The following is a 144,179-nucleotide window of genomic DNA, read 5'->3' as shown; positions in this document are numbered from 1 at the left end:
ACATGGAGGAGAAAGGGATTGTTGACCGCGGTCGTCTCCCGCCGGAGCCTCGCTGCCGATGGACCACCGCTTCAGGAGGCGGTGATTAGCGCTGACCGCTGCCGAGGCGGCGGGAAGCAGGGCTCAAGCGGGATACATTCGCGGCCAACAATCCCCTTCTCCTCCATGTCATGGTTCATGTACTTCAGGGAGTCAAAGCCAAAGTTCCTTTCCCCCAATTCATTCTCAACCATGGCTGAGATAACCCCCACTACGAGTCTCGTTGTAGAAATACCAGAGACGAGAGTCCGACGTGTTGTTTAGATCCTAATAACAACTCCAGCAGCGTTACAGTCCTGGGGCTCTACATCTAAATAATATCATATAATACATAGATATCTATATCAAATAATACATATTATCACGGCCAAAACCTGGGTGCAGACGATATAATGAATCGCAAAGGACTTCGTCGGGTTCTCCGACGTCTCTGGTTCTTCCACTTCCACATCAATCTGAAGAAGACGCGGTCGTTTGATCGTCTGGAGGCTCACACAGCTTTTGGCCGTGATAATATATATTATGATATAGATATCTATGTATAAAATGCGTTTCTAAGATCCATTGCGATACATCCACCGTAAACAGAGCGCATGGTACCGTGGCTACAAGCTGCTCAGGGCCAGGTGATAATATATATTATAGATTATATGATATAGATATGTATAATATGGGTTTATAAGAGCCATTGCGATACATCCACCGTAAACAGAGCGCATGCAGGGCCAGGTGATAATATACATCATATATTATATTATATTATATAGATATCTATGTATAATATGGGTTTCTACGAGCCATTGCGATACATCCACCGTCAACAGAGCGGCGAGCGCATGGTACTGTGGCTACAAGCTGCTCAGGGCCACACCCCCACCCCCCTCCTTGACCTGCCTTGACACGCCCACCTTAACCAGAGCGCATTGTACTGTGGCTACAAGCTGCTCAGGGCCACACCCCCACCCCCCTCCTTGACCTGCCTTGACACGCCCACCGAAACAGCGCGTTTGGGGGAAGCTCAATGTGCGACTGGTTTGGAGTGGCTGTAACTCTGCACCACGGCTGAATTTCGGGGACGTCTTTGAATACTGTGTTTGTAGCCAACTAATACCTATATTAAAGCATCCATAAATAGCATGGCATGGGATCTTTAAGAATCCTGGGATGCCCTCATAAATGATGTCCTTTATTTGTCTAATCCCTCCTTCTATGAATTTGGGCTCATATAATGTTTTGCCATTGTGTTTAATTTTTTCGTTTAAAAACAGGGGCAGTTTTACCAACGGTTGTATCCTCTCACATTCATATTGCATCTTAGGTAAGAATTTCCTCCAGGCTTCAAAGACCTCTCTATAAAATTCTGGTATGGTTATCGTCATTGACTGTTTTAGGCCCATGTACCACACATACTGTCCTATGCCACCCACAACATTAATATATTTCTCCATAAAATCCCACAATATATTTCTTCACCGTTTTAATCCTTAATGCTGTCTTTTTTGTTTCTATATCTAAAAAAATCAGCCCTCCACGCCATTTTCCCACCGTTTTTATTTTGTTGATAACTCCTTTCCATGTTGCCTCAGTTGCCTCTTTAGTTTCAACACCTAAATATATGCCCAACACTTTAATATACCTATCCTCCACCCTTAAACCTACTTCCTCTCTCTCTACATTGCCTATATACATTATTTCTGATTTTTCTTGTGCCCGACACTCTCCCATATATCTCTGCCAATTCTAGCACCCTTTTCACACTGTTCCCATCCCTCACTGTTATTGTTTTGTTGTCTGCATATTGATTTATTGTATGTATGCGCTCCCAGATGGTAGTTGTATGCCCTGATCTCTTGCGTCGTTTTTAATTAGTAAGGCCAGGGGCTCTGCCGAAATGGCAGAGAGCAACGCCGATAGAGAACATCCCTGCCTTATCGATCTCCCTAGTCAAAATCTGTCAGTCAGCACTCCATTTATTTTGACACAGCTCCTTGCACCCTCGTACAACCTCCTCACCCACCCCACTAATCTCTCTCCAAATCCAAATCTCACCAGTAATTTAAATAAAAACTCATGCTCCACCCTATCAAACGCTTTATTCCAATCTATAGCTAACACTTCCCCCTGCCCCGTCTCTCTTCATGAATTATATTGTATCCCTAACTGTCGCTATTGTGTCAGCTATATCCCTAACTGGTATACTGTAACTTTGAGATGTTTTAATTATATCCCCTATCACTCGTTTTATTCTGTTAGCCAACACCTTGGCCAAAATTTTGTAATCTACATTTAGTAGACTTATAAGCCTATAATTCTGCAAGTCTAGTTTACTTCCTTTCTTCTTAAAAACTAAGGTAATCACACCTACCATCCTACCCTGCACTATCCCTGTTTTCTCAGTCTCCCTGAATATTTCTACTAAAATTGATGCCATCTGCTCCTTATATACTTTATAAAATTCAATCCCTATCCCATCACTCCCAGGACTCTTTCCGCGATTTAGCTCCTCTATCGCCTCCATCACATTTATATCTCTGTCACATCATTCACTATCGTCCACACTCAGCTTGCTTTCTACACTATCCAGTACCTCTACTATACTGTCCTCCTCTAATCCACCTCTCTGATATAACTCCCATAAAACTCTTGCACCCTCTCCAGTATGGCCACATAGTCTGCTACTACCTCCCCCTCCTTATTTCAGATTTTGTGCATATATGTCCTGCTTTGTTTCTTTTTTTCTAGGCCCAAAAAATACGCTGTGCACCTTTCTCCCTCCAGTGCATATTTTGCCTTGCTCCATAAAATTGCTCCTCTACATTTCTCTGCAGTTCCATCTTTACCTCTATATAATTCTCCATGCTGTAACCTTCTTCATTCTCTGCTTTACTCAGCTCTACCCTCAATCTTTCCCTCAACTACTTCTCTTTCTTCATCATTTTCACTTTTCTTTTCTTACTGTACCTAATGCTTATTGATTTAATCGTATTCTTCACTTTCTCCCATATCTCCCCGATCTGAGTATCTGCCCTATTGTCTTCAATTATTCTTTCATTTTCTCATTCTCCATATGTAATAACTCCCTAATCTATTGTTTATGTTCGTCCTCTTCAATATAACCTGCATTCAAAATCCACATCCCTCCCCCGATCTCCTCTCTCCCTACTTTAATCCTGAATCTCACCCCGTCGTGGTCACTCAGTGCATTTATTTCATGTCTTATTCTGTCTATATGTTTTATGTTCTCTCCCTGTGTTAAAACCAAATCTATCCTGCTTTGTTTCAGTACACCATCCCTCATTAGTCTCCTGGTGAATTCCTTCCTCTCTGAATTCTCATATCTCCACACATCTACTAAATTCTTGTCCTTCATCATGTCTAACAAGCTCTCCCTCGACTTTTTCCCATCTGAACACTACACCTTGCCCTATATCTAACCTGCTACATTTAGTATTAAAATCCCCTACTATTATACATCTCCCAATCACTAGCCCTTTCAGCTCTATTATGCTTCTTTTATCTATTTCTATATTCGGAACATATATATTAGTCTAAACAACACATTTTGATTCTTAAACTCTTACTATTATCCTCCCTGTCCTATCTTTATATATCTCTTTTATCTCATCTACCCTATGTTTTTTAATCATTATAGCCACCCTTCTTGCGTTCTTAGTCCCGTTATTATAATAAATCCCCCCCCCCCATTCCTCCCTCACCTCTCTAACTTTTACGTCACCCCAATTTGTCTCCTGTATGCATAGGATGTCACTCCTATATATATTTAAAAGTGACCTCAGTTTGCCTCTGTCCCTTAAACATGAGAGCTAAAAGAAAGGAAATACTTAAACCAAAAACTAAAGCAAGACTCACATGCCAGACCGCGGTCCTTTATTTCTCTCTCCCCGTGTCTTCTCCTCCTCTGCTTTCCTTTTGGCGGCCAGTCTCTGTTCTTTTGTCTTCTTCCCTCCCTTTTGTCCTCTGCCCTCCTGTCTTTGCTCCTCGTCTATTTTTTCCACCTGTTGTTCCGCTCTCCCTCATTCATCGTCCGTATCCTCCGCCACATCGTCGTCCTCCGCTTTCCCCCCCTGCTCCATCACCTGTTCGTCACCGTCCTTCTCTCCACTGTCGCCACTGTCAGATCTATACCGCCATTCCAGTTCTTTTTCCGCTTCCTCATTCTCACCTCCAGCCTCCTCTTCAGCTCCCCTTCTGTCATCTGTTCTCCTCTCTCCTCCTCCTCCTCTCTCGTCGCTGCGTTTCGTTCCTCACACTCCCGCGCATAATGCCCTGTCTTCTGGCACCTGAAGCACTTGAAATCAGGGCACTCCATGAAGATGTGTCCTGGCTTGATTCAGAGTCGGCACACCCGCACCTGTATTGTCATGTATTACTCTAAAGTACTCCACTCCTCTCAGTGTCTCTAACTTGGTTGAGTACGGGAGTGATCGTACCTGCTCATTAAAGGGACTCTCACCTTTGTTGCATTTTTACACTTTTTTTGGATAAGGTTAAATTGGTATTAATAAGGTAATAACACTCTAATATGCAAGACAGACCTCTCATAATATTTAGTGAAAACTTCAACCAATAAAATTCTTCGGACCGAAGGACCTTATTGGCCGACAGACCTGTCTGTTTGCTGCATGGGGATATATAAGGTTTTCCGTCTGCTTCTTGTGGCGCATTCGGGCCCGCGTCATCAAGGCGCGTCCTCAACTAGAGGGTTTGTTTTGATTCCACGGCAGACAGTAGCGAGTAGCGACCGTAGCCACTGTCGATGGCAGACCAAAGTGGTCCACGGCGTACTGAAACTGCACCATTCAGTCCGATTAGGGGACTCATCTCGGACTCAGACTCACAGAGTTACCCTCCTCTGGAGCCTCAGTAAGACCTCCAGACTGTTGGCCACCAACTGCACCATTCAGTCCGATTAGGGGACTCATCTCGGACTCGGACTCACAGAGTTACCCTCCTCTGGAGCCTCAGGAAGACCTCCACACTGTTGGCCACCAACTGCACCATTCAGTCCGATTAGGGGATTCATCTCGGACTCAGACTCACAGAGTTACCCTCCTCTGGAGCCTCAGGAAGACCTCCAGACTGTTGGCCACCAACTGCACCATTCAGTCCGACAAGGGGACCCCATTCGGCCTCAGAATACAAGTGGTCCCGCTCCCCTGGATGATTCTCAGGACCTCCAGACCGTTGGCAACCAACCGCAACACTCAATCCGATTAGGGGACCCGTTTCGGACTCAGACGCGAAGTTGTCCCGCTACTCTGGAGCTCCAGGAAGACCTCCAGACCGTTGGCACCCAACCGCACCACTCAGTCCGATTACGGGACCCATTTCGGACTCAGATGCGACGTTGTCCCGCTACTCTGGAGCTCCAGGAAGACCTCCAGACCGTTGGCACCCAACCGCACCACTCAGTCCGATTACGGGACCCATTTCGGACTCAGACGCGACGTTGTCCCGCTACTCTAGAGCTCCAGGAAGACCTCCAGACCGTTGGCACCCAACCGCACCACTCAGTCCGATTACGGGACCCATTTCGGACTCAGACGCGACGTTGTCCCGCTACTCTGGAGCTCCAGGAAGACATCCAGACCATTGGCAACCAACCGCCACACTCAGTCCGATTACGGGATCCATTTCGGACTCAGACGCGACGTTGTTCCGCTACTTTGGAGCTCCAGGAAGACATCCAGACCGTTGGCAACCAACCGCCACTCTCAGTCCGATTACGGACCCATTTCGGACTCAGACGCAACGTTGTCCCGCTAATCTGGAGCTCCAGGAAGACCTCCAGACCGTTGGCAAACAACCGCACCATTCAGTCCGATTAGGGGACCCATTTCGGCCTCAGACGCTACGTTGTCCCGCTACTCTGTTTGTAATGCTCATACACCTTTCTTATACTCAGTGGGACCACTGTCCTTCAACATGGGGCCTCAAAACGGTATCACACGAAGCCCATACAATTACAGTGAGCCACCTGCTAAATTTCTTGTTTACTAGACCCCTGGTAGATATTATGACCCCTGGGAGTCTAAACAAAACCCATGGGAGTCTAAACACAACCCATGGGAGTCTAGAACTTATGTACTCTAAAAAATAACGCTTAGGGGGTGGGGCATTGGAGGAAGGCGGGATGATTTGAATTTGCTGTAATTCTCAAATGCAACAAAGGTGAGAGTCCCTTTAAAGCAGACTTTTAAAAATCTTGTTCCGTCCGCAATCTCCGTCTCCGACCACTTGCGCCGTTTGATTACAGATATTGGCCGCACACCCCACTCCTCCAGCCTTGCCAGTATTGTTACATCTTCCATATAAACAGGCAAGTTGATAAAAGACACCACCATGTCATTGTTCACAATCTCTCATGCACTAAGGCTGCTTTTACGCGCACGCCATCCAGGAGCTTGCGCTTTCCCACCTCATCCTTCATGGTCATTTCAAAGTTTTTTTCCCCTCTCACACGGCACCCGCTCACCACTCCACATTGCACTGCCACTTCCCGCAGAATATCCATCATGGAAATCACCGCTGTTCCCTCCACCCAGGGCCGGCGCTGAAGAATAAAAACACAAATTAAAACAAAGAGCATAAAATACATGTGATGTACAGAAAGAAGACAAAGCTCTGTCCCCTTTAGTTATGAGCCTGGACACTGGGAGGAACAGCAGTCTACTGCCTGAGGACCTCAGACTACGAGACGGCACATAGGGGACTAAAAGCTCTGAAATATATGCTGGGGCCAAGTCATGTAGAGCCTTAAAAGTAATCAATAAAATCTTAAAATCAATCCTAAAACAAACGGGAAGCCAATGTAGCGACGCTAGAACAGGTGGGATATGGTCATATTTTCTAGATCTTGTTAAAAGCCTGGCAGCTGAGTTTTTGACAGTCTGTAGCCGTTAGAGTGTTTTCTGGCTCAAGCAGGTAAAAAGGCTGTTACAATAATCAAGTCGTGAGGAGATTAAAGAATGTAACAAAGTTTCAGCGTCACTGAGATTTAAAATTGAGTTTGTAAAAACAAGATTGGTGATGTGTTGCTCAAAATATAAATTACTGTCAAAGAGATTTTTGCAACAGGTTTGATGAGTTTTGACAGGTCTCCAGTAGAAGGCATTATTTGTTCGGACAGTTGCCGGGGGCCAATGACCAGGATTTCGGTTTTCTGTCATTAAGCTGCAGAAAATGTAGTGCCATCCAGCTTTTAATGTCATTTAGGCATTCATGAAGTGCACTTATGAATGGGTAGGTACAATTGAGAATCAGCATAAAAATGAAAGGAAATGCCATGTCTCCTGATGAGCTCACCTAGTGGAAGCATAAATATAGAGAACAGAATAGGTCCAAGTATTGACCCTTGCGGTACTCCATACCTAATATTAGAAATCGATGAGGAGTAGTTCTTAATGGAGACACGGCACTTCCGATTCGATAAATAAGACGAAAACCAACCTAAGGCAGTGCCGGATAAGCCGACCCAGTCCCTTAGTCTGTTTAAAAGTGTTTCATGGTCTACGGTCTCAAAAGCTGCGGCTATGTCCAGCAGAACAAGAACAGACCCCATGCCTGCGTCCAAATTTATTAAAAGGTCATTTGTGACTCTCAACAAGGCGGTCTCCGTGCTATGGTACTTACGAAAGCCTGATTGGAATTTTTCAAAGACACTATTGTTTACCATAACTGCCAGCAACTGCTCAGAGACAATTTTTTCCAGGATTTTAGAGATGAAAGGTAACTTTGAGATCGGGCGAAAACTATCGAGGATAGAGGGATCAAGTCCAGGTTTTTTGAGGACTGGTTGAATACAGGCAGTTTTAAAATAATCGGGGACACAGCCAGCAGACAGTGAACTATTTAAGATGGTCAATAAGTGGGGCCCAATACACTCCTTGATTTCAATTAAAAACTTGGTGGGAATAATATCTAGTGGGCTGGAAGAAACTCTCATATTAGAAATTATTTTCAGGAGTTCAGGCAGGGAAATAGTAGTGAAAATAGTGTAGTGTACCGGTAGGGTGGGCTGACGTCCGTGAAGCTGGGGTTTGTTCTGATACTAATTCTAATATTTTCCACTTTCCCCACAAAGTGCAAGAGGAACTTCTCAAAATCTGCATCAGATTCAGCAGGGGCACCAGGAGGGACTGGATTTATGAGTTGGTTGACCGTCTTAAATAAAAATCTGGGATTATGTTTATTTGCAGATATAAGATTAGAGAAATATCAAGTCCTTAATAACCATAAAGTTATATGAGAGCAAATGCTCTTTCATAGCCAGGAAGTGAACCTGGAGGCCTGATTTCTTCCACTGGCGTTCAGCTTTTCTGCAATTCCTTTTGCAGGCCCGACAACTCTCATTTAACCAAGGCTGTTTTCTTATTTTTAGGTTAGATCTTGGCTTAACAGGGGCAATGACATCCATGGTTGAGGAGCAAAGCTGGTTAAAGGAATTCAAAAAGTCATTTGTATCAGGGACTTCAGGAATCGGAAAACACTGCACATTAAACTCACTACAGAATTGACTGGCACCGTGCTCATTGAAAACGCGGGTGTACTTTGTGCAAGGTGAGGCAGTGCAAGCAGCCAGAAGTTCACAGGAAAAAACAATACAAAGGTGATCAGATACACACATGTCCATGACCTTAACACATGGTATCCTCAGGCCCAGGCTAAAAATGAGGTCCAGTGTATGGCCATGCTTATGGGTCTTACCAGAAACATGTTAAGAGACTTAGTGATGCTTAAAGAATCAGTAGCAAGGGTATTAGACAGGTCATCAACATGGATATTAAAATCCCCACAAAGCACAATTCTATCATGGTTTAAAACAAGACTAGATAAAGATTCAGAGAGTTCTGATAAAAATTGGCCAGCTGGTTTAGGGGGTCGGTAGAATGTTGCAAAAATGACGGGGTTCGGGCCACCTAGTTTAAGCAACAGCACCTCAAAAGAGAAAAAATCATTCCAAGGAATTTGAGTGCATTTATGTTGTTTTTTATAGACTGTTACAAGGCCGCCACCACGGCCACAAACCCTAGGCTGGCTAATACAGTCAAAGTCTGGGGGGCACAGTTCAATGAGCTTGCAGTGATCACCAGGTTGTAACCAGGATTCGGTTAAAAACATGAAATCCAACTCAGCAGAAAAAATAAAATCATTTAAAATAAAAGTCGTATTAGAGAGAGATCTTACATTTAAAAGAGCCATCTTAAAAGGTCTATCCTGGGCTAAAACCTTTACTGGGGTTATGGTCCGGATCATTGTTAAGTTATTAATATTTCTGTGTTTAGGATTCCTGTTGAGTTTGGCCGGTAGGCATCTAATCGTTACAGGAACCCAATTACTAATGGAAATGGTGCGAGAAAGATCCGGATCCGCCTGTGTAATGATGGATTGTATAGGGAGGCTTTTCGGTGCGAGTGTCAGTGACAGATGTGACTGGCAGGGGGAACTGACGGGGGGAACAGTGGTCTGAGTGGGCGGATGTTTCGGGGAGAAGGGGAGAAGGGGATAAACAGCCATGCATGTGAGGTTGATTGAACAGTGTGCTGTAGGTTAGCCGTTAGCATTTTGTTACCCCACCAGTGAATACCGTCTGGCCTGAATAAATGTGAACGGTCCCAAAACAGATCGAAATTATTAATAAAACCAGATTTTAGAGCTGTGCAGGTGGACTAGAGCCAGGTGTGGAGGCTGAGAAGTCTGCTAAAATGCCCCACTCCACGGCCCAGAGAGGGGATGGGACCAGAAAAGTAGACACTCTTAAAAAATTAAAGAGGTTGTTAAAATCTTTTTTTATGAGCTCAGACTGCTCACGAGCAGTGTTGTATGTTCCGACATGGACAATCACACGTCTAATTGAGGACGGAAGCGAGCGCAGAAGCCCCGGAAGTTTGCTGGTGATGACAGGGACCGTTGCTCCGGGGAAAAAGTGAGTTGCAGCGTTGAAAAAGCGTGTGTTCCTTATAATTGAGTCTCCGACTATTAATGTGGTCGGAAGGAAAAGGGGCCGAGGGGCTGACAGACGTGGAATCTCGGAGCCAGAGAGTGGAATCGCGGTGTCCACGCTGCAGGGCCCAACAGGAGAGAGAGGACTCGGGGCAGCGATTTCTTTACGGGGAGAGGGACTCACCGGCTCAGGTCGAGGAAGAACTCCGGAGCGTCTCAACACGGCCTCCCTAGGGATCCTGTGGCGGGATCCTGCGGCATTGTTAGCCACCAGTGGCTGTAGAGCAGCGGTGTCTGCAGGCGTTGAACTTTGGGAACGGTCCGCTTTGGAGCGAGCTGGAACGGCAGGAGCATCAGCTGATGGAGCAGGACTGTCACCAGACAGCGCTGCATATTGATTGGATAGGCCCAGGGGAGGAGGTGGGGCCCCGTCCGGGCCACTCTTGCGCCCTCGGATTACCACTTCGGTCCAGGAGGGTTGACAGTTGGGAGTGGAGCAGGAGGAAGGCCGATGACAGGTGGAGGTGAGGGGGTCCCAGACAACAGTGTCCTGGAAAGCTGCGCTTAGCGCTTGTTCTGGTCGGCAGCTAAATCCATAACGCTGGCCAACAGGGACTCTTTATTGCGCAGCTCGTCCGAGAGCAGTCTGATGTCCTTCTTGAGGCTAGCAATTTTATTATTTGCTATTGTAAGCCGCGGATCATCCTCATTTGGCATGGTGTGGAAAGTTACCAAGAGCTGGCTAATGCTAAAGCTAAAAGCAATAGCTTTAGCTAATGCTTTTAGCTAAAGTAAAAAGCTGCATCAAAAAATGTAATGGCAGGAGGGCCAGGGAATGTTAAACGAATGTATAGCATGTGCAATGTTCGCATACAAAAGACGCTACTTAAGACGCTAGTGTGTCCTCATGTTCGCATACTTAAGACGCTAAGTATGCTTAAAGGGACACTATGTAATATTTTGAGTAATTCATTACCTCAATTCAACGTATTCATTCATAAATAAGTCCTCATTGGTGTAAAATTATCTCTGCCAAAAATCTCACTTATCCTCCTGAGCGAAGAATAATTAATATTAATATCAATATGGTTACATAGGATGGGTAAGCTTCATGGAGGCTTCCATGTTCTTCCGGTCTATGAACTGCCGAGAGGGACAAAAAGCACTACGTGGTACAAGAATTGCAAGCGCGTTTTCACTCTGAGCCAGCGTGACTGTGGAACAGAGCTTAGCTTGGTTTAGCGAGACGAGTTTTGCCGGCAAATTTGAACATGCACCGCATTTTTGTGAAAGACCATACTTATGCCATGCCACAGAAAAGGAATCATCGTCGCCAAAAAAACGAAAAAGAGCGTTAAAAATGCAACGTGACCAGCGAATACAGAAAAGGAGGGTAAACATCGGAGTCGCTTTTCCAAGGTGGAAAGAGCTAATGAAGGAGAAAGATTTTGAAAGGGATGCCGATGTATAACTGTATTCCGTTAGTTACAATGTCAATTGTTGGTATTTAGAATACAGTTACATTGTTGAAATCAACAGATTACAATGCGATGATTAGGATGCGTGCTCAGCCACACTCATTATGGGAATTATTGTTTTGATTATCGGTAACTCCAAGACTACCAAAGGCTATGTCAACTTTTATGTTATCTGACATTTAGGGCCTACTTTTATTTATCAATTGTATGTATAGTTATTTGTCTTCATATTGGAAAGTCCACAACTGCTGGAGTCAAGTTCCTTGTCTGTAAGAATGCTTGGTCAATAAACCTGATGTGATTTGTCCATCTAATTTGTCCAGTTATGAGAGAACTCTTGGGATTCGGAACGAATCAACCCCCATGAAGCCAAACCGGAATGAAGTGCCAACTGCTGCGATATTGTCCAGTATTTCCAGTGGGACAGATAGGCAAGTCATCACATGGAAAATAATTGAAATTTTTTGTTTGACTACGAGTTTCTTATAAAACTTTTATCTACCTGTACCTCATAGTGTGTTATGATAATTGTTTTCAGAGATGAACATCTATGCGCAATTGCAGAGGCACCGGAAATTGAAACTCTAGACAACAGGTAACCCATAAACGTTCATATTGTTTATTATCTATTTTGTGTGTTACATATTTTCATACATGATTTTAAAGAATATTTATTCTCCTCCTAGCCTGCATGACATAAGCATTGGAGAAGAGGAGCTGAATGAAAATGCCTTCAATGATCACAGGAACAGTGTGTAAGTGGGCTTCTATTCTGTCATTGGTTTCAATTGAGTTGTGTAGGCGTCATTCATGACATTTCAATGTACTGGCCCTGGGTATGTTGTAGGATTGATTGGGCAGAAGAGGGGCCCACATTTCACAGGGACCCGGACAACAGCTCTGATGAGGAATATCTTCCACCAATTTCTTTGAGGTGAGTCGAAATCTATTACTACTCTTTACTTTGTTTTTGTGCTGAGTTTTTACATGCACTGAAGGGAGCGCAGGTGATAGATAATCTGCCAACCATCGGGATCGATGAAATTGTGCACGACCTGCCTGCCCCTGAAGTCCTTTCTGATGAGCCCCTGACTCAAGCAGCCAATTTTGCCAGGCCCTCAGAAGGCCCTTAGTGACGATGATATCGTTGGCGTCAGAGCAGCAGTCATGTATGAGAACAGCTTGAGGCAGCTTGTCACATTTTTAACTCTGCCAGTGGACACATGCACTGGTGTCTTGAGGAACGGTTCGGTGTGTGACAGTGTTGCTCCCTTTCCAACAGTCACCAGGGGCACTGCAATGAGCGTTGAATGGGTAAGCCTTGACAGTAACTTCAAATCCCAACGAATGGTAACAGACAGCACTTTATATGCATTGTGAATTTATAAGGCTACTCTTTCTGACCACCAGATCTGTCCTAATGGACATTGCCTATGGCGGTGAAACTCCCAGCCTGTGTTGAAGTTTGGCATGCAGGCCGGGGACTTTCTACTTTCCTCAAACATCTTGCTGTCTGGAAACAACTACGCTAAAGTTGCTCTCCTCCTCAAGTTCATGAATATCAGAATCGTTAACCTGACCACCCACTACACAATCCAGGACACGTACTGTGTTGACACCATCAAAGAATACTGGGAAGAGAAGAGGTCTGAGGCCATCAGCCGATTTCAAGGGAAAGATGTTGTGCTCTTGGGTGTGTATTTTTATATTTTACCTTGTTCTACATACATTTGTATAGTGTTACACAATGAGACCGATTTTGCAAGCATCTGTCATACATGTGTTGTATTTTGAAATTAACTTATTTTTCAAGGTGATGGCAGAAATGACTCACCAGGGCATTCGGCACAATACTGCAGCTACACAACCATGGAGCTTGATTCAAAGGAAATTGTCTATGTGGCCACTATAGACAAGCGGCAGACAAACTGGAACTCCAATATCATGGAAAAGGAAGGTTTTATCCAGACTGTGGAAAAACTAACACATGAGATAAAGGTAGTGGAATTCTGCACAGATGCCCATGTCCAGATTGGAGCCCTTTTGAGTAAGTGGTCAACAGATAAAATGTTTGTGCACAAATATTGAAATGCTGATTGAGACACCTGGAAATAAAATGATTCCTTACTTCACAGACCCAGACAAAGGCAGATACAAGGAGCTCAGGATTCACCACAGCCTTGACATATGGCATGGTGCCAAAAACCTGTCCAAAAAAAAAAAAAAAATTGCTATTGTAAGTTCTAATGCATCCAATTTTGTACATAACACTACCCTGTACCGGCCTGCATGTCAGTTGAATCATTGTATTTAGTTTGATCTCCATGAAAAAATACATGCATGGAATAATTTGCATTGTTTGTTTTGTTTATCCCCTCAAGGCAGGAAAGTTGAAATGCCAGTCTATTGTCCTTAACTGGTTGAGGGATGTAGTCAACCATTTCTGGTGGTGCTGCAAGACAGCAGATACATTTCAGCAGTATCTTGTAAGCAAGATGAATATATATGTTCTGCCCTCAGAATATTATTCATGTTGGAAAGTTAAATGCACTTGAGTGATTGGAGAAATTTAGTAATATTTGCACGATGAGAAGTATTGAAGTGGGTCAAGTGATGTTTGTGCGTATTCTGGCCGTCATTCGGTGAATGTTTCTATTCTCACGCTCATGGAAGCAATGAATGTAAGTTCAAATGTAGCATGCAATGTTTGACATATCACAATATATTATTGTATACTAAGGTTTTGTATTGTTTGTTTCAGTTTCACTCGTAATATTAATGCAACTAGAAAGAGGAATAAAGGGAGCAAGACGCTCCGATCCTGGCTCAAGTGTTTTATATTTGAGTTTGGCTGGCTGTTGAACTGCGATAACGTACAGTTACCTAACGCGCAGGGAGAACAGTACAGTGAAAATTCATACTACAGTGAGGGGGCCTGCCCGTAATTCCGACGCCTCACTGTTCCGACGTCTCAATGTTCCGAAATATTTCCCATTAGATCGACATGCCACTATTCCGACGGTTCAATGTTCCGAAAACGAAACCCATTGGTCCGAAGGTCCGTTAGTCCGACTTTTCAAAAAGGAGGCGCATTAGGCCGACGGTTCAATATGCCGAATAGGAAAAAGAGTTTTATACCTCGCTCGCTCCCTCTCTCTCTCTCTCACTCTCACTGTGTGTGTGTGTGTGTGTGTGTTCGTGCCCGTGTTGAGAATTAGACCTCCGCTCTCTGTCCATGGTGCTGCAACACCGTGTCGAAATGAAGTGAAGCGTTGTCTTTTTGCCCTCCAAAATTCATCGTGAACGTGATATGTAGGCCTAGGTTGTATTTTGGAGACGGAGAGAGAGTGAGAGTGAGATTGAGAGAGAGAGGGAGAGGGAGCGAGCGAGGTATAAAACTATTTTTCCTATTCGGCATATTGAACCGTCGGCCTAATGCGCCTCCTTTTCGAAAAGTCGGACTAACGGACCTTCGGACCAATGGGTTTCGTTTTCGGAACATTGAACCGTCGGAATAGTGACACGTCGATCTAATGGGAAATATTTCGGAACATTGAGACTTCGGAACAATGAGGCGTCGGAATTACGGCATGGCACCACAGTGAGTAGAGAAAACGACGAGAGACCCAAGCATGGACACCAGCGATGTATCTACCGTCGCAAAAAGGGAAACGGTAAACTCCGAGGAGGATTCACGCCGACCCCCCTCCCCCAAGTCATCGGTCCACCCTACATCGAGAGCTAGCGCTAGCTCCAAGCGCTCATCTTACTACAGGTCTGTCCACGAGGCTGCCGCCAGAGCCAGAGCTTCGGCTGAAGCAGCCGCAACCAAGGGAGCCTATGCTAAGAAGCAGTTGGAAATTAAAAAACAAAGAGCTAGACTAGACATAGAATTAGAAGAATTAGAAATTGAAAAAGAAACAGAAGTGGCACGGGTGGAAGCAGACGTTTTAGAAGCAGCTGCAGCTGCAGCTATAGAAAATGAAGATGTGCTAAGTTTGAAAAGTGATGTCCCGCCATGCGTGATTCAAAAGCGCACTGAAGAATATGTGCAGAGTCAATCACTGCTCGGTTCGCAGTCCGGCGCAGCGAGAACGCCACGCAGTGGCCACCGCAGGCAGCAGCTGAGGAGATGCCCCCACAGAACGCCTTCAGATCACCGGTGAATGAGCGTGCGGAAGGCGAGCAGTACCAAGAGGAGATCAGCATGCAGTATTACGGTTCCCCATCTCGCAGTGCAGTCAGGCGACGTGAGTACAGCCCCACACAGCAGTCAGCACATGCAGCCACAACCAGGCTTCCTCCGGATGACTTCAGACCCCCAGCACAGCCTCCAGGATGCAAACCTGCCCTGAAGCCATTGAACATTCCAAACAGACTACAGGGTCAGTACTCTCCTCCTCATGCCAACACTCCACATATGATGGACTTTGCCAAGTTTCTTGCACGCAGAGAATTAGTGACTACTGGCCTTACAAAATTCGATGACACACCAGAGAACTTTAGGGCATGGCAGTCGTCATTCTTAAATGCAACGCAGGGCTTAGGGATAACATATAGTGAAGAATTGGACCTTCTAGTGAAGTGGCTAGGAAAAGAGTCATCTGAACACATGAAGAGGATCCGTGCTGTTCATATCACAAACCCCAAAGCTGCCCTACAGCTGTCCTGGGACAGACTGCAAGAATGCTATGGCACACCAGAAATAGTGGAAAATGCCCTGTTTAATAGACTTGATAACTTCCCCCGTCTGCCTGCTAGAGAGAGCTCAGTGATCTTCTCATGGAGCTGTTGGCAGCCAAAAACGATGGATATCTCCCTGGCCTGGCCTACCTCGACACGCCTCGCGGGATAAAACCCATAGTGGAGAAGTTGCCTACAGGCCTGCAGGAAAAATGGCTCAATGTCGGCTCGAGGTACAAGGAAAAGCACAGAACAACCTTTCCTCCTTTTTAATTTTTTGTGGACTTTGTCTATGGCCAAGCCAAAGCCCGAAATGACCCGAACTTCAGCCTGTCAATCAACAGCCAGCCATACAGTAAGCCCAGTGGAATCAAGACTGCTATAGCTGTGCACAAGACAGATGTGTCTGCCACTGTTGACACAGGCTATACAGCATCTACAGACAACGACCCAGCTCGATACTGCCCTGTGCACAGAAAAGCTCATCCCTTGGACAGATGCAGGTCATTCAGAATGAAAACGTTGCAAGAACGGAAAACCATCTTAAAGGAACACAAACGCTGCTTCAAGTGCTGCTCCCCAAGCCACCTGGCTATGGATTGCCAACACTGAAATGCGGTGAGCGTGACAGCGAAAGACACTGCTCTGCAATGCACCCAGACACCTCTTTGCCTTCCCATCCTTGGCCCACTCCACAAAGAGATACAGCGACACAAGGCAGTTCCCTACTCGAAGTGACGTCACGATGCACCAAAGTGTGCGGCAAGGGCAGCCTCCCACGCTCCTGCTCAAAGGTGTGCCCTGGTGCTTGTCTTCCCCCAGGGTCAGCCAGAGCGCTCCATCAAGATGTACGCCATACTCGACGATCAGAGTATTCGCTCTCTGGCCCGCTCTGAATTTTTCCACCTGTTCAGAGTCGAGAGCAGCCTCTCTCCTTATCTGATGAAGACCTGCGCCGGCACCACGGAGATGACCGGAAGAAAGGCGGCAGGCTTTCAGATCGAAGCAGTGGATGGAGGTGTGTGCCTGGACCTTCCACCTCTCATCGAGTGCAACGAAATAATGACCAACAAATCTGAGATCCCAACTCCAGAGGTAGCCCTCGTACACACTCACCTGAAACACATCGCTCCCCACATCCCCAAGCTGGATCCCAACGCAGAGATGATGATCCTTTTAGGGAGAGACATGATACGCGTGCACAAGGTGAGAGATCAAGCAAATGGACCTCATAATGCACCCTTTGCTCAACGTCTAGACTTGGGCTGGGTGATTATAGGTGAAGTGTGCCTTGACAATGCCCACAAACCAACCCTGAGCATCTTCAGAACACACGTGCTCCAGAATGGACGTCCGTCACTCCTCACTCCATGCGACAACAGCATCAGCGTGAAGGAAAAACTGCTACGGCGGGGAGCCCAGGTATGGCCACCCCACACACACACTGAAGCCTATGCCAGCTGAGGAACAGCTCGGGCTGACTGTTTTCCAGCGAACGGACAGTGACAATAAGTGCGCCATGTCCTTTGAAGATGAACTCTTTCTGAAAATTATGGAGAAAGAAATTCAGCAAGATGAAAAGAACAACTGGGTAGCTCCCCTACCATTCAAGCCAGGCCTGCTCGCTCCACCGGGTGACTTCACTGGAAAAGACCTCCTGAAAGGGCAGTGGAGACAGGTGCAAGCGCTTGCCAATGAATTCTGGAGCCGTTGGAGAAATGAGTACCTGAGCACTCTTCATCCAAGGCATAAGTGGCACAGTACACATCGCAACCTTCAACCTGGGGACGTTGTGCTGTTAAAGCAAACCCAAGCACCAAGGAACGAGTGGCCAATGACTCTGGTCACATCAACCTTTCCGAGCGGCGACGGAAAGGTCCGCAAAGTTGAAGTGAAGACATCGTCCCAAGGCACCTCAAAGACTTACCTGCGGCCCATCTCGGATGTGGTTCTTCTCCTAGAAAAGACTGAATAGAAATGGACTGGAAAAAAAAGGGGTTTAAAAGAATGGTTTGAAGTTAGTGGCTTTACATGCCAGACGGGGAGCGTTCTGCCCTCAGAATATTATTCATGTTGGAAAGTTAAATGCACTTGAGTGATTGGAGAAATTTAGTAATATTTGCACGATGAGAACCCGACCTTTTAAGTATTGAAGTGGGTCACGTGATGTTTGTGCGTATTCCGGCCGTCATTTGGTGAATGTTTCTATTCTCACGCTTATGGAAGCAATGAATGTAAGTTGAAATGTAGTATGCAATGTTTGACAAATCACGATATATTATTGTATACTAAGGTTTTGTATTGTTTGTTTCAGTTTCACTCGTAATATCAATGCAACTAGAAAGAGGAATAAAGGGAGCAAGACGCTCTGATCCTGGCTCAAGTGTTTTATATTTGAGTTTGGCTGGCTGTTGAACTGCGATAACGTACAGTTACCTAACGCGCAGGGAGAACAGTACAATATATATATTTTTTTAATTCAATAAGTTCCATGATTCAAATACCCTTGACATGATAAGGGTATTTTGTTTTTGTGTTTATTTGGTTTACTTTCCTCAGGCACTTTGGATTGGGGTTCTCCATCATGTGTGGAACCATCACACCTGGGAGACTGGAAGCTGCCAACATGATCACCTCAAATACACTCATTAAAAGCAGTGTATTGAGAGGGATTCCCAGAGCCACAAAGCACTAGTGAACGTTGTCCTCAACATGCGCTGGCAGAAGGAAGGATGTCCACAAGTATCTGCGCTTCAGGAAAAGTTTGGGGACATGACAATTAAATAGAAATTTCAGAGCCGTTAGAAATGTGTGGGTGTGTGTTTCTTGCTCTAATTTATTTTTTATTCATCCAGATCAAGAGCACTCCTTCAGAATCACGTTCAGAATCACATTTTGATGTATGCCAGCAAGCGCCAGGCCTTCACTCCCCGAGGGTATGACTCAAGAGTTTTGCTCGCAGCTCTGGACTACAATTTCCACCATAAACTGCCAACTTACAGGACGGCTGAGGGCCAACAAGTGTATGTCAAACTCATTAAAAGTTTCTGTTCAAATAATTGCATATTCCTATTGTCAAACAATTATGTGAATTTAGTTGTCATAATGACTTGTAATACTTGCCTTTTATATTTAGTCTTAGAAAGAAGTACAATAAGAATGCCAGAAGATACAGCCTCTACGCCTTAAAATGTGAGAAATCATATGATTACATCCCTGAGTTGCATGTGCTTATTGTGAACGAAAAAGTGGCAAGCGGGGTTGGGATGCCACGAAAGAGGACCCTACGCCCGGATGAACCAAGGCAGCTTGGTGTTGTGCCCCCAATACCTCCACCACCGATGTTGCCTCTAACCAGGGGATTCCACCGGACGCGTTACGGCAACGTTACGGCTGCGGCACGGAACGGCTGCGACTCTGCCCTGCTTGCATTTCCACCGGGCGTGTTTGCGAGCCAGCCGTATTCACGCGAGATCACGCGATAATCCTAAACCTAATGTACTCAACTTCCACTCCCAAAACGACTGCAATTAAATGCCACGCTTTGTCCTTCCGGCCATTGCCCTTATAAAAAGGATGATTTGGTACATAAATGACGTTGTGATAGGCTACATGAGCTGAGTATTGTTTTATTTTGAAAATTGACCGGACGCTCTATGGCTTTTACTTTTTCACTTCCTGCCCTGCTCGATCTGCTCTGTTGAAATTGACGCGGTTCAGCAACGGCTTTCGGCACAAATAGAAATGCTACGGAATGATAGCGCTGCGGCACGGCGAGCCGCTCCTGGAACTTTGCTGAGACGTTCCGCTGCCGCATCCGGTGGAAATGGTCTCATTGATTAGAGTGGAACCTATCTGCTGCGGTGACCGCGGCCAAGACGTGCCTCACACCGGGATTCCACCGGACGCGTTACGGCAACGTTACGGCTGCGGCACGTCTTGGCCGCGACTTTGCCCTGCTTGCATTTCCACCGGGCGCGTTACGGCAGCGCAACGCTGCCTTGCGAGCCAGCCGTATTCCCGCGAGATCACGAGATCCCGCGATAATCCTAAACCTAATGCACTCACCTTCCACTCCCAAAACTACTGCAATTAAATGCCAGGCTTTGTCCTTTCTGACATTGTTCTTATAAAAAGGATGATTTGAGACCCTTTGATTGATTGACTGCTGACCTGGTGCCACCGGTCATGACGTAATAATGTTGGTGTTTTATTTTGAAAATTGAGCGGAATGCTCTATGGCTTTTACTTTTTCACTTCCTGCCCTGATCGATCTGCTCTGTTGAAATTGACGCGGTTCAGCAGCGGCTCGCGGCAAAAATAGGAATGCTACGGAATGATAGCGCTGCGGCGCGGCACGCCGCTCCTGGGATGCTGCTGAGACGTTCCGCAGCCGCGCCCGGTGGAAATGGTCTCATTGATTAGAGTGGAACCTATCTGCTGCGGTGACCGCGGCCAAGACGTGCCGCTGCCGTAACGTTACCGTAACGCGTCCGGTGGAATCAGGCCGTCAGCCGTAACGTTGCCGTGACGCGTCCGGTGGAATCAGGCCGTTACTGATACTGAAGTGTGCACATGCATGTTAATGATAATCCATTGTGTGCACATGACTAATGGCACTACATGTCTTTTACAGGATCAGCCCTCAATGCTGCTAGCAACTTGGAGGCCGATTGAGCTGTTGTTTGGTGTTGCTGGTGTTTGAGGTGTAAAAATGTGTAAATATGAATAAATCACTATTTTGTTTTTTCAAAAAAACATAAATTTCAATCGTATTGTACATTGAATTGCTATTGCACCTTATTTTGACATTTTTCTCGATCCCTAGTGTAGAAAAAATACAGCACAGACTCAAATAACAAATCTTTTATTCTTCGTAACAAAAAACAACTCAAAAGAATACTAAATAGATATAAATATAACTTTACTATTTACTCCAAATATTTCCAACGCTACTCAGGCCAATCTCTAAGATCCCTGGAATGTAGCCTGTGTATTGTCCCTGAGGGTCAGGGAATTTGTCCCTAATTCTTCAAACACAGCAGCTGGGAATCACTCTCCGGTTCCCCTGTCCTAATGCGCCATGCTGCCAGAAAAAATAATGACTGTAAGCTGCATGCCTGTATTCCCTGTTGTCATCGCCGGGCTCCCTTACATTTCCTAAGGCAGTGAGGTTCTCCCGGTTCTGCCTATGGATCCGCAGGTAACCTTCATCCAGGCAGTACTGTGTGAAATGGGGCAGGAGGCTCACACAGTGGACAGGGTCTTGGCCACAGCATTTCCTCTCCCTGTCCGTCGGCATGTCTCTGCACTTGCCACGGGTACACCAAGGTACCCCCGGTACCTCCGCAGATGTAGGAGCACCATGTCTTTGCTGATGCTCCAGCAGCAGATCAAAAATCAGACCCGGCTGCCTCTCCAACATTCCTGCTGCGAGGCGTCTGTGATCATCAAGGCTCGTCTCCTACAGTAATCTCTGAAGAAATGAAAGGAAATAAGATGGGGTTAGGCCATTAGGTATACAGGTAGACATATAGCCAACAGGTTGGACAACATGTTTTGCAATATAATACACAGGAGGAGGCAATGCAGTGTAAAGGATCTCATATTTATAAATGTGGACAAAAGACAACTTCATTGGTGTGCAAAATAAATAAATGCTCTCTAACATTTTCTAAAAGCCTTTGTTTTCATAAACACTCAATTACCTCACGTTGTGACTATGGTCTCGTTATGTGCATAGGATTGGAAATTCATAGCCTGTTCATTTGCTGCTAGCCATATAAATTGTACAAACCTCTGTCGCTTCTCTTCTCTCTTTGGAAACCTTCAATCCTATCAAGATCTTCTCTTGACTCTCGTTCTCCTCTTCCTCGTCGTCCTCCTCGCCTAGCTCCCACCGATCCACTGCCTCTCTGTCCTCTCCCTCTCCCTCTTCCTCTCCCTACCAGCATTGAATCGCCTGATGATGATCTCTGACAATGGATGGACATCGGAAAAAAAACGGATAAAGAATGTTTCATTACTAATAAGCACATAGTTCATGCGTTGCCTACTAAAAAAAAAAGTTATAGGCCTGCTATTGCTGATTTAGATTGAATTTTTCTATTTCTCTACTGATGCGACAATGCAACATTAAAAGTTACTAACAGCGACTTCACACAGAAGCTCTGGCTTATGGCCTCCCTCAGCATGTGCCCGGTGTGCCCGTGCGGTAATCCACCCTTAGTCGCCATGCTGTGATAGTAATGTTACCAATAAAAAACGATATAAACACGACAACATAATTCATATCTTGCTCGAGGAGTAATTACTCGAACCCCCTCAAAATCAGCACGGTTCATGAAGTTGAAATAATATTAATTTAGTTAAAATAATGACTATCGTGAATGATGACTGAAATAATTCACTATCTTACACTAATGATTCAATGCCGTTTGAAGTTTGTTAGAAATAACGAACCTCATCATCACTCGAATGAGTAGATGAGGTAGTAGGTGTCATGTCACAGCTTCTTGGCACATACTGCCCACTGTAGTTTTTGGACAAGCGAGCACTATTAGTTTGAATGCAATATACAATTGTACCACTAGATGGGAGTAATTTTTACACAGTGTCCCTTTAAGACGCTAAGAGAGGGGGTTCATTAAGATGAACCCTCTCTCATACTCAGCAGTGCTAACTGGAATGAGATGGTGGATATTCAGGAGTAGGGGTGTGACGATACACTCAGCTCACGAGGCGAGACACGATATTGGGTTCACGAGAACGAGACGAGACGAGATTTTAAGAAAACTACAATGACAAAATATATGACTGGACCAACAGACTTTTATTTAGCCAAGTTGCACATGCATTTTGAAATGTTTTATTATAACTCTTTACATGCATGAAATTGAAACTAAAACTAACATTTATAAAAGTTAAAGTAAAATAAAAAATTAAATAATTCTCTTTTTCTCTTGCAAACAATATTATGTGCAAAAACAAATCAAAATACCCAAAATGCTGCCAAACAAATGATTAAAAAGTGGCGTGGGCATCTTCGACGGTAATACGGGTATTTTCCGACGTCATTCTGGCTGTCTTTAGCTGTGTTCGAAATCGTTGCCTATACACTCACTTACTAGTACCTATATAGTGTTCATGATATAGTGCACTATATACACCTTATTTGGCCCCGCCCACATTTAATAAAAAAATCTTCTGCATTTGTGTTTGAACTTCCGGTCAGTTACTTCCAGTTAGTTATTTTCAGCTGGCCAACAACTGTTGACAGAGGTTTCATTTACAAAATGAACCAAATTAAATGGGAGGAGACGCTAGGAGAGTTACGGCATCCAAATGGAGCTACATTGCCGCATCCTACAATAATCAAAAACTGGACGGATGATATGAAAAGGTGGCCTGAGATAACGTACGGTGATATTTTTAACCACTTCGTGCTCGCGCTCGGAGTAGATGGCTCGGCCATGAAAAGTTATAAGAGCACAGAGGCCTACCAGTACCTCCACAGTGGTAAGGTCGGCCGCGGACGATTTTTGTTTTTTTAAAGCCATAGTTAACCCGAGTCAAGCGAGCTGTCAGGGCCACTCGGCATTGGTTTTGGTCACAGCCCAGGGAGCAGTGGAGACGACAGGCTGTTCCTGTGTAGCAGGATTAGGACGGTCCTGTAGCCATGCTGCAGCTATATTATGGAAGGTAAGTATGACAACTGCTTGCTATGTTGATGTGCACAATTCAGTGACGGCTAGATTACAATTTCCTTATGTAATCCTATGAGTTTATCTGTTCTTCGTAGTTGTTTTTCAACTTCATATTGCATTAGCTAGCATGCTATGCTATGCAGAAGACGTGTGTTTATTGTAGGAAAAAGTGTGTTGGGTAAGGTTACATTGAGTACACAGCAATATTCCGATGACATTCCCATTTAAAGGCCCACTATGCAAGATCGGGCATTTCTTCGCTGTTTTCTTGGTTTGGCACGCACTTTTCTCTACACAGCGCCCCCTACAGCTTCGTAGTAGATATTTTGCAACACCATGCACTTCTACGCTAGCCAGGTGCATTTGTTTTCAAAGAAGCCGGCGAATGCGTGGAGCCATGTCCGAAGTAGATGATCATGAAGTGTAGACAAAGTTATACATTTTTAAAACAGTGTATTTGTATTGCAATAAACATAAATCCATCCTTTTTTATAGTTGACTGGGAGAATTTATATCCTAGATTATAATTGTTTTATTTTAGGTTGAACAGAACAATCAGTGTAAGAGTGTTGGCCAACATAATAATCTAAATAAACAAGAACCTGGATTCGGGGATTCAGCCTGTATCTGGTAGGCCATAAGGTGAACCCGTTTTTCGTTTCATCTCGTTCCCATGTCTGGGCACTAAATAATTTTTGGTCCTTAAAAAAGATATTTTGGTTTTCAACGAGAAAAAAAAAGTTCTCCACTTGACATCCTGCAGTATTTTTTAATTAGTGTTTAAAGTCGGGACTTTTTCTTGATTAGCGTAAGAATATTTTCGTCCCGAAAGGCGACGTTTTTGTCACGTGCTTCACATTCGACCAATCGCGCAGATCCGAGATGGCGATGTCAACTGAGTCTAGCGATGAAGAGGAAAATACTCTAAAACATCTGAAACACCTTAAAAAAGTTCGAAAAAAGAGTAACAAAAATATGCTACATGCATGTTACGTCTGTACGGAATGAAGAGGTGAATGATTTCACTATCACAAGGTGGGATACTTACAGGAATTGTTTACAACGGTGGCTTTGCTGTCATGGCGAGTCTCAAGTAGCCGAGACATTCAAATCCTGCATCGACATTTGTTTTAGATGCACTTGTAAAGGCTGTTTGTATGTAGCTACAATATTGACTTCATACCTTTTGGCACATATTAAATGTGTGTGTGTGTGTGTGTGTGTGTGTGTGTGTGTGTGTGTGTGTGTGTGTGTGTGTGTGTTTCTTTTCAGAAGTGAACCAACCTTTGATGCCAGCTGCAACATATTCTGCGAGAGGATCATCCGCCAAAGGATAATTGTAAATCAGGAGGTGCTGAGAATGAACCAGCTACGACGAATGTTTTTAAATACGGTGCAAAAACATGAAGATCGTGATGCTTCAAACTACAGGTAACAACAGAAGCTTTTTTTGGCAGCGATGTAAGACACTTTTATGCTGGAAAAAATCAAAAAAATAAATAAAAAGGCTTTGATAGTATATTTAAACTACTAATACTTTTCAGTATGAATATATCTTTATTTACACCCTTGTGCTCCTCTTTCCCTGTGTTCTTATGTTGCAGGCAGGATAAATTAAAGAGAAGGCTGACCCTAGACTTTCCCCAACTGGTGTTTCACTGCTCCGGCAAGCGCAACATCTGCAAACTGGTTTTTGTTGAGACATTGTCTGCAGATAAGATGATAGACAGGATACCTCATCCATCAGGTACAGACACAACTGAGTCAACTGAAGTAAGCCAAGCTGAAAATGACACTGAACACATGGCAAGAACAACAGCTGGTCCGCAAACTACTGAGAACACAAGGACACTTTATAGTGCAGCGCTGATATTGAAGCAGCTACTATGTGACTCCCGGTATGACGTGCCCCTGGCCACCCACATCAGATGACTTAAATGTGTCTGATGCAAAATCTGTTGTGCCACTTGAACTATACAATGTTATTGCTGGGATTGTAGGTGCAACAGAGGAACCAACATTAGCCTGTTATGTTGATATTCCCGAAGATTTGAACCTAAAAGTGATATCTATTTGTCAAGACATTATGTATCTTGTATCTAAAGGTCAGAGGCAGACACCCAAATCATTATGTCTTGGTCTAAGTATTCGGCATTTAACAGGTTCCTCACAAGTTGTGTCACTGCTGAGTGGACTAGGGCATTGTGCTTCATGGGACACAGTTGTCAGTCTAGACACTAGCCTTGCCCAACTACAACTACTAGAGGGCAGAGACAAAATCCGGTTGGATTCTCGAAGAAGACTCCTACAATACTGGTGTGGGACAATATTGACTTTGGGGAGGAAACACTGTCAGGTCGTGGAACTACTCACCATACAAATGGCATTATGCTGCAAAGTTCTGTCGCTGAACCTGCGTCAAGAACAAACAGACAACCACTACAGAAAGGAGTGTCCTCATTCAAAGCACCCCCTAGCACTCCTGTAGAACACTACCGACAGTCTAAAAGACAAGGGCCACAGAACTTGTTTCATCATCATAGCATTCCACTGCAGCTGGAAACATACAGATTGAACACCGTGTCTGCAGCCCAAACTGAACTGGCATATGTTTTTGTAAAATACATAGATGCTGAACGATGCACAGTCCCAAGCTGGACAGGTTTCCATACATTGCTTCAAGGAGATGCTACTCTGCAAAAGTCAGCACTGCATTATCTTCCAGTCATTGAGGCTTCGACGACAGAGATGTCAACGGTAAACACAATTCTGAAGCGAAGTGTCCAAATTGCTGATCGGCTTGAACTGGACCATATCGTGTTAGTATTTGACCAAGCTATATATGCCAAAGCTCAACAAATCCGTTGGAAAGAGGAAGACTTGACAAAGCGTCTAGTGATAAGACTAGGCGAGTTTCACACATGCATGTTCTACCTCAGTATTCTAGGAAAAAGGTTTGGAGATGCAGGACTGCAAGACATACTCATTGAGTCTGAAGTGGTTGCCCCAGGATCCATCAATGGGGTGATCAGTGGTCATCAGTATAACCGCAGCATAAGGGCGCACAAGCTTATGTACGAGTGTCTGCAATGCGCCAGAGTAAACACCATCCTGGACTCTTTGCCACCAGTGGAGAGACATGAGTGTTTGGATGTTATTGAGGAGATAAAATGTGCATTCCCAGAGGGAACATTCAAAGTTTTGGGTGCTAATGACAAATTTTAAAAAATATGTTGTAAGTATGCAGAATATGTGGAAAGGAGAAGTGCAGTCAACCAAACATTTGCATTCTGGAGTTCATACATCGATATGGTTCGAACACTCCTTCTGTTTAGATTAGATTAGGCTTTATTGATCCTTTTGGGATGACTCCCTCAAGGAAATTGATTGTCCAGTAGCTAACAGAAGACAACACAATATTAAATTATATACAATATAAGATAAACAATACACTCTTAGATAACTATAAAAAGTAAAACAAAAAGTAAACAGTAAACAATAATTATAATAATAATAATAATAATATAAAATAAACAATAAACTCTTAACTAACTAACTATAAAAAGTAAACAAAAAACAGTAAACAGTAAACAATAAACTCTTAGCTAATATAGAAAGTAGAGATAATAATAGAAGTAAAACAGGATTCAAGTAAAATAAAATAAGAGAAAGAACTGTATAGAGGATTAATATAAATAAATAAATAGACTGTATGTAAATAAATAAATAAATGTAAACATAAATAAACATATACACATGCACACACATATACATATACACACATACATATATCTATACATAAACATATACATACACATATATATACATACATACACATACATATACACATACGACATTGTGGATTAATATCATATAATATAGTGGATAAATAAAATGAAATGACGGTGAGCAAGGGGTGGCTGACAGTTAAATAAAATAAATTAGCAGTTCAAATTAAGCAGTGGAATAGGTTATATCTCTCCTATTTACTCTATTACTTCTATTCTATTACTTCTATTACTTCTATTCTATTTCCTCCTACTTCCCTCCGAGTGAGGAGTTGTACAGTGTGATGGCATGAGGGACAAAGGAGTTCTTGAGTCTGTTGGTCTTTACTTTGGGAAGGAGCAGCCTTCCACTGAACAGGCTCCTCTGGTTGCTGATGACAGTGTGCAAGGGGTGGCTGGCATTGTTCTCTGCCACCGTCACCAGTGGGTCCAGCTTCATGCCGACCACAGAGCCAGCCCGCCTGATCAGTTTATCCAGTCTGGAGGTGTCCCTCTTGTTTATGCTGCCTCCCCAGCACACCACAGTGTAGAAGAGGACGCTGGCAACCACAGACTTGTAAAACATCCACAGCAATTTTGAGAAGTTTGTGAGAGCAACAAGAGAATCTGACTGGCAACTCCACCTGTCAACAGTTCGATTGATGATGCCGATGCTAGGTATCTATCTGCATACTGGCTGGAAATGGTCAATTTGCCTGTAACACATCCTTCTTGCCACAACGACCTCAGCGTTAAAGGCCAGTGGACTGTCCAACGTCAAAGTGTCCATGGATTTGCCTCGATTGCCTGTGACCAGGCTATTGAGCAAACATGCAACCGAGATCATGACAACACACAATAGATAACACACATACATGCACACACAGCATATATAGGTCACACATCATATTGTTTCTTCTCTCTGCACAAGGTTTTAATGTTATAGGAAGTATGTTTTAAGATAGCATATATTTGTATAATTGTATACTGTAGGCCTATATATTGTTTAATTGTATAATTGTATATTTTAGGTGACTTATATATTTTATTAGAATAGGTAGCCTGATCAGGGACTGAGGTTGCAAATTAGCTATCTAGCTACAAACCTTTTATGTATTCACATCTGCAAGTTGTGTCATGGCCTTGCCATGTCATGTTTGTAATAATGTGCACTGCTTTGTCCCTGCTAAATAAACTACAAAAAAAAGATTCCAGTAAATCTCCTGAACAACGGAAACGGAGAGACCTTGACAGCACACGGATTCATTCTGATGAAAAGGCTGTGACTAGAATAAGTTCCACCCTAGATTCAATGCTGAACCCTTTCGACACACACCACGAAGGTATTGTGTGTCTTAGCTCTGGGACAGTAGCAGTTGAAGAAATCAAGAAGGATTTGCTCGCAGCTCCAGACAAAGGAGAAAAAGCTGTCAAAGAGTTTATGGACCAGCGACTTTTGTCAAAATCTGTCGACATATTCGCTCCCATCAAGGCGCTTAAACTGAAAACCTTTAGTGACCAGGCGAAGACGAAGAAGAAATCTGCAGCGGGCAAGGATGTGATTCTACGGGCTGACAAGAAGCTGTTCTCCAGACTGCTCATAATAGGCCAGAGTAGAAAAATTGACCTTAGGGAGATTCTATCCTACTCACTGGGAACGGTTTCCTATCCTCTAGCCAGTATGGATGGTTCACTTGCCAAAACTAACAAATCAGCTCTCATGGATTTATTAGAGGCTAAAGGTGGGGACTGCCTAGTTGATAAAATCCCAGCAAATGGAGCTATTCTGTTCGATGGCATGGCGGTCATACAAGCCCTTCAGTCCAGACCACCCACCTTTGGAGAGCTCGCTGACACCATACTACAGTACTTAGTCAAGCTGGCTCTGCAGTACAAGTGTGAAAGGGTAGACTTTGTGATAGACCAGTATCCTGAAATTAGCATTAAAATTGTAGAACGGTCACGTAGAGCTGTTGGTGGCACACATGAGGTGCAAATTTATGGAAGGACCCAGAAGACACCAACTCAATGGAAAAAGTTTCTATCTGATGGAACAAACAAAGTGCCACTGGCTGAATTCCTCTTTGATGTGTGGAAAGATGCTGATCTAACTGTTGTGGGCAAAGACTTGACTGTGTACATAGCACATGGAGAACTGTGTCACTGCTTGAAAGTAACAGATGGTTCACAAACTGTAATTGCTGTTAAGGATCTTGAATGTGATCATGAGGAATGTGACACAAGGGTGTTCTTACATGCACATCATGCTGCACAGGAACATGAAACAGTCATCATTAAGAGCCCTGATACAGATGTGGCAGTTATTGCTTTAAGTCTGCAGAGAGATCTTCCATGTAGCTTGTTTTTCTTCACGGGAGTTGGCAACAGGACAAGAATCATTGACCTTGTTAAGGTGTCAACAGCCCTCGGAAACGGTGTGTGTTTGGCACTTATTGGAATTCATACCTTCTCAGGTTGCGACTCCACAAGCGCCTTTCATGGCAAGGGGAAAAGAAAGACGTTTTCTCTTGCTTGCGAAAAGGAAGAAGACCTGTCTGCATTTACACATCTGGGAAGCAGTTTTGAATTGGACCAGTCAACATTTGATGTGCTGGGCAAATATGTGTACCACCTGTATGGCCAATCATCTGCAGAAAATGTCAACGATGCAAGGTACAGAGCATTCTGCATGGCATCATCAGCTTTGCCGGAACTCTCAATGCCCCCTACAAGTGATGCCCTGCACCAACACTGCAAAAGGGCAAACTACCAGGCTGCAATAATGAGACATTCTCTCAAAGGTATAATGTCTGCCCCTTCACCCAATGGCAATGGATGGCACATTGAGGATGGGGAGTTAAAAGTTACATGGATGACTACAAATCCTGCCCCTGAGAGTGTGTTAAAGGTAGTCCACTGCAGCTGCAAGCAGAGCAAATGTGAGACAGGAAGATGTTCCTGTATGTCTGCAAGACTGTCCTGTACTGATTTGTGTCGGTGCCAAAATTGTGCCAATATTTCCATGGAAAAAGAGGATAAAACCACATGGGAAGATGGCTCTGATGATAGTGATAGCTAAGAGATTAACAATGTCTCCCTCATTCAGAATACGCAAAGTCACCCTTAATCAGTTAGTTCTCTAATAAAAAAGTATTTTGCTATTTCTTTTTTTTTAGTTACTTATGTTAAATACTTTAAAAAATAAAATGTGAGGTTACAGTGCACTTGACCTTAAAAAAAAAATCTAAGAATTCCTGAGATATGGCTTTTTTAATGCATAAAAAAATGTATTAAAAAAATACTCAAGACCTGCTGTGACATCAACACATTGTTTTGTTCAGGTAAATATAGTTTTATACCATATTGTGTACAGATTCTGAACTGTTATGCAGTTTTTGTTGTATTATCCATTTTTCGGCATTATTCAATATTTTGATTGATGTCATCCATTTTGGACCAAAGCGTTCTTTATTTTATTTATTTTTTTACTTCCACTTATAACACAGTATCTACTGACATTTTTAATGTATAAAAAATCATTGTTAAGCAAAATGTACCATGTGTATGTTCAATTGTACAGGTTGCTATTCACTAATTGTTTTTGTACATTTCATGGTTTAAATTCAAATGAAAGTATATTAATGCTAAAATACTTGTCTCAAATGTTAGGTATATGTATGAATGTCAATTTGTGGGAGAGATTCTGTTTCCAGAATGAATGTAAATACATTTAAGAAAAAACAGCTGTATAAGATTTTCGTTTTTTTGTAATTCCTATTTTCATACATTTATGGCTCTTAAAAAAAACTGCAGGATATTTTGCGGAGAACTTTTAATCTGATGTCCACAATGGCATTGTCTATGCAAAAATGCAAAAAAGAGTAGTGCCCAGACGTGGGAACGAAAATCACTTTCTAGCCACTTTTTCCTGGTTCACATATGTAGCGAGAGATGCGTGTGAAACAGTTACGGCGGGACATAGCCCCATGAGCCCGCTGCCCAGGGCCTTCGCTGGCTGCTCGCCGTAGCCTGCGACGGAGGCGGGCGGGGCTGGTAAGCTTGGGGGCCAGGAGGAGGAGCTGCCGGCGGCGCCGTGACAGTGGCTGTCGGGGGCCTATGGCGGCGACGGGAGCCTGGAGCGGAGCGCTGCTGCCCGGGTGGTTTTCGCCACGTCGACTGCCTGTTCGGCCAGACGATGAGGGTCAGCCGCCATGTTATGTGCCAGCAGCCTCTTGCTGCATCAAACACTGATGCGCTCTGTCTGTAAGCTTAGCCGTCAGCTGGTCTTTGGGAGTGGGGCAGCGGTCGCTGAGCCCCGGCTTCACTCCAAAGACAGCACACAGAGCGGGATCCAGCGGCGGTACCGCCCTGTAACCCCGGTCTGTCATACCCTCCGTCTTTGTGTCCTGGATAAATGTTTTCACCGGGGCCCCAAGCTTCTCGGGCTCCGCTGCAGCCCCATTGAAGTACGGTCTGATGGCGGGAAACATCGGCCAGATCGGGTCGGGACGTGTGGGGCGTGTCGCGGCCTCGAGCCACCAGATGCCATGCAGCTGGTCCGGGCGTTGGGGGGCCTGAGGCATTGGCACCGCAAAGCCAAGGTTTGCGGCTGCCCTGGCGATAATGCCCGTTAGCTCTGCCACCAAAGCTCCAACCACTGGATGTGAGGTGGCGGCAGAGAAGGGCAATGCTGCTGCCCCGGGCCTCTCCATTCGGAGAGGGGAAGCCGGGGGAGACGCCCCCTCCTCGTCGCGGTCGGAGTCGTCCGACTCCGAGCTCAAAAGGAGAGAGGGCATCGTCGAGCGGAACAGTAAAGTCGTCGGCCCAATCAGCAATGGCGGCGGCAGTGTCGGCTTTGCGCAGTCTATCGTCCGACGGCAGCACCGCACAATGCTGACAGACAGAGTGGCGAGAGCGCCAAGACGCCATGTTCATGCCCAAGGCAGCCCTCGTACACCTCATGGCCGCCATACGGCAAGATGTAACCCGTGTTACATGTCTTGCAGATGCGGATCGTCTTCGAGTCCATAATATCTATTTATTTGCTTCAGTATGCTACAGGATCGTCCTGAAGAAAATAGGAGCAGAACGTACGCCGTCGCTCGCGTATATCTACGAACTGCGGACGTGATTGAGGCCCACGCTGTTGGTGGGCGGGGATTACAAATTTTTCAGTGCTACGGCTCACGCCTAGGGATAACCCATTAGCGATAGCCTTAAAAGGCGAAGCCTTTACGACATAGAACATGTAAAATCATTATCAGTAATATAGTCGAGTGAGTCTTACCTTACCTCCAGGTAAATGTGTTTAGCGGTGCTAGTTGCCGACATCCCAGGATGTTTGTCGTCGTATGGAAAGGTAAATATCGACGGAATTGCCGTGTTCAAAAGAGCGGCTCTCTTCATTCCCAGGACATTGAATTCGAAGTCTTCCGGCTTGAAATGGAGACCGCAAACCTTCTTTTGTTTTACGTCTTCCATGGCTGTGTCTTCTCCAAACTTTGGATGATTGATAGCCCGTAGCCACTGTTTGCAACGCTCGAAATCTCTAGGTAGGAGATGAAAACTTAATGCTTGTACTTTCCTTATCCTGCTTGAACATCATGGCACCATGCAAAAGTTCACCATTTCGAAAGAAATACACACGAGGAGTAATTCACTAATGAGTTCACCAACTAATACTCTTCACTAGAATTGTTGTGTGAATTGATTTTCAAGCTGTCTTGCGGTATCAGCTTGGTAGATGGAACCGCGAGGTCTCTGATAGGCGGAGATCTAGATCAGCGGGAGTGGTCCTGCGAAGCTGTGCATCGTGGTGCATGGTGTCACTGCGCCAAAAAGTCACTTCCTGCCTTTTCTCGTTGAAGACTAGCCTGGCACCGCCCACCTACCTACTTCCGCCAGAGAATGTATATATTTTTTTCACTTCAGTACTTGGTCTGGGTCTGCTTCATATGCATGGGTTCCTTGGAAGCCAGATTTTTGGCGGTCTAATCAGCGAACAGAGGGAGTGGCTGAGAACGATGACGTCGAGGTCGAGCTCCAGTTTCAGTCGTAGTCAGAGGAAGACCAGGAAGACAATGGAGAAGGATACAACAGAAGCTTCGGTCTGGGGTGGGATCGCTGCCGAATATCGATCAGTTGGTGGCCATGATGTTGTGGCACTTCTCCCCACCGGGTTCGGGAAAAGGTTGATATTCCAGCTGGCTCCGTTAGTGGTGAAGGAGCCGGTCCCGTCGTCGCATGACATACGTCACGACCAAACGCTATGCGATTGGTTATAGCAGATCCAGAGTGGCACTGGGCAGATCCAATCATTTTAAAACTTCAACAGACACCCGCCTCCAAGTGAGTGAACGTTTGTCAATTGGGCAGTTCCAGACCTTCTGTACAAATAAAATTAAGTACGATGGTCTGGTAGGGCCAGGCTAGGTGAAGACGGCATCAAATTCGATATTTTTTTTATTATTCGACTACATATAGGACCCAATTTCAATACACATTCATATTTCCACCGGTGAAATTGTCCTTTAACCCTAATAGCGAAATTTAACCACAAACGATGAGGCCTATAATAACTTTACTCTCTAACATGGTACCTAAACTTGACAATCTAACCTAAACATCTCAAATTCCTAAAATCGTTTACCTTAGCTTAACAGACCGCCTTAAAATCTCTTACCTAAACTTAACGAATACCTAAACTTGCTTACCTAAAGTTAACCTAACTCTAAAATGCCTTTACCTGTTTACCTATTGCCTAAACTTCTCTAAAATGCTTAAACCCGTTTACCTTATACCTAAACTTCTCTAAAGTGCCTTAACCTGTTTACTTAATACCTAAACAATCTTTAATAAAATAACTAATGCCTTAACATGACCGTATAACTTGGCGCCCCTAAAATTTCAAACGTTGCATTAAGGTAACTATTCTTAAACTAGGCTGTTTAAACTTAGACTAAACCAGTCTAGTCCCTTGGTCGCTTAATTTAGTTAAAAAAAAAAAAATCTTCTTCCCCGTTGGGTTCAGTTTTAATCCTCCAGGGGCCTGTACTACGAAGCTCGATTAGAGGGTTAGCGAGGTATGTTGAGCTGAAAGCCTGGGTTAGCTGTACCACGAAAGTCGATCTCTTTAAGCGTCGCTGTATCACCATGGTGACTTATGCTCGCAACCAAACCTGGTCGGGAGCAGCTTTTCGGCTTAGTCTAGCCGGAGATCGGCTACTTAAATCGGCGTGCGCAGCTTCCTAGCCCCTCCTCCGACAATGGCGTCACAATTTTTGGGTGTTACCGTGGACCTCGGCGCACTTATTGTACTGGCGTCTCTCCGGAGACAGAGGGTTTTTCGGGACAGAACTGATCCCTTGGCATTTTCTGACCAAATTCTTTATGAGAGATACAGATTCTCATCAGAGGGTATTCGTTATCTGATCGACCTTGTTGGACCGTATGTAGGCAATGCGACACAAAGATGCCGTGCACTTACTGTTGCTCAGTGTGTCTGTGTTTCAAGTTCGAAGGTGGCCCCGCACGTTCAACGTACATTAACCTATAGTCAAGTGCCTTGTTGTCCATTATCCCTTATATAACCGCTATGTAGGCCTAGGCATTTTTTATTCTACAAATTCATATTATAGATGTGAGAATTGTTAAAAAAAATCACCTCCATAGTCGCCCTGAAGTCACAGGGTGACAGAGTCTACTGCAAGAATCAGGGAAACCTAGACATTCTTTCGAAAAATTCAACATTTAGAAGAATACGTGATACTTTGCTTTGATAGTTATATACCTCTGATTGGAGATTGATTGTCGGCGGCTCCTCCAAAGTAATGTTACCTTCAACTAAAAATGACAATTAGTTTACCCTCAATCATTTCACATTTGATTAGCAAGACAATTATTTATGTCCATTGCCAATACATGAATACTCATTACAAACGCCTTGGATGTCGAGGCAGTGGGGTCAGAGGACATCCCCCCTTCCACCATCATCGGCCGACCTTCGATATTGGCGAGAGCCAGCTCCTCCGAAGTGGTGAAGGGCGGTGGGTTTTCTTTTTATTTGCTACAGGTAATCAACATGAGATTAAAGGTTGGTGTTGGGCAAAATAACCTGCTGAGCACATCACATGTACATTATAAATATAGCTAACTCCTACCCTAGCTTAATGAGCACATCACATGGCAGTCACCTTATAATATAGTCAACTTTTAACACATAACACATACATGAGAATATAGTCAGGTCAGGGCCGGAGCCAGGGCCCCATTTCTCCTCCCGGCAGATGGTAGACACTCAGACAATGCACCAGTCATCCTCAAGAACGGGAGGACCACAACAGGAGATGCTCTGAAGCTCTCCCCCGTGAGGAGGAACACAAGAAGATATACATGCATACACTAGTGCCTGGGAGCCAAGGTCAAGTAAAAACACACAGAACCACACACATCTCAAACGCACACACCTCATCACAAGGAGATACAGCATAAGACTGTATCACTCTGAGACTCTTCACCTTCTTCTGAAGCAGACCTTCCACGGAGGCGAAGCTCCGGACGAACCATCAGCGCTGATTAGGGACTTAGACATATTCGATTTCTCACGCTTATGACTCTGTATAACCGTTGCCACTTTACTTAATAAATCCAAGGTCCTCGTGCCGACAGACTCTATTACCTCTCCGTCTCATTTCATCTGGTCCAGTAACTAGACAGACCGTTTTTCCCTTCAATTTGGTGACCCCGACGTGATTTTTTCTGAATTGGACCGCAACTGGGAAACGAGAGACGGAGAGCGGCACGGCCTCGGGACCCCGGAGCACCGGACCGATTCCTGCAGTCTCACCTCGCGATCGCCCAACAAAAGGTAGGCAGAACCTGTTGATAAAATCCAAACTCTGCAGTTATATCGGAACCACATTAGGAGGTGAGACTGTGAGAACGGTTCGCTACGGGATATCTCGTGGGGACCAATAGGACTGCACCCCAGCATTTCCCCATAAAACCCGATTGACCCTGAATGCGTGACACATCGAATATCGGCTCGTTGCATGGTGAAAGAATACCCTCGAGACCATAGGGCCTATAAGAATCGGTCATAGTGATACAAGACGACCGATGGCCAAAGTAATAAATGCCTGAGCCATAGAGTGGACTCAGAGGGATGCCTGGGCCGGGTACGGCACCCAGAGGGAATAATAAATGCCTGAGCCATAGAGTGGACTCAGAGGGATGCCTGGGCCGGGTACGGAACCCAGAGGGAATAATAAATGCCTGATCCATAGAGTGGACTCAGAGGGATGCCTGGGCCGGGTACGGAACCCAGAGGGAATAATAAATGCCTGAGCCATAGAGTGGACTCAGAGGGATGCCTGGGCCGGGTACGGAACCCAGAGGGAATAATAAATGCCTGAGCCATAGAGTGGACTCAGAGGGATGCCTGGGCCGGGTACGGAACCCAGAGGGAATAATAAATGCCTGAGCCATAGAGTGGACTCAGAGGGATGCCTGGGCCGGGTACGGAACCCAGAGGGAATAATAAATGCCTGAGCCATAGAGTGGACTCAGAGGGATGCCTGGGCCGGGTACGGAACCCAGAGGGAATAATAAATACCTGGGCCATAGAGTGGACCCAGAGGGATGCCTGGACCGAGGGTGGAACCAGAGGAAAAACTAGGCTCGTTGCATGGTGGAAAAATACCCTCGAGACCCTAGGGCAGGGATGCCAGGGTGACGGCCCGCGGGCCGTATCCGGCCCGACTGTATGTCACATCCGGCCCGCGGGTGATAAGGGGAGAATATATGTATTTTTTTTAATTTTTATAAAAAAAAAAAAAAATTAAATACTTTTTTTTTTTTTTTTTTTGGGAATCCGTCAGTTGGTATGTTACTGCTGCTGGTCTGTTACGATTCAATAACTTTTCATCCCCCATTCTCCATTCCATTTCGAAACGTGTTTAGAAAACACGCTTGTTTCATTAAAATTGATTAATTTATTAAGGCCGCCACCAGGGGGCGCCCCCAACACTTTTGCCGCCCCCAACGCATTTGCCGCCCTAGGCGATCGCCTAGTTCACCTATGCAAGCCTTCAATAAATAAAATACAATTTATTAACAGTTTACACTTGTGTTATTTATCATTTATAAATGTAGGCTACTTGCATGGATAGGAAAATGTTACGTTTTTAGACGGGAGCTGTCTCCTGCTTTAGGCTATGTAATTGTAGGCCTCATTGTGAGGCTATTTTGGGGCCAATGCAATTTATTTTCGATCGGTAGGCCTTCAAGCATAATTTAAAATAGCCTACCTATCCATGTGTTGAGTCAGTCTTTGGCCTTTTCAGGCCTTTTCAGTCCGATAGTGTAATCCGGCCCCCTGAGATCTCACTTCAAAAAAATCTGGCCCCCTGACCAATTTCACCCTGGCATCCCTGCCCTAGGGCCTATAAGAATCGGTCATAGTGATACAAGACTACCGATGGCCGAGTATTGGATGTGTATTAAATAATTCTATGTGGTGAGAAGGTTGGAGTCCTTTATCAGGGTTAAAGGCCCTTTGCAAAGAGAAACAGTGTGTGTATGCGCGTAAGAGAGAGAGAAAGGCTGTGAGCGACTCTGTGTGTGCGCGGGTACGCAAGAGGCGATGTTTTTGTGTGTGCGTTTGGAGGAGACAGAATGAGAAAGGTCTGTTTAGGTGTGTGTGTGAGAGGGAGCAGAGACCTCTCACCCCCACCTTCACGACCAGAGAGACAGTGTGTGTGTGCGGGTGAAAGAGAGAAACAGAGAGACAGTGTGTGTATGCGCGAGTGAAAGAGAGACAGCGTGTGTATGCGCGAGTGAAAGAGAGACAGTGTGTGTATGCACGAGTGAAAGAGAGACAGCGTGTGTATGCGCGAGTGAACGAGAGACAGTGTGTGTATGAGAGAAAGAAAGACAGCGAGCGTATTTTTGGGCCGGCTAAATATGGAAATAAGTCAATGAAAACCCAGCTATGTGTGCAACGCTTGCTTGCTTTGCTATGCTTAACGCTATTTTGCTGTGTCTGATGATTGTGGGTGCGGGACACAGAATGAGAAGTCTGTCGATATGTTTCCGTGTGCGTCTGCGAGAAAGAGGGAATCTGTGAGTGAATCAGTGGGTGTGTATGCGTGATCCGCTCTATCTTTGTCCGTTAAAACGGGTAAATGTAAGAATAGATAGATTGATAATAATGAATAATGTCTCTCTGACGTATTACGTTGCTCTATGGCGTAACCTGCGGAAATAGATAAATTGACAATGATAAATAACCTTTTTTACTGTGTCGCTTCAATTTACTGTTTGAACCATTAAAACTAGACCTAGACAAGTTGACAAGGATAAATGATATCTCTTTCACTGTGTTTCTTTGAATTACTAACGGACCTGTCGCATAGATAAACCACGATACTAAACAACATCTCTTTGCCGCGTTGGTTGACGGTTTAGTCTGATTGAAGCAGATTAATCAATAAAGATAGATAACGCTTATTGGCTATAAAGAATATCTGGATGTATTGAATAACGTCTTTAGGCCCTGTTGTTGTTTTTTGCTTCCCTCCCCCCTGTTTTTTCCTCCTTTTTCTCGTTCTCCTCCTCCAAGAGTGACAAAAGTTACCCCCTAGTCTCTCATCCGCTCTTGTGTGTTAGACAGGCCACACAGAGTTATAGCATCACGGCCGCCATTTTTTGAGTTCTCTCACTCAGTCCCAAGCCACACCTCCCCCTCCGCCAAAAGTTGAGCCACTCCAACCTTACCCTTCCCCAACTAGACTGCCCCCTACTGGACCACACCAACCTTACCCTTCCCCAACTAGACTGCCCCCTGCTGGACCACTCCAACCTTACCCTTCCCCAACTAGACTGCCCCCTACTGGACCACTCCAACCTTACCCTTCCCCAACTAGACTGCCCCCTGCTGGACCACTCCAACCTTACCCTTCCCCAACTAGACTGCCCCCTGCTGGACCACTCCAACCTTACCCTTCCCCAACTAGACTGCCCCCTACTGGACAACTCCAACCTTACCCTTCCCCAACTAGACTGCCCCCTGCTGGACAACAACAACCCTGCCCTTCCCCAACTACACCGCCCCCCACTGGACAGCATCAATACCAATCCAACCCCGACTCTCGATCACCCCCTGCTAGAAGAATTATCCCAGTTACTAATAAAGCTAAAAAGACAAACCTCCCCGCACCCGGCCTTCAGTGCACGGGCGTCCACAACCCCGACCACCCCCATTTGTCGACCTACACCATTAAGGCAGTACAGAGAGACACACTAACACACAGTACAAAGAAAGGAAATAGAGAGTGTGTTCAACTGAAAGCGTGTGGTGGCCATACGCCATAAAATACCACATATCCAAGGAATACAGGTAGAGCTCTGTTGAGTTTTCAGGCTTTGTTAAATTTGTAGTTCCCCGTCTGCCATGTTTGAAGTTCTTTGTAGTCTCTGTCCGTAGGTTTCACCTGAACAACCCCTCTGCTGGCCGAGAAAAGGAACTACCACTGGTTTCTCCCACACCCAGCCCCCGGAGCACGCTCGCTTCAAGGCGTTATGGCCGCACCCAAAGTGGGAGGGAGACACGCAGGGAGAGAGAGCGTGTTCTCCTCAAGGAGGGAGAGAGTCACAGGGAGACACGCAGTGGATTTTCACATTATGGCTAATTTGTTTTTCTTTAAGTTTAGTTTTTATTTTGTTTTTTGTCTTCCTAGGACCACAGTAATGATAATCTAATGCAATTGGACTAAAGAAGGTGTTGCTATTAACTAAGTGATTATTATTATTTTCACACAGGAAAGAATAATTGAATAAATATGGGATGATAAAGATGAGGATAATAATTAAAAATATATACATAAAGTAAAAACGTAATCTTGATAAACTGTACAAGTAGGACTACACCAATTAAAATATAGGGTAAATCTCTTTGGTCAAGGATGACGGGGATTAGCGCTACATCTGCTGGGAAGGGATCCCACATGCTATGTTGTCAATTTGGATTCGGAATTAGTGGGTTTACCTTTCAAATGCCACTACTGCTGCTGCAACACTTTAATCATTTTAACTCTGATAAATGACTTTTTGTTTTATAGTTTCCCTGAGGTGTATCTTTTACGCACACACACGCTGCATAGGGCAGAAGCGGCTGAAGACTCTGTCTCCATCCCTCCACCTTGCGATCTATACCACCATATAGGTGGGGATTGATCGTATCCCAGGTACGGCATCCTGCAGCGAGCCAGTATGGAAGGCTGGTTAGCCAACGACGGGTAAGATCCCACCTTGACACCCGGGACGACCTAAGGCAGGCACAGTCACGATTACTTGGCAGAGTCGCTGTGGGCACTGGCTTACTTGATCATGAAGTCACAAGCTGCAACAATCATAGGAAGTGCCGGGTGGGGTGTAGGGTGGAGGAGGAACAGGAGTCAGATATGTCAGCTCTTGCAGCAGAGGTGGTCTTGGAACGGGGCATGTCGCGTTTTATTTTATTTTATTTTACCTTTGTGGTATAGAAGGCCACTAACGCATGTAAGTTTTTTCGGTTTAGTGCACGACTTTGGAACAGCGTGGTTTCAGGCGGCTGATGGTAAACCCACCCATATTGGGCTTTGGATTTGGACATACTGGTTTCGATTTCCCTTCCCAAAAGATTGGCTTTAATTTGCTGATGGTTAAGGTTAGACGTTTCGACGTTGGTTGCACCGACGGCGTTCTTAGATTTGCTTATCATTTAATGTGCGTGGTTTTGACCATTGCGCAAGGGGTGAGGTATTGAGGAGAATTAAAAAAATAATAATAATAATAATAATAATTAGAAAACAAGGTTTTTCTTCACCATACTTGCAAACAATGATTGACATCCAGCTAAATGAGTGTGAAATAGAGTGTTCAACAGATGGGTAGAAGCCATCCCATCAAAAGACCAAAGTGGGACTACAGTAATCAAGTTTCTGACTGGAGAAGTCAAGACAAGGTTTGGAATTCCGTCAGAAATAAGCTCAGACAAAACGTTTGTTCAGAGAACACTCAAACAAGTGATTCAACATTTGCATGTCAAATAAAGACTAGATTACACCCCAATCCTCAACCACAAGGTATGGTGGAAAGAGGAATGGGACGCTTCAGACAAAGATTAACAGAATTAAATTAGAGTACTAAATTAAAGGACTAATGCACTACGACTGACACTAATGAGTTATCGCATGAAAACTAACAGAACGACGCATCTAACCCCGCATGAAATGTTTACGGGTCGACCCATGCCTTCACTTAACATTCGAGGGTCCCAAAAGGGACTTCCATTAGAGTAATTAGAAATAGAATTAAGGAAAATATGTTTGAACATCTAACTGTTGTACATAAGTTTGTAATTCCAGCAAGAGAAACACAAAGTTCCAGGGCCAGAGGAGGAGCCAGATGCAGACACGCCCGGAGCCGACCAACTACCCAAGGATGATGCAATCAAATTTCAGCAGGGTTTGAATCAGTCCTGTCTTGGTGGTCCACTATTAACAAAAATGTTGATTGGATAAATAATATATACTATAATCAGCAACGGTTTGTCAATTTTTCCACGGATAAGGTCAAGGGACTATATAGATATAGATATGCTATTGGCAGAGCAAGGAGGGGTGTGTGGGATGATAAAGACATGTTGTACTTTTATCCCCAATAACACAGCACTGGATGGGTCGGTGGCCAGGGTGCTGGCAGGGTTACAGTCCCTCAGATTAGAGTTGGCAGAGAGCTCCAGCATTAATGACCCCTTCACAGGATGGATGGAGAGCCCAATGAGCGATGGGCGCTACAGGTGCAGCAGATGCCATCCAAGCTTACCTGGGGATCGAGTATACACCGGAGAGTTTGACGAGGGACCACCAGAGGGGCCCGACCTGATCTGGCTGGAGAACATAGAATAGACCTCCTGCACCATTGTCCAAGAGCCCCCACGCCATGCAGCGCACCAATACATGAAGATCCCCTGACCCCCCTCCCCCCCTTTTCCCATCCCAGCCACTGCAAACGGACCCCACCACCAACTACAGAGGTAATTTCCGACCCAAACCCCTTGGCCGTCACCCTGTCACTGACTAGCCCTTACACACACACAATCACGTCTGAACCAGGCCCAAAAGACTGTCTCTGGCCTGGGGAAAGATGAAGCCTGAATCGACATCATTCAGTATAGATACCAGCCCTGGATTGTGGTTTATGCTGGGATTGATAGTGTGGTAGAACTTTTCATTTTTTCCAGGCAATGTTAAGTGATTTTGTGCTACCTTCCATAAAAGCGAACGGTGGTGTAGATATCTGTGCAGGAAAACCATGGTCGGACAGGATAGATGGTGAACACTAGCATGTTGTGGTTATTTGATAATTTTTGTGGTGTTGACTTTCAATGCATGCTGAAAGTGTCGGACTTTGCGTCACATATATTTTGAGTTATTTGTTGTGATTTTGATTCTTATTTTGTTTATGGTTACACCTATTTGTATGCCCTCTTGGATTTACTTATTGATTTCTTATTGCTTTGCTATTTACTATTTGGTTAATGATTTCTTCTTGCCTTATTACTGATTTTTGATTTACTATTTGATTTATTATTGCTTTACTATTTCATTATTCATTTACCAATCATTAATTGTTGACAGTGGTCTGTATTTCCTGTGCAAACTTTGACTGTGAGTATGGCCTCCCTCACCCTGCACCCTTTGACTTTGAGTACGAGCTCCCCTACACACTCCAAGCCCCCGCCGACGACTGTGTCCCCGCCGAGCCGGACATCTACCAGTGAGTGCGAGTGGCCTCTCCAGATGCACGGCCCCGGCGTCCTGTTTCCATCACCGTCGGCTGACACCCCACCGCAACACCCCTTCCCTCTTCCCCCCCCGCCTGTGACGTGCTAGTAACCTCTCCAGGTGGGCTGCCCCATTCCCGTCCCCGCCAACGGCATCACCCCCCTCCCACCTGAAGCACCCACGACGCCCGGACCAGGGATCTGCGTTCCGGTACCAGGGGCTGCGGCCCGCTCCCTTAAGGCTTGAGGGCACCCCTGGCTGTATTCGCTTCTGTACGCTTCACTGTTTTTAGCCGCTCCCATATCTATGCCCGCGTCTACGCAACCGACGCCGGGAACGTAAATGTTGTTGTTTATATCGCTGTCCCACTAGATGGAGCTCGGGGATACACACGGGCGAGATTCCAGGGGCCTTGATTGCCCGTTTATCAGATGAGGTCCTGAGCGCAGTTGAATAAAAGGGTCTAATGCTCAGGTGGCGCCTTGCGACCACCTGCCCATGATGACGCTCAGGACTATTCCATGGTTTCGGTTGTTCCCGTGCCCCGAGCCTACCCTGGATGCCCCATGCGTGTGATTGCTTGTTGTAACACGACCAGTCAACTCCTCCTCACATCCTTAGTGTGTGGTCCTCTAGGGATGGGTTGAGGGGGATTGCCATTCGTTATCTACCTCATATCTTCGCTATTATTTAGGGACACGTTTCATGGTTACATTTCTTTCCTGTGATCGTTAGTGTAGTGTTTGTGTGATTGTTGCATTTTTATATTGTTATTGTTTACTGTTCGTCTTATTGCTGCTTTTGCATTTTGTTGTTATGTTTGGAGTTTGTTTTATTGTTGCATTTTGTTGTTATTGTTATGGTTTGGTGTTGGTTTTGTTATGTGGCCAGCTTTGTTGTTGGTTGTTGTTTTTGGTATTTGTTTTTGTATTATTGTATGTTTATGGTATGTTTTGTGTATTATCTGCTGCTATTATTGTTGGTATTGTTTGCTCGCGATGTAGGGCCGGGGTGGATGCCACCCCCTAGGTGGGGTGTGTATGGCATGCCCATGCCTGAAGCATGGGTGGCGTTTCTCCCACGTGGTTCCCCATACACCCGGTCCAGCGAGCTGTTTTCGTCCCAGGCTCATGGTTATTTGTTTTTATGGTCATTTGCCTTCTTTCTGTTACTTCTAATAATGTTATAATGGTAGTCCCGCGCTGGAATCCTATCCCTCGTACCCCTAATGAGTAAAAGTCGTCTTGCGACGACTTGAGGGGGATATGTTGGGCAAAATAACCTGCTGAGCACATCACATGTACATTATAAATATAGCTAACTCCTACCCTAGCTTAATGAGCACATCACATGGCAGTCACCTTATAATATAGTCAACTTTTAACGCATAACACATACATGAGAATATAGTCAGGTCAGGGCCGGAGCCAGGGCCCCATTTCTCCTCCCGGCAGATGGTAGACACTCAGACAATGCACCAGTCATCCTCAAGAACGGGAGGACCACAACAGGAGATGCTCTGAAGCTCTCCCCCGTGAGGAGGAACACAAGAAGATATACATGCATACACTAGTGCCTGGGAGCCAAGGTCAAGTAAAAACACACAGAACCACACACATCTCAAACGCACACACCTCATCACAAGGAGATACAGCATAAGACTGTATCACTCTGAGACTCTTCACCTTCTTCTGAAGCAGACCTTCCACGGAGGCGAAGCTCCGGACGAACCATCAGCGCTGATTAGGGACTTAGACATATTCGATTTCTCACGCTTATGACTCTGTATAACCGTTGCCACTTTACTTAATAAATCCAAGGTCCTCGTGCCGACAGACTTTATTACCTCTCCGTCTCATTTCATCTGGTCCAGTAACTAGACAGACCGTTTTTCCCTTCATTGGAGCCTAGGCCATTGCAAATCATAGGCTAGATTCACCTGAAATTATTCAAATTGATGCTTACAACTTACCACATTGAATAATATTTTTATATTTATCTTTCACTTGGCCCCATGTTCGTAGGAGCGTGCTGGCACCACATATGGGGGTAAAACGCATGATAATACATGATATTTTTTAGACAATATGCAGAATCATTTCACTTACGAATTAACACGGTCGGCTATTTTTTGCCAGCACGCCACCCTAGCCATATTATGGGCAACCGTGTCCCCCTTGGCTGTGATTTGAACTTTGAATTCCTCGTAGGAGTTCGTAATAATTCACTGCTCGCCTTGGGTGAAATACACCGCTCTCGCTCGATTCATTTTGCGTAAGGGTGAGTCAAATGACGCGATAAACGCCCCTTTTATGTGAACGCGCATTGAACCTAAAGCGGAAAACCTGGTTCAACTAATTGAATCTAAAGTGAGCTTCGTGGAACCATTTAACTCTGATTGCGAGTTGCGGCTCTGTCGAGCCAGGTTTTCCCAAGAAAGCCTGGGTATGTTCAGCGAGGTTCGTGGTCTACCCCCCAGGGCTTGAAGTGCGGTGGATGACATTTGAACACTTGTTAGTTCTTTAATAAATACGCTTTATCTTTACCGGGTTTATGTTTCTTTTTCTTAAGTGGAATTGGGCCAACGGCACCGTGATGCTATAATCTGACGTTGACCGTCTCACTTCCCTATAGCTGGTAAGATGAAGCAGGATGTTGTGTGATGGTTTAACATGAAGCAGTTGGAAATGGCTGGATGTTATTGAAACAAGTGCCCTCGTTCTCTAAACGGGTTCTCTATACTTAGTATGTGTCAACATAACATGTGCCAGGCCGTGTCCCTAGCTACCTGTAGCACCCACCTCTGCCACAAGATGGGGGTAGAAAACGGCAAATAATAGATTTCCACTATATGCTGTTTCAGGAAAGACCTAATGAATACAATAACATCTAAAAAATGTTTTTAGCTACCTAAAAGCAGAGTTATTTGTTAGAAACGCCTGTATTGGCATCCTACAAACATGTGAAGACAAGTGGAACACATTGGGAGATGTCCTTTATTGTCTCTATCCCTGGAAGGGTGACAGTCTGAAATGAGGCTTTACTTGCTGCTCATCAGTTGGTCTATCTTTGGGGTTGAGAGGATCAGGCCTCTTAATGTGGGAGCCCTGATGCAGACCAAACCACTCAGCCATCATTAGTAAGACAAACGTCTAAATCCTTAGTTTTACACACACGCATGTGTATATTTGTGTGTGTATGAGGGTGTATTTATGTGCATACTTATATTTGTGTGTGTGGAGAGAGGGGAACTCTGTCTGCTCTGAGGACAATGCAGATGCTGACAGTGTCTGGTGATTAAGGATTATGGTTAATGACAAAGGGTTGATTGCAGCGTCTAATGATCGTGGATGCAGTTGAACTCAGCAGTTATGTCTTCTGCTGTTTAAGAAGAGCACAATAGAACAAAGGCCAATTGAATAGGACACTTTATCTTTGTTCCGATTTTTCATCTCTCTGTTCTTATGGTTTGAGCTAGCTAAATCTGTACGCAAACCAGAGGCAAGACTCAACAAAGATTTGAGTATCTTAAAACCACATCCACATCCTCAGCCTGTATGAGCACCATCCCGTATGAGCACCATGCAGCCTCCATGGCCTCGCCTCAGCCTGTATCAGCACCATACAGAGAGTTGTTGATGTTGGTGGAGCTGGTAGTCATTGTGATGGAGCTGGTAGTCGTGGTGATGGAGCTGATTGTCGTGGGGATAGTGATTAGTCTTCATCACCACTATATCACTACACAGTAGCTGCGTTGTGCTAGCTAATGTCTAGCAGCATAGTGGTGGCTCACCATCACTATGCTGCTACACATTAGCTAGCACATGTTATCTGACGTGTTTTCTAAAGACAACACTACCAAGCGCTGATATGATGGCATCTTTTGCTTTTTCATTTGATTACATTTGTGTCTATCATGCAGTGCTTTGTTCTCCACATCTCACTAATGACTCTCAACCTGATCCATTCACAAGCTATTTACACCAATCAGGGCGGAAGATCCACCAGCCCACCGCCCAACCGGTCTCTACAGAATATGCGTCTGTCCACAAACAGAGGGTGACAGGGAGGCCCTGTTGTAACAGATCACTGGTAGGAGCCTGGGCCCATTCTAAGAAGGGCCCCCACGGGCCCCTCTACCAGGGGGAGGGAGGGAGGGCTGAGCTCAGCTGAGTGCTGTTGTTGTTGTTTATTGTTTTTTTAGTTCTTATATCGTGGCCGGCATAATGGGTGAGGGCGGGGCTCATTAGGGAGAGGGTGGTGAGTACGTGCTGGGGGGAGGAGGGGGGATACTCTGTTTTTTGACTGATAATGAGCCCCAGCGGTCATTGTCCTCGTACCCGGGAGGCGCCTGGACGGCGGGACGGACAGACGGGAGGCAGCTGAGGAGCGCAGGAGCACTTTAGTCCAGGGGTCTGGGCTAGTCCAAGAGGTCTGGGCTTATACCAGAGGTCTTTAGTCCCAGGGGTCTGGTCTAATCCCAGAGGTCTGGTCTAATCCCAGGGGTTTTGTCTAATCCCAGAGGTTTTTAGTCCCAGAGGTCTGGTCTAATCCCAGGGGTCTTTAAAGACAGAGGTCTGGTCTAATCCCAGGGGTTTTGTCTAATCCCATAGGTCTTTGGTCCCAAAGGTCTGGTCTAATGCCAGAGGTCTGGTCTAATCCCAGGGGTCTGGTCTAGTCCCAGAGGTCTGGGCTAATCCCAGAGGTCTTTAATGACAGTGGTCTGGGCTAATCCCAGGGGTCTGGGCTAATCCCAGGCGTCTTTAATGACAGAGGTCTGGTCTAATTCCAGGGGTCTGTTCTAATCCCAGAGGTTTTTAGTCCCAGAGGTCTGGTCTAATCCCAGGGGTCTTTAATGACAGAGGTCTGGTCTAATCCCGGAGGTCTTTAGTCCCAGAGGTCTGGGCTAATCCCAGGGGTCTTGTCTAATCCCAGGGGTCTCGTCTAGTCCCAGAGGTCTGGGCTACTCCCAGGGGTCTGGTCTAATCCCAGGGGTCTGGTCTAATCCCAGAGGTCTTTAGTCCCAGAGGTCTGGTCTAATCCCAGAGGTCTGTTCTAATCCCAGGGGTCTTTAATTCAGAGGTCTAAATCCAAGAGGTCTTAATCCCAGCGGTCTTTAGTCCCAGAGGTCTGGTTTTATCCCAGGGGTTTGGTCTAATCCCAGAGGTCTGGGCTAATCCCATGGGTCTTTAATTCAGAGGTTCTAATCCCAGAGGTCTTTACACACAATAAGTACACACACATGCAGAGGAGTGCACAAACAATCTCACATGCTGGTGATTTTTCCAGAGTGGTTAGCAAATTAGCCGCTAGCTTCCTCTTATTTAGACACACAGTTTACATTCTATGAAGATACATACTCGTATCAAACAGCACACATATAAGGGCAACACACACACACACACACACACACACACACACACACACACACACACACACACACACAGCATGATAAGTATTATTAAGCCATTCCTCCAGTTGTGTTCTTGCACACTTCCTCATATCCTACACGTTGAGGGGAGGTGACCTCTCCTTCTCCAGCTGGGGCTTGCCCTCATAACTGAATAGCATTAAAACACCAGCAGGGTCCTGCTGCCTAAGAGGCAGAGAGGCAATGTTCAGAGAAGCAGTGTTCAGAGAGGAAGAGAAGCAGTTTTCAGAGAGGCAGAGACAGTGTTCAGAGAGGCGGAGAGGCAGTGTTCAGAGAGGCGGAGAGGCAGTCTTCAGAGAGGCAGTGGGGCAGTGTTCAGAGAGGCAGTGAGGCAGAGTTCAGAGGGGCAGTGTTCAGAGAGGCAGAGTTCGGAGAGGCAGAGTTTTTCCCATTCGAGAGTCGACACTGCTGACAGGAGATGAATTGATGTTGGATATGAAGCCAACCGATCACAGGAGCTACAGTGATTAGTGGATACAAATGGACCACAAATCAGTTTAAATCCTGACTGGGTTCCATGTTTATAACACTGCCAATAATGACCCTCGACCCAAGGTGTCACTGTGGAAACTCTGACCTGATTGTGTGTGTGTGTGTGTGTGTGTGTGTGTGTGTGTGTGTGTGTGTGTGTGTGTGTGTGTGTGTGTGCCAGTATGCTACCAGACCGTGGCTAATGAGTATTCAGTGAAAAAACAGACTGCTCATCGCCGGCTAAAGAACAAAACCTCCTCTCAGCGACCGATCACATTAACAACACATTCAGGAGGGGAACACATTCAACCAATGACCATCATCAGTATACATCGTGACACATTTTAGGTTAGATTAACCCTTGTACACTAAGGGTTAGATTAGGTTAAACCTTCACGTGACTTTGTGTTTTGGGGTTAGGGTGAGAGGGTTACAGGGTTAGCGTGAGAGGGTTAGCGTTAGAGGGTTAGGGTGAGAGTTAGAGTGTGAGAGTGTTGGGGTGAGGGAGTTCCCAGCAGAAGCAGCCAGGGAGGGGGGAGGGGGGGCGACATCAAACAGCCTCAGAGCAGTTACCAACTCCGTCCAGCGTCATCAAAGAGATGCTGGAGGGGAGAAAATGAGAGTGAGCACCTCGCTGACACCTGAGGACACGCCCCCCTCCTGTAAACACACACACACAAACACACACACGCACACACACACACACACTAACACACACTGAGAGTAGGATGACTGAGTCTATTTCTTCCCATACAATTAGAAGAAGCGCTGACTGCTTTTGCCAGACGATCTGTGAGGACCGTAAACCAAAGGAGAGATGAAAAAGGTGTTGATGTGTTCCTGGTCCTCACAGACCCCTAAACCCCACTGCACAGCCCCCTAACCCCACTGCACAGCCCCCTAACCCCACTACACAGCCCCCTAGCCCCACTACACAGCCCCCTAGCCCCACTACACAGCCCCCTAGCCCCACTACACAGCCCCCTAGCCCCACTACACAGCCCCCTAGCCCCACTACACAGCCCCCTAACCCCCAGTGCACACAGCCCCCTAGCCCAACTACACAGCCCCCTAGCCCCACTACACAGCCCCCTAGCCCCACTACACAGCCCCCTAGCCCCACTACACAGCCCCCTAGCCCCACTACACAGCCCCCCAGCCCCCTAGCCCAACTACACAGCCCCCTAGCCCCACTACACAGCCCCCTAGCCCCACTACACAGCCCCCTAGCCCCCAGTGCACACAGCCCCCTAGCCCCCAGTGCACACAGCCCCCTAGCCCAACTACACAGCCCCCTAGCCCCACTACACAGCCCCCTAGCCCCCAGTGCACACAGCCCCCTAGCCCGACTACACAGAGCTACTCAGGAGGGGCTGAGGCTGGTCATATGGAGATGACTGGTTTATATTACATGATAAATATATTTCAACATGTCAGACATTAATGACACACATTTTTGATTGATAAAAGGATAGCAAAATGTAATAATTATAAAATAGTATTATAATTCTCTCACCATTTGCAACACTTTACACAAAGAGTAGAAAAATAAACCATTAATTCATGCGGTAATAGACATCCTTATCTAACTCTAGTTAAGGCGCTAGGTAAGGAGTTAAGCATCATTCTACTGCACTAGATTAGGGGTAATTGGTGAGAATCGTGGGGCCGGTGCCACCAGAGTAATTTAAACTTACTTGAACTACAAAAGCACACCTTATGAAGTATAAACGAATACCTTAGGTCACATTACCACTATTAGTAAACATGAACAGTCCTAGGAAACCATTACTCTACCATGGTTTCACTGTGAATGAAATGTTGGTTAATGCTCATTACTGCATTAACATATGTTAATTCATGGTCCATTAATTGTATACGCAATGGTGTTAATTGAGATCCAGGTTTGGTTTCAGTTGATCAGTGATCAGTCACAAAAGTCCGCCTAAGCAGAAGTCATCACAACCTTAGAGTGTAGAATACGTTGGCAGAGTCCTTTACTTGGACGCAATCTCCACTATTTCTACTTTGTTGTCTTTGGCGACCCCTCTGCCTCTCTGGGATTACAGAATCCTGGCCTAATAGCTGGAGAAAAACCAAGTCCTTGATGTTGGTTGGGGTCGCAGGAGTTTCCAGGATCCTGCCTGGAGAAGTGATACAACACAGTGGAGCTATCTGTGAAATCTACTATGGCTGAACACCCCCCCCCCCCCCCCCCCCCCCCCAACAGGAGGGACAGACCAACAGGGGGATAGGGGACAGACTAACAGGGGGGACAGAACAACAGGAGGGACAGACCAACAGGGGGACAGACCAACAGGAGGGACAGACCAACAGGAGGGACAGACCAACAGGGGGGACAGACCAACAAGGGCACAGACCAACAAGGGGACAGACCAATAGGAGGGGCAGACCAACAGGGGGGACAGACCAACAAGGGGACAGACCAACCGGGGGGACAGACCAACAGGAGGGACAGACCAACAGGGGGACAGACCAACAGGAGGGACAGACCAACAGATCAACCGGGGGGACAGACCAACAGGGGGACAAACAAACAGGGGGGACAGACTAACAGGAGGGACAGACCAACAGGGGGACAGACCAACAGGAGGGACAGACCAACAGGGGGACAGACCAACAGGAGGGACAGGGGGGACAGACCAACAGGGGGCCCCCACCACTCTGGTGTGTTTGTCTTGAGGACTCACGGCCCAACGCGGGGGCAGAGACGGGGGGGGGGCAGAGGAACAGGAGGCCACCAAGCCGCCACAGAGCCTGCAGGAAGAAACTAAACAGTGTGGTCAGAAAATTAAGGGGGGACACGGAGAGGACCTTTGCTTCGCCCAGTGGGGCGGTCCAAGAAACACACTATAATGGTTATAGTGAATGATATAGTTATTAGATATTTGAGTAGATCTTATCTCTGATTGAAGTGCCGTCACTCACCCCCTCCTGTATGTGACATCATTCTGATGATGTGTAAGGAAATGCACGAGTGACGAACTGGGCTAAAACCAGTTCAGAGCGGGGAGGAGGGGGAGGGGGAGAGGAGAGCTGGCCGCTGGTCGCCTTGAATCTGACACTGCTTTTCATTTCCTCAACAACCCGACAACCTCACTGTGTGTGTGCTCCCAACAGCAGCAACAAGCTCCAAGCAGACAGCGTGTTGATGCTCTAGAGGGCATTCTAGACCTCAGAGTTCTGTAAATAGGCAGTCTCCAAACTAGAACCAAACAAAGGTCCACCGTCCATGTTCTTTTCATCAAAAAATACAATATTATATAATTCATATATATAAGATTCATTATCATTTTTTTCCCCCAGATAACCAGGTCAGGGGCCGTATTCACAAAGCATTGTATCTTACCACTAGGAGTGCTCCTAACTCGCGCTAAAACATTTTTCTTAAAAGTTATTCACAAAGCCGCTGAGACCTACTCTTACTAAGGATAAATCACAAAGAGTGAACTAAGAGTGACGCGCCGTTGCTATGGATTACGTCAATTCTTGTGCACGAGTTTAGAAGCGGTCAGTTCGGTGATTGGTTATTCAGACGAGCCCACTGAATCACCGAAAAACAAGGAAATAGCCTAGGCTAGAAATGAATTCCTATTAAGTAGTTATAGTGCAGTTAGCAGAATACACGCATGATGACAATTTTGTGCAGACCACGATAATGACGTTGTAGCCTGCACGTTCAAGAGAGAGAAAGCAAAAACAATAAAAATACGTAAAATTTAAAAGAAAATAAATGTTATGAACTACCCAAGTGTTGACTGATTTGTGCCAAGGTGTTTACCTAAAATGTATTTTCAAAGTGATCCCTAAATGCCTGTCCACTCGGTTCCACACGGCCAAATTCCTTGTAATGTTGATCGCCATCGCCATCATCATCATCATCATCATCGTCTGGCTGTGGAATGTTCCTCCGCTTGCAGAGGTTGTGTAGAATGGCACATACAGTGATTACTGTGCTTGTCCTCTCTGGGGTGAGGCGTATTTCGCCGTGGAGGACATGAAACCGACGTTTCATCTGCCCAATTCCTCTCTCCACAATATTTCGTGTATGTTTGTGTGCTCTAGCATACATGGAAGAAATCAGTAAACAATAATAAATATGGATTCAACAAATAAAAGGCGTCAAAGAGCCAATACGATGTGTTTTACGCATAGGACTAAGCGTAATCTGCGTAATCACTTACATGTTACACTTTAACTGTGCTCCCGGTTGTGGATTGAGCTAGGGTGTCTAGAGCCTGCATGGATAGTCACTGGCACCCAGCAAGTGACACCCAACTGGTACATCTCAAAAAGCTGCCTCAGACCGCTCACCATTAAAATGCGCGAATCATGGGTAGCTGAAGATCCAGGCCACTTTGCAACAACATCCAGTAGGCATCAAAAACAACCTGCGTGTTGATGGAATGCACTTTCTTCCTATTGACGAACACGTGCTCGTCTTTTGATGGCGCAATTATTTTTATGTGCGTCCCGTCAATAGCACCGACCACACCGGGCATACCTGCAATTGCCATGAAGTTGGCTTTGATCCTGTGTAATTGTTGAATGTCCAAAGGAAAGTTTATGGCAAGGCTGACTGATGGTTGCGACAATTTTAAATCGTCGGCATTGCAAAGTTGCATTTCCCCTGTTGCTAAATAACGTAGTGTGGCCAAACATTTTATTTCGTGACTAATCTGATTATTCCTGTTAGTCGGGGATGTTATTGCATTAACTCAAGTTAATGCAATAGCAACTTAAGTTGAATACCCTAACATTTCGTCTCGCAGGCATTTTAAGATTCTTTGTGAATAGGTCTTACTGAGTTAGGATTCCTCTTGAGGACTTTTAAGCTCTCCTAGACTTAGGTGCTACTTTTAGTCCTAAAATACTTTGTGAATTGCTCTTAGTGAAAAAAGTTAGGAGTCCTACATTTAAGAGTGACACGCCCATTATTTTTAGGAGTTACTCCTAAATTCGCCAGTTAGGACCTACTTTTAGCCCTAAGATCCTTTGTGAATACGGCCCCAGGTCTCAATAGAATATAAACTGTTCAGCTAATGGCAGGAGTAGGAATCATGCTCATTTTGAAGATACAAACCCCCATTTTGATCTTTAGCTCAAATCTACTACACATAAAGTGTTCAAATTGTCTGTTTAAGTGTGCATGCGTGCCTATGGAATGCCTATAAAGTGAACTTTAATACATACTAATACCAGTGGCGGCTGGTGATCAAAAATGTTGGGTTCCCCCCCCCCCCCCCCCCCCCCCATATATATTTTTTTAATTTAATAGATTTGATTTCCTGTATTCTGGTGCATTTTGGGGATGGCCACTACCTATTTACCTACTATTCATTCAGATTCATAAGCCTACATCCTGACTTTCTGGGCCTGGACAAGCTTACACTGCATACAGACCTACTTTAGTCATTCCACCAGCCATTGCTATTTGACCCATTGTTGTTATTCTGATATTGAGACGAATCATGATCACTGTCGTATACACTAATCCGGCGCGAAATCTATGGGGGCCGCCGGCCGCCATCTTTGCCTGTCGCCAATGCTGCGTTGCTGAAATGTTACTTGCCGCTGCCCTCTAATGGTTTTTCAGTGAAAAGCATCCTGCTCGCGGACTTTTCGTAGTGAGGTATAAACAACAACATAGAAAATTGGATAGATGATGTCAGGCACTGGCCAAAACGTACCGATGAAGGTAATTTATTGACAACGTAATGTTTTAAGATGTGTATTAATTGATGACAACTATAAAACCTAGCTGCCATTACTAGCTGTGTTTGCTTATATGTTCACAAGCTTCACAAGTAGCAAATAGCTAACCACGAACAGTTGTAGCAATAAAATACATGTTCTTACAGGTATTCAGGATTATTTTATTAATCGTCTGGCATGCGATGAGCTTCAGAACGCAAACTTCAGGGCACTGATTGAAGGTCAGAATTATATGAGCTCCGGATGGATTGGCCAGATACTACACGTCATCGCAGATCAGCTTATCAGGTTAAAATGTGTCGTGAGGTTTTCACAGGCAGTGAACTCGAGGCATAATGTGTCAGTAACCATACAGAGAGATTATGGCAAAATTCTTGAATGTGTGTGTGACTGCGTGGCCGGCCGAGGGAAGTGTTGTAGCCATACAGCAGGACTACTGTACAAAATTAAAGATGCAACAGCAAGAGGGTTCACAGGCCTGGCCTGCACAGACACAGCATGTGCCTGGAACCGGTCTACCTGTGACAATGTACTGCCAGAGACTGGAAAATATGGAAACGGGTCCCAGAAAATGTATGAGTGTAATTTCTACTGCATTTGAGACAGATGAACATGTTATTGCACATTGGTCAGCACCAGACATGGTTGGGTTATGTATGATTCCTGGAACCATTTTGAATCATGTGTTGACTGCTCAGCCACAGAATGCAAACACTGCAATAGGTCCACCTATTGAGCATACAATGTGTGCAGAACAAAAATGCACCCTTTGCAACACAATATTTGAAACTTATATAAAATGTGGGGAACAGGACAGGCAGAGATTAGAAACGGAGACCAAGGGCCAGAGACTGTCGCTGGACCACAGACAAGTAAGAATCACCATTAGTGAGGCATCTGAGGTACCAAAAAAGGCAGACCCAACAAACTGGGTTGAAAGAAAACTGAACACAAGGTTTTCTGGAAATGAGGCTACTAGGTACGGTCAACAAGCTGAGCCTTTGGCTAGACAATGTTTCGAGCAGACAACAGGGTTTACAGTGGAGACTACAGGCCTGCTTGTGCATGATCAAGAAAATTGGCTTGGGGCCAGTCTCGATGGCATAATCACAGATACTGACAGAGATACTATTCTAGAGATTAAGTGTCCCACAGCAAAAAAGCTTGAAGCACATGGTGGCAGTCTACTAAAAATGATAGATTCAAACAAATACGATGTTAGATTGAGTGGTGGAAAGTACATTCTGAGGGAAACAGCATCTGGGTTAGGGTAATGTGCTTTCACATGACAACTTACCGGTAATACACATAAAGAGGTTGACATTTGTTCACAGTTTAAACCTGTACATTTTAACTATCTACATTGCTGTCTGAAACTGTTGGTTGCTTTGTTGATTTTTCTGTTGAAATACAAATTAATAAATGGTATACTGTACACATTACAGGTGTTTCTTCTTCATTCAGTACTGTTACGGATTAAATGAGGTTGCAAATTACATTACCCTGCACAAATACTTACAATCTCATCAACACTTTGCACCCTACCACACATAACATTACACAAAATCTTAAAATTGTTCAGCCTTCGAATTGCTCGCTAAATGTGAATTCTGACATTCGCTAGGCGTCGCGTGGATGTCACCTCATGTTCAGACTTCAGACAGCTCCTTACGTCCACGTGTGAGAGCAGGAAGAGCTAGACGCACTCCTGGAGGCAATATATCCATGATGGTGAATCCGCGATCTGCTAAAATCTCATCACCAGGGATCAGGTGATGAACAAAACCACTGTTCTTTGTGATGAAATTATCACTGGCCCTCACACCAAAAAGTGTTGATAAAAACATGACATAGCCATTGGGGGCTATACAGTATAGGAGTTTATATGTGTTATGATGTTTGTAATTACTATAAGCTTGTGATCTTTTTCTTAAGTTCTGTGGCCTTTGTACGAAGACCTCAGTACAGTCAATGATGCATGTAGTTTTAGGATAATTTTGGTGAAATGACTTGGGCCTGATTCTGTTCAGCGTATCCCTGGGCAACCAAGCAATCACCTTTTCCCCTCATGAAGCTGGCAAGGATTGGTCTCCAAAATGTAAATATTTCAGATGCCGTGCTTCTACTCACCCCAAATCGTTTACCCAAGTCAGTAAACAATAAACCCAAACAGAGTCTCATTAAAACAAGCAAAAACTGTTCATGGACGGCCAATTTGGTATCAAGTGGTTGTGAGCAAAAAGTCAACAAGGCTCGCAAAAGTTGCCAGAAACTGTCAGCACATAAACCTGTATAAAATATAAAGTCTTTGTTCTTTTAATCATGTGCTGATACTGACGGTGTTTGATCCGTTTGAGTGCCACAGTCCTTCATCCGCTTGTTACCGCTGCTGAAACCGCTGTAGTTGTGATCACATAGATCTGGCCACTGGGTTCCGACATCACAAGTCTGCAGAGGCATATTCTCCAAATTCCCAACATCCACATCTGTTTCCATAGCTTCAGGTTCAGCTTCAGGTTCGGTAGTTGAGTTCAGGTGTAATGGCTGAAGACATCTTCTTTTGGGGGGAGGTCTAGCTGGTATTACCTAAAGGGATAAAAAGAGAGAGATGTGCATTAGTTAAACATGACAATCAAGAATATTTAAATCAACGAAATGCAATGCAATAATATTGCTATCCAAGAGACCTACTTACATGACATTCATAACCCATGATCAACACAGGATAGGGGTTTTCTCTTGTGGGTCGTCCGTCAGGATAATGTATCCCACACATTAGAGTGGTAATGAAGATAATACATAATGAGCCGGTACCGGGGCGTAAGGCCTTGACGTACAAATTGTTCTGTGCTGTGATTGGCTGAAGAGAAATATTTAAATCGCCGCGTTCTAAAACTGGACCTTGCGATTTGACATGTTCAATCTCTGGCGACTCCTTGCAACGACCCGTTCACACCGCCCCTGCGACGCTCTAAAACTGTCTCGTTGCAAGCCGTTGCAAGGTGAATCTTTGGTCTGAACTGGGCTTAAGAGCTTCAGTCTTGTGAAATCATATTTGCACTTTGTGCAGTTCCAGCTACACAGCAACATGAAAGCTTCAGCTTTGTTTTCGCCTGTGGCTATCGATATTGCTAGAAAACTTAGCTAGCGCTGTTTCACTGTATGTTACACCCACTGCATGCAACCTGTGGCATTAACAGATTGGACAGTCAGAGCCAAATTTACCCACGTGTTCTTGTTTGGCTGGAAGCCATCTCGGTTAATGTATTTCATCCACTTTTGACGCACATCTTGGTCCTCCGCTCGACCAGGAAATCGATGCAATCCATAAGGCCGTATACATGGGCAGCCAACGTGCAGCAAAGGTTTGTGAATTTCACAAGCAGCTTTAAGCCAAGCCTGTATTTTCACACTGTTTTTAAAACAGCCGACAACACAACATGCTCTTCCCGGCATAATTGAACAGGTTATGTACTAAAAAAAACTAAAGAAAAAGGAGAACATTTCGCATCAGCAACAACCGCCTACGGGGACCAAATCCTACTTCCTTAGCAAAACACGGCAAGTCACGTGATTCCAGCAACTCAGCAATGTCGGCGCTGCTTTACTTCCAGTTTCGCCGGATTAGTGTAGCGTTCATTTTTTGTGAGTCTCAATGTCTACTTCAAATGCAGTTAGAAATATGGGACAGTTGCTTCATTTTTTTTATATGCAACAGGCCGAAAGACTAAATTAATATGTTACTTACTTGCTCATTTTAAGTATAACATTGCTTGGGTAGTCCAATTCCTCCACTGAAAAGGTTGGAAAGTGCTTAGAAGTTACAACCCTCTGCTAGTTAGCGATCTATATCTTTTCTACATGTAGTTGTGTTGCGCGATTGCTGCTGAGGGAGGTAGCGTATTTGATTGATTCGCTGAATTGTCCAATCATGTGGTGATAACAAAAAAGAAAAGCGATACCATTGGCCTGGGGCGCACACTGGTGCGACCCGAGGGCGAATTTTCTTGCAACAATGAAAAGCTGTCTCTGCTTGATAGACAGCAAAAAGTTAGCGAGCTTACATTGACTTTAAGGTGGCCGGTGTTGTGCCGTATTATGCACCCTTGGTGTGAAAAGCACCCCCTCGCGGGAGCGCGCTTGAGCCGCTCCGCTGTTGGAAAAGTGAAGCAATTCGCCTCAATATCGCAAACAAACACTGGGGGAAATGCTGCCTCTTGATTTAATGATTTGTAATTCGCCTCAATATCGCAAACAAACACTGGGGGAAATGCTGCCTCGTGATTTAATGATTTGTGAAGGGAATAGAAGGGAATGGCATTGGTTCGCGGGACTTATTGAGCTCTAATGCTCAGTATAAAATATATAAAAATTAATGTAAAAATTACATGTGTTCAAATGCAATAAAAACAGGTGAGAGTCATAGAGGAGGCTTAGATCTTCTGTTCTGTGTTGATTTTGAGCAAATAGGTCACATGACCTGGGAGTTATTGAGCTCTAATGCTCATATTTACAGTATAAAATATATTAAAATTAATATAAAATATTGCATGTGTTCAAATGCAATAACAAAGGAGTGTATCATAGAGCAGGCTTGGCTAAATATTATGTAGCTTTTCCTGCAATTCAGGTTAATTTAGGTCAACAACAATAACATTCTGATCTAGAATGTGGCCTGCAATGAAAATGTAAAGGTGAAGGAATTTGAAGTGCACTGATTGTCATGTGTTTCTCAATACTAAGGATATGCTCTCTCTGTCTTGTTTTTAAGATATGAAATATTTTTCATGCTGCTTAATAAAATGAAATATAATAAATATATCCACATCTGTAGCCTACGCTGTTTAAAGTACCTGATGCTGCGATAAAAGAGGCAGGGCAGGGCTGTGTTTTTCTACTTGCCACCATGTGCACCCCTGGTTAACTTGAACTAGGAAAGGTCCACATGGATGAAACTCACTCTGGTTATACACACTAGTCCCATCTCTAGACTGTGAAAAGCGTTTGATGCTGGGATCAACCAAAAAGAAATACAGGGGGGGGTGCTTTTCAGGGCAGGGCTGTTTTGTTGTAGGCTACTTGCCACGATGTGCACCCCTGGTTAACTTGAACTAGGAAAGGTCCACTTGGATGAAACTCACTCTGGTTATACACACTAGTCCCATCTCTAGACTGTGAAAAGCGTTTGATGCTGGGATCAACCAAAAAGAAATACAGGGGGGGTGCTTTTCAGGGCAGGGCTGTTTTGTTGTACTTGCCACGATGTGCACCCCTGGGTAACTTGAACTAGGAAAGGTCCACATGGATGAAACTCACTCTGGTTATACACACTAGTCCCATCTCTAGACTGTGAAAAGCGTTTGATGCTGGGATCAACCAAAAAGAAATACAGGGGGGGGGTGCTTTTCAGGGCAGGGCTGTTTTGTTGTAGGCTACTTGCCACGATGTGCACCCCTGGGTAACTTGAACTAGGAAAGGTCCACATGGATGAAACTCACTCTGGTTATACAGACTAGTCCCATCTCTAGACTGTGAAAAGCGTTTGATGCTGGGATCAACCAAAAATAAATACAGGGGGGGTGCTTTTCAGGGCAGGGCTGTTTTGTTGTACTTGCCACGATGTGCACCCCTGGTTAACTTGAGCTAGGAAAGTGTCACATGGATGAAACTCACTCCACACATCTGAATCAGTCAGATTAATTGTCACAAACCATTTACTTAAAGTGGAAAGGAAGCAATCAAATAAAACATGTCTATAGCACTAGTTAAATATTTAAATATACCATAAATACAAATAAAGTCGGAAATATGTCCCGTTATTCAGAATGAAGCACAAACACGTTGCATTAATTACAATGTTTTCAGCCTGTGCGCCGCCATCTCTGTTTTCAGAATACGATGACGTCACGAGAATGGTTGGTATTAACATTCTATGTTGTTTACATAGCGGCTCATAGCCTCACAGGTAGCTTACTGCCTCAATAAAATGGATATGGACGAATTGGATAGACCCACCAATGAGGGCAGGCATCCAATTGCCTATGCTTTTGAGCCAGTAAGAGAAGTCGGAGTTTTAGTGCCCCCAACAGAGCCTGACTATGGAGGAGAAATAGATGAAGGGGAGAGATATGTATCTGAGCGCACAGGAAACAATCGGTGGTGCTTGTGTGGGGTTTGTGTCCCTATGTCCACTGACATGGAGAGTGTCTGCTGCCATGAAATGAACCTGTAGTAATGCAGTGTAAGATATGTATATATATTGCACATTATATATTATTACATTATTCTATTTTTTATATATATATATATATATATAATAATTATTATAATATAAGATAAGAAAAGTAAAGTACACGGGTGCAGCAGCTGGGCTCCACGCTGCCTTACAGTTCGTTAATTTCATGATACAAGTAATTGTCGTGCCATTTGGGTGTGCACGTGAATATGCGAAAATAGTGCAACCGACGGTGTTTGCAAATGGATTATTTCCGATAACAATGGATTATTTTGGCGATGGATTAGAAATTATCAAGAGCATGGAGCGAGCTAGTCTGCAAACAAGACAATCTTCAAACAGTGAGTGTACTTGTACTAATTTATCTGTTTCTCTAGTAGTAGAAGCTAAGTGTACCTCTCGTTCCTCTGCCTGGCAAGCACGTTTCTGCGCTCTTTCGCTGCGCATAAGAGCAGCGCCCGGGTCCGATCTGACGGGTATGTCCGTGTCTCCAGCACTATATCCACTAAAATTAAAAATAGTTGGCACAGCATCTGGCTTCAGGCGATTGGTGGGACGGCGAACAAATCTCCCATCTTCAGAAAAAGCTCCCTCTTCGATGTAATCAGCCTCTATAAAGTGGTCGCTACATACTCTCTGCCCTGGTCCCATTGGGGGGCTGAGGCGTTTCAATGCAGCTAACCATCTTCGGAGCACTTCAGGCTTCTTGACGGGAATTACATGGAAATGAACTATTCTACCGCTCTCCTTTAACCGATAAAATTCGTTTGAACAGCCAGGGGCAATACAAAAGGACCCCCCTGTTCTTCTTCCAATATCCGACATGTTTATTTTAAAGAGCCAACCATTCTGATGACGTAGCGCCTGCGTTTTTAAAACATGGCTGCGCCCTAGAGGCGAAAGTCGTTATAAACATGTCATTTTACGGTGAAACTACTTGAATTTCAGTATTGATGAAAATCCATGTGTTTCCAAAAATGAAAAAACAAACAAAAAATTGACACAGTTCTCAGTGCTTCATTTCCACTTTAATACTGAACAGATCACAATAAGCAACATTTTTTGAACAGTGTCTTAACAATAAAATAAATAATGAGTAAATAATAAATTAAATACTGTTTAAATTAGAATTTCAATCTCACATCAACGTGGAAAAAGTGATAAAAAAACAACAACAAAAAAAGATACAGCAGAAAAAACAACAAACTTATGTGCATCCAAGGCACAAGAATTCCTCATCCATGGAGGGTCTGTTCACACATCCGTGATGGTACCACCTCTGGCAGCTGTCACAGCAAATCTGGGCAAACAGGGATGTGTATTGGTTAATGAGTTTTACTTTATATAGGGTACCCCTAAATATATGATACCACAAAATGTATTGACTATCAATATCCTTAATATTCCTTAAAATATTTGATGCTCACCAACATAAATAGTGTTCTGACAAAAAATTGAATTTCCTACAGCACGTTGTACAATTGAAAGTAAGTAATCTTACATGTCAATAGGAAAAACAAGCACATTAATCATGCCTTTATTACATTTCGGGAATGCAGAAGGTTGTCATTACGTCTGCAAGCCTAACATTGACAAAATCAGAAAATGCTTTTATGATTTTGTCAATGTTAGGTTATGAAGGCATTACCCATTGTGCTTCATCTTCGTCCTGGTCCTCCACTCCACAGTAAAAGCACAGGCTGCTTAGTTCATCTGTTCAGAAAAACAATATTCAACAATATTAATTCACTTGCTTATAGTTGCATATTTATGAGATAACATGCATAAAAAACCAACAACATGAAGTGATTGAGATTGTAGAGGAAAAAGGAAACAGACCAGATTCTTCGAGGAGGCAAGTGGCTATGTTGAGCCTCAATTTCTCCACTGCCTCCTCTGACGTACTGATGTCGATTGCCTCTCCCTGCAAAATCTTTTCTGCAAACTTAAGAGAAGTTTGATTAGTAGATGGTGTAAGGATTGCATCTGTGACTTTTTCCCTCTAAATGACTACATACAAATCCAACATGAAATGTAAAGTATTGGTATACGTATAACACCTACATAGTCAATGCAGCGATTTTAAAACAGGTGTAATATGGTAATTGTAAATTATGCATGCTCTTTTTGGGAAGACCAGAGAGCAGGGCATTACAATAATCTAAATGACAAGAGATAAAAGCATGCATCAGCACCTCCGTGCTGGCCTGTGAGAGAAACGGGTGGACTCTGGCTATATTCTTAAGATGGTAAAAACCTATCTTTGTTATGTTTTTGATGTGTGGAATAAAAGTGAGCTCAGAGTCAAAAATCACGCCCAGATTTTTTACTGATTTTGAGGGTATAAAATCCTCTAACTTTGGTAAAAGTTTTTCTCTCTGGCCTTCAGGACCAGTGACTTCACTGTAACTTCTACTGAATTTGAGTTTGATAATGATTAAAGGTAATTGGATTTCACACTCACTTTTAAGGCAAGAACTCCACATGATGTGCCATCTTGTTGGCAATCATGAGGGAGAGTGCTGCATGTCCATCTGGATACCGGGTAGCCTTTTTTCCTCATGAAGGCTCTAAAGTAGGAAATAATAGGCTTCATGTGTGAAAACGATTTCACATTATCATTTAGTAACTCATTGGATAGAAGTACAACTACATTTTAGAGTCAAATTTACCTCGTTGACTCCAGGCACTTCTTCATCTTTCCTGATGTTTCCCCCAGTGGATCAAGGAATACTGTCTTTCTCTCATGTGGATACATAACCTTTTATCATTGGAACATGGAAAAACAACATACATTAGTCAGAAACCCCTGGTTTTAGTGATATTACTGAAATTCTTTGATGTCAGATTTTGTGTAGAACTTTTTAATAACTGAGTGTATGTAAGCATAGCCAAAAGTAAAATGGCTGTAGCAAGAGTTGTGCAGTGCTCCTCTTACCACCAACATCCAATGATGGTTCTCATTGACAATTCCCACAATTATATCATGTGCCACTGGATCAATCTGAAAGCAGTCACAAAAATACTAAATCCTTGTTGCTTGAAAAATGCATATTTGCAATATTTACAAAATTGAAAGTCATTAACATCCGGTACATACCCGTATTTTTCCATTTTTTTTCTGCCAGATGGCAGTCATCGCATATGTGTCAATGACAGTGGCTTTACCAGCATTGGATTGGTTGTATTTTTGCACAAGCACTGTCAAATATGCGTTGATCACCTATAAAGAATTGTTACAAAAAACGCATTACGTATTGCACAGAGGCAGTTTCACAGAAAAAACATCTACTGCATTGTTGTAGTGTTACTGAATTTCTTTGCATGATCTAGGTGACTGCATTACAATGTACTGTAACTGTCATTGCTGAAAAATTCGCCATTAGGGAGTGGAAAATCATGTTTTTATAAAATAATGAAAAGGTGCTACCTCACTCTCAAGCTCCTTGTTGGGACGAGTGTTGCTAATGTCCCAATAAAACAATTTGTACGGGCCCACTCGGGAAAGAAGCACATGTACATCTTTTCCAGTCCATGCCTCCTGCACATCTGAAAAAAATACAGTACAACATTATAACATTATTTGCAATCAATATTATTGTACAAGATTTGTCCTTTTTTAAAATATAAAATTACTAATCAAATTTAAAAAAAAAAACAGTATCAAAATACCTACATTTTTCAGCTGAGGTGTGTGTATGAATCGGAGCTGGTAAGGTGGCTACTGAGACAGGGCCTGTTGATGGTGCCACTATCATGGAGGCCGATGCTGCCGGTGCCGCTGCCGGCGCTGCTGGTGGCGCTGCTGGTGGCGCTGCTGGTGGCGGTGCTGGTGGTGGTGCTGGTGGTACTGGCGCTGCTGGTGGTGGTACTGGCGCTGCTGGTGGTGGTGCTGGTGGCGCTGCTGGTGGCGCTGCTGGTGGTGGTGGTGCTGGTGGCGCTGCTGGTGGTGGTGCTGTTGGCACTGCTGGTGGCGCTGGTGGTGGCGCTGCTGGTGGTGCTGCTGGTGGTGGTGGTGCTGGTGGCGCTGCTGGTGGCAGTGCTGGTGGCGCTGCTGGTGGCAGTGCTGGTGGCGCTGCTGGTGGCAGTGCTGGTGGTGGTGCTGGTGGCGCTGCTGATGGCGCTGCTGGTGGTGGTGCTGTTGGCACTGCTGGTGGCGCTGCTGGTGGCGCTGCCGGTGGTACTGGCGCTGCTGCTGGCGCGGCTGGTGGTGCTGTGGAGGCTGCAGCTGCTGTGGCCATTTTTCTAGGGATTTGGGGCAGCTTCACTTTGGCAATTTTTAAATGGTCAACATTTATACTTTTAAAAACCCTACCATCTTCTGCCACCAGATCAGCACTTTTGCCTTGCAGTGCCACCAGAGTGAAAGGGCCAAGGAAATTTGGCTCCAGCTTGCCACCTTTCCTTTGCTGACTCCTGACATTCTGTCTCCATACTTTGTCTCCCACTTTCAATGCAGGTTTGGCAGCACCCTCCTTCATGCGCCTCTTTGTGCTCTCCTGCTGTTTCATAATGTTTTCGTGGAGAATGTCTTTTATGAGGTCAAGGCGCTTTATGTCCTCTGACACAGCCTCCTCACCAACAACATCCTCAACACTGCTGTCCACCTGTGAACACATGTTTTACACTCTTTCAGTCCATATTTTCAACACTTCATCAATCTCAAATCAACTCAAAATGTATTTACAGTATATAGCACATTTAAAAACAACCTTAGTTGCCCAAAGTGCTGCACAACATACAAGTGCTAGCAATATAGATAAAAACAACATAAATCATCAACATAGATAAACAATGCGATAGGGCAATAAGAACAGTTACTAAGATAAAGTAAAACAAATAAAAGCTATACTAAAAGATGAAGATAAGAGGTCAGGGTGTCAGGGTGAAATGAAGGCCAGAAAAAAAGGTGGATCTTTAAGAGTGATTCATATTGAGACATGTATACCGACCATGAAATCTTCAGGCACTTCAGTGGGATACCTGGCTTCTCGCCCAAACATTAAAAAAAATGGGGAGAACTTAGTTGTCATTTGTTTTTTCGTCCTCAACCCAAACATGACGGCATCCAGATATTCATCCCAAGTGTCTGGCTTTTGGGCCACCAACTTGCTGAGAGCACTAAAAATAAACAAAAAAACAAGAGAATTTTTACTGACTGAATAGGCATCTCCCAAAAACATATTTATGGTCCCACTTGCATTTGTTACTGTACGTATGACAATAATGTCCATTAAGTATGTTGTATAGCCCGTTTTTACAAACAGTTTGTCTCAAAGGGCTTCACATGGCATTATAACATCCTCTGTCCTTAGACCCTCACATCGACTGAGGAAAAACTCCAGGAAACCCTTTAAACAGGGAAAAATCAGAGAACCTCAGGATAAGTAAGAGAGGACGGATCCCTCACCCAACACAGACAGACGTGCAATAGATGTTGTTACAGACAAGAAAACAACACACGTTGATCAAAACACAACTGAATATTTCTCCAACCTATTTTTAAACTTACTGCATTCACAAACTCTCTCCCCTGGTCAGTGAGGATTCTCTTTGGTGCCTCAAACTGGTGAAAGAATTTCACTATGCATTCAGTCACTTCTTCAGCCGTTTTGGAACGCAGAGGATATGCCTGGGGCCACTTTGTATGGTAATCCACCATAACACAAATATACTGATAGCCACTTTTTGTTGTCCGAAGCTTGCCAATCAGGTCCATGCCAAGTAACTCAAATGGATGTGTGACCTGTAAAAAGCAGTAGAAAATAAATATGATATCATTCTGAATATAGTGTTTGTAAGCATTTCGTTGTTTAAAGAAAATAATTTTGTTAGGGTTGAAGAAGCAGGCAGGACCCAAATGCGGACGAGCAGGGTAGTGCTTGTCCGCACTACCCTGGCTAACCTACATGCACTACAGAGAAGAATGTAAAGATTTTTTGCAATAAGAATACAGTAAAAAACATTGATTTTGAGAACAATACCTTTATTGGGGTATACTCCACCTCCTGTTTAATCATTTGAGAAGCTGACTGGCAGACCATACATTCTGACACCTGTTTGAAACAATAGTTAACATTTTTCACGTCACATTTGATTTGGCCAAGTAGAATGCGTTTTAAAATTTAGGCATATGAAATCTCATGAATACGTGTGTGTGTGTGTGTGTGTGTGTGTGTGTGTGTGTGTGTGTGTGTGTGTGTGTGCTGAAACTCAAAAAATTCCAAGAAACAATGTTTATTTTTTCTTCAATGGCAGCGCTTAAGGCCGATATATGCTCTGTTTTAGACGTAACGCGTAAGCACGTAAGATACATAACCCCCCCTTGCGCGGTAAAATATCCCCCCTTACGTGCTTAAGTGCGTCGGCCCAAATTCCTGACTATGCGACTAAAACACTACGGCCCTACGCAGCTCGCAAAGACTGTGATTGGCCAGCCAACCACATCCTTTCAGGAGTCTCACATTTCCGGTTTTACAGCATAATAGCGCCATTTTTAAAAGGCCGTGACAGACGCGAATGAAGAATTTTGAAGAAGGAGAAGAAGAAAACACAAGAACGAATTATGATAATTATAAACAGTACCGCGGGAAGTAGGGGTGCTGGGGGTGCTGCCGCACCCCCTGTCTGAGGCCCTGTCTTATCACAGAAAACGATTATTTCTAAAAACTCCGGCCAAAGTGGAGATTTCTGAAAACGCCGGTTATGTGTTGTGTCAACGGGGAGAAATGGGATTTTAGGTTCTGAAGCGTCACATTATGCACCAGGAAATGCTTAACGTCATGTGAGCGCCCGCTGTACCGTATTGGTCCGAATATAAACACAAACCCGACCTATGTTTGGAAAAAAGATTTGAAGACCAGATCTTGTTTTTATAAATAAATAAATTGTATTCATTGAAATAATATACGAAAATTAAAAGGCATAGAATAAAACACTGCATTGCCACTAAACAGTAGTGCAAATAGGCCGTACTGATGTGTACACGAAAGACTATTCCTGACACTCCTCTGCCCCGCTGTGTTCGCTCTGGCTGTGGTCGCTCCGCACTGTTTCGGCCCGTGGCAAAGCGGGTCATCGTCGCTGCTGTCCAAGGCATTTTAAGACGCAGCATTTATTTAATGCTCATATGACCTAGTGCTGAAAAAAAGTTATATGAAAAAGTGTGAGGGGAGCGGTGGCGCGCTAAACTTGTTCTGTGAGCAGCTGGATGTGAACCATGGTGTGAACACAACGATCGATTTTCGACTGTGCGCGCATGCACTGGTGTAATTGAGCTGCGCTGCTATATATCTTTTTTATCAATGTTGCGAGTTGCGAGTCTAGTCCAGGCTGAGTTTTTTTTTCCAGCACCCCCTGCTGAGAATACGTTTCCGAGGCTATGATTATAAATATAAACAAGCCAGCGATTTCCACTTCCACGCCCACAGATTCGTTCGTTGCTCCCCCTACTGTTCTGGCGGAGAATCCCCTTGCAACACGCGCAATCCAAACGACAGGGTCGTTTTAGACGCAGAGACGTAAGCACGTAATTTACACAAGGGACTTGTTTTAGACAAGTTTTGATTTACGGTTCCCGTAAGGTTCCTTAAGGATTGCGCGTGTTGCAAGGGGATTCTCCGCCAGAACAGTAGGGGGAGCAACGAACGAATCTGTGGGCGTGGAAGTGGAAATCGCTGGCTTGTTTATATTTATAATCATAGCCTCGGAAACGTATTCTCAGCAGGGGGTGCTGGAAAAAAAAACTCAGCCTGGACTAGACTCGCAACTCGCAACATTGATAAAAAAGATATATAGCAGCGCAGCTCAATTACACCAGTGCATGCGCGCACAGTCGAAAATCGATCGTTGTGTTCACACCATGGTTCACATCCAGCTGCTCACAGAACAAGTTTAGCGCGCCACCGCTCCCCTCACACTTTTTCATATAACTTTTTTTCAGAACTAGGTCATATGAGCATTAAATAAATGCTGCGTCTCAAAATGCCTTGGACAGCAGCGACGATGACCCGCTTTGCCACGGGCCGAAACAGTGCGGAGCGACCACAGCCAGAGCGAACACAGCGGGGCAGAGGAGTGTCAGGAATAGTCTTTTGTGTACACATCAGTACGGCCTATTTGCACTACTGTTTAGTGGCAATGCAGTGTTTTATTCTATGCCTTTTAATTTTCGTATATTATTTCAATGAATACAATTTATTTATTTATAAAAACAAGATCTGGTCTTCAAATCTTTTTTCCAAACATAGGTCGGGTTTGTGTTTATATTCGGACCAATACAGTACAGCGGGCGCTCACATGACGTTAAGCATTTCCTGGTGCATAATGTGACGCTTCAGAACCTAAAATCCCGTTTCTCCCCGTTGACACAACACATAACCGGCGTTTTCAGAAATCTCCACTTTGGCCGGAGTTTTTAGAAATAATCGTTTTCTGTGATAAGACAGGGCCTCAGACAGGGGTTGCGGCAGCACCCCCAGCACCCCTACTTCCCGCGGTACTGTTTATAATTATCATAATTCGTTCTTGTGTTTTCTTCTTCTCCTTCTTCAAAATTCTTCATTCGCTTCTGTCACGGCCTTTTAAAAATGGCGCTATTATGCTGTAAAACCGGAAATGTGCGACTCCTGAAAGGATGTGGTTGGCTGGCCAATCACAGTCTTTGCGAGCTGCGTAGGGCCGTAGTGTTTTAGTCGCATAGTCAGGAATTTGGGCCGACGCACTTAAGCACGTAAGGGGGGATATTTTACCGCGCAAGGGGGGGTTATGTATCTTACGTGCTTACGCGTTACGTCTAAAACAGAGCATATATCGGCCTTAACCCATTTGTCTATGTCTGCCGACATGCCAGGCCAGAAAAACCTTTGAGAAATACTGTCTCTGTTTTTTCTTTGCCCAGTGTGAGCACCGCTGGAGCTGTCGTGGAAGTCCTTAAAAATGGCATTAGCCTCTTCTGTGCCTTTAACCACTTTAGTTTTGACGGTCTTACCAGGACCTTTCAAATAATACAGTGCTCCATCTAGGAAATAGATGTATTAAAGTGTATTAGACATTCACATCAGCAAACACAGATGGATGGATGGAATATTTCTTCACAAGTGAATCATCAACTAATTTTTTTTCTTCATATTGTTTATTGTTCACAAGGCACACAAACTACTCTTTCACTGGAGTTAAAATAAATAAACACCTGTCAATACAAACTAAAAAATGTCAGAAATATATCGAGACCGTCGCGTAGGCCTAATCTCGCCGATGTGTGCGTCGACGAGTCAAACGAGAATTCCTTACCTTTCACGACATACTTTGAAGCCTTTCGTCTAACTTCGTTTTTCTCTTTTTTAGTTATATTAGGTGGATAAATGCATTCAGTCTTGTAATCAAGAATCGTCCGATACAACACTGGATCCATTTCTGTCAACGTGATTGTTTATTGTCAATTTTCAGGTCTTTAATGGCATAGGCCCACTTAATCACAGGCAGTTTTAATACGCGTGTGCGGATATATACGCGCACATGCACACGCACGTATGTATACTGTATATTTATGAATAAATTATAACAAAATTAGTTTACAAAATTGATTAAATATAATGTATTTACTGATCGTATTACTATGCAAATACCATATTATTAAAAACAGAAAAAGGGGTAAATGCATACAGTTAAAATAAATGTTGTTGTTTCATATGTTGGGTATGTTACTTGATGTGCAAATGCAATTCTGTGCAAAACAAAAACATCACAAACAATGCTGACAAGTATTGCCCTAATATTTTCATTAAAGTGGTGTTTTTCTCCCAGCATGTGCACGGGAGAAATGGGGATAAGTGCAGTGATGGTTTTGATATTAGGAAGTTGTTGATGAAATATTTCTATATTTCCTTTCCATAGTTTTCACACCTCATTCATTGAAATCAAATGTTCGCTGCACATCGTGGCAAGTACAACAAAACAGCCCTGCCCTGAAAGGCACCCCCCCTGTATTTATTTTTGGTTGATCCCAGCATCAAACGCTTTTCACAGTCTAGAGATGGGACTAGTGTGTATAACCAGAGTGAGTTTCATCCATGTGGACCTTTCCTAGTTCAAGTTACCCAGGGGTGCACATCGTGGCAAGTAGCCTACAACAAAACAGCCCTGCCCTGAAAAGCACCCCCCCCTGTATTTCTTTTTGGTTGATCCCAGCATCAAACGCTTTTCACAGTCTAGAGATGGGACTAGTATAACCAGAGTGAGTTTCATCCATGTGGACCTTTCAAGTTACCCAGGGGTGCACATCGTGGCAAGTACAACAAAACAGCCCTGCCCTGAAAAGCACCCCCCCTGTATTTATTTTTGGTTGATCCCAGCATCAAACGCTTTCCACAGTCTAGAGATGGGACTAGTGTGTATAACCAGAGTGAGTTTCATCCAAGTGGACCTTTCCTAGTTCAAGTTAACCAGGGGTGCACATCGTGGCAAGTAGCCTACAACAAAACAGCCCTGCCCTGAAAAGCACCACCCCTGTATTTCTTTTTGGTTGATCCCAGCATCAAACACTTTTCACAGTCTAGAGATGGGACTAGTGTGTATAACCAGAGTGAGTTTCATCCATGTGGACCTTTCCTAGTTCAAGTTAACCAGGGGTGCACATCGTGGCAAGTAGAAAAACACAGCCCTGCCCTGCCTCTTTTATCCCAGCATCAGGTACTTTAAACAGCGTAGGCTACAGATGTGGATATATTTATTATATTTCATTTTATTAAGCAGCATGAAAAATATTTCATATCTTAAAAACAAGACAGAGAGAGCATATCCTTTAATATTGAGAAACACATGACAATCAGTGCACTTCAAATTCCTTCACCTTTACCTTTTCATTGCAGGCCACATTCTAGATCAGAATGTTATTGTTGTTGACCTATAAATTAACCTGAATTGCAGGAAAAGCTACATAATATTTAGCCAAGCCTGCTCTATGATACACTCCTTTGTTATTGCATTTGAACACATGCAATATTTTATATTAATTTTAATATATTTTATACTGTAAATATGAGCATTAGAGCTCAATAACTCCCAGGTCATGTGACCTATTTGCTCAAAATCAACACAGAACAGAAGATCTAAGCCTCCTCTATGACTCTCACCTGTTTTTATTGCATTTGAACACATGTAATTTTTATATTAATTTTTATATATTTTATACTGAGCATTAGAGCTCAATAAGTCCCGCGAACCAATGCCATTCCCTTCTATTCCCTTCACAAATCATTAAATCACGAGGCAGCATTTCCCCCAGTGTTTGTTTGCGATATTGAGGCGAATTACAAATCATTAAATCACGAGGCAGCATTTCCCCCAGTGTTTGTTTGCGATATTGAGGCGAATTACAAATCATTAAATCAAGAGGCAGCATTTCCCCCAGTGTTTGTTTGCGATATTGAGGCGAATTGCTTCACTTTTCCAACAGCGGAGCGGCTCAAGCGCGCTCCCGCGAGGGGGTGCTTTTCACGCCAAGGGTGCATAATACGGCACAACACCGGCGCCCCTGACTTGGAGGAGGGCTTTATTTCGAATGACCAATAACTAGCCTAGCCCAAATCTTTGACACTCAGACGCATTTAAATGGTTGCTGGCAGTGACAAGTATATCACACAATTAAACGAGGATAAACGCTATGTATTTTTGTTGATTTATTTCGTATTGATAATAGTTGATTAATAGTTGGCAGATATATTCAAGTGAATATTTCACCGAGGGGCGGCGCCCTAGCGCCCTCTATTGACCCACCGCCACTGACTAGTAGGCTACTAATGTTTTCCATTCACACAGAACTAAAGTAACTAACCATCATATTTCACCTCCATCTCTTTACTATAAGGATTTAAAACCATTATTAACCAATTCAGCATTTTGGCTTGATAGCCTACATGAAAGGTAAATAATTCAAAGGTGTTTGTGGTTAAAAACATATTTTACCAATATTTGATTTGATTTCTCATCATCACGTCTTCGTGACGATGAGGCTCCCTGGAGCATTTAGCGATCAATGCTTTTAACCAGTATTAAAAAATATATAATAATACAAATGTTGTGAAAACATAGCATGAAAATACAAATAGGATACAGTAGTAGGCTACATGTAGGCCTATTATCTTGGAACCCTATAACTTTGTATCTGAGATGATCCATGCATTAAATGCAAGTCGACGGGCGGTAAAACATTTCATACTCATTGAAGAGTACATCGGCAAGTCACTTTTTGCACATTCAATGTCGGGTAACTGAAAAGCAAGCAGTAACTTCTTCAATCGGATCTCTGTGAGTAAATGAGGTTGCGCGCTGATTGGCTGGGTGGCTGGTGGTACACCTAAGGGGGCTCAGAGCTGCTCCATCCACCGGCTGCTCGACACGCGGCGCTTCCCGCTACTGTGCGGGATTTTCGGGCACCACAGGCTCCTGGTCAACTCAGTCTAGGATCCCCGCTCAGGCCAGACGCACGGTGCCGTCGGCTAAAAGTACCGCTATGGTGCCAGATGCTCACCCGGCTATCGAGAGAATGGGGACGACTGTCTGAAACTATAAGTGAAGTATGAGTGACAGTTGCATGATGCGCCACGCGAGCGGCTCATCACTACTTTTGACCTTTTTCTGGAGGTAACGAAGCCAAAGCGTGCGTGACATTATGGATTGCCTTTTTCTTCTGATCTGGACTTTACCTATACCGCTTGTTGGCTGTTCGTCAGTTAAACTGCTGCCTACCCTGGTGTCCTGGAACGTCATTAAGGTACATTGCCTTCATTGCTGAGTTGGCACACATGCGTGCGTGTATTTATTTGATGTAAAGGATCGGATTGTTTCCGCTGCGCTTCTCAAGTTTTTGCTACCTGTCCATGTTTTCTGCAGACGCTGCAGATATGTTGCTCACATTCCATACTCTCCATTCCGGCCGCAGACTTTCCAGACAACCACGGATTGAATCAGGGTAGGTTACATGCAAGACAGTTTTCTTTGTAAATAGATTAATTGTGAATACACTGAAATGTCTAGCTATTACTAATGACATGGGTCTTTGTTAAAAATGTGACGTGTGTTAAGTTAGTGATTGCAATGCAAAACCTTTCGATCAGGTATGGTCAAAGCCATTTTTAACTTATTCTTGAAGCACATCGGCAAAGCATTGTCAAATAAATCTTAGGAGGATAGGGTAGGAACATAACCCTTAAAGGTTTTAATTAGTGCTGTTAAGCAATTGAAATATTTAATCGCATTAATGTCATAGTTAACTCACAATTAATTGCGAGTAATTGCAATTAATCGAAAAAAAATGTATATGCTAAATATCCCTTGATTTCTTTGTCCCATTAATTTTTTCTCCTTATAATGGTCTTATCAACATGGAGAAGTGCATCGGCTTGCCTTTTGCAAATGTTTTTTTATTAATAACAACATTGGCATATACTGATCAAAACAGGACGATACAAAAAAAAGCCTATAGTGCAATTAAACGATGAACATACAAACATACTGCCTTGAACATAGCAGTCAGGCTACTGCTTCTTTGTTTTGAGCCAAAGTAAAAAATAAATAAAAATAATTAACGCCGTTAAAATTGGTTTGCGTTAACGCCGTTAATAACGCGTTTAACTGAAAGCACTAGTTTTAATACATAGGACATCACATACAACATTAGATAAACAATTTTAGTCGTAATGAGCATTTCACAACAACAAGGTAAGCATTTATGGAATTTGCTTTCAACATTTCAGGTGACTGTAGCAGCTGTATGAAGGGTTAGATACACCCATATGGATGTATATGGGAGGGAAGTAATTAATTAGCTTTGAGCCAATTTCACTTTTGCACTCATCCCATTGGAAGTGAGACTACACAGGCTGCGTTCCAATCACTCATCCCATTGGAAGTGAGACTACACAGGCTGCGTTCCAATCACTCATCCCATTGGAAAAGAGACTACACAGGCTGCGGTCCAATCACTCATCCCATTGGAAAAGAGACTTCACAGGCTGCTGTCCAATTTTAATTGAGTTGTGGTGCGAAATGCCACATAGATGGCTCCCTATAGTCAGACTGTAGACTGTAGTGTAGACTGTGGACTGTAGACTGTAGGGTAGATAGTGTAGACTGTAGGGCAGATTGTAGACTGTAAACTGTAGACTGTAGGGTAGACTGTAGGCTGTAGATCTTGGACGGCACCGTCTGAAGTCCCCCCCCCCACCCCTGGACCTGACGGTCTCCCCTCCCCCAGACTATGTGTTTGCCACGCCGGTGGAGGTGGACTCCGGGGGCGGCTACATCACCCACGATCTGAAGAGGAGAAGCGGCTACGTCTCCCAGGACACTTGGGGGAGCAGCCGGCGTAGAAAAAGGTCCACCCCCCAGCCCGGCGCGGTCCACTACCGGCTGTCGGCCTTCGGGCGGGACCTGCTTCTGGACCTGCGGCCCTCGCCCGTGGTGGCGCCGGGCTTCGCCGTGCACACGCTGGGGCCTGACGGCGGCATCGTGGCAATGCCAGGAGACTCGGGGGCAGCGATCAGCGGCTGCCTGTATCAGGGGTTCATCCGCAGCGAGACGCCTTCCTCCGCCGCCATCTCCACCTGCTCCGGACTGGTAGGTTGTTGGTTCTTTACAATTAGGGTTAGACCCCAGAGGGAGGGAGGGAGGGAGGGAGGGAGGGAGGGAGGGGGGGGGGGGGGGAGGAGGAGAAGGGGAGAGAGAGAGAGAGAGAGAGAGAGAGAGAGAGAGAGAGAGAGAGAGAGAGAGAGAGAGAGAGAGAGAGAGAGTGCAGGACGGGCCACTCATTGTCGGAGCGCTCTGGAGGGGAAACGAGAGCGAGGGGGAGAGAGGAACTGTCGTCGTCGTCCCCCCCCCCCCATGTCCTACCTCCGCCTGTCCTCCCTCCTCCTCGCCCCACCTCGCTCACATCGTGGACATTCTCCTTTCAACTGAGAGAGAAGGTGGACAAAGATGAACAGAAAATACACTGAAAAGAAACTGTTGACCAGGTCTACACACTCACAGACACTCACACACAAAGACACACACACACACACACAGACAAACACACACACACACACACACACACACACACACACACACACACACACACACACACGCTTTGGTTTCTTTGTTTTCCCCTGCACTAGCGTCCATCTTGGTGAACAGATGGAGCGACGTGTTTAATGAAGACGAGAATCGGGGTATTAGGAGCGGTGGGGGAGGATTAAGCCCTCATCATTTACATGCTGGTCCTTTCAATGAGCGGATCAGGAGCTGTTCTGCGGCCGGAGAGCGTGTGAGGGGGGGGGTCAGGGTTCTCCTCTTCTTTAGCTCGCTTCTTGTCCTGTGGCCCTGGGTTCCTCATCAGGACCCCGCTGGGCCCTTAGAGAGAGAGAGAGGGGGGGGGGGGGGGGGGGGGGGCAGCCCCCCCCCCCCCCCCCGATCAGACTAGAGCCCTTAGTGGATCAGACTACTAGACTCTAGTCTGATCCACTAAGGGCTCTAGTCTGATCCACTCAGGGCTCTAGTGAGACCCACTCAGGGGTCTAGTCTGATCCACTCAGGGCTCTAGTCTGATCCACTCAGGGTTCTAGTCTAATCCACTCAGGGCTCTAGTCTGATCCACTCAGGGTTCTAGTCTGATCCACTCAGGGCTCTAGTCCGATACTCTAAGGGCTCTAATCTGTTCCACTCAGGACTCTAATGAGATCCACTCAAGGCTCGAGTGAGATACACTCAGGGCTCTAGTCTGATCCACTCAGGACTCTAATGAGATCCACTCAGGGCTCTAGTGAGATACACTCAGGGCTCTAGTCTGATCCACTCAGGGCTCTAGTCTGATCCACTCGGGGCTCTAGTCTGATCCACTCAGGGCTCTAGTCTGATCCACTTAGGGTTCTAGTCTGATCCAATCAGGGCTCTAATGAGACTCTCAGGGCTCTAGTCTGATCCACTCAGGGTTCTAGTCTGATCCAATCAGGGCTCTAATGAGACTCTCAGGGCCTGCCCCCCCTGAGGCTGACATGCGTTACAGCGATCTTCTCCTGGTTTTGGAAACAGGACTTCCCCCCCACAAGGGACGAGACGTTCCTTTAGTGTGTAGCCTGGAGCCCATAACTCATGATGTACACATACAGAAACTCCAGATCCCAAGAGGCCTTAGACCGGCTGAGACACACCCACACACATGCACAAGCACACTCTCCCAATATAGCCAAAGTAGACCAAACAAACAAAGTAAATGCGGCCATCTGGAGAAGGTCTTCATTCTGCATTCCTTCATCTTTAAGGAGCTCACCTCCTTTGAAGATACGACCCCGAGGCCGATGGGGCCTGGACGTCTGGAACCCTCTAGTGTGTGTGTGTGTGTGTGTGTGTGTGTGTGTGTGTGTGTGTGTGTGTGTGTGTGTGTGTGTGTGTGTGTGTGTGTGTGTGTGTGTGTGTGCGCGCGCGCGCGCTCAGGGGAGCGCCGACAGGGACACTGGATGACCGATTCGACGGCAGCACGTGGCCCATTTGTACCTGTCCATTTCTCCGCCGCGGCCGGCAGATTGGAGCGCATCCAAGCTAGGAGAGAGAGGGCCCTCTGAAGAGGGGGCCCTCAGCACTCAGAGCCAGGCCCCGAGGCGCGGTGGCCCCCGGTGGTCTGCCACAGTGATGGAGGGCCGACTGTTATGTGCCAGCAGGAGGCCGGGGGGGGAGGGGGGGAATGGGAGAGTTGGGCAGCAGACACCAGGGAAACAGAAGGTGTGTGAGGTTTGTGTGTGTGTGTATGCGCTACAGTGTGTGTTGTGTGTTATTTCTGGGCAGTTCGGGTCTGTCGCACACTAGACAATTGGCCGCTGTGGAAGTTTTCAAGTGGCTCACTACTGCCTTCATTATCCTACTGCTGTAGTACTACCTTCACTCACCTCCTACTGTTGTATTACCTTCACTCACCTCCCACTGTAGTACTACCTTCACTCACCTCCTATTGTAGTACTACCTTCACTCACCTCCCACTGTAGTACTACCTTCACTCACCTCCTATTGTAGTACTACCTTCACTCACCTCCTATTGTAGTACTACCTTCACTCACCTCCCACTGTAGTACTACCTTCACTCACCTCCTACTGTAGTACTACCTTGACTCACACATGCACTTGTTCAAGGACGTTCCCCAAGGGTCCCCAGACTGGAGGACCCTCCAAGATGTGTTCAGGCCCGGGGTCTGTCTCAGTGGGGTGATGGGATGCTTGTCTCCGTAAGGACTAAGCATTGTTTAACTGTGTGTAACCTGTGTGCGGAGAATAGGAAATGAAGCACTTTCAGACCAAAATCTACTTGAAACATGAAAGGATGAAAGAGAGCATGACTCCGTCTGCCCTGTCTGCCGTTTCCGTTTATCTTATCTGACAACATGACGCCTCCTCTCCACCTCACGCTGGTTCTTCACCCTGCCTCGTGTGATGGAGTGAGCAGTCAGGAACCCCCTAATGGGTCACATTTTGCTGAGCTGGCTGACAGATTTGCTTCAGAGCTTAATGACGGGCTTCGGCCTCCTGCCCATGGAAGCACTTCCTCATTGGACTTATAATATCATGGTTGGGAAACCTTGAAAAAGCTTCTAGTTTACACAGAAACAAGTAACCATGCTGTCGGTCCTAAGAGTTCCTTCCCAACCCCTGAAGTGCCCATCCCTCTGTTGGCTCGTCTGGGTCAGTGGAGCTCAACACTGAAGCTTTTAGACTCCCCTGATGCCTCAGAGCATCCCTATTCCAACAGTTTGAAGCCTGGCACTGATGAACGACTAACGAGTGACGTTGTGTATGACCTCCTCCACACATCTAGGCTATGTACGGGGTTAGCCCTAGTCCTAACCCCTCCTGGTCTGATGTGCTGTGCTTTGAATCAGACATCTTGCGAGCAGCTGGAATGTTTCAGGTTGAGTTCACCAATCATCCAACAATTCAGAGGGGAAGGTGGGTTCCTCTGGGTTGAGTTCACCAATCATCTTCACAGTTCAGAGTGTGAAGGTGGGTTCCTCTGGGTTGAGTTTACCAATCAGCTGACAGTTCAGAGATGAAGGTGGGTTCCTCCAGTATTTAATAATCCGTTTAGCCCTTTATCCAGAGCCACAGATAGGGCTTAGGCATGTTGCTCAAGGGTACCAGGGATGGAACCCAACACCTTTTGGCTTGAGTGTATGGCCTCGCCGCTACAGCCACTGGAGCATGTGGATATATACTTTATATTCTTCGTGGGATACGGACTCCTGCTTGTTCTACGATTGGAACAAATGAGGAACACATGGATAAACTACCTGTCCTGTAATCACACTTCATGGAAAGTGCCGCAAACGAGGAGAGAGCCAAGTGGGAGTAGAGCGCAATGGAGAGGCAGTCTCTACTTTGGATCCTAGAGGTATAATCTCCCTATCAGGTGCCGGATGCTTGGCGGCGCTGCCCCGCTGGTCACCTTCACGCTGCACATCTGTTCATCTGATGACAGGGTGGGGCCCTAAGTATAGCCTGGTGCCGGGCTGGTGGTATTGAGGTGACCTGAGGTTCATGCAAGCCTTTCAAGGTATGATTTCTTTCTGCTGCCTCAGCAAAAAGTTCAGCTCTCTCTATGCTCTCTCTCTGTTATCTGTCTGTCTCTTACTCCATCTCTCTTTTTCCATCCCCTCTCTGGCTACTTCTCTCTCCCTCGCTCTTTCCCTCTCCTCATTGAAGACCCTGGGTTAGCCCTAACCCTATAGTGTCCATGGCCTTCATGTGCATTAGGGACCCTGGGTTAGCCCTAACCCTATAGTGGCCATGGCCTTCATGTGCAGTAGGGACCCTGGGTTAGCCCTAACCCTATAGTGTCCATGGCCTTCATGTGGAGTAGGGACCCTGGGTTAGCCCTAACCCTATAGTGTCCATGGTCTTCATGTGGTGTAGGGACCCTGGGCCTCTCTGCTGGGTGGAGCTCAGGGAGTCCAGTAGGGGTGGGAAAAATAATCTATCCTTCAAAGCATCGCAATTCTTTCTAGAACAATTCCGTCTCGATGCAGATAAATTAATAATTGGAATCAAAGGTGCCATGACATGCTATTTATGGATGTTTTAATATAGGTATTAGTGGGCCACTAACACAGTATTCAAAGACGTTCCCGAAATTCAGCCATGGTGCAGAGTTAAAGCCACTCCGAGCCAGTCGCACATTGAGCTTCCCCAAAATGCGCTGTTTTGGTGTCTGTAGCTATAATGCAAACGAGGAGGAGCAAGGCGGGTCAAGGAGGAGAGTGTGGGTGTGGCCCTGAGCAGCTTGCAGCCACGGTACCATGCACTCTGTTTACAGTGGATGTATCACAATGGCGAGGCGCACACAGCCTTTAGCCGTGTTCTGTAAATATTCTAGAACACACGGGAGTCCTGGAGCTCTATATCTAAATAATATCATATACATAGATATCTATATCATATAATATATATTATCACGGCCAAAAGCTGTGTGAGCCGATATTATGAATCTTAAATGACTTCGTCGGGTTCTCCGACGTTCCTGGTTCTTCCACGTCCACATCAATCTGAAGTAGACTGAACCGCGGCATGGAGGAGAAAGGGATGTCGCCGGGCAGCGCTTAGGCACCTCCGCCTCCTGCAGCGCCGATGCGGTGGTCCCTCGGCAGCGGGAAGCAGGGCTCAAGCGGGAGACATTCGCAGCCGTCAATCCTTTTCTCCTCCATGTCGTGGTTCATGTTCTTGAGGGAGCCAAAGCCAAAGTTCCTTTCCCCCAATTCATTCTCAACCATGGCTGAGGTCACCCCCACTACGAGTCTCATTGTAGAAATACCAGAGACGAGAGTGTGTACAACAAGTGTACAACACTTGTGTTACAGTCCTGGAGCTCTATATCTAAATAATATCATATAATACATAGATATCTATATCATATAATACATATTATCACGGCCAAAATATTCATAACGATATTATGAATCACAAACGACTTCGTCGGGTTCTCCGACGTCAGATGTATGCATATATTTTTGAAATTCACGCATGGAATCATACATCATTTTTTTTTATGCATCGAGATGGATTAATAATCGTTTAAGAATCAAATCGTTGACCTCATAATCAGAATCTAATCGAATTGTGAGGTGCCAAGAGATTCCCACCCCTAGAGTCCAGCTTTTCCTCACGGCCAACCTGCTGCGGCCGCCCGGTCCTTCAGGCTCATGCTCCTGACGCTGCAGACAGTGTTCTGGCTGAAACCCTTCACATCTTCCGTCACACACGGAAAACACCTAGCCGATGAATAAAATAAATGACGAAACACAAATAATTCAAACCTTTCAATATTTTGTCTATCCCTTTAAGTAGTTTGGCATCTCTGTGGTTCACATTGTAGGTCATCTATGAAACTTACTTGGTGACTTCATTATATAGTATGTTTACATTATATATGAGGAAGTTTCATTCAGACTATTATTACAAACTGATGTGTTTCTCATGCCTGCTGTTTTTTGTGTTCCCCAGTCAGGTCTGATCCGGGTGTCTGGGGAGGAGTACTTCATCGCCCCTCTGCCTCACCACCTGGCCTACCGGCACAACTACAGCGCCCCTAGTGGTCACCACCCCCACGTAGTCTACAAGCGGTCCGCAGAGCGCCTGGTGCACCATGCTGCCCCCCAGTCGCCCCTTCCCCCCCAGCAGGACCCCTGTCAACCCCACCAGGAGCACCTCCACCAGCATGGGAAACTGCAGAGGCAACACTTCTGCGGTCGTCGCAAGCAATGTATGTAAGGAAACCTTTCCACCTGCTTGATGTTCTGAATGGTGAACTGTGGAGTGTGAGGGGGGGAGAGGGTGGTGTGAGGGGGGGAGGGGGTGTGAGGAGGCGAAGGGGGGTGTGAGGAGGGGGAGGGTGGTTAGGGTCTGTGTCCCCTGGCCTCATATTCTGCTGCTCCCGGGAAACGGGAGGAAGCAATGCAGGGAGGAGATTTCCTGAGCTGTCTGCACCACTTGCACATGCTTATGCTAGGCCCGTGCCATGAAGCCACACACTCATCACAGGAACCTGATTCACAAGCTTTTTTTTTTCTCTCTCTCTCCCTCTCTCCCTCTCTCCCTCCCTCCCCCGCTCTGCTCTGTTAGATGCGCCCCAGCCCCTTGCGGAGGGGGGGATGGCTGTGCAGTGGGACCCCCCCGGTGAGAGCCCCGGGGCAGGAGGGCGGGGCCGGCGGTCACCCATCCCCTCTAGCGGAGCGGGGGGGCTGACCGTGGAGACCCTGGTGGTGGCCGACCAGAAGATGCTGGAGAAACACGGCAGAAACAACGTCACCACCTATGTCCTGACCGTCATGAACATGGTGAGCGGGGGGAGCGGGAGGATGGTGCCCGAGGGCATGGTACCCGGGGGCGTGGTTTCTGAGGGTGTGGTGTCTGAGGGTGTGGTACCCGGGGGCGTGGTTTCTGAGGGCGTGGTGTCTGAGGGTGTGGTACCCGGGGGTGTGGTTTCTGAGGGCGTGGTGTCTGAGGTCGTGGTACCCGGGGGCGTGGTTTCTGAGGGCGTGGTGTATGAGGGTGTGGTGCCTTGGGGCGTGGTGCCCGGGGGCGTGGTGCCCGGGGGCGTGGTGCCCGGGAGCGTGGTTTCTGAGTGAGTGGTGTCTGAGGGCCTGGTGCCCGGGGGCGTGGTGCCGGGGTCAGGCTTATCATCAGCTGCTCTCCTCCTCCTGCCCGCAGGTCTCCAGCCTCTTCAAGGACGGCACCATCGGCTCAGACATCGACATGGTGGTGGTGAGCCTGCTGCTGCTGGAGCAGGACCCGGTGAGTTCATCATGTCCTCAGAGAACATCAGTCAGACACCTCAATGAAGAGGAACCCCTCATGTCTCTCTCTCTCTCTCTCTGTCTGTCTGTCTGTCTGTCTGTCTGTCTGTCTGTCTGTCTGTCTGTCTGTCTGTCTGTCTGTCTGTCTCCGTCTGTCTGTCTCTTGCTCTGTCTCTCTCTCTCTCTCCCTATCTGTCTCTATCCTTGTCCTCTCTCTCTCTCTCTCTCTCTCTCTCTCTCTCTCTCTCTCTCTCTCTCTCTCTCTCTCTCTCCCTGTCTCTCAATTCAATTCAATCAAGCTTTATTGACACAAGACATTTGCATTGCCAAAGCAGGTGAACAATAAAATAGGGTTATAAATAAAGCAATAAAGTAGCAATTATTGTGAAGAGTGTTTCCATGGGGGATGAGTCTATGGGGAGCTTGAGGTCCTTCTCTCATCACAACAGGTCACAAATCTTGCTGCTGCGTTCGCACATTGTTGTATTTCTCCCAACAGGTATGGCAGTTTGTGAGCATCTGGAGTGTCTTTGAAGTCCTTGCTTGCCTTTGTAATCCGTGGGAAGTGTGTATTCCTGATGTCTTCGTATGACTGGCAGGAAGTCAGGAAGTGCAGTTCTGTCTCTATTTGGTTGTGTGTGCAGCGAGAGCACAGTCTGTCTTCTCTTGGGAGCCAGGTCTGTCTGTGGCATCCCTTCTCGATGGCCATGCTGTGTTCGCTGAGTCTGTATCTGGTCAAAGATTTCCTCAGTTTTGGGTCGGTCACGGTGGTCAGGTATTCTGCCACAGTGTAGTCTCTGTTAAGTGACAAATAGCATGCCAATTTACTGTTTTTTGGTGGACTCTTTCCAATGTGCCAAATACTTTTCCTTTTGTTTTCTTATAATTTGGTTTTGCCTGATATGTTGGTTGTTGTGTGTTGGACAGATTCCTAGGACAAGCTGCCTAAGGGGACACTTTTCTAGGTGTAACTCTCTGTGGGTAAGAGCCTTGTTGTGGAGTGTGTTGCTGTCGCTTTCCTTAAGGTGGTTATAACATTTTAGGGCTCTCTTCTGAATTTTAATAACGATTGGCAGGGGTGTGACGAGATCTCGTGCCACGAGATCTCGCGAGATTAAACTCGACGATATTACCCGTCGCGTTAAAAATCTGTCTCGCGAGATTTCTGAGCTATCCAAACTTCTATTTGTGGCCTGTAGGGGCAGTAATGCGCCTTTGATACGTCTAGCCTACCAGAACCTTACGAAGGAGAAGGAAAAGAAGAAGAGGAGGAGAAGGAGGGGAAGCAGGGGAAGCAGCCATAGGCAGCCAGATTGACGTCGGAATATACCCGTATTACCGTCGAAGATGCCCCCGCCACTTTTAAATGATTTGTTTGGTAGCATTTTGGGTACCCAGGGGAAATTTTGAATGACAGTAGAGTGACTGATAAGACACGGACAATACCAAGTTGTCAGTGACATACTTGGTCAGACTCTGTTTGCACTATTTGCACTCTGTATTGATGGAGTAGAACTTTGATTTGGTTTTGCACATAATATTGTTTGCACTTGAAAAAAAAGATAATTATTTAATTTAATTTATTTTACTTCAACTTTTATAAATTTTAGTTTTAGTTTCAATTTCATGAATGTTAAGAGTTATAATAAAACATTTCAAAATGCATGTGCAACTCGGTTAAATAAAAGTCTGTTGCTCCAGTCATATATTTTGTCATTGTAGTTTTTTTTAAATCTCGTCTCGTCTCGATCTCGTGAACCGAATTTCGTGTCTCGTCCCGTCTCGTGAGCTGAGTGTATCGTCACACCCCTAACGATTGGATATCGTCCTAATTCTGCTCTGCATGCATTATTTGGTGTCTTTCTTTGGACTTTTAGTATGGATTTCTGCAGGGAGAGTTTCAATTGGAAGTTTGTCCCATTTTATAAAATCTCGGTTGGTGAGTGGGCCCCAGACTTCACAGCCATAGAGCGCAATGGGCTCTATCAATGCGTCAAATATTTTTAGCCAGATTTTAATTGGGACGTCTAGTTTAATATGTCTTTTTATGGCGTAAAATGCCCTCCTTGCCTTGTCTCAGCTTTGTTGAAATTTCCTGTGGCATTCATGTTTATGCCGAGGTAGGTATAGTTTTTTGTTTGCTCCAGATTAACAGTGTCTAGGTGGAATGTGTATTTGTTGAGGCTTGGTCTTTTTTCAAATATAGTTATTTTAGTTTTACTAAGGTTCACTACTGTCTCGCGCTGCTGGTAGGGTTTGCTGGCCGCGGGCAGCTTTCATTACACAGTAGCAGGAGTTGGTTGGGCTTGACGTGCCGAGACAGCTTGAACACGACCTAAAGCCTGTCTGGCCTCACGTGGTATGAGACTGTAATCTATTACCTGGAAGACAATAGGCGAGGGAAGAGGACTAACAAGTCAACTCCAAAACACTTCCCCTTAGATGGGGGTTGGGCGTGGGGCCAGCGATCCCACCCCGTGAAAACAGAATAGCTACCAAAACATCGATGAAACCCAAGAAATCCTTACCCCTTGGGAAAGAAGCCTCTACAGCACCTCAAGCTAAAGAGATGATAACGACGTGCCTGGAAAACCGAAAGGAGACAGCACGTCCGAAACTGCTTCTGACCTCAAGGCGACCCACAAACATAGCAACATGGAACGTGAGGACCATGTACGCTGGGGGAAAGGCAGCAATGATAGCGGTGGAAATGAGGAGATATAAAATATCTCTCCTTGGTCTGGGAGAAACCAGGTGGCTCCAGTCAGGGCAGGTCAAGCTGGCGAGTGGAGAGACCATCCTCTACTCTGGACATCCAGATGACTCTGCACCACACACTCAGGGAGTAGCATTCATGTTGTCCAAAGAAGCACAGAGGGCCCTGATCAGCTGGGAACCCATCAATTCAAGGATCATTACAGCCAAATTCCAAACCACACACAAGAAAATAAACCTCCAATGGTACAATGTTACGCCCCCACCAACGACACTGATGATGAAACCAAGAACCAATTTTACAACCAACTACATCACATTTTACAGTCCAGGAAAGAAAAGGACATCATGATCTTGATGGGAGACATGAATGCAAAGATAGGTGGAAACAACAACGGCTACGAGCTTATAATGGGAAAAGAAGGACCAGGCACCATGAATGAGAATGGAGAGAGATTTGCAGAAGCCTGTGCAGACAACAACTTGGTCATCGGTGGGTCAGTGTTCCAACACAAGAACATCCATAAAATAACATGGGTGTCTGCTGATCACATCACAGAAAATCAAATTGACCACATCTGCATCAGCCAGAAGTTTAGGCACTCACTGCTGGACGTTAGAGCCAGAAGAGCAGCAGACGCAGGGTCTGACCATCACCTCCTCACAGCAAAGATTCAGCTGAAATTAAAAGCCATGAAACACGGAGAAGGAAGGGTCAAATTTAACATACAACAATTTCAGGATATAGGTACAACAGAACTCTACAAAATCGCACTGCACAACCGGTATCAAGCACTGGAAATAGAAATAGTAACCCCCAGGGAAGTGGATGAGATATGGAAAGGTCTGAAAAACATGTGGAAAGACACATGTGAGGAAGTAGTAGGGAGACGAAAGACAGATAACAAACCCTGGCTTTCCACAGACACCACCAGAAAAGTGAGCGAGAGGAGGGGGAAAAAGGAGGCATTAAACAGAAGCAAAACCAGAGCAACCAAGATGGCAGCACAGAGAGACTATGCAGCAGCAAACAAGGAAGTGAAGAAAAGTGTAAGGAGAGACAAGAAGAAATACATTGAGGATCTAGCACAACAGGCAGAAGAAGCAGCAGGAAAGAACAACCTGAAGGACCTATACCTAACCACTAAAAAGCTCACAGACAGATTCAGACACACACAGGCACACATTAAAAATGCACAGGGTGTACTCCTCACAACCAAGGAAGACCAAGTGAAGAGATGGACTGAACACTTTAGAGCACTGCTCAATAGGCAGGCCCCACATCTGACAGCAGAAATCCCACCATCACCAAACTTGGTGAAGATAAAATGCAATCCCCCCACCAAGCCAGAAATCAAAAAAGCCATTAAGACATTGAGAGGAGGGAAAGCAGAGGGACCCGACGGTATTCCAGCAGAAGCCTTGAAAGCCGACATCGAAACCTCTACCAACATGCTCTACATGTCTCTATTTCATAGATTTTGAAAAAGCCTTCGACAGTGTGGATAGGGAGATGCTGTGGAAACTGACGGCCCACTACGGTATCCCAGCAAAAATAACCAACATCATTAGGAGCACCTATCAAGGGATGCGATGCCAAGTCCTCCATGAAGGATGAATATCTGAGCCTTTTGAGGTCCTGACTGGTGTGCGGCAAGGGTGCTTGCTCTCTCCACTTCTCTTCCTCCTCTGCGTAGACTGGATCATGATACAAGTAACCTGCAATAGCCGAACTGGCATACAGTGGAGCCTGACAGAGCAGCTAGAAGATCTGGATTTTGCTGATGACCTGGCACTACTGGCTCACACACACCAACAGATGCAGGAAAAATCAGGCAAGCTAGAGGATACCGCTGCTCTGCTCGGGCTCAAAACTAACTCATCAAAAACCAAAGTAATGAGAATTAACAGCAACAACAACACTCCCATAACCATGAACCAAAACCAACTAGAGGAAGTAGCCAGCTTCACATACCTGGGGACTATCATTTCTGTGGATGGTGGTACAGAGGAGGACGTCCGAGCCAGAATTGGAAAGGCAAGGGCAACATTCAACATGCTCAACAATATCTGGAAGATGAAAAACCTGTCACTCAAGACCAAACTACAAATCTTCAACTCAAACGTCAAGTCCACCCTTCTATATGGCTCTGAAACCTGGAAGACCACCACTAACATACTCAATAAGCTGCAGACTTTCACCAACCGGTGCCTCAGACGCCTCCTGGGAATCTACTGGCCCAACACCATCTCAAACGCCAACCTGTGGGAACTCACCAAACAAGAAACAATAGAAACCCAAATCCGGAGGGGGAAATGGAAGTGGATAGGCCATACACTCAGAAGACAGAAGTCATTCACGAAGCAAGCCCTAACCTGGAACCCACAGGGCAAGAGGAAGAGAGGCAGACCGAGAACCACCTGGAGAAGAACCACAGAACAGGAAATGAAGAAAGAAGGGCTGTCCTAGCCTCAACTGGAACGGTGGGCCCAAGACAGGAGAGGATGGAGGGGTTTTGTCGATGGCCTATGTTCCTTTGGGAACTTAAAGGCCGAAGTAAGTAAGTAAGTAAGTAAGTAAGTAAGTAAGTAAGGTTCACTGTTAGGGCCCAGGTTTGAGAGAAGCTGTGCAGAAGATCTAGGTGCACTGTAAAAAATAAAAAGTTGAGCAAACTCAAAATTGCAAGGCAACTTACTGCAATCAATTTTTGAGTTTTGAGCCCATCAAAAAGGTCATTTTCTTCTTTAGACAAACTTGAAAGTTAGTTATACCAACTAAGATTTTTATATTTTACAAACTCAAAAAAATAAGTCAGGGGTGTTAACTTAATATTTCAAATTAAGGTTAATATTATTTAAAAAAAAAAAACATTTCAAAGAATGCAAAACGAGTTTTAAGTTCACTTTATTAAAATTAATAATTTGAAACTTCCATTTTACATTTCTGAATGCCAGACGGCAATAGAACAAGCAACATGTAGCTAGTTCAGCAGCAGAGAATCGCTGTCTAAATGCAGCAAACCAAAGTGCAGAACAAGTTTGACATTATGGTCAAACTTGTTCTGCACGAGAAGGGAGCCCAGGTTAAACGGTGACGCAACTCTCGTGCCTCATACACCGCACGATCCCGAGAGCTGCCTTTATTTAACACACACCCGCAACACACAGCGCACCGCACACCCAACCAACGGACATGCAAGTCTCGGTAAGGGTGGCGGCAACACTACGCACAATAAACAACACACAAACAATAAAGACCCCAAACCCGTTAACCCAACTTAACCTAAAAGAAACAAATTGACAAAAGGCAATAACCCCTTTTTCCCAACTGGCATCACGAATACCCAGACTCCCCGGGGGGTTGTGTCGAAATGCACTGCACCGTAGTTGGCCCAGCCACAGACAGAGTCTGACTTAAACCCGTGTGTCTTGCTAACAAAGAGACTACAGTGAGCCCAACTCTTGACCCAAAACTCAACATTGTTGGTTAGACTAAATTGCATTGCACAGTTGACATGAATACTTTATGTTTTATATTCATTTTACTCAGAAATCATAATGAGACCAACAATTTTAAGTTTTCGTTTTTACAGTGTGCTGCCCTAGGCCTTCTTTGGTTGGGGACAGCAGTACCAGGTCATCTGCAAACAGCAGACATTTGATTTTAGTGTCTACCAGTGTTATGCCGGGGGCTGCAGACTGTTCTAATGTCCTTGCTAGTTGGTTAAAGGTCCCATGACATGAAAATCTCACTTTATGAGGTTTTCTAACATAAATATGAGTTCCCCTAGCCTGCCTATGGTCCCCCAGTGGCTAAAACTTGCTTTTGGTGTAAAACGAGCACTAGCCGTTCTGCTCGCCTTTTGAAAAAACCGAGGCTCAAGCGCGCAGGTTTGGAATGTCTTTTTTTAGGACGTCATAAACTCACAAAGCATCTTAGGCACCTCCGCCAGAGGCGGAGGTGCCTAAACGCTGCCCGGCAACAATCCCTTTCTCCTCCTTGTCGCGGTTCAGTCTACTTCACATTGATGTGTACGTTGAAGAACCTGGAACGTCGGAGAACCCAACGCAGTCGTTTGAGATTCATAATATCGGCTCACACAGCTTTTGGCCGTGATAATATATAATATAATTTGATAATATATATTATATGATATAGATATCTATGTAGCTATATGATAATATTTAGATATAGAGCTCCAGGACTCCCGTGTGTTCTAGAATATTTACAGAACACGGCTCATGGCTGTGTGCGCCTCGCCATTGCGATACATCCACTGTAAACAGAGCGCATGGTACCGTCTTATGCCGCTTTTCCACCACACATGTAGCTCGACTCGACTCGACTCGTCTCGACACGACTTGACACGACTCGACACGACTCGACACGGTAGCAGCACGGGTCGTTTTCCACCGCAAATAGTACCTCCTGGACGTGGGCGGGGTCGGCTGCGCGAAAGGGCCGTGACGTATTTTTGTACGCGACGCAAACAACACCTACGCAACCCACACATGGACAGAACCCACATAACAACAATGGAGGACATCGATAACATTACTATTATTAGCTGGCATGTTGAAGAAGTTGAAGAAGTGGAATATGTTGGCTGAGGCGCTGCTATGGCTGTTACCAGCATGGTTGCCATGTCGCTCTCGTGACTTCGTCACACTCTCTGGCCAATCAGTGGCCGGCCGTCTGCCGACGGCACCTTTTAGCATCGGCTCAGCCGCTTGGAACCTAGAGCGAGGCGGTACTAGAAAAAGCAGCCACTTCAGGTACCAGATACCATGTTTTTGCGGTGGAAACGCAAAAAATGCGAGCTGAGTCGAGTCGAGTCGTGTCGAGCTGGTACCATGCAGTGGAAAAGCGGCATTAGAGTACCATATTAAGCGCTATATAAATTTAATTTATTATTATTATTATTACCGTGGCTGCAAGCTGCTCAGAGCCAAACCCTCCACCTTGACCCGCCTCGCTCCTCCTCATTTGCATTATAGCTACAGACACCAAAACAGCGCATTTTGGGGAAGCTCAATGTGCGACTGGCTCGGAGTGGCTGTAACTCTGCACCACGGCTGAATTTCGGGAACGTCTTTGAATACTGTGTTAGTTGCCCACTAATACCTATATTAAAGAATACATAAAATAGCATGTCATGGGACCTTTAATGTATATGTTGAACAGGGTTGGACTGAAGCTGCATCCCTGTCTCACACCCCGGCTTTGTGGGATGAAGTCTGTGTGTTTCTTTCCTATCTTAACTGCACATTTGTTGTTTGTACATGGACTTTATGATGTCGTAAGTTTTTCCTTCAACACCACTTTCTAATAATTTAAACAACAGACCATCATGCCAAATTGAGTCAAAGGCTTTTTTAAAGTCTACAAAGCAGGAGAATAGTCTTCTTTTGTTTTGGTTTATTTGGTGGTCAATGAGGTTGCTTAATGTGAATATATGGTCTGTTGTAGGGTTGCCGCGGTGTGGACATTTTCACACCGAGTAATACGCTCGTGTCAACACCGGTATTACCGGTATAAACGGTATTAACTTTGAAACTATAGGTCAACCGCCATCTTCTCCGTCAACTCTCCTCTCACACTCGGTGACAGCGGCTGGCAGCGCGCCAATTCTCGGCGTCTTATAACGTTCTTTATATAAGATTGGGCTTCGCGGGGTTTGTTTACCGGCATTGCTATGGTTACCGGTAGGGGTGCAACGGATCATCATTGATCCGTGATCCGTTCGGATCATCTATTTCGGTTCGGCACACACATGATCCGCGGATTGATTTATGAAAAAAAAAATTTGTGCGCATGTTCAGTCCACACACAGCCGTAACCATTCCTGCTAGTTCCAGGGACAGAGCTAACACGCTCTGGGTAAAAGTCTGCAACAGTTCCCTTTTCAATAAGCAAACAGTCCTATGGCTCGTTGTGATTTATTGTCCTCAGCGTACAACATGAAGAACAGTGGGCATGGAAAATAAAAGTAGGCTAGACTTCGGTGACTACTGTAACGCGATAACTGCTGCCTCCAGTGCTACGTCTGTTTCCATATACTCGCGCTGCCACACAAACCTGTCGCCTAGGTTACCACACAGACGTAACACGTAGCTGACATAGCGATTGCTAACATAAAGAAAAACACATAGAGCATGGCCACGCATTTACAGCGACATCACCCCGGTGTTTCACTGACAGGAGTGAAACCGAAAGCGGCTCAACAACCGCTCATCACCGCGGCATTTAAGCAGCCCCTTCCTCCACAATCAGACCGGGCTAAAGCAATCACAAACGCTATTTTTTTTTTTTTTTTGCTGATCCGAAAAATGATCCGATCCGTACGGAAGAGGATTAGGGCCACACATGTAAAAAAAAATGAAGTTCTGACTTTATTCTCAGAATTCTGAGAAAAAAGTCAGACTTCTGACTTTAATCTCAGAATTCTGAGAATAACGTCAGAATTCTGAGATTAAAGTCAGAATTCTGACTTTATTCTCAGAATTCTGAGAGTAAAGTCAGAATTCTGAGATTAAAGTCAGAATTCTGACTTTATTCTCAGAATTCTGAGATTAAAGTCAGAATTCTGACATTAATCTCAGAATTCTGAGAAAAAAGTCAGAATTCTGACTTTAAAGTCAGAACTACGGCAACCTCCGTGGGAGAGACACTTTGCTTTATGCATATGGAGGAAACCTATGGAAAGCCAAGAAGGCCACAATTCGGCCCTAGAATGGCGCGGTAAAAGTGCACGTCCCATAGCCAACTCACCAAGCTCACCAAGTCCAGTATTCAGAATTCAAAGCATTTATTCACAAATACGTTCTATTTGTTTGACAAGCGGAGCCGACAGTCCTGTGCAAGTATGCAAATTAGCCATGTGCGCCAAACAGAAGATAGACGCAATGTATAGAACTGATTGTTGTGCATTGTTGTGGATATGCAGGCTGGTTAGTTGTGGTTGTTTGTGGTCTTAGTGAAACAGCTTTGCCTTGGAGTTGGAGAAGTTGGAGTGATTGTGTGAATGTGCGAGAGAGACCGCACCTGCCGTGGTGATGTTGGGCTTGTTGTGGGCTTATATGTGATCAATGATGTATCTGTCTGATCGTATTAGCTGTAGATGGATGGTTAAATAATGTCACAAGATCGGTCATACTGCAGGCTCTCATTTGCAAATGCACTGATTGTGTGCCCGTCTCCGATATGCTATATACCTGGCATTTATTCAGTTCATGTTCTTCTGAGTGCGCTAGAACGGTGCCAATTATTGTCGTGTTTGCATTGTAATGCACAACTTTGCCCCTCCCTGTTATAAAATAACGTGCATCCCAACAACTTTAGCCAATGCAGGCTCCTATTGCTTTACCAGTGTGTTTAACGTGTGTGCGTGCGTGTGTGTGTGTGTGTGTGTGTGTGTGTGTGTGTGTGTGTGTGTGTGTGTGTGTGTGTGTGTGTGTGTGTGTGTGTGTGTGTGTGTGTGTGTGTGTGTGTGTGTGTGTGTGTGTGTGTTGTCATGTAGGCTATAGATATAGATTGATTGTCTTGGCTTGCTTGCATCCATGAAATATTGTAATGTTATGGCCTAGCTGGCTACTGCATATCGAGAACAATCTGGGGATGAGGGCATCCCCGAATATTGACGGGTAGGCTATTTCGCACACTGCCATCTCAATATGACTAATAGCCGCGGCTATTAGTTCCGTACGGATTCCGTACGGAATTCTTGCACTTTTACCGCGCCATTCTAGGGCCGGATTGTGGCCTTCTTGGCTTTCCATAGGTTTCCTCCTACTGCATAAAGCAAAGTGTCTCTCCCACGGAGGTTGGTCCTTACAGATACGCGTAGTTCTGACTTTAAAGTCAGAATTCTGACTTTTTTCTCAGAATTCTGAGATTAAAGTCAGAATTATGAGATTAATGTTAGAATTCTGACTTTTTCTCAGAATTCTGAGAAAAAAGTCAGAATTCTGAGATTAAAGTCAGAATTCTGACTTTTTATCTCAGAATTCTGAGATTAATGTCAGAATTCTGACTTTATTCTCAGAATTCTGAGATTAAGTCAGAATTCTGACTTTTTTCTCAGAATTCTGAGAATAAAGTCAGAACTTAATTTTTTTTACATGTGTGGCCCTAATCCTCTTCCGTAGATCCGTGACTCTGATCCGAGGAACGATCCGAACCGTGAGTTTTTTGATCCGTTGCACCCCTAGTTACCGGTCTAAGGAAGCATGTCAATTCTCGGTGCGACAATTCTCCCGCACAGAGCAGAACTGTGGCCTATTCTACACATTTTAATTTTCTTAATTATAATTATATTATCCATTTTTACTAAATTTGTTTTTTATTACTGAAAAAACAACAAAAAAAACGGTGTTGCCGGTGTGCAACACCGAGTAATCGGTGTTGGCCTCAACACCGGTAACACCGGTAATACCGTATACCGCGGCAACCCTAGTCTGTTAAACGATAATTTGGTCAGAAGCCAATTTAGTTTTTGCTTATGGCATTATTGTCAGTCAGGAAGTTAAGGAGTCTGCTATTTATAATCATGCATAGAATTTTACCGAGGTTGCTGTTGGCACAGACCCCCCTGTAGTTATTACCCTGCGTTCACACCAAAAGATGCAAAAAGTTGACGCGCGTCGTGATTCCATTCAAAGTGAATGTAGAGACGCGTTGCTGCTTTGCTGCCGCAGCATTTGCTGCCGAGAAAACGGGCAGCAAAACTTGATTTGCGGTGCGTCAAAATCTGATTTGCGGCGCGGCATGCCCGTGCCCGCTGCCGGGCACGGGCGAAGGGCGCGTTCACGTATTTTGCGGCGCGTCAAATGCTGCTCGAGTTGAAATATTTCAACTTTTGACGCGCCGCAAAAGTTTGACGCGCCGCAAAACTTGATTTGACGCGCCGCAAAACTCAGGCGTCAACGCGTTCGGGCAGCAAATGCATCTTTTGGTGTGAACGCAGGGTTAGGGTCAAATTTGTCTCCACTTTTGAGGATTGGGCTAATCAGTCCTTGGTTCCAAATATTGGGGAAGATCCCGGAGCTAAGAACATTGTTAAGCAGTTTTAGAATTGCCAATTGGAATTTGAGATCTGTATATTTAATCATTTCATTTAGAATATCATCAACACCACATGCCTTTTTTAGTTTAAGAGAACTTATTTTGTCCTGTAGTTCTTTTAATGTGATTGGAGAGTCTAGTGGGTTCTGATTATCTTTTATAACTAATTCTAGTGTTTGTAATTTATCTTGTATATGTGTTTGTTCTTTGTTCTTTACAATGGGGCCAAAGAGATTGGAGAAGTGATTCACCCATAAATCTCCATTTTGATTGCTTAATTCTTCCCGTTTTCGTTTGTTAAGTGTGTTCCAATTTTCCCAGAAATGGTTTGAGTCTATGGATTCCTCAATTTGGTTTATCTGGTTCCTATCATGTTGGTCCCTTTTTCCTCCTTATTGTGTTTCTGTATTGTTATAAGGTCTCATAATAATGGAGACGGATATTGTTGTTGTCTGGGTCCCTATGTTTCTGATTTGACAGGTTTCTCAATGTTTTTCTAGTGTTTTTGCATTCGTCGTCGAACCACTTATCGTTAATGTTGTTTTTGTTCCTAGATTGACTGTTTGAGACCTTCAGGTTTGATTGTAAGGCTGAGGTGTCAAATATGTTGTTAAGGCTTTCTACTGCCATGTTGATCCCTTCTTTGTTGCAGTGAAAGTTTTTGTCTAGGAAGTTATCTAGAAGTGTCTGAATGTGTTTTTGCTTTATGGTGTTCTGATATGTTTCGACACTGCTCTTCTTCCATATAGCATTTGTTTATAGTGTTTAGTTTGTTTGGTTTTATGCATCTTGGTTAGGTGTTTGTCTATGTAGGTAGGCTGTGATTTTGCTGTGGTCTGATAGTGATGTTAAGGGGCTGACTGTGAAAGCTCTTAGAGACCTAGGCCTAAGGTCTGTGATAAAATAATCTACAGTACTACTGCCGATATATGAGCTGTAGGTGTACCTTCCATAGGGGTCTCCGCGGGATCTACCGTTGGCGATGTACAGTCCCTGGGTGCGGCACAGCTGTAATAGTTGTAGTCCATGTTTGTTTGAAGTTTTGTTGTAGTTATGTCTGGCAGGACACTTTGGGGAGGCGATGGTCTCGTCTCCTGGTAGGTGTTTGTCTCCCTGTGTGTTGATGGTGTCAGGCCCCTGTCCCGTCCTGGCATTGAGGTCTCCACAAATTAGAATATGACCATGGGACTGGAAGTGGTTGATCGCCTCCTCTAGTATAGAGAAGCTTTCCTCGTTGTAGTATGGGGATTCTAGTGGTGGGATATATGTTGCACACAGGAGGATATTTTCTTCTGATGCGGTAAGTCCCTTGTCCATCTCTAACCAGATGTAGAATTGCCCTGTTTTGATTAATTTAACAGAGTTGGTGAGTTCGGATTTGTACCAAATTAAAATACCTCCCGATTCTCTTCCTTGTTTCACCCCTGGTAGTTTGGTGGATGGTACCTCCAGCTCTCTTTAGTTTAGAGGGCAGCCAGTGGGACCATCTCCTCTACAACAGGTCTCTTGGAGGATGACAATGTCTGTATTTCGGATTTCCTTGATGAAGTCTAGGTTTCTGCTTTTCAGACCAAAGACAGTCGACCTCAGGCCTTGTATATTCCAGGATGAAATAGCTTTGTGTTCCATGGTGTCTTGTGTTTGATGGTCCAGTAGTTTAGTTCTGGATCAGGAACGTGGAGAGCTCACTGAGCATCCTGTGTATGCTACGGTCTCGGGATGGGCTGTTTCCCCTGCTCACAGCCTGGGAGTAGGCAGAAGGGGCGTGGGCCTGGGCTGGTAGCTCCAGGGTGTGTGAGTGTGGGTGGACGGCTCGTGGTGATGTGGTCTGGGGGGAAGGGGTCTTTTTGGAGTGAGGGGTCCTCTGGGGCGAGGGGGCGGTCTGGATGCAGGGGGGCCTCTGGACGTGGGTCTGGGTGGGATGCCCATGGCTCTGCTAGTCCTGTGTGATGTGTTGGGCTGGCGGTTGAGAGCAACTTCCTTTAGCGTCTTTGCAAAGGTCGGGACCTCTGACCTGTAGATGTGTACCTGGTCGTAGAGGCTGTGCTGCTCCAGGGTGGGGTGGTGTGCAAGGAAAACGTTGGTTTTCAAGGCACAGTCTCTGGATATTGAGGCGTTCACCCTTTGGAGGAGAACAGGGTTGAAGTCTTGTCTGGGCAGCAGGGTAGAGATGACCACTTTTGCGTCAGGGAATGTGGAGGCAGCTTTCTCCATCACCCTCTTAAGGGCTGTGGACACACCTTCTTGCTTGCTTCGAAGGTCGTTTGTGGAGGGCCCTCTTGCAGGTTGCTTGTTGCAGATCAGCTTCCTGGCTTCCTCCAAAAGCTTCTGAACCACCTCATTCAGCTGGCTCATCTCTGCTATCCTTGTCTCCTCTTTGTCTTGGAGTTCTCTCCGTAGGGTCCAGAGAACAGACATGTCTCTTTCTCCATTCTTCCTGTGTGTGGTAGGCTGGACTGTGGTCTGTGCTGATTGGAGGGTGTTAAGCTGTTGTTCAAGCTCAACTTACCTTATCTCCATCTGGGTGAAGCGATCCCTCATTTCCATGAGTGAGTGGTCCATCAGGTGAGGCTCGTCTGTGGCATCGTTCTGAGGGGGTGTGTCCAGTGTGGAGCAGCTCTCTTCTTCTTGGGTCTTCTCCATCTTTGTATTATTATTAATGTCTGTTGGGTTCTGATTTGTGGTCTCTGTCAGGCTTTTTAGTGGGTGGCAGATGTGTCATCAGGGGTTGATGTTGCATCAGCCACGATTTTAGGTAGCATGGTAGCCTTCAGCTTAAATTACCTTCAAAAAGATGACATTAACTTTTGGGCTTCAGTCCTATCTTCAAAAAGGGTAAGGGTTACGACTTCTGTAGGTCCCGATATAATTTATCCATACAGTTTGTCCTTTTTGTTTTGTCGTCGCTGTTTTGAGGTTTATTTTTAGCTTCCTACCTCTCTTCTGCTAGCAGCCTGCCTGATGGGCTCTCCTCTTGGTTTTTCCTGTCTTCCAAATCGGCTGTCTTTCTTCCATTAGCTGCTGTGCTCAAGTTGGTTGGTCATTTTTTAAGTTTATCTCAATTTAAAAAGCTATCAACATCCGTAATTTGTAATTTTGAGTGGAGCTCTAGTGAAACATCTCTCTCTCTCTCTCTCTCTCGCTCTCTCTCTCTCTCTCTCTCTCTCTCTCTCTCTCCCTCTCCCTCTCCCTCTCTCTCTCTCTCGCTCTCTCTCTCTCTCTCTCCATTAGCTGGGGCTGTCCCTCTCTCACCATGCGGACCAGTCTCTGAACAGTTTCTGCCAGTGGCAGTCTGGCCTGGTGGGGAAGGGCGGCCGTCGCCACGACCACGCCGTGCTCCTCACAGGGCTGGACATCTGCTCCTGGAAGAACGAGCCCTGTGACACCCTGGGTGCGCTTTAGAACACAGATCCCCCTAACCGTAACCCTCACCATACCCCTAAACCTCATCCTAACCCTCAGCCTAACTCTAACCCTAACTCTAATCCTCACCCTAACCCTTACCCTCACCCTAAACCTCACCATAACCCTCACCCTCACCGTAACCCTCACCCTTACCCTCACCATAACCCTTACCCTCACCGTAACCCTCACCCTCACCGTGACCCTCAACCTCACCCTTACCCTCTCCCTCACCGAAACCCTCACCCTCACCGTAACCCTCATCCTCACCCTCACCCTCACCCTCAGCCTCACTGTAACCCTCACCCTAACCGTAACCCTCACCCTCACCCTAACCTCACCCTCACCGTAACTGTAACCCACACCCTCCCCCTCACCCTAACCCTAACCTCGGCCTCACTCTATCCGTCTCCCTCACAGTATTTCACTTCCTGTCCTCCACCCTGTCCAGGTTTCGCCCCCATCAGCGGCATGTGCAGCAAGTACCGCAGCTGCACCATCAACGAGGACACGGGGCTTGGCCTGGCCTTCACCATCGCCCACGAGTCCGGACACAAGTATGTGTTGTAGTTCAACCTCACTATCACTGCTGTCACACTGTGACATCACTATCCTCACACTCTGACATCACTATCGTCTCACTGTGGTCTCACCCTGACGTCATTGTCGTCACACTCTGACATCACTATCGTCTCACTGTGGTCTCACCCTGACGTCATTGTCGTCACACTCTGACATCACTATCGTCTCACTGTGGTCTCAATCTGACATCACTGTCGTCACACTATTGTCTCACTGTTGTCAAACTAACTACCTCTGACACCGTCGGTCACCTTTATCGATACAGCTAAAGCTGAATATTGAATGTAGTAATTTTGAGGGTTATTGTGGATTGAATAGTGAACTGAAGTCCTCTGATTGTCTCTCTCTCTCTCTCTCTCTCTCTCTCTCTCTCTCTCTCTCTCTCTCTCTCTCTCTCTCTCTCTCTCTCTCTCTCTCTCTCTCTCTCCCTCCCTCCCCCCATCTCTCTCTCTCTCTCTCTCTCTCTCTCTCTCTCCCTCCCCCCATCTCTCTCTCTCTCTCTCTCTCTCTCTCTCTCCCTCCCCCCATCTCTCTCTCTCTCTCTCTCTCTCTCTCTCTCTCTCCCTCCCCCCATCTCTCTCTCTCTCTCTCTCTCTCTCTCTCTCTCTCTCTCTCTCTCTCTCTCTCTCTCTCTCTCTCTCTCTCCCTCCCCCCATCTCTCTATCTATCTCTCTCTCATCCAGCTTTGGGATGATCCATGATGGCGAGGGGAACCCGTGCCGTAAGTCTGAGGGGAACATCATGTCCCCCACGCTGGCCGGGAACAACGGGGTCTTCAGCTGGTCCAGCTGCAGCCGGCACTACCTCAGCCGCTTCCTGGGGTGGGTCCTCACACCCCCCCGTCCACAAAGCACCCCCCCTCATGGGTTGGGTCCTCTCCACCCCCTCCTGGGTTGGGTCCTCACAGACCCCCCCCCCCCGGGGTGGGTCCTCACGCTGCCCCCCCCTCCCCTATAGCCCCCCCTCACTCAGACGGTGTGTTGGTTCCAGGACGGCCCAGGCCTCGTGTCTGGGGGATGCGCCCCAGCGGGGGGGGCAGTTCCTGCCCCCCCAGCAGCTCCCGGGCCAGCTGTACGACGCCGACACCCAGTGCAGGTGGCAGTTCGGCTCCACGGCTAAGCTCTGCAGGCTGGACTTCGTCAAGGTGGGGATCTCATTCATTCACTCAAACTCAATTCAAACAGAGCCAACCTGACTTCATTTCATGCATCATTTGCATAACCTTGGCTAAATCCAAATTTGACCCCCATCAAAAGCATTCCATCTTATGAATGCACTACCATCGCCTAATAGTCTTTGTATAAGCCTTTGTGTAGAGCTTTATTCAGTTTGGGGCACATTCACATGTAAATCTTTTTATTACTGCTGGGGCTCCGACCAGGCTTAGCGTTAGGGTTGGTTAGTGGGGACCGGTCAGCAGTCTTTCTGACATTGTGCAGCCAGGGGCCCTCTTGATGTCCCCTGGAACCCCGGGCCCAGCCGTGGTTGAGAGGGGATGTGTTCACTGCATGGCTGCCAAAGACTCGTAGGGGAGTCTGCAGTTGGTCAATGAAGCCGTTGATTGGTGGTGGACCCCGGGTCTGGGGGCCTTCTGGCTCCACACAAAGACTGACGAACCTCAAGTCATTCAGCTGAGACCCTAATGCTGCTCAACGACATGACAAGCACCATTACCCCTGCTACACACTCATGGACACACACATTGACAATCACATGAACACACACATGGACACAAACGTGTAGACGCACATACCTTTGTTACTGTTAACATCTGTTACCTTTGATTACTGCTAACATCTGTAAACAAGCCCTTTCATTGGGACAGCCGTGGGTCTGTAAGTCTGTATGAGATCCATTCTGCACAACTATTTGCTGTGTGCTATTTATCTACATCATAACTGCTGCGACACAACTCCTTTCTAACAAAAATAGATTTTGTCTGAATACTCTCTGTGGTTCCATGTCTAAGGTGTCTGTAGGTCCATGTCAGAGGTGTGTCTGTAGGTCCATGTCTAATGTGTGTTGGTCAATGTTTGAGTTGTGTCTGGGTCCATGTCTAAGGTGTCTGTCTGTCTGCAGGACATCTGTAAGTCCCTCTGGTGCCACCGTGCGGGCCATCGCTGTGAGACCAAGTTCATGCCGGCAGCGGAGGGCACGGCCTGCGGAGCGAACACGGTGAGCGTCTGTTACCCTCCACCTCTCCACCCCCCCCCTGTCCTCCACCTCTCCAACCCCCCCTGTCCTCCACCCCCCCTGGACAGACTTCCACAGAGACACATGACACCACTTCCGCCAGCAGCGGTTCAGGTGCATTGTGGCGCTTATGTGTGTGTGTTCGTTTTTTTATAATCTTTTGTTTGTTCTCTCCCCCTCCCGCCCTCCCTCAGTGGTGCCGGAGGGGCCAGTGCGTACGGTACGGCGACCTGGGGACCCGCCCGGTCCACGGCCAGTGGTCCGGCTGGTCCCAGTGGTCCAAGTGCTCCAGGACATGCGGGGGCGGAGCCATGTCCAGAGAGCGCTCCTGCACCAACCCCAGGTAACCTCATTCTAGGGCTGCTCGATTTTGGAAAAAATGAGAATCACAATTTTTTTGGTCAAGATTGAAATCATGATTCTTCAAACGATTCTTCTTGAGTTTGAAAATAAAATGCATTTATTCGGCATTTCAAAAAATAAACACGGTAACTGAGTTTTCAAAATTCTTAAACTACACAGTACACAAACTTCTTAAACTACACAGTACACAAACAGTACAAAATACCCTATAGTATCTGTGGTATAAAGGCTGGGGCAAATTTCTAATTATAAATATGTACAATGTAAATACGTCCATGGAACAGATGGCCAATGTGAATAATAGATGTGGACAGCTGAAGAGGTAAAACTCTTCCTTGCTCTCATCGAAGAAAAATCATTACAGCTATTTTAGATGGAAAACAACAACGCAATTCCACTATATATCAGGATCTAAGAGAGTGCATTTTATCAAAAGGATACAACAAGCCCTGAATGTGTGTAGTTTTCCGCTCCTACCACAACGCACCTAATTCAAATTTCTTTTTTGCGAGCTTTCTTCACCTTTTAGATGGAAACGTGACTAGAGAAGAGTTAAGTAGACTCCACATACATCTCACATGCAAACACACTACACACTCCAAACATCACTTTACACACCCCAGAGACATCTATAGCCTTTAATTTATTAGACTGTGAGACCCCTGACTCTGTAAATGTTTTTATTTGCTGTTTTTATATCTTTTCTTGTTATGAGGATTGAAGATATGTGTAATGCAAGACAAATTTCTGTGTAAACAGACATTAAAGTTTATCTAATCTAATTAACCACACGCTGGTACTCCATCTGCGCTGAAAGTGCAGCTTCCTCAATCAGTCACCCCAAAAGACAGCATTCAGCTGACCCTCAATACCTCTGTTACTGAAACTTATCCTCCTCCTCCCTCCCTCCTCCTCCTCCTCCTCTCTGTGCAGGGTTTAATAGGTAAGCAGGAGCACTTTTAAATCTGTCCTGCCGTTAATTGGAATCCGGTGGAGGGAGGAGAGAATAGGGCGAAAGGATAAACAGTAATGGATCCATGTATAGATTGTAGGAGAAAGGTACTGGTCCTAATGCTGAACCTCTGGGCCTGCAGGTGGACCCAGACACCTGAGTGTAGATGGAAATAAACCCATGCGAGGCCGCACTACGGAAGAAGGTTAACCGTAAAGTCGACACAGATCCAGGGCATTTATTACGGGGGCGTGCTGTGAACTGCTGGTCTCCAGTACCCAGCTCCAAAAGAAGATGGGAGGTTAGCGAGGCAGCTCTGAATCTTTTGCCCTGTGCTTTACCCCACACTTTGCTCCCAGACACAGACGAGAATCCCTCCTTGCTTCCTCCATGACCCGTGCCCAGCCCCCACCCCGCCTACATCACCACCCTTCACACCACCACCTCTCCGACTCCATCACCAGACCACCTGTTAGATCAAAGCACCCCACTTAATCCTCACAAGCATAATACAGGAGATTAGGGTCTGCACTCTTGACCTGCTTCTCATACAAAGTCCCCCAGTAGGAGGTAGGGGCGCCAGAGAGGGATCCCACTGCTTCTAGGGATGCCTTGTCGTCCGGTTTAAAGGACAGGGGACTCCCACACCGTCTCTGTGTGGGTGGCCACTGATGGACGTGTCTGAGCAGCATGGATGAGGACGAGGGGACCTCTGATCTGCGTCTCATGGTTGAATAAACCGGCCCCTCCGACGCCGACGTCTTTTAAGATCTTTAGTTTGTGTGTGAGAGGTATGGAGTCGTTAGAATCAAGGGAGATGGTTCAATGAGTTGAAACAAAAATCAAACCGCCATTCACCATCACTGCTATTGACTGCTCTTGTCCCTGTCTACGACCCTCTGTCGCCGCTGTCATGTCCGTGGGCGCAGAGAGACTCCAGCCTGCGCAGAACAAGGACGAGACCTCTGACCAGGACCACCACGGCCCAGAGCTGAGATCACATGATCCGATCCTGTGTGACTGTTCTCACTGTCCTGAGGATATAGGATGTGAGGCCTAACCAGCACAAACAAGTGTTGAAAAGATTGAACCAATGTGTGCGAAGGCACGGTGGGGGGTGATTTCAGCCTGCAGGTCATAAGGAGCACTGGGAGGAGGACTTTCCTTACCTCAGTTTACTGGTCCACCTCGGCTTGTTTCAGTTAGTCATTATAAAGCTTTAACGAGCTGCTTGATCAGCAGGGTTTCAGAGACTGTGTGCGTTCTTGCATGAGTTAAAGAGTCTTAGTGTGTGTGTGTGTGTGTGTTGGGTGATTATGCATAAACGTCCATGTGTGGCCAGATAGTGCTGATATGTGAGTGTGTTCTTGAACCATGCCCGCCTTGTGTTTAAGTACACAGTAAATAACTCCATTTCATCTTCTCTGCTGGAGTCTGAGATGTTATCCCTGGCTAGGGTGAGCAAGGCCTGAGAATAGGGACTAGTTAGACTAGTTTGTTTACATGTTGGAGTAGAGAGACGAGTTAGAATAGTTAGTTTACATGTTGGAGGAGAGAGACTAGTTAGACTAGTTAGTTTATATCTGGTCTTTAGTTTTGAGAAGGCTTGGGTAGAGGGACTAGTTAGACTAGTTATAAATAGAATGATTTAATGTCCACTATATGTCATTCAGCCTCTAAAGTGCAAGTCTTCACACTTGACTCTGTTGCTCCCACTAACCCTCTGTCTCTCTGTGTCTCTCTCTCCACCCTTTGTCTCTCTCATCCCCCCCTCTCTCTGTCTCTCTGCCTCCCCCTCTGTCTGCCTCCCTCCCTCCCCCCTCTCTCTCTCTGTCTCTCTCCCTCCCCCCTTCCTCCCACCTCTCCCCCCTGTCTGGTGCCTGTTACAGGCCCCAGAATGACGGGAGGTTCTGCCTGGGCGGGGCCCGTGTGAACCAGCTGTGCAGCCTGCGGCCGTGCCCCCCCGGGGCCCCGGGCTTCCGGGCCCAGCAGTGCGCCGCGTACAACAGCAAGCCCTTCAGGGGCTGGTTCTACAGGTGGAGGCCCTACACCAAAGTGGACCGTAGGTGACCCACGGGAACATACGCATGCACACCCCATTGGACACATTGGTTCTGAACCGCTTAATGAACTGGTTGATTCTGCTGCTTAATGAACTGGTTGATTCTGCTCCTCTTAATGAACTGGTTGATTCTGCTGCTTAATGAACTGGTTGATTCTGCTCTTCTTAATGAACTGGTTGATTCTGCTGCTTAATGAACTGGTTGATTCCGCTGCTTAATGAACTGGTTGATTCCGCTGCTTAATGAACTGGTTGATTCTGCTGCTTACTGTACTGGTTGATTCTGCTGCTTAATCAACTGGTTGATTCTGCTGCTTAATGACCTGGTTGATTCTGCTCCTCTTAATGAACTGGTTGATTCTGCTGCTTAATGAACTGGTTGATTCTGCTGCTTACTGTACTGGTTGATCTGCTGCTTAATGAACTGGTTGATTCTGCTGCTTAATGAACTGATTGATTCTGCTTCTTACTGAACTGGTTGATCCTGCTCCTCTTAATGAACTGGTTGATTCCGCTCCTCTTAATGACCTGGTTGATTCTGCTGCTTAATGAACTGTTTGATTCTGCTCTTCTTAATGAACTGGTTGATTCTGCTCAGTGACGTCCAACAGATGGTCTTTCTCACATCTTATAGTGACTAAGATTTCCTTGTCCTTGTTCCTGGTGTAGATCACTCTGGTGCTGACTATATGTATCATATATATATGATAGAAGCTTGATGTCTTGCACAAAAAAAAGAATGTCGAGAGTTGGTTAAAAAAGAAAGTGTCTTCATTTATTCATGAGTCGCTTCTAATTCTAAGGCCCCGTCCACACGAAGCCGATTTCATGGCGAAACCGCAAAGGTCTTGTACGGTTCGGCCTTCCGTCCACACGAAGCCGGCGAATCCACTGACCGAAACCGTAAACTTCTGAAACCACCCTCGGAGGTGGTTTCAAATCTACCCGGTTTCGTTTTGGATTCGTGTGGACGCCTGAAACCGACTGAAACCGTAAACCATGACATCATCGCCACACCCCTCGACCCTCTAGCCCAGGGGTACTCAAGTAGAAATGATGAGGGGCCACAATTTTTTTTTTCAGTGACTCAAGGGGCCGGTCGGTATACGTGTGACTGAGGCCGATATATGCTCTGTTTTAGACGTAACGCGTAAGCACGTAAGATACATAACCCCCCCTTGCGCGGTAAAATATCCCCCCTTACGTGCTTAAGTGCATCGGCCAAAATTCCTGACTATGCGACTAAAACACTACGGCCCTACGCAGCTCGCAAAGACTGTGATTGGCCAGCTAACCACATCCTTTCAGGAGTCTCACATTTCCGGTTTTACAGCATAATAGCGCCATTTTTAAAAGGCCGTGACAGAAGCGAATGAAGAATTTTGAAGAAGGAGAAGAAGAAAACACAAGAACGAATTATGATAATTATAAATATAAACAAGCCAGCGATTTCCACTTCCACGCCCACAGATTCGTTCGTTGCTCCCCCTACTGTTCTGGCGGAGAATCCCCTTGCAACACGCGCAATCCTTAAGGAACCTTAAAGGAACCGTAAATCAAAACTTGTCTAAAACAAGTCCCTTGTGTAAATTACGTGCTTACGTCTCTGCGTCTAAAACGACCCTAAATCGGCCTTGACTGCTGCTGAGATGGACTGTCTGCCTCGAGTTTGGGAGGGCTGTAGCGGTCTGTGGGCTGGAGTGCTATCTGTTTATCGTTGCAACCCCCAGCCTCGTATTGAGATCGCGGCGCGCGGTTTCAAAATAAGAGCGCCCAGCACGATTTTTTATTTTTATTTTTTTATAATTAAAAAAACTTTTCAAAACAGCTCGAGGGCCATTAATAGACACCCCGCGGGCCACAAAAGGCCCGCGGGCCGCTACTTGAGTCTGACTGCTCTAGCCAATGACTGTTAAGCCCGCAGAGTCTCAGAACTCACAACAACAAAGATGATGGCGGAGTACAGGCTTGTAATCGTTCTGCAGCAGATCATGTCCCTTGTTGGGTGGCTAAGCCATTATTTATTGAGACTGTTGACTGACTGTTTGTTTGTGTTAGTGGTTCGGGGGTGCAGCCTTTATGCGCATGCTCGCCTCTTCTTCTTATTTAATTTTATTCTGGATTTCCGTAGCAGAAGCAGCGCCCCTTATGGGCCTGGCATGTGTACTACAGCGTTTCTACAGATCTACCCGGTTTCGCTTGACTTCGTCTTTACGGAGATACTCCGAAACCGGATAGATCGAAACTGGAATGGTTTCGCCCGTTTCGGCTTCGTGTGGACGGGGCCTAATTCAAACAAATTCAAAGTAAAAATTATTGTTGAAATCTTAACATGACATGTAAGATACGCAAGGGCTAAAACATTATGCTTTTCCAGCCAGCCCCGCCAAGGCCAAAGGTCCTTTCCCCTTGAGGAGAAGGACCTCCTATAGGGCACACCCAGCAGGCACCAATCAATTAATTAGTCATCAATTAATAACACACACACACACACACACACACACACACACACACACACACACACACACACACACACACACACACACACACACACACACACACACACACACACACACACACAGAGAGAAAACGGAAATTAAATTAAAACAAAGGAATTGGCTCCTTATTCATCTTATTCACAGAATATTCTCACATCTCTCTCAGTAAGATTTACCTGCCAAGGAACATATCCCATATATATATAATATTATATATATATATATACGTATATTAGTGCTGTCAAGCGATTAAAATAATTAATGTCATAGTTAACTCACGATTAATCGCGAGCAATCCCGATTAATCACAAATGTTTTTTCTATGCTAAATATCCCTTGATTTCTTTGTCCCATTAATTGTTCTAATTTTAATGCTCTTATCAACATGGAGAAGTGCATCGGCTTGCCTTGTGCAAATGTTTTTTTATTGATAACAACATTGGCATATACTGATCAAAACAGGACGATACAAAAAAAAGCCTATAGTGCAATTAAACTATGAACATACAAACATACTGCCTTGAACATAGCAGTCAGGCTACTGCTTCTTTTTTTTTATTCTTTTTTTTTATAAAAGAATTACGTCAATTGCACGATAAAAATATTAACGCCGTTAAAATTGGTTTGCGTTAACGTCGTTAATAACGCGTTTAACTGACAGCACTAATATATATATATGTGTGTATGTGTGTGTGTGTTTATATATATGTGTGTGCGTGTGTGTGTGTGTGTATGTATTTATATATATGTGTATATGTGTATATATGTATATATATATATATTAGAGCTGTCAGTTAAACGCGTTATTAACGGCATAACGCAAACCAAATTTAACGGCGTTAGATTTTTTATCGCGCGATTAACGCAATTATTTTATATAAAAAAAAAAAAAAACTTTTTTTTTTTTTTTTTTTTTTGGCTCAAAACAAAGAAGCAGTAGCCTGACTGCTATGTTCAAATGACATTTGTTCAAAGCAGTCGTTTAATTGCACTATAGGCTCTTTTTTTGTATCGTCCTGTTTTGATCAGTGTATATGCCAATGTTGTTATCAATAAAAAATCATTTGCACAAGGCAAGCCGATGCACTTCACCATGTTGATAAGAGAATTAAAATGAGAAGAATTATGGGACAAAAAAATCAAGGGATATTTAGCATAGAAAAATAATTTGCGATTAATCGCGATTAATCGCGAGTTAACTATGACATTAATGCGATTAATCATGATTAAATATTTTAATCGCTTGACAGCTCTAATATATATATATATATATATATATATATATATATATATATATATATATATGTGTGTGTACATATATATGTGTGTGTACATATATATATATATATATATATATATGTACACACATATATATATATATGTGTGTGTATTGCAGAAATGGCAGCACATCTCCAAAATAATATATATACAGTGTATAGATATATATATGTGTATATATACTGTCTATATATTATTTGGGAGATGTGCTGCCATTTCTGCTATTTCTGGATCCCCATTCCTCCTGAACTGTATTATATTAATTAAACTTGAAGCGATTTGGTTTTATTGATTGAATCTAGCAGGAGGTGCATCACTGAATAAACATGAAGTGAATCTGCAGGCTGCAGGCGTATGCTCGTCTCTTTCCCTGCAAGTCTAAAAAAACTGCTTGGCCAAAGCCAACCAGCTCACAATCATTTTCTGTCGGCTACTGTTGGATGAGAAAGGCTGGAGGCTCGTTATCAGAGAGCTCTGATGCTAATGTCATGGTCGTTCCAAGACTTGTCGCCACTCCCCCCCACCCCCCCGCAGGCCCGTTGGACGACTCAGCCACTGATCTGCCTGCTTCCTAGCTCCACTTGTTATCAGCATTCGGAAGAAGAGAGGGAGGGAGAAGGAGAAGTATGAGAGCAGCACGTACCTTTTGCGCTGTGGCGTAACGCAGGTTGATTATGAACTGGGAGTCCCTCCCGCCTGCTTCACCAACGGTCAGCTCAGATCAGGTGACCTGTCTCTATCACCTGATCTGACCTTTAAATCTTCGCTTATCCATGGAAAGCCAGCCGTCGTATACACAAGTATCATCATCAACCCGAAAATACAAAAACATTCCTGGTGATGGCCCAAGTTGTTCCATTAGTTTCTCTGTTTGTTCTGTGCTAATGCTCTCTCCCTTCTGTTGCTCTCCCTCCTTCTGACGCTCTCTCCCTCCTGCTGACGCTCTCTCCCTCCTGCTGACGCTCTCTCTCCTGTTCCTCCACAGAGGAGGACGTCTGTAAGCTGTACTGCATCACCGAGGACTTTGACTTCTTCTTCGCCATGTCCAGCAAGGTCCAGGATGGCACCTCCTGTTCTGAGAACCAGAGAGACGTCTGCATCGATGGCGCCTGTGAGGTCCGTGGGGGCTGCAGCGTGCGTGTGTGTGTGTGCATGTGTATTTTGTGTGTGTGTGTGTGTAACCTGTGTGTGTGTGTGTTTGTGTGTGTGTGTGTGTGTAGGCTGTGGGCTGTGACCAGATGCTTGGGTCCAAGGCCTCCCTGGACGCCTGTGGAGTCTGCAAGGGAGACAACAACACCTGCCACTTCTTTACCGGCCGCTACACACTCCAGCACCGCGCCAACGGTATACCCTTAGACCTCCTAATGCCCCTTAGACCTTCCTAATGCCCCTTATACCATCTAATGCCCCTTATACCTCATAATGCCCCTTAAAGTGTAATTCCGGTGTAAAATGGATTTGGGATATGTTTTGTATGATAACGAGTTGAAACGTTGGAGCACAAAAACCGCATATAGATGCTTTCTTCAGTTGGCTGATTTTAGCTGATTCTATCAAAACGTGTGTTACATTTTATACACACAATACCATCAGTAGATCACCCGTCAACGCCATTTTGTTTTTAAGACTCGATAAGTAGATTGGCGAACACAGAGCTTGCATTTTGCTGACGGCTGTCACAATCTCTGTGTTCGTCAATCTACCTATCGAGTCTTGAAAACAAAATGGCGTCGACGGGTGATCTACTGATGGTATTGTGTGTATAAAATGTCATTTTTAATATACGATCTGTACACTTACAATGTTCTCAATGCCTCGTTTTATATGTTAAGACCCTTATTATACTACCAAAGAAGTGTCGGGCTACTTCTAGCCTTTTAAGTGGTTTAAAATAGCGATTTAGTTTTTTACCATAACCACTGCCCCCTTCGTTCCAAGTTTATAGCGTTTTGATAGAAACAGCTAAAAACAGCCAACTGAAGAAAGCGTCTATATGCGTTTTTTGTGCTCCAAAATGAACGTTTCAATTCGTTATCATGCAAAACATATCCCAAATCCATTTTACACCGGAAATACCCTTTAAGGCCGATTCATACCTCCGGATCCGGACAAAATTCGTCCGTCCGTACCAAACGTTGTCTCCGAGACTACCCTTCATACCTCCGTCCAATTTCAGCGTTGTTATGGATGTTACGCAATACATCTAGACGGCAGTGACTGTCGTGTCACAAATTACCGGCATCGACAATCACAAACATGGGATCTGTAGAGGAGATGATAATGTGTCATTCGAAATCGGCAAAAAAATGGCGCAAAAAGTGTAGACCTACGCGGCGGTGGCATGTGACACCAACCCGCAGATTCTCTTCTCAAAATGTTGCGCCATTTTTAAATGACCAGTTACGACTGGTCATTTAAATATATATATATATATATAGGAGATTAGGGTCTGCGCTCTTGACCTGCTTCTCAAACAAAGTCCCCCACTAGGAGGTAGGGGCGCCAGAGAGGGATCCCACTGCTTCTAGGGATGCATTGTCGTCCGGTTTAGAGGACAGGGGAGATTTATGCATCTCAGATATTAAACTACTCTCTATTTTCGTGTATGGTTGGACTTCTGACTCTATACTGCCGTCTCGATTTCCATTGGTATTGCTCCTTTTCTCCCGGAGCACTCCGGATTCGTAAGCTCAGAGGCGACAGACCCACTGACGGATGAAACAACCTCCGGGACAGGATGAAAGGGTTCCTATCCGTATTCACGGTAGGGTGTGTATGGGCCTTTATACCTCGTAACTCAGTTCAGAGAGGATTTTCTCTCTAAAATCGAGAGATTTAAGATTAATAATCTAAAAGCAGCTGAAATCCGGGTGAACGTGGCGCTACATTGTCTTTTGATTCACCTTTGTCTTGACCAATCATATTGCTGGATTCAGGGATCTGGAACAGTTTCTCAGGACAGCACTAGCAAACTATCCTTGTGGTGAGAGCAGCTGAAACAACCAGTCTGGGCTTCGGCATTTTTAGAGAAAGTATGTAAAGCTTTCAGATCAATACTAGAGCGTGATAAGATCCCCTTCTGAAAGCCTCTTCCGTACGCTCAGTCGAACGGGAACCCCCAAGTGCTCCCTTCCCTCGTCCGCTGGATCCGAGATCAGACCCCTTAAGGTTCCTCCTGCTGAACAGAGTACTACACCGTGGTGACGAACCCCGCTCGGACGCGCAGCGTCTGCACCTTAGACCTGCATTAGGAGGTCTAAGGGGCATTAGGAGGTCTTAGGGGCATTAGGAGGTCTAAGGTTCCTCCTGCTACACAGAGTACTACTCGGTGGTGACGGTGCCTGCCGGGGCGCGCAGTGTCCTCGTCCAGGAGGTGGAGGCGTCCAGCAGCTACCTGGCGGTGCGGTCCCTGAAGATGGAGCACTACCTTACGGGGGACTGGATCGTGGACTGGCCCGGAAAGTTCTTCTTCGGTGGAACCGTATTCGACTACCAACGACCGTTCGACCGCCCGGAACGCCTGTATGCCGCCGGGCCGACCAATGAGACGCTGGTGTTTCAGGTGGGTGCCGACCAATGAGATGCTGGTGTTTGAGGTTGTGCCGTCACAATGTAGGGGTCACAATGTAGGGGTACCCCGGTCTGCCACAATTTACAGTCTTAGTACCTATGAGCTGTAGACCAGTACCCAGTCCCATTCTCTGACTCCTATGAGCTGTAGACCGGTACCCAGTACCAGTCTCTGACTCCTATGAGCTTTAGACCATTACCCAGTCCCAGTCTCTGACTCCTATGAGCGGTAGACCATTACCCAGTCCCAGTCTCTGACTCCTATGAGCGGTAGACCAGTACCCAGTCCCAGTCTCTGACTCTTATGAGCTGTAGACCAGTACCCATTCCCATTCTCTGACTCCTATGAGCTGTAGACCAGTACACAGTCTCTGAATCCTATGAGCTGGTGACCAGTTAACAGTCCTGGTCTCGACCAAGAGAACACAGTGAGTCCAGCTCCACCAGAACCAGGAGTTCCGCTCCACTGGGACCAGGAGTTCCTCTCCACTGGAACCAGGGGTTCCGCTGCACTGGGACCAGGAGTTCTGCTCCCCTGGAACCCGGAGTTCTGCTCCCCTGGAACCCGGAGTTCCTCTCCACTGGAACCGGGAGTTTTGGTCCACTGGAACCAGGAGTTTTGGTCCACTGGAACCAGGAGTTCCGCTCCATTGGGACCAGGAGTTCCGCTCCACTGGGACCAGGAATTCCGCTCCACTGGGACCATGAGTTCTGCTCGACTGGGACCAGCTCACAGGGAGGAGATGGGAGCACGGAGGTCGAGTCCAGTCATGTCTGAGGGAAGCTTTGCAGCAGTGGTATGGCTGAACGGTCCTGCTTTGTTGAAACAGGAAAACATCTGGGTTTGGCAAACAGCTTCAGCACTTATTTGGAGCTGGAAGTCATTGGAGAACCTGAGACCAGGGAGAGGGAAGGACGAAGAGACAGCGGAGAATAGTTTGCACATTGCAGGATTTGCATAAATCTTGTTTGAACATCAATAGGAAAAAGGAGACGAGATGGTTTCATTGTTGAGCAGGGAGGCTGGGAAGCAGTCACCTGATTGTGTAAGGTTGGAAGAATCTATATGGGTCTTTGTGTCACCACCTTCCCCTCCCGCCATGGAGAGCATTGCACTATGGCCTGTCCCACAGCACAGGGCTATAGAGAGGAGCCCTGGAGAAAAACAATGATGCCAGCATGCCATTGTTTTCAAGAATCAATCACCTTAATAAAATGTTCACACACAGTCAGGCTACCTCCGCATCTTCACCAGGCATCCCCTCAGCCCTTCAGCCTCTCATCCTCCCATCCCCTCAGCCCCTCAGCCCCTGGGCCTTTCGGCCTCCCAGTCTAAGGGCATCTTCCAGTGGGTCGCCCAGCGGGAGTCCACCGCCAGGCTGCGATTACGGCCCATAATCTCCCTAAGGAAGTGCATTACAAACACCAGCCCAGAGACACGGGGAAGGAGAAGGAGAGGAGATCAAAAGATTAAGAAGGATTCTGCGACGCTAATACAGGCCTTGTCGAGGGTTCGGTACACTGGATTATTCAATGCCACAAATGAGAGCGACCAGATGGAGTCAGAGGGCGAGAGAGGAGAGTGAGGATGGAAGCGAGGAAATGGAAAAATACTTTTAATGATTTTCCACTCACTGCTGAATGGGATTTAACTCATAGGACTCCCCTCAGCGCTGCCACAGGACTTAGGTTAGGGTGATGAGGAAGAGGAAGAGCAGATGGGGACAGATCGGATGGAGTACAACGTGTGTGTGTGTGTGTGTGTGTGTGTGTGTGTGTGTGTGTGTGTGTGTGTGTGTGTGTGTGTGTGTGTGTGTGTGTGTGTGTGTGTGTGTGTGTGTGTGTGTGTGTGTGTGTGTGTGTGTGTGTGTGTGCGTGTAGCAGAGGGGACCTTCCTGAGATGTGCATATGTATCTGGTATTTAAGTCGATGCTCGTTAGAAGGTGGAGAAGTTTGTCCCTCAGTAGGTTCTGTTTGGCTACAGCCTGACAGCAGGACGACCAGTAGGGTTTGGCTGATGGGTGACAGTAGTACCAGGACAGCGGCCCTCTGAGGACAGACAGGTGAAGTCATTAAGACTGGTTTATTGAAAGTGTCTGCGTGTCTGTTGGCAAAACATTTGCTGAGGTTTGTTTCTAATATTGGGCCCAGCCTTCATAGGTATCAAGGTAGAAGGCCCAGCTCCCTGACGTCCTGCTGCCACATGGGGTTATTAGCGGGGCTGTTTAGTCTGGTGGGGCGCTGGCCTCTGGTCTGTTTCCAACGCTCAGACCGACAGGAGGGAAGTGGGCTGGTCGGTTGTGGTTCTGCACAGCCTCACGCCTGCGCCCAGCACGCTTGTCACACAAAAGATCCACAGAAACATTTTGAACTCATAACGATGAAGAGAGGCAACACAAAATATGGGCTTTCTACAACAGAAGGACTGAATTCAGCGGTTGAACCGAAGACCAATGAAAACCATTGAAGTATTTTACTTGGAACTGAATAAAATCAATAACATCATCACAGGGTAATTTACTTCTAAATTAGATTTATAAATGTGGGCCAAAGAAGTTTTACTTCCATCCAAGCAATTTTTGGTGTGGAACTTTGTAATTACGGCCTATACTTTTCCTTTTGCTTTAATGTGCGTCTGTAATCATTCAGCACTGCTCTCTGACTGGAATATACAAATATATACATAGAGACTTTGAGACACAAATAATGTCTGACAAACACAGAGTTTAGAAGAACATTTTCTATAGAATAATAACCTATTTATATGAAAGTCACTTCTCAGTGTTTTTAATGAGTCAGCCAGAACAACAAAGCGTTTGGTCACTGCAGAGAGAGAACCGAGGAGCCTGCTGTCCTCACAGCTCCCGGTCTGGTTCCTCCAGGTCTGGTACCTCCAGGCCTGGTTCCTCCAGGTCTGGTACCTCCAGGCCTGGTACCTCTAGGCCTGGTACCTCCAGGTCTGGTACCTCCAGGCCTGGTACCTCCAGGCCTGGTACCTCCAGGTCTGGTACCTCCAGGTTCTAATACCGCCAGGCAGTGCCGCTGCTAGCTATTTTGGGGCCCTAAGCATAACTCCTTTATGGGTTTCTGCCAGTTTAACATTTTATTAAAACGCAAAAGTTAAATCTACTTTGTAAACACAGTTCACAGAACAGCCAAAACATATATACAGTACACACAAGCATTGGAATGTCCAAAATCTTTTAAATTAAATAGTTATCCATAAATACAAACTTAAAACCAGAAGTATACAAGTAAGAAAAACTCTTCTATGAAGCAATGATTTACAAGCAGAAACTATTTACACAAATATTTACACACTTTACTTTGTAAACAGAGACAGCCTATTTTTTTTTTTTGGGGGGGCCCTCAGGACTTGAGGCCCTACGGGCAGCGCGTAGTGCGCATTATGGGAGCGGCGGCACTGCCGCCAGGGTCTGGTACCTCCAGGCCTGGTACCTCCAAGCCTGATGCCTCCAGGGCCTGATGCTTCCAGGAACTGGTACTTGCTCACTGACCTTCTCTGCGCTCTGCCTCACTGTCATCCCCTGACAGACGTGGTCCTGCCCATGGCCCCTGGTCCCCTCCGGTTCTGTGTGGGACTTGTACTTAGGGTTCATGACTAGGAAGAGGACAACATAATGCCCCACTCAACCTTGCACAAATCTGACTTTTCCAACATGACAACAGAGGGCTAGCTATACCAAGACTATATGTGTTTTTTTGTGGTATCTTTAAGTACTATTTTAGTAGTTTTTGCAGTACTTTGTGGTACGGCACAAGGGAACTTTGCAGCCCCCTTCTGTGATCAGAGGGTCTGTAAAGATGCCATTCCATTTGGAATGAGTTAAGTGGTGGAGTTCACCAGAGTACCGTAAACAGGCCCTGACCACTTATAGCTCTGCCCATTGTTCTCTCTCTCTCTCTCTCTCTCTTCTCCCCCCCCCCCCCCCCCCCCCCCCCCCGTAGATCCTTCTGCAGGGGCAGAACCCAGGTGTGATGTGGGAGTACACGCTGCCTCGCGAGAGGAAGCCAGACTTTACCTGGGGCGTGGCACGCTCCGACTGCTCTGCTGCCTGCGCTGGAGGTGTGTGTGTGTGTGTGCGTGTGTGTGTTTGCGTGCATGGGTTAGAGGGTGATTCTCCATCCTCCAGGTGCAGCCGCCAGCCGTTAATTGTTTGGGTTTGAATGGTGAGGAACGTTGCCATCGACATGCTCTCTCCCTCTCCTAACTGTCTCTCTCCCCACTCTGCAGGCCGTATATCCACCAAGGCCATCTGTCTGCAGGACCAGAAGGTCCAGGTGAACTCCAGCCTGTGCGACCCCCGGACCCGGCGCACCGTGGGCTCCCTGCTGTGCAACACTCAGCCCTGCCCTGCCTAGTAAGACCTTGGGTCCCCACATCTGTGTTGTCCTCTTCGGATTACAGTTGGCATCCTGTGTTTATGTGTGTGTGTGTAACTCTGATCTTGCGGCAGTGTGTGTGTGGGTTGGTCTTTGTGTGTGTGTGTGTGTGTGTGTGTGTGTGTGTGTGTGTGTGTGCGTGGGAGTGGTCTAGCGTTTGGCCTGTGGTCCATTTTATGTGCTCAGCGCCAACGCTGCCTAGTCCTCCTCCTGCCCCCCCCCCCTCTCCTCCTCTCCTCCTCTTCTCCTCTCCCCCTCCTCTGCCCCACCTCCTCCTCTGCCTCTCCCCTGCTCTGCCTCTCCTCCTCCCCTGCTCCCCTCCTCTCCTCTCTTCCCCCACTTCTCCTTCTCCTCCTCTCCTCCTCTCCGTCCATGTATCTCCTGCTGTGGTCGTGCTCTGTCTTCTGAGTCACTGTCTCCTCAGCTCTGCTGTGGTTCAGCCCACAGAGTCGGGGCCTGAAATAGAGCCGCCGGCCCGGCTCATCAGGGAATGTAACGACCACCTTGAACATGAATGGGACCAGCCCTCAGAGAGGGAAGAACGGATCACATGATGCCAACCAGACAAAGCCTTCAGCAGGAGGCCGGCACGCCGCATCTTAAAGACAGTTTGCCTCCGGAAAGAGCTAGACTTACAAAATGTCTCCTTCAATACCCCAGGGAGGGAGAGAGGGAGGGAGGGAGGGAGGGAGAGAGAGAGAGAGAGAGAGAGAGAGAGAGAGAGAGAGAGAGAGAGAGAGAGAGAGAGAGAGAGAGAGAGAGAGAGAGAGAGAGAGAGAGAGAGAGAGAGAGAGAGAGAGAGAGAGAGAGAGAGAGAGAGAGAGAGAGAGAGATGTAATCTACCTCATGCCTGTCATCCATACAAGCCACAACAGATGCTGCTTCTCTCCATTTCAGTTTGACACTCACTCATACCGACTGTATTGTCTTCTCACCGGTCTTAGCGTCATTCACTGAAACAGAGCGTGAATCGAGGCGCCTCCGGTCCGGGCGGGGGGGGGGTTTGTACCGGGAGGAGTGCTGCAGGCTGATAACCTGCCCCCGGACTTGGATTCCAATGCCAGTGAAAGTGTGCATGAGAATGTGTGCACGTGTGTGGGTGCACATTTGAAAGTGCTTTTCCACCCCTCACACAGGCTGGCACACCACTGAGGTATAAAGGACGTGTGCACAGCGGGACAGGCCTGCTGCTATCGGTTACCGCCCCCCCCAAACCCTCTGCTCCCTGCTGTGTTTCCCACCGTCCTAATCTCAGGCCTCATACCATACCCCTTATCTGGGTCAAAGGTATTCAGCAGAGCCCCCTGGCTGCTGGGACCCCCCTCACCCACATACACACCGCCCCCCCCCCCTCACCCAAACACTAGGGGTGAAACGGATCAGTGTGTCCACGGTTCGGTTCAGATAACCGTTTTGGGCCTCGGTTTCGGATACGGTTCGGATTAGGATCATGTCCGTGGTAGTAAAATGCTGACTTTTTTTGGACGGAGGGTTTGGGGGAGAAACACAAAAATGAATGAGACCCACAGGCTATTTGCAATGTGTTAATTGACTGCAATCAGACAACTTGCAAGGCTTTTTTGTGCAATAAATGTTCCCCTAAATGCATTTGAAAACATGGTGCACTGAGTGTAACATGTAAGGGATAACGGCCGACGAGGCTTAGAACTCTGGCGACGAGCGCAGCATGAAGCCAGAGTTGCCTCTACCTGTCCATTATTTCCATCGAACCGGTCGACCTCGAAGGCCGTTATCCCGCTTATCACCCGTTTGTATTTATCTCCCGTATATTTAGAATATAATTGTATCAATTACTTTCTTTAAATTTAGGAATCGTGCGCTTGAACTTCAGAAAACAACCTATTACAGCTACCTCATTGGCTCGGGCAGCACTGGAGAGAATGCATTCCGCTGGGTCCTAAACACCCTTTTGTATCGGACGTAGGCTACAGTAGGCAAAATACGCTACATAAGGCAATGCCTTCATGAAACCGAAATCCGCGGATCTCCAGAATGCTCCGAACTGTGGTAAACGAACCGAACGGATTCGGATACAATTCGAATCCGCTGCAGGCCTACCAAACACACACCCACCTCCTCCCACCCACCACCCACTGATCCTCCATTCGCTCCAATGTCTCCTATTGTTTCTATCCTTGTCATTTAGTCATTCAGAAGCTTCTCTTCTGATCACCGTAAATGGGCGTTGTGGATTAAGAATGTCGAGAAATCTGTTGGACTCACGTCGACCATGGCCTGTCTGTCTGCGTGTCAGTGTGTCTGTCTGTCTGCGTGTCAATGTGCCTGTCTGTCTGCGTATCCTCTGTAATTCCGGTGGTTTTCTGGTGAGGTGGGCAGGGCCTCTCCCTCCTTGTTGTTATTTATACGGCATGAGAGAGAAAGGAAAACAAACCAAAGTGGAACGTCCGTCCATCTCCGTCTGAAGCGGGCGGCCTCGGGCTAACCCTGACCCTGACAGCGGTGGGAACAGCGGAGGAGGACGCCGGTCCGGGCTCGGAGGAACGGGGTGGGGCAAGGCTTCAGGAGCCTTATGCCCATCCCTCTCTCCCCTTTCCCTTCTCTCCTCCTCCCCTCTCCCCTTTCCCCTCCCCTCTCTCCTCGCCTCTCCTCTCCTCTCCCTTCCCCTCTCTCCTCGCCCTTTCCCTCCCCTCTCTCCCTAAGCGGTGCGGTCCTCTTCCACTTACTGCAGCAGCTGAGCGGTCGGTGCTATTCCAGGAGGAAGCCTTAAGCCTCCATCAGCAGGGAGGAGCGTGGTCGCCGAGATACTGAAGAGGAAGGGACGGAGAAATTAGTCAGTGGGAGGAGCCGAGCTCCGGAGGAGGCAGGAAGCCATGAGTGGGAGAAAATAGCAGAGAAGGAGTTCTTAAGCACAGGAAACAGAGCATAGGAGCATCAAGTAAGCAAAATATGTGGGAAAGAGAAGCTCAGCGAGGTGGAGGAGAAGAGCGTTTGTTGAGGATAGGACGGAATGAAGAGTTGAATCGAGCTGAGCTGTGTACGTTAAAGTGTGTGTGTGTGTGTGTGTGTGTGTGTGTGTGTGTGTGTGTGTGTGTGTGTGTGTGTGTGTGTGTGTGTGTGTGTGTGTGTGTGTGTGTGTGTGTGTGTGTGTGTGTGTGTGTGTGTGTGTGTGCGGGGAGACCTGTGGCCTGTGGTCCTGATTGGGAACATCTGGAGTCCTGATGACAGACGCTGGTACAATAAGTATAACGTTGCGGCTGTTTAATACCCTGCTGGAGCACAGGGGTGTGAGAGGGGGATACTGTCTGTTAGACATGTGTGTGTGTCCACGTGAACCCAATCCCGTCCCTTCCTGGTCAACAGTCCAGCGTTCATTAGTTACCAGCTGACCTCTGATCTGTTACCCGTTCATGAGTTACCAGCTCAACTCTGAACAGTTACTCGTTCATTAGTTACCAGCTGACCTCAGACCTGTTACCTGTTCATTAGTTAGTTACCAGCTGACCCTTTGATCAGTTACCGGTTCATTAGTTAGCAGCTGATCTCTGATCAGTTACCCATTCATTAGTTACCAGCTGACCTCTGATCTGTTACCCGTTCATTAGTTACCAGCTGGCCTTTGATCAGTTACCCGTTCATGAGTTACCAGCTCACCTCTGAACAGTTACTCGTTCATTAATTACCAGCTGACCTCAGACCTGTTACCTGTTCATTAGTTAGTTACCAGCTGACCCTTTGATCAGTTACCGGTTCATTAGTTAGCAGCTGATCTCTGATCAGTTACCCATTCATTAGATACCAGCTGACCTCTGACCTGTTACCCGTTCATTAGTTACCAGCTGGCCTTTGATCAGTTACCTGTTCATTAGTTACCAGCTGACCTCTGAACAGTTACTCGTTCATTAGTTACCAGCTGGCTTCTGATCAGTTACCCGTTCATTAGTTACCAGCTGACCTCTGATCAGTCACCCGTTCATTAGTTACCAGCTGACCTCTGACCTGTTACCGGTTCATTAGTTACCAGCTGATCTCTGATCAGTCACCCATTCATTAGTTACCAGCTGACCTCTGACCTGTTACCCGTTCATTGGTTACCAGCTGACCTCTGACCTGTTACCGGTTCATTAGTTACCAGCTGATCTCTGATCAGTCACCCGTTCATTAGTTACCAGCTGACCTCTGACCTGTTACCCTTTCATTAGCTACCAGCTGGCCTCTGATCAGTTACCTGTTCATTAGTTACCAGCTGACCTCAGATCAGTCACCCGTTCATTAGTTACCAGCTGACCTCTGATCAGTTACCTGTTCATTAGTAACCAGCTGACCTCTGATCAGTTACCTGTTCATTAGTAACCAGCTGACCTCTGATCAGTTACCTGTTCATTAGTTACCAGCTGACCTCTGACCTGTTACCCTTTCATTAGTTTTACCAGCTGGCCTCTGATCAGTTACCTGTTCATTAGTTACCAGCTGACCTCTGATCCATTACCCGTTCATTAGTTACCAGCTGACCTCTGATCAGTTACCCGTTCATTAGTTACCAGCTGACCTCTGGCCTGTTGTCGTGTCATCAGGGATTGGTTCTCTGACTGATGTGGGGGTTCGTCTCTCTGGTCTCTCCCCCCTCCCCCAGCGTCTCCCCCTCTCACCCAGCGTCTCCCTGGTCTCCCCCCTCTCCCTAGCTGGTGGGCCGGCCCCTGGGGGCCCTGCAGCCTGTCGTGTGGCGGCGGGCAGCAGACCCGGGGGCTGCGCTGCCTGAGGAAGGTGACCTACCAGCGGGAGGAGGCTGCGCCCCCCGCCCTGTGCCCCGGGGGGGCTCCCGCCCGGGTGCAGCCCTGCCTCCCCCAGGCCTGCCCCCCCCAGTGGAGCAACGGCGCCTGGTCCCAGGTGGGTCCACTAGAGGGAAGCAGATTGTATTGTGTATTGTGTGTGTTTTATAGTGTGTGTTTATTATTGGGCGATGTGAGCCGCAATGTGAACACTGTGTAGACACACACACACACACACACACACACACACACACACACACACACACACACACACACACATACACACACACAGCCAATGGGATTGTCTTGCAGTAGGATGCTCATCTAAAGCAGCAGCAGTCCTTTGTTGCCCTCTGGTGACGACAGAAGGTATGATCAGCCAATGGCAGATAGACAACAAGTCTGCATCATCAGGAGATCATTAGGGCATGTCTCTCCTCCGCTCTCTTCAGTAACCCGGGGGGGGGGGGGGGGGGGGGGTCACGGTCACGCCTCTCTCCCGCTCATCTTGGTTCTTATGTATGATACAGTATGATAGGCTAACCACTGACCTTCTGGGTCCAGAATCACACACACACACACACTCAACACACACAAGCAGACACATATAAACACACACACAGACACACACACTCAACACGCACTCTAACGCTCACACATACACACACACACTCTCAGGCTCACACACACACACGCTACTACGCGGAAACACACACACACACACACACACACACACACACACACACACACACACACACACACACACAAACACACACACACACACACACACACACACACACACACAAACACACACAGTTACAGTGTGCGTAGAGTAAGACGGAACGGAAAGCTTCGACAGCTGAAGGTCAAAACCTACCCCAGGAAATGATCATGCCAGGAGATATTAATGGGAGCAATGGGCCGTCCCAGACATCCGCCCAATGGACCCCCAGCTGTCCAGTCCTGCTGCTCCCAAGGGGGCAGGAAGCAACACAATGGGTTATTGTCTTTCCCTTTTGTGTGACTTACACCAGCCCTTTATTCCAGGAGAACTACTCAGGTGAACTCCTGCTCAGCCTCTGAACACTGCTCCACTTACATCTCCGTTCCTCCTCCTCCTCCTCCACCTTCATTCTCTTTTTCTACCTCCACCCTCGATCCCTCCCTGTTTCTCCATCTCTTCAATCTCCCCCCCCCCCATCCCCCCTGCAGTGCTCAAAGACGTGTGGGCGTGGTCTGAGGAAGCGCAGTGTGTTCTGCCGCAGCCCGGCCGCGGGCCCCGGGCCCCCAGGCCCTGTGGCCCCTGCGGTGGCGGTGCTGCCTGACAGCATGTGCCCCCGGCCCCTCCGGCCCAAGGCCCAAGAGACGTGTATCCTGCGCCGCTGCCCCCGCAACGAGCGGCTCCAGTGGGCAGCGACGCCCTGGGGAGAGGTAGGGTCACATGACACCATGCCCTGGGGAGAGGTAGGGTCACATGACACCACGTCCAGGGGAGAGGTAGGGTCACATGACAACACGGCCTGGTGAGAGGTAGGGTCACATGACACCATGCCCTGGGGAGAGGTAGGGTCACATGACACCACGCCCTGGGGAGAGGTAGGGTCACATGACAACACGGCCTGGGGAGAGGTAGGGTCACATGACAACACGCACTTGGGGGAGGTAGGGTCACATGACACCCTGGGGAGAGGTAGGGTCACATGACACCCTGGGGAGAGGTAGGGTCACATGACACCCTGGGGAGAGGCAGGGTTACATGACGCCCTGATTTAAAAGTGATCTGACTGATTTAATAATGATTTGACTGATTTACAAAGCATCTGACTGATTTAAAAGTTATCTGACTGATTTAAAAATGATTAGATTGATTTACAAATGATTTCATTGATTAAAAAAATAGATTTGACTTATTTACAAAGGATCTGACAGATTTAAAAAAGGATTTGACTGTCGCTCATAGACATTCTGAGATTCTTTTATCTCTACCAAAACACATTCTGCAGAAGTGAAGATCCCCCACCATTTTCCATCGGTGTTCCCTGGCTATTCAACGTTAACATGAACCTCTTTATGCACTCTGTAAGGACGTGTTATGGTTCAGGCTACAGCTTACGCATCACAGGAAGTTGTTGCCTGTAGCAGGAAGTGACCCCTCAGAGGTCAAGACATTCCCCCTATGAGCACAAGGCGTAGGGTCACATGACACCCTGGGGAGAGGCAGGGTTACATGACGCCCTGATTTAAAAGTGATCTGACTGATTTAATAATGATTTGACTGATTTACAAAGCATCTGACTGATTTAAAAGTTATCTGACTGATTTAAAAATGATTAGATTGATTTACAAATGATTTCATTGATTAAAAAAATAGATTTGACTTATTTACAAAGGATCTGACAGATTTAAAAAAGGATTTGACTGTCGCTCATAGACATTCTGAGATTCTTTTATCTCTACCAAAACACATTCTGCAGAAGTGAAGATCCCCCACCATTTTCCATCGGTGTTCCCTGGCTATTCAACGTTAACATGAACCTCTTTATGCACTCTGTAAGGACGTGTTATGGTTCAGGCTACAGCTTACGCATCACAGGAAGTTGTTGCCTGTAGCAGGAAGTGACCCCTCAGAGGTCAAGACATTCCCCCTATGAGCACAAGGCGTAGATCTTCACTCTGCAGTCTGGATTCCATGTTGGTAAATGAAGCAGACATGAAACTACTTTTGGTTCTGGACATTCACCCAGAGGGAAACAACCTGTCAGCCGTCTTCTCTGAAGAGTAAAGCAAAGCGCACCAAACATGCGGAAAAAAGACACAAGGTGTTGCAATTAGCTAGCGGGCTGCAACCATCACTTTAATGTAGGCCACGCAGTGGGACACACACACACTGAATGAAACACACTGAAACACACACTCACTGACCAACACACACACACACACACACACACACACACACACACACACACACACACACACACACACACACACACACACACACACACAGACACAGACACACACTGAAACGCACCACGCACACACTGACACACACACAGTCAGGTCCACTCTTGGATTCCGGATCCCACTGGTTCCATCTCTTGTCTTGTGTTTCTCCTCAGTGCTCTGCGTCGTGTGGCCTGGGGGTCCAGAAGAGAGCACTCGGGTGTGGGGAGAGAGAACCACAGGGAGGGTAGGTAGACGGCACCGCCTCAAGCACCACCTCAAACACCACCTCAAACACCACACGGGGCACCACCTCAAGCACCTCACAGGGCACCCCCTGCATACAGCTGCAGAAGACGGCTTTTTACAAAAATTGCTGAATTGTCTTTTCCTTTACCTGCTTTAATCATGTTTGAAAGGTCGGTGGATGGCAACTCTGATCTGTGCAGATACAGTACATACTGTATATATGTATGTATTAGTGGTGGGCCGTTATCGGCGTTAACGGCTTCGTTAACGCGAAACTTTTATCGCGCGTTAAAAAGAATATCGCCGTTAATCTATTTTCAAACACTTCCTTGTTTGGACACATCACGTGACTGAACTAACAAATCAGAAGCTAGAATTTAGACTGAGGTAAACGTGAGGGAATCAGAGAGGCAGATTCAACAGAATATCCTGACTGTGTTAAATATGTAAACATGTAAATATGTAAGTAATAATTGTGTAACATAAATATGTAAATGATTAACTGACTAAACATTGTAAGTACATTTCTAGACAATTAACTCCAATATAAATTATATTAATTTATTCTACAGCTTTCAAATATTTAAATTCTAAACCTTACATTATTATGGATTATTACACGGCTCTTCTCAATGCTGTAGACTGCTCCATTCACTTGCATGGGCCCTTCACAACTTCCGACTGTGAATTATGTTTGATAATTCACCGTTGCCAAGTATAATTGACAGTTGTCAAGGTAAACAAAAGTTTTTTTTGCCGTTTGCCATTTTAATCTAGATTAATCTAGATTAATTCAAAATTTAATCTAGATTAAAAAAAATAATCTATGCCCACCACTAGTATGTGTATATATATATATATATATATATATATATATATATATATATATATATATATATATATATATATACTAATTACATTACTAGAGTACAATAACATTGAAGAAAGAAGCACAGCCTTGATTATGGTTTTGACTTGATTTGAATATAATATAAAGAACCAACAATGAGAGTTTGTTCTTCATTCAAGAGGTGAGCAGTGCATCCACAACCTAAAAGTCTGTTCAATGGACAGCTAGTGGTTCTGTTGATGAAGCCTGGCTGTGAACCTCAGAGAATACAGCCTGTGCTGCTGGAACTGAATTCAGCTGTAATTCAGTGTTGGGTTTCCATCTGAACAGACAAAGCTAGAGTTTCATAAAGAATCTAATCTGAAATCCATGTGATATTCCCAAAGTGGTCCCCTAACTCCCTTAAGAGCGGCTCCGTGAAGAGCGGCTCCGTGAAGAGCGGCTCCGTGAAGAGCTGCTCCATGAAGGACCGCTTCATGTGCAACCCTCCCTCCTCAGACTCCTGGCGTTCCCGTTGCGGCGCTGCAGGAACCTGCCCCGCCCGCCGCTGGAGCTCCAGCAGGTCTGCAGCCGCGGGCCGTGTGCGGCCCCCCCGGCAAGGACCCCGCCCCTCCTCTCCGGCCCCGTGGTTCTTGGATGGTACACGTCGCCATGGCAACAGGTAGCCCTTCAACAATTGTCTTTTGGTTTAACGGGTTAGGCCGGTTTGTTCAGACCCCTGGTCTGATTTACATATCTACGATATGCAAATGATATACATATCTATGATATGTAAATCACAGGATTTATGTTGACCTCAGCCCCTCCAGCGGTGTAGGTGAGCTCTGAAATCAGTTGGAGATCCAGAGAGATCACGCTATTCCACTGAGTTCAGTAGTTTTCCTGGATCTTCTGTGTTTACTGCTCACACTCCCACACTCCCAGAACTCAGAGGGAGGGAGTTCCAGAGGGTAGGGGCGGCGATGGTGAAGGCTCTGTTCCCCAGGGTGCGGTACTTGGTCTTGGTGATGGGGGTGAGAAGGTTGGCATCAGCGGAGCGTAGGCGGCGAGTCGGGGAGTGGCGATGGAAGAGATCTTTTATGTACGAGGGTGCAAAGTTGTTTAGCGCTTTGTAGGGGGTGAGGAGGATCTTGAAATTGATGCGTTGTTTTATTGGAAGCCAATGAAGTTGACGGAGGATGGGAGTAATGTGTTCTCGGGAGGGGGAGTTAGTAAGCAGTTGGGCAGCAGAGTTTTGTGCATATTGCAATTTTTGAAGAATAGTGGAGGGGAGGCCGTACAGAATGCTATTGCAATAGTCGAGTCTGCAAGTGATGAAGGCGGGGTTTAGTGTTTTGGCAGCTCAGGATGAAAGATTGGGTCGAAGGTATGCAATGTTGCGAAGGTGGAAGAAGGATGTTTTTCTGACGTTGTTTATGTGTGACTTGAAGGAGAGTGTGGGGTCCATGATGATGCCGAGGTTTGGTACTAGGGGGGAGGCAGTAACAGAGTGACCATCGATGCAAAGTGAGAAGTTCTGAGAGGTGGGGATGATGGTTTTTGGGCCGAAGATGATCATTTCAGTTTTATTGCCGTTGAGTTTGAGGAAGTTGTGGTCCATCCAGGTTTTGATTGGTTCAATAAGTGGTAAGGGAAGGTGTAGGAGTGATATGTTTAATCTGAGCGCACTTGAAGCATTCAGTCCACGGCCGCCGCGGGCTCCGTCCTTCAAAGATCCACACAGTGTTCAATCCAAAGTTCAATGCTGGGCTCGTGGCCGGGCAATTAATGTTCAGACCCGGGAGCAGGTGTAGTGCCAGGTTAACGCAGATTTGTTATGCTGTGTTCAAACAGTTAACCTCAAACCCCATCCTACACCCTGGAGACTTACGCCTGATTTCCCCCGGGGACGTAACGGCAGCGTAGCACTGCCTGTAGTCTGTATTCACGCAAGATCACAAAATCACGCGATCATCCTGAACCTAATGTCCTGACCATCCACTCCCAAAACGACTGCAATTAAATGCCAGGCTTTGTCCTTTCTGACATTGTTGCTCCACTTCGACAATCAGTCTCTCGTCGTCCATGTTGCCGACCCTCTGAGAGCCTTTGATTGATTGACTGCTGACCTGCTGCCACCGGTCATGACTTAATGTTGATGTGAAGTTGTGATAGGCTACATGAGCTGAGTATTGTGTTTTATTTTGAAAATTGACCAGATGCTCTATGGCTTTTACTATTTCACTTCCTGTCTGGCTCGATCTGCTCTGTGGAAATTGACGCGGTTCAGCAACGGCTCGCGTCAAAAATAGAAGTGCTGCAGAATGATAGCGCTGCGGCGCGGTGCACCGCTCCTTGGATGCTGCTAAGATGTTCTGCGGCGCGCCCGGTGGAGATTCATTGATTAGAGTGGCAGTGATCAGCAGCGGTGACCGCGGCGCTTACGTCCCCGGTGGAAATCAGGCTTTAGTTAATGTTGCTCTGCTCAGCAGTGATCACACTGTGCAAAGCGCAGAGCCCATCTTCCCACAGGGTTCTCCCTGCACTCCTCAGACTCTGAGTCCATGAGCAGGAGAAGTGGGGACAACACAGAACCAAGCTTGAGGATTGCTCTGTGTGGACAGCAATGGGCTGCGGCATCCGCGACAAATATGAGCTTTATAGTATAGTATAAATACAGTATAATGCTACGTTGTGTGTGGTGGTGAATCTCCGTCTAAGCATCGGGGTATTTAACGTTGTGTCTGGTGAGTGTGGGTTAGGCTTTCCGGACACATATAGTTTAACATATTGTATAGGGTATATATTTATATATATATAACAAATAGTATAACGCTACGGTGTGTGGCGCATTTCATGTACGACATATTTATGTCTGAGCGTTGCTTATTACAACGCTCATAACAGTTACACCCCCACAATTCTAAAAAAGTATCATAGGGCCCTATTTTAACGGTCTGAAACGCAAGTGAGACGCGCCAAGCGCAAGTAGCTTTGTTGGCGGTCCTATGGCGATGTCGCTATTTTACCAAATTACTCTTGCGCCTGAAGCAAATCTCAAAAGGGTTGGTCTGAAGTAGGGCTGCACGATAAATAGTTATACAATCGCGATCTCGATTCACCCCCGTGTCGATTTAACTTATAAATTAATCGATTAATTCGATTCTCTTTTTTTTATGAGCCGAGTCCGACTGACTTTCTTCTGTGAGTTTAAAACAATAGGTCCATGGTTTAATAGCACTTCCAAGCGATCTCTCCCTTCTAGGTTGAGGGCTTCACCCTCAGACAATGACGAAGCGCCTTTTAGACACGTGTTTCACTCGTGGAGCAACAGAGAGCGCTGTAGTTCGGAAAGCTAGTGTGAGTGCGACATGAGATAATCAGTGAAGACAGAATGAATGTTGATGATGAAGACCCAGCTACTAGTGGCGAGAATCAGCCAACCTCTCAGACACAAACGGAACTCATTCCAAAAAAAGCTTGCATTCGGTGGTGTGGAAGTATTTCGACTTTAAGCAAAACGACGACAGTCAGTCTAGAGTGATTTTCAAGGAATGCATTGCGATCGTTGCAGCACCGCAAAGTAACACCACAAATCTATACCAGCAACTCAATCGTCACCACAAAGTGCAATATGATGAAGCTGTACAAGGCAAGAAGAAGTCTGAAAGTAGTCCAACATTAACAACACAGACATCCATTACCAGGGTTGCCAACAGTCACGCCCCTGGCGTGACTCTCACGCTTTCACCATCATTCTCACGCTGTCACGCACACGCAAGAAATGTCACGCCAAAATAAAAAATCCTCCCGTTCATTTTCTGCGGGAGCAGACTAACAGCTGTAACATCTGCCTACCTACAACGTGATCACGGCAGTATTCTCTGATCGTTGATTCGCTGAAAACCACGCACCTGAGTTGCGTTTGAAAAGGTCAGAGAGAGTTCAGAGCCGGAGTCGGAGCCCACTGATGCGGGTTTGGGGATGGGTCGGTCGCGACCGATCCGTTCACAACCAACGAATCCCGAACGTGAACGACAAGAACTTGTTCCCCAAAACAAGAAGAACTGGTTCTTTGATTCTTTTTTTTTTAACATAAAACAAAAATATGGTCACGTAAATAAAATATACAAACGAACAGAGCTTCGTCTCCCCGCCACCTTATATCGATTAAGTCTACAACGTTCTCAAAGATTCAGCCAATGAGAGGTAGCAATGGTGTTGCCATGGCACCTGGGTAAACAAATGACAAGGTGGTACCGTCGAATGTGCGCGCTTTCTCTGTCTGACGTATCTTGGGTCATACCATTCGACGTGGGGCCACTAATATATCCCCCTACATTTCCGAAAATAGACTTGACCTCCATCTGTTTATTGGATAACCGCATTTCCCAATCCCATGAGCCTTTTCTCCATTCTACGTCAATTCAAGAACAAACAAAGAAATTAAACTGCAGTTCGTATTTTTTATTTATGACCATGAAAGTTCTGTAATGAAGAACTGAACTGTTATGAAGAATTAAATGTAAAGTAAAATAAAAATTATAAATATAAAACCATGAATGACCTATAGAGAGTAAGCAAGTGGTATAAATATTGGTGGGACGTTTGGCTATACAAAATAGTATATCTTCTCGATTTTCACGGGGGGTAGAGCCTAGCCCAGGGTATATCTTGGAATACTTGAGAATCGGGCTAGTGGCACTTTTAAATTCCCCAAATGATTCAAGGTGGCCCAGATTGTACATTTTGAAAAAGCGTTTCCATTCTTTAACTTTTTTTCATAGATGAGGGTTTATACTAAACGAGGACTATTTTGTGTAAAACATTTTTTTAGGGTTATGGGTCGTCCAAAAAATTAGCCGCTCACACTAATATTTTAGAGTCTCACTCCAGCCAAAGTCCCAAAGTTGGCAACCCTGCATTACTGACACCTTGCACAAGGCAACCCCATACCCACATAACTCCAGTAGGAGTAAGGAAATAACGGACATAATTGCTTATCATCTGGCAAAGGATACGGTTCCAATAAACACCGTAGCATGTGACGGCTTTCAAAAGATGATCCATACATTGGACAAACGCTACACAATACTGTCCCGCAACTATTTTTCATCTGTTGCACTGCCAGCTATGTATAAAAAAGTGCGGGCTGTAGTCGAGGCAGAAGTACAGAAAGCAGATTATTTTGCAGCAACGACGTATTTATAGTCCAGCCGAACCATGGCACCGTACATGAGCCCAACTGTCCACTTCATAGCGACTGATTTCACCATGAGAAGCAAGTGCCTACAGACTGCTTATTTCCCTTACGACCACAAAGGTGAGATCTTGGCACAGGGACTGAAGGATGCCCTAGCATCTTGGAGTTTGGAAGAGGATAAAATGGCATGTATACCTACAGACAATGGATCAAACATAGTGAAGGCTATCTCCATCAACCACTGGACCAGACTCCAATGTTTTGGCCATAGGCTACATCGGGCAATTGGTGAGTTGTTACTCTACTTGTTCTACTACTTGTTGCTACTCCAGTTGATCTAATACTAATACTAATACTAATTAGGGCTGTCAAGCGATTAAAAAAAAGAATTAAATTAATTACAGGCTCTGTGATTAATTAATCTAAATTAATCATATGCTTACAATTTTTCCGAGAAAGTATGTCAAAATACTTGCATTCAAATAAATAATGGCAGATGAGTAATTCAATGATCAATAAAAAATATATACAATACTTTGTTTTGACTCTAGAGGGCACTATAGAGGCGCAATTAATCTGTGTTAATTTAATTTGTTATTTATTTTCTGTGATTAATTAATCAAAATTAATGCGTTAATTTGATGATAATAATAATGATTACATAAATAATATTATTCGTGATACTACAAACTAATGGCTTGTGTTGTACTTATTCCGATTTGTTGTATTTTTCTTTTAGAAAATGCTGTGAAAGATCCACGAATTGACCGTGTCACAGGCCTTTGCAGAAAGATTGTGAGCACTTTCAGTCACAGCTGGCTACGGAGGAGAAACCTTGCCATAGCCCAGAAAGAGCTCAAACTCCCTGAGCATCAACTGAAAAATGAGTGCCCAACAAGATGGGGATCGAGACAAGAGATGATTCAGAGGATCCTGGAACAGCTTCCAGCCATCTCACAGGTCCTCAATGATCGGAAGCTTAGACATCTAGTGCCTACATGGCAGGACATAGAAGTCCTTGAGATAATGAACAACACCCTAAGTCCTCTGGCTGAATTCACAGATGTGCTCTCTGGAGAACTATATGTCAGCATTTCCTCTGTAAAGCCGGTTCTCCACCTTTTTGAAATCTCTGTTTTGGCTGTGCAAGATGATGACACACAATTCACAAAATCAGTGAAGTCAAACATCCTGAAATATCTACAAGAGAAGTACAGTGATCCCCAAACTCAGGATCTACTCGACATGGCCACAACCCTCGATCTTAGGTTCAAGATGAACTACATCAGTGAGGAGAAGAAAGCCACTGTTAGAGCAAAGCTGACAGACGAGATGACTGGCATAACTGTAGTTATGGTAAGATCATTTCCACATTTCAATACAATTGTCCTGAACTGTTGTGATATTATGTTACTTAATATTGATGGGATTATTAATTATTTTCCAGCCAAATGCCTCCCCAGCACCCCCCATGAAGAAGGGTCGAAAGACCCTTGGAAGTTTCTTCAAAACAGCACAAGGCAATGACGAGTCCTCTTCTCTAGAGCAAGCAGTGTCCACAGAGCTGGAGGCATATCTTCTGGCATGCAAGATTGACAGTGAAGATGACCCCTTAATCTGGTGGGGGCAAAATAGACCTGTATATCCACCGTTGTCTGTGTTGGTGAAGAAATACCTATGCATTCCAGCTACCAGCTCACCTTCTGAGCGGCTGTTCAGTACAGGGGGTAACATTGTGACATGCCAACGTGCATCACTAAACCCAGAGCATGCGGACAGACTTGTGTTTCTGGCCAGGAATCTTTAAGTGCCATGTTCAGGGTCACATATGGGCCTTTCACACCGCCGCAAAATCTGAGCCCGTTCCGGGCTAGTTCGGAGCTAGGGCCAGGGTTTTAGTTTCACGCCGCCAGAGAACCGGCTCCGGCCTCCAAAAACCGGTTAAACTCCAGCCCCACTTTTGAGCTGGGCTAGAACTAGAACCGCTTTTACGCCGGGGGCAGGGTGTGGGGTTATCCATACCTTCATAAACAGGAAGACCAACGAAGACCGGCATTTTTAAAACACTGAACTAAACAATGGACGTGAATCCGTGTATCGTTCGTTCTTTGAATATTCCGATTTAAAACAGTCGTTTTTAGTTTTTTCTGATTTGGTTTTGAATCGGAAAAAGGGCAAAAGGAATAAACAAATAATCGGCATTTTATTTGTGCTTGTGTGTTTTGTGTGTAGGTTTTTTAAACCCGAAACAGAAAAACAAAAATAGATACATTTATAGTTATAGGCTACACCAGAAGGCAGAACGCAGCGAAGAAAAAAGAGCCAACCACCTAAACCAGCAATAGACTGTTTAATTATATTTAGCCTTAGTTATGGCTGCACTTGAACCTTATGGTGATTTTATTTGTGAACTATTTGACACTGGAAAGACACACGACGCGATCAGTACCGCTCTAAAGCAATCTGGTGCCCCGAAGCGCTCCGTTATGAGGGTGAGGAGGTTCTGTGTGGAGCTCAACCTTCGAAGAAGAAATCTAGTTTCCGATTTAGTTTCAGATCGTCCACTCGCAGACTCAGTCGCTGGCTCCCACGGAAAACAATAAAGCTAGCCATTGTAGAATGCGAGAGACACAATGGAACGTTTGAAACGTCTTTATATGTATTTTCTTTAAATCTGCGTGCCCTTTTCCCGGCATTCATTGCGGTTTTATCTAAATATCACGCAAACAAAACAAGCAACTGGATTATTCAGTTTTCCCGTTTTGATTTAAAAAAAACAGAAAAATACCGTTTATTTGTATATTCCTTTGGCCCTTTTTCGGCTTCAAAACCAAATCAGAAAAACCAAAAAACGGCTCTGTTAATTGTTATTTGTGATTTTGTTTTAAATCGGAATATTCAAAGAATGAACCATACACGGATTGAAACGGAGACGAAATTGTTGTTGTTGTGTTTGAAACTGGCGCGAGGGTTCTTCTTATTGTACAGTTCCAGGCCGGCAGGGCGGGAGGGTTGCTGGGAAAGCGGAGACGTTTGCATTGACGTCATGACGTTGCTCACGCCGGCTCCACGGCTGGCTCTGGCCGGTGTGAAACCAACTGGTTCTTAACTGGGATAAGGCTGCAACCTGTTTGGAACTGGCCCTAGCACCAGCCCGGAACTGGCTCTTGGTTCTTCTTGGTGTGAAAGCCCCAATAGAGGTTCATATGAGAGGCCTATGTTCCAAAGAAAAGATTTGTGTTTTATTTATGCTTATTTATGTTAAAGTTAAAGTTGGTTCAGTATACTCGTTTTTGATACTGCACTTTTTTGTTGTTATGGTTCATGTGTGCAATTTATAAACAAAAAATAATAATAATAATAATAATCGTGATATCGATTCTAAGCAAAGAAATCTTGATTCACATTTTTCCCTGAATCGTGCAGCCCTATGCTGCGTTTATAGCAACATTTCATTCTTCAAGTCACACTGGGCGCAGCCATCTTGAATTCTTTCTCGGAATTTTGCTTGGTCGCCACTGAGTTCAACCGAGATGGCGAGTTCGCCGTCCAAGGAAAAGGGGCATTTTCGTGCGTGTCGCTAGGCAACGTCCTCGAACCTCCGAGACGGATGGATAATAAAACGCAGCACTAGTCTGAAGTAGCCTAATCACCCGTAGGTGTGGTTTGGGCGTAACGTGCAATAAACCAATGAGAGTGCCAGCTCCCATCCCCTTTAAGAGCCATGAGCGCATTTGAATCTGACGAGTTGATATTTTGACAGTGCGTCTGCAGTCTCCGACTAGAAAGATGCACATGAATTTGAAACTTCAAATGGCTCAGTTTATGGCCAAATAATATGGGCTAATTCACACATGGAATAATATCATTTAATGATATACGCAATACATTATAAACCAGTTCCTTTCAGTATTGTATGCATTATTGTTTTTGACTTGTGTTCCTAATATGCATGTGTCCCCTCGTTAATATACATTGCCATGGACTGTATTATGCGTTTACGTGTTTAGATTGCGTGTGTTTAAACAGATGGATGCACACACGCACATTCATTTATTCTTTAACATTATAAACAGGAACTTGAACAACGCTCGAGTCCTGTTCTCGACAATTGAAAAACTGACCAATCCCCCCCCTCAACTAGGACCTGAGCTCATCTCCACCAGCAGGTGCAATGAGCTTTCTTCTTTTTTCAAAACAAAAATGTATCAGATCAGACTGAATATACTCTCTCAAACTCATATCACACAGCAACCGGAAATAATAGCCATAAAGACTGGAACAGTAAACCTGATGTCCAATTTCAGCATGATTGACTCTGAAACTCTTGAGAAAACGGTACAAAGCCTCAGCTCCTCCACTTGCACACTAGATACTCTGCCCACCATCTTTTTAAAATCTGTCCTTCACCTACTAACGCCAGATCTGCTTAAAATCATAAATTCGTCTTTGGAGACGGGCATTTTTCCCAAATCCCTAAAGACTTCTATTATAAAACCACTACCATTCATTGGCAAAATTATTGAAAAAATTGTTTTTAATCAACTAACCTCTTTTCTAACGCTCAACAACTGCCTTGACAACTTTCAGTCAGGTTTTCGGGCCAATCACAGTACCGAAACTGCTCTGCCCAAAGTCACAAGTGACATTCGGCTAAATACAGATTCAGGCAAGTCATCAATCCTAGTACTGCTGGACCTCAGTGCAGCCTTTGAACCTGTAGACCACACTATATTGCTTCAGCGACTTGAGCACTGGGTTGGCTTCACTGGTGTTGTAATCAGGTGGCTAAAATACTACCTTTTCGAAAGGAGCTTCTCTGTTACAGTTGGAAACTGTTCCTCAGCATCTAAATCTTTGATCTGTGGAGTTCCCCAGGGCTCAATCTTGGGTCCACTATTATTTAACCTTTACATGCTGCCTCTTGGTCAACTCATAAAGAAGAACTAAATCGCCTACCACAGTTACGCTGATGACATTCAAATCTATCTACCGCTAATGCCCAATGACTATGCCCCCGTTGAAAGTCTCTGTCATTGTATTTAAAAAAATAGATAAATGGATGTCACAGAACTTTTTACAGCTCAACAAAAACAAAACTGAGGTGGTAGTTTTTGGAAAGAAAGAGGAAAGGCAAAAGATCTCTGCCTTACTTGAAAGGAAAGGTCTAATAGCAAAAGATGTGGTAAAAAACCTAGGTGTCCTTATAGATAACAACTTAAATTTTAGCAGTCACATTAAATCAGTCACAAAATCAGCATACTTCCATCTTAAAAATATCAACAAACTTAGAGGATATATGTCAAAGGAGGATCATACATGCATTCATCGCTAGTAGGATTGATTATTGTAATGTTCTTTTCACAGGACTTCCCAAAAATTGTATAAAACCACTTCAAATGATACAGAATAGTGCAGCCAGGGTCCTCACTAAAACAAAAAGGAGAGATCACATCACCCCCAATCTTAAAGTCCCTGCACTGGCTCCCAATTAGTTACAGAATAGATTTTAAAGCACTTCTACTTGTTTTTAAGTCTTTGGAGAGGGTTGGGCCAAACTACTTACATGACATGTTTAAGCAATATTCCCAAATAATGTCCCTTAGATCACGACATAAACAATTACTACTGAAACCGACCGTCAGAACAAAGCAGGGTGAAGCAGCTTTTAGCCACTATGGTGTCCATCTCTGGAACCAGCTTCCAGAGACCATCAAAAACTCCCCCACTGTCACCATTTTTAAAACAAACTCTTTTTAGATGCTTTCGGCAGTTAATGCACATTGTTTTTATATATCTTTTCTATTTTCTCTTTTACTTTTAAATTCACTCTTTGCTGTTGGTATTCCATGTATATTTTACATTTTACTATGGCTAAAATTGTGTATGGTTCCAAATTTGTATCTTTATTTTATTTATTCATGTTCTTTTTAATTTTTCTTTTGTGTGAAGCAGATTGAATTGCCATGTGTATGAAATGTGCTATACAAATAAATGTGCCTTGCCTTGCCTTTTACACATACACACACTTCATTAATTCTTTGTAAAATAATGCTTTCTCAAGATCAAATACTCATCAATTCTAAAAGTTATGGGCATGTACACAATGTCTGTGTCAAGAAAATATGTGTTTGCTGTACGGTTTTTGCAGATGCATTGATTTAAAAGTACAACTTACTACCGCTGTATCAGCTGTTCTTTCCCAAATAATTTACCAAGAATGTGTGGCTAGGTAGATGAGAGAAGCAAAGTGTATGTGCGAGGTGCACGAGCAACATTATGCATGCGCCCTTAAAATAGCATCTGAACAACGCGCCACTGACTTTAAACCAGGTATTTTACTGGTTTGTGGCGCAAGTGTTTTCTGAAACTGCAAAATAGCACCAGGGAACGTTTGCGCCAGAACACGCCTCTTCCTTTCGCCGAACCGCCCCTTGGGGCAAGATCATTCCCTAATTTACAGACGGGTGGCGCAGGAGGGAAAAGAACGCTCTGTGCCAGTTGCAAACTAGCAACGACACATGCGCCAGTGATTCAGTCCGGCAGTAGCTCAGGAGGTAGAGCGGGTTGGCTGGTAACCTGAAGGTTGCTGGTTCGATCCCCGGCTTCTCCTAGCTGAGTGTCGAAGTGTCCTTGACAAGGTACCTGACTGATGTCAGGGTTGACTGATGTCGTGATGTCTGCTGCTGGATCGACAATTGGGCCGGTCCAGCAACTCCCAACGGCTAGCCGTTATAAGGAGCATATAACTAAACTAAACTAACTAAGTCATTTGCGACGGATGCAAGATAGGGCCCATAAAGTTGGGCGGGATTGTAACCATGTGGATAACACGCCCCATGGTTGGATTCCATGTTGTATTCCATCTTCCGATTCCAACCCATGTTAGCTGCGGACTAACAGACAGTCAATCCAATCAGGACGCGGCATCATTGTCCAATCATACCTATCTTTTTTTATCCTACCTTTTCCGGTTTGAGTCTCTCTATTGCTGTTGTGTTTTCTGATTTGTTTTTGTGTGTTTTGTACTTCATGGCTGGGGTCATTTCTGCCCTATTTATAAAGGCCAGAAGTGTAGACAACAAAATTATAATCTCCTTCCCCCGCCCCCCCTTATCTCTCTGTCCCTCTTCCTCCCCCTCCCTCCCCCTGTCTCCCCCTGTCGCCCCCTGTCTCCCTCCTCCCCCACTCTCCCCCTCCCTCTCCCTCCCCCTCCCTCCCTCCCTCCCCCTGTCTTCCTCCCCCTCCCTCCCCGCCCTCCCCGGTCTCCCCTAGTGCTCAGTGTCCTGCGGTGGAGGGGTCCAGACGCGCTCCACCCAGTGTCTCCGTCAGGGTCGCCCGGCGGCCGGCTGCCACGCCCACCAGCGCCCCACCTCCTCCAGGGCCTGCCACACCCACTTTTGCCCCGCCCCCCGCCTGGCCCAGAGCCTTGCCCCCCGCCCGGCCCAGAGCCCGGCCCCCCCGCCACTGCCAGGTAAAGACTCCTCCCTGAGCTGTTTTTAAGTCTCCTAATACTGTCTGTGGTTCTGTACTATCAGTGTCTGTGGTTCTGTAGTCTCAGGGCGCACTCACACTAGGCCATCTGTACCGTGCCCAAGTTCGTTCACACCTGTACCGTGCTCAAGTGTAGATCGTTCGGCTAGTTTGAACACGCAAACCGTACTCGAGCACGGGTTGCGTGCTCTGGCCATGTCCAATTCCATGGCCTGAGCGCACTTGGGAGAGGTGTGCTCAGGCCACGGTACAGATGCTAATGAGCCGACACGTGCACACGCACGGCTACGGAACCTGTGCTGGTTAACGTATAGTCCATGCGACCCTTCTTAATAAACATAATAATAAAAATGGTGGCAAGCGGTTACGAGAGGTGGTGCGATAGTGAAGTTGAGTATTTGATCAAAAATCCCCCGTTCGTCATGGCGCGGGCTTACTTGGATAACTGGAGAAATTCGGGGCTGTGCACGGAGTCTAGACCTCTTTATAATAATGCATACTCCCGAATGTTTTAATTTTTTTATGAATAAAGACACCCACATGCAAGAATAAGTTCACTTCTGAGTGTAGGCCACAAACGTGTAGGCTACAAACGCAATTAACTATTTACAAGTGCAAAAACGCAGACATATTCTTTATCTGCTGACCACTTGTTTTTTATCCCGACAAAGCCTCATAAGGACAGTTCCTTCACGTCTCTCTTGTAGATTGCACCATTGTTCAACGTCTTTGTTTAATACGACTGCATCACTTTCTCTCACATGACCAGCAGCTCGCGGATTACACTTTCTCTCCAGTTAGAACTTCTTATGATCATATCGCTGCATTATCTCTGTGGAGAAAGCGCGGCAACACCGCTACCCAAAAAAGGCGTGCATAAAACGGCATATTTGGTAGCGTAAAAACGCTCGGTGAGAGAGGGCTGTATCTGAGTAGAACGGCTCCAAATAAGCAACAAAGTCAGTAGAGTGTCAATTTTGTTCTCCGTGTTGTTCTATAAAGCAGCGGATGCTTGGTGATGACGTATTACGACGTGATGACGTATGTACAAGAGGCAACCGTACTCATGCCCAGTTGAGATTGCCTAGTGTGAGCAAAGGCCAGCGCACAGCGGGGGGGGGGGGGGGGGGGGATGAGGGAAATAGACTTGGACACGGTATAGATTGCCTAATGTGAGTGTGCCCTCAGTGTCTCAGTGTATCAGTGTCTGTGGTTCTGTAGTCTCAGTGTCTGTGTTTCTGTAGTCTCAGTGTCTGTGGTTCTGAAGTTGCAGTGTCTCTGTCTGGTTCTGTAGCCTCAGTGTCTGTGGTTCTCCGGTCTCAGTGTCTGTGGTTCTCCGGTCTCAGTGTCTGTGGTTTTCCAGTCTCAGTGTATGTGGTTCTTTAGCCTCAGTGTCTGGTTCTCCGGTCAGTGTCTGTGGTTCTCCGGTCTCAGTGTCTGTGGTTCTCCGGTCTCAGTGTCTTTAGTTCTCGGTCTCAGTGTCTGTGGTTCTGTAGCCTCAGTGTCTGTGGTTCTCTGGTCTCAGTGTCTGTGGTTCTCGGTCTCAGTGTCTCTGGTTCTGCGGTCTCAGTGTCTGTGGTTCTCGGTCTCAGTGTCTGTTGTTCTCCGGTCAGTGGCTCTCGGTCCCAGTGTCTTGTTCTCCGGTCTCAGTGTCTGTGGTTCCCTCTGTTCCAGGTGAGCAGTGCGTGGACCTGTTCTTCTGGTGCCCCCTGGTTCCTCAGCACCGGGTCTGTAAACACCACTTCTACGGCCAGCAGTGCTGCAAGTCCTGCAGGGGCGGCACGCCGCAGTGAGCCACCCCCCCCAGGACACCCCCCAACCCTCCCAGGACACAGGCCCCCTCAGGACATGCCGTGTTTAGTACTGTGTGTGTGTCTATGTACTGTATATGTATGTACATGAATGTGTGTGTATTGGACGGACGGAGAATGGAATAATATAATTACAAAGGGGAGAAAGGATTCTCTATGTTTGCTGGACCCCAGCAGCCTCACCGGACCAGCAGGTCTCAGTCCCGTCGCCAGAGAGAGAGCAGAAGTGCGTGTCCATTAAAGCAAAGAAGACTAGAACAACCCAATCATAACCCGGTGTAAATATGTCTTGGAGGTCCGTGTTGTGTATATCTTTGTCTCTGAATCAACAAGCCACCACAAGGACATTTCCTGCGATGTTGTACATTGAAACAGTGCTGCGGAAGGCCTGGTGTCATTATGTTATTAAGTTATTATGTTGGCTAAGCTTCTGGTTTTACATCCCTGATGTTGTTTGTCTGTTGTCCTACCCTTCTGGACTCTGGCCCTCTGTACTGCACCCGGTCTCCTCTCTACCCTCCTATTCCTTCCTATTCCCTCCTATACCCTCCTATACCCTCCTATGCCCACCTATTCCCTCCCATTCCTTCCAATTCCATCCGATACCCTCCTATACCCTCATATTCCCTCCTAATGCCTCCTATTCCCTCCCATACCTGCCAGTGTTTACCGGTGTTCAACATGCTATTGAAGCGCATTCCCAATGCGCCAACTGTATAGAAATGTAAAATCTTTTATTGACTCTCTGCCTTGTTGTGGTTTTCATTGGTCTTCGTATAAGAACTGCCATGCTGGTGCTCTTTGAGATCAAAAAAAAGCAGAGGGAAATCCCAGAGAACAACAAACCTTTCATGTTCATACTAAACGATGTAGACGAGATCTGCTGCTAGATCCTTTATCCAAAAGAACACGTCATCCTGTGTGTGTGTGTGTGTGCGTGTGCGTGTGTGTGTGTGTGTGTGTGTGTGTGTGTGTGTCTGTAACCCGTCCCTAGGAGAAAGCAGCCTCCAATCTTTCATATAATCTTCAATGCTCTCATGTGTACGTTTGTGAAGCGGCCATCTTAACTGACACATCTTAACCCCGCCCTCCGCTCACGTTGCCATCTCCGGGGTTTCCTCAACTTTTGGATATTTTATAACTTTCCGCCCCCTGAAAAGTTCCACAGCTGATGCATGCTGGGACTTATGCTAACGCAAAGTGTTCCTCCCGCAGCGAGGAGGCGCCCTGCCTGGCACCGCAGGAGGCGGGGGGGCTGCTCTTTAATCGAGACGTCTGCATGAGTCACATCAAAGCTCCCAATCAGCCCTGCTGCATGCACCTCCACCAAGACATGCTTCCTACACCACCACTAGCTCCACCACCTCCAACACTACCTCAACCACCACCACCACCACCACCACCACCACCACCACCACTACTACCTCCACTTCAACCACCACCACCACTACTACCTTCACCAGCTCCACACCTCCTACACCACCACCACCACCACTTCCACCTCCACCCCCACCTCCACCCCTACCACCACCAACACCACCTCCACCCCCACCACCTCCAACACCACCTTCACCTCCACCACCTCTACCACCACCTCCAACACCACCACCATTACAACCTCCACCTCCACTCCTACCTCCACCACCACCAGCACCACCACTACTACCTCCACCACTACCATCACCTTCATCTCCACCACCTCTACCACCACCACCCCTAATACCTCCACTACCACCACCTTCACCTCCACCACCACCACTACCTTCACCTCCACCACCATCAAAACCTCCACGTCCTCCACCAACACTAACGCTCCACCATGTTCTGAATAACCTTTTTGTTGGTTTTTGCAGACTGTGTAACCTCGGTTTTGTCTGCTGTTTGAACCAGACACACCCCAAACCGTCCTCTTTGTAGAACTAAACCTCTCTGCCAACGTCTCCTTCTGTCTCGACATGAGAAAGCTTATTCTTCTCACCTTGTAAGAAGATAAAGTTTACTGTTTCACCTTCTGGGGATCCGAGCACCCACCTTCCAAACTGGAGCCAGAATAGATGCCGAGTGTGTCAACTCTGAAATTGGCCTGTCTACCTTAATGCTTCTCTGGCTGGGCTTGATCGATTCTGCTATCCCTCCTCCATTCTCAGCCTGTCGTGAGGTTCATCTTGTTATTTCTTCTCTTTCCCCCCCTTCTGGTTAGTGCTGGTTGGCTGTCTGTCAAGCTATTAGTCAGAGGCAGCTGTTATTTTCCTCAGACTCCCGTAAGCAGTGTGTCTGGCCGAGCGGCTGCAGGAGGTCGTTTATGTGCTTCACGCATTCACTGAACCTTGAGAGCACAACTCACAACTGACAGTGGGCCTAAACACATCTTAACATCCTGGTGGGTGTGTGTGTGTATATACATGGCTGTGTGTGTGTGTGTGTGTGTGTGTGTGTGTTTGTATACATGTCGTGTGTGTGTGTCTATCTACATGTTGGTGTGTGTGTGTGTGTGTGTCTACATGGCGGTGTGTGTATGTGTGTTTGTGTGTATATATATGGCGGTGTGTTGGTTTGTGTGGGTGTATCTCAGTGTCAGTGTGTGTATCTACATGTTGGTGGGTCTGTTTGTGTGTGTATCTACATGTTTGTGTGTGTGTGTGTGTGTGTGTGTGTGTGTGTGTGTGTATCTACATGCAGGTGTGTTGGTGTGTGTATCTACTTGCAGGTGTGTTGGTGTGTGTATCTACTTGCTGGTGTGTTGGTGTCTTTGTGTGTATCTACCTGCTGGTGTTTTGGTGTGTGTGTGTACGTGTATCTACCTGCTGGTGTGTTGGTTTGTGTGTGTGTGTGTGTGTGTGTGTTCGTGTGTATCTACTTGCTGGTGTGTTGGTGTGTGTGTGTATATCTACTTGCTGGTGTGTTGGTGTGTGTGTCTGTATCTACATGCTGGTGTGTAAGTGTGTGTGTGTATCTACTTGCTGGTGTGTTGGTGTGTGTGTGTCTATTTGCTGGTGTGTCTGTGTGCATCAGCGAAAGGCAGTGGCTGATCTCTCCATCTTTCTCAGGGATTATGTTGAGGCAGACTTCAGAACAGGTAAGCTGTCATTTATTTTCCTTCTAGGAAGCTTATCAACAGGTCTGCCTCCAGATAAAGCAGGTGATAGCAGGTGTGTGCGTGTGTGTTCTTAACGTACTGGAAGCCTGTTGAAACACGTCTCCTCTGAATCCACTTTCACATCCTGCTTCGTTTCTGCCTTTTTTTCAGGACAACAGTCTTCATTTTCTTCCGACTTTATTAGGGGTCCGCGCAGCGTAGCTGCTTGGTCCCCTATTGTTTCTGTAACATATTTTCTTTCCCTCAAATTCTGCAAAAGTTATACTGCAGCCAATACCGTAAGTCGGAAACTCTTAAAATATTCTCACGTATGGTTACCAATAAACCCCACTACCCATAAACCCAAATTTGTGGTACTGCACCCAAAGGTGGCGCTATTGTAAAACATCATGAATTAGGCTTATTCTCACCAGATTGACCTGGACTCAAAATTCTTTCAGAATATGAATCTTTAGAATCAGATGCATTTACAAAACCCGGCGTCTTATGCCCTAAAAATCTTTACTTTTCCCACAATTTCATATTAAAGCTTAACATGATAAAAAGATTCACAGGCTGCAAAAATAATCAAAAATTCCCCAAAATCGCCACATAAAATCTTTAGACCAAGCTTCACAAAAATCATCGAACAGAATTTGTTTTATTTAGTTCCATTTGAGAAATATTGGCCAATAAATTTGGAGCAGCAAGCCCATTTTTCTTATATGACCATTTTGTTGTTGTACAAAAAAAAATACGACTATTATTAGGTGGATACCAATGCCCCCCACTACCCATAAACCCACATTGTGGTTCTGCACCCAAAGGTGGCGCTATTTACTTTTCCCAAAATTTCATGGAAAAGCCATGTCCACAGTCTCAACTAATTTTGCCTATATTACCATTTTGTTATTGTGTAACTACCATACGGCTATCATTAGGTGATTACCATTAGCAGTGCAAATTTTCAGATCTGTACTCTTTTAAGAAAGCCCTTAATTCACTTGCATAATGTTTGCTTGGAGTTTTCTTGATGTTGTGTGCTTATCAATCGGCATTTTGACCATGTGAATAAGGCTGCAGTTCAGGTTTATAAGTGGAACATCTTTCTTTAAATATGACAATTATATGTTATATTTATATATCTTCCATTAGTTTGTTCTTGACTTTTAATTTTGCTCGGACCCCGTTAATCACCGCTTGGGGTTATATTTTAGTACTATATTTGTGTCCCTTCCACCCTTCGCAGAACCAACCAACATCCTTCATCGCACTCTGACACCAGCTTGGATTAAAACACTGGTAATGATTTATTGTGGGTGGCATAAATAAGGGGTCCTCACATCCACCTCCTGTCTGTTGGTGTTTGGGGTCAGACGGGATGAGGGGTCACGACTAGCTGGTAGAGAGAAGCAGATAGCAGCAATCTAACTTTAACTCAATATTGTCATTTTGCTATTTTTTCTTTGCAGATTTGTAGTCCTAAACCAACATGGTGCTAGTCCTTAGATCAAAACCAATCAAAATAAGCGTTATATTAATGAATCCAATGTGGATGAGAACGTGTCTGAACACCTTCCCCGGCAGGGATATCCTAACCCTGA

General features: G+C 45.8%; 1 protein-coding gene across 1 annotated transcript; it reads left to right on the top strand.

The window, feature by feature from the left end:
* The first annotated feature begins 73,635 nt into the window (after window positions 1-73,635).
* Window positions 73,636-140,241, top strand: adamts18 (ADAM metallopeptidase with thrombospondin type 1 motif, 18). The gene is made up of 24 exons (XM_030378000.1): window positions 73,636-74,108; window positions 74,228-74,306; window positions 75,591-75,952; window positions 81,851-82,109; window positions 82,469-82,683; window positions 83,057-83,140; window positions 98,153-98,312; window positions 98,775-98,880; window positions 99,589-99,726; window positions 99,896-100,049; window positions 100,985-101,080; window positions 101,293-101,441; window positions 104,303-104,475; window positions 109,237-109,367; window positions 109,472-109,595; window positions 111,569-111,813; window positions 115,791-115,908; window positions 116,077-116,203; window positions 120,887-121,091; window positions 122,186-122,404; window positions 124,090-124,160; window positions 125,511-125,673; window positions 137,470-137,668; window positions 139,363-140,241. The coding sequence occupies exons 1-24, from the start codon at window positions 74,007-74,009 to the stop codon at window positions 139,479-139,481; spliced, it is 3,798 nt and encodes a 1,265-aa protein (XP_030233860.1). The 5' UTR covers window positions 73,636-74,006; the 3' UTR covers window positions 139,482-140,241.
* The last annotated feature ends 3,938 nt before the right edge of the window (window positions 140,242-144,179 follow it).

Source organism: Gadus morhua, chromosome 14 (assembly GCF_902167405.1).
Source record: "Gadus morhua chromosome 14, gadMor3.0, whole genome shotgun sequence".
Taxonomy (NCBI): domain Eukaryota; kingdom Metazoa; phylum Chordata; class Actinopteri; order Gadiformes; family Gadidae; genus Gadus; species Gadus morhua.
Note: the sequence above shows the minus strand (reverse complement) of the source record. Positions and strands in the feature narration are given on the sequence as shown.

Coding starts and splice junctions, on each gene's coding strand:
- adamts18 (XM_030378000.1), top strand. CDS start 74,007: ATGGATTGCCTTTTTCTTCTGATCTGGACTTTACCTATACCGCTTGTT. Junction 98,881..99,588: donor GCCCACGAGTCCGGACACAA/GTATGTGTTGTA, acceptor TCTCTCATCCAG/CTTTGGGATGATCCATGATG. Junction 100,050..100,984: donor GCAGGCTGGACTTCGTCAAG/GTGGGGATCTCA, acceptor GTCTGTCTGCAG/GACATCTGTAAGTCCCTCTG.